General features: G+C 39.1%; 3 protein-coding genes across 3 annotated transcripts in view; 2 read left to right on the top strand and 1 right to left on the bottom strand.

The window, feature by feature from the left end:
- Positions 1–10209, top strand: part of RNF128 (ring finger protein 128) — a 63681-nt gene extending 53472 nt beyond the window's left edge. Inside the window, exons 5-7 of the mRNA XM_063431962.1 lie at positions 4940–5036; positions 6412–6574; positions 9736–10209. Coding sequence (XP_063288032.1) covers positions 4940–5036; positions 6412–6574; positions 9736–9857 — 382 coding nt within the window. The 3' untranslated portion in view covers positions 9858–10209. The remainder of the gene's footprint in view (positions 1–4939; positions 5037–6411; positions 6575–9735) is intronic.
- Positions 10210–23339: 13130 nt separating this feature from the next.
- TBC1D8B (TBC1 domain family member 8B) lies at positions 23340–84824 on the top strand. Its single transcript, XM_063431963.1, has 21 exons — positions 23340–23540; positions 34815–34925; positions 45875–45993; positions 46962–47187; positions 49811–50051; positions 52318–52525; positions 54062–54226; positions 55264–55404; positions 55783–55933; positions 56726–56940; positions 61053–61170; positions 65542–65827; positions 66214–66343; positions 69922–70020; positions 70914–70982; positions 74392–74632; positions 75438–75503; positions 78685–78768; positions 80531–80587; positions 81459–81556; positions 83874–84824. The coding sequence occupies exons 1-21, from the start codon at positions 23414–23416 to the stop codon at positions 84276–84278; spliced, it is 3357 nt and encodes a 1118-aa protein (XP_063288033.1). The 5' UTR covers positions 23340–23413; the 3' UTR covers positions 84279–84824.
- An 11586-nt stretch (positions 84825–96410) lies between these two features.
- On the bottom strand, positions 96411–140918 carry PASD1 (PAS domain containing repressor 1). The gene is made up of 20 exons (XM_063433518.1): positions 140872–140918; positions 139725–139781; positions 137992–138146; positions 137674–137765; positions 128598–128687; positions 128146–128266; positions 126996–127109; positions 125473–125591; positions 124731–124813; positions 112916–113022; positions 109823–109970; positions 108897–108978; positions 107618–107741; positions 107062–107168; positions 105402–105488; positions 104417–104575; positions 103210–103404; positions 102151–102644; positions 101003–101210; positions 96411–97605 (listed from the first exon to the last, which is right to left on the bottom strand). Exons 2-20 carry the CDS (start codon positions 139754–139756, stop codon positions 97450–97452), a joined length of 2673 nt encoding a protein of 890 aa, XP_063289588.1. The 5' UTR covers positions 139757–139781; positions 140872–140918; the 3' UTR covers positions 96411–97449.
- Positions 140919–144179: the final 3261 nt, after the last annotated feature.

Below are 144179 nucleotides of genomic sequence, written 5' to 3' on the forward strand. Positions count from 1 at the left end.
AGACACTCACACACACACACAGACACTCACACACACACACAGACACTCACACACACACACAGACACTCACACACACACACAGACACTCACACACACACACAGACACTCACACACACACACAGACACTCACACACACACACAGACACTCACACACACACACAGACACTCACACACACACACAGACACTCACACACACACACAGACACTCACACACACACACAGACACTCACACACACACACAGACACTCACACACACACACAGACACTCACACACACACACAGACACTCACACACACACACAGACACTCACACACACACACAGACACTCACACACACACACAGACACTCACACACACACACAGACACTCACACACACACACAGACACTCACACACACACACAGACACTCACACACACACACACAGACACTCACACACACACACAGACACTCACACACACACACACACTCACACAGACACTCACACACACACACACAGACACTCACACACACACACACAGACACTCACACACACACACACAGACACTCACACACACACACACAGACACTCACACACACACACACAGACACTCACACACACACACACAGACACTCACACACACACACACAGACACTCACACACACACACACAGACACTCACACACACACACACAGACACTCACACACACACACACAGACACTCACACACAGACACTCACACATTATTTTATAAATAAATAATATCCACCCAGCCTCCCTACCTGGAGAGCTGGTGTGGATGATGAATCCTTCCCTGGGGTCCAGTGGGGCTGCTGGGCGGCGTGCGGCTGTGCTGAGATCAGACGCGGCGAGGGAGCTCTAACCTCTCTGCTCGTCATATGACGTCATATTCCGGCTCCCGCGGTATCAGCAGACAGGCAGCGCGCGAGGGAGCAGAGCAGAGAGGTTAGAGCTCCCTCGCCGCGTCTGATCTCAGCACAGCCGCACGCCGCACCGGGGGCCGAGATGGTGGCCCGGCAGGATAGAGAGCTTCCCTCCTGCCGGTCACTGAAATCTTGCGCCCCCAGAGCCCGTGCGCCCTAAGGCGGCCGCCTGTGCCGCCTTATGGACGCGCCGGCCCTGCACAGACACACACAGGCAGACAGTCCATCATACACACAGACACACACACACACACAGAGGCAGACAGTCATACACACAGAGGCAGACAGTCATACACACAGAGGCAGACAGTCATACACACAGAGGCAGACAGTCATACACACAGAGGCAGACAGTCATACACACAGAGGCAGACAGTCATACACACAGAGGCAGACAGTCATACACACAGAGGCAGACAGTCATACACACAGAGGCAGACAGTCATACACACAGAGGCAGACAGTCATACACACAGAGGCAGACAGTCATACACACAGAGGCAGACAGTCATACACACAGAGGCAGACAGTCATACACACAGAGGCAGACAGTCATACACACAGAGGCAGACAGTCATACACACACACACACACACACGCGCAGACAGTCATATACACACACACACACACACACGCGCAGACAGTCATATACACACACACACACACACACGCGCAGACAGTCATATACACACACACACACACACACGCGCAGACAGTCATATACACACACACACACACACGCGCAGACAGTCATATACACACACACACACACACGCGCAGACAGTCATATACACACACACACAAGCGCAGACAGTCATACACACACACACACACGCGCAGACAGTCATATACACACACACACACACACACGCAGACAGTCATATACACACACACACACACACACACGCAGACAGTCATATACACACACACACACACACACACGCAGACAGTCATATACACACACACACACACACACACGCAGACAGTCATATATACACACACACACACACACACACGCAGACAGTCATATACACACACACACACACACACACGCAGACAGTCATATACACACACACACACACACACGCAGACAGTCATATACACACACACACACACACACGCAGACAGTCATATACACACACACACGCGCACACACACACGCAGACAGTCATATACACACACAGAGGCAGACAGTCATATACACAGGCAGAGAGTCACACTCACCTGACAATCACACAGTTACCTGTGGAGTTCATTGTGGAGGCAGTGCAGCTCCTGGTGACTGTTTGGTGGGGAAGCAGGGACTCCTTCCTCCATCCCCTGCAGCAGTTTTCCGGCACTTTTAGCTCCGCCCCCGCCGCACGGTAAGCTCCGCCCCACCGCAATTTTTTATTTTTTTTTAATCCCGGCCGGCTGTGCGGCCGCACGGCGCCCCCTGCTCCATGGCGCCCTGTGCGGCCGCACAGCTCGCACACCCCTAAGGCCGGCCCTGCATACAGGGCCACCCCTCCCCTTTCTTGCCTTCCCTGTCTTTTCTATATAAAGAGTACCCTGGTATTGCTATGTCCCAGTCATTTTTCTCATTATACCATGTCTCAGTAACCGCGACTAAATCTACACTATCAGTTGCCATTATTGCCACAAGTTCATGGATCTTATTCCCTAAACTGCAAGCATTTGTAGACATGACTTTAAGCTTATAATTTTTTTAACACACTTGCTACAGGCACCTTCTGTCCTTGTTTTGGGGGACAATTGGATTGAGGTTTTATCACCTTTTTGCCACCCCCCCCCCTCCTAGTTTAAATACATCCTAGCAAAACCTCTGAACTGCTCACTGAGAACATTTGTTCCCTTTTGAGAAAGATGCAAACCATCTTTTTTGTACAGTTTATTTCCATTTCAAACAGAGCTACCATGAGCAATAAAGCCAAATCCTTGCTCCCGACACCATTCACCAAACCACAAGTTAAAGTCCCTAATACGCATCCGTCTGTCATTCTGAGTGTTATGCACAGGCAGAACTTCAGAGAATGACAGTGTGGAAGCAACCTGCCGTATATCATTGGCAAAAACACTAAAAACTTCCTTAACATCTGAAACCTCATTGCAAGCCAAGTCATTTGTCCCTAAATGGACAAGTACATCCAATTCTCCTTCCTGCTTTTCTTGCTTAAAAATATTACAGATACTCTGCCATTTAGGAGTTAAATAAATTGGTTTATGCAGCCCTAGTCACACCTCCTTGCCATTAACGTGCACAGCCTTCCTAAATACTTCCTGTAAAGTGGCATTTAATGTTTACACTTCCTTTACTGCAAATTCCGTTTTACTTTATACTTTCTTATTCACTGCTCTGTTAATAGCTTGCTAGACCTTGCAGGAGCCTCATGTATGTAATTAACGTTCAATTTACAGAGCAGGAAGGAAAACCACTTCTAAAGCAAGTTAACATCTGATTTTATTTGTTTACTTATATTTTCCCCCTTTGCAGTCAGTGTCAATCATAGCCAGGGGAGGTGTGGCTAGGGCTGCATAAACAAAGTGATTTAACTCCTAAATGGCAGATAATTGATTAGTGAGACTTCAGGGGCATGATCTATAGTCCAAAACGACTTCATTAAGCTTACGTTGTTTTGGTGACTATAGTGTTCCTTTAAGTACCAGAAGCCTTGGCTAGTGTCCGCTGTTGTCCAATCAGCTTCCTATGCTTAACAGCAGGAACTGTTATAGCAGGTGTAAACCTCAGTGCTGTCCCAGCTCCTCCAGTGTCTGTGTGTGAGAGTCTGGACAGGAGGTGGAAGGGATCACTTCCCCTCTGCCCACTAGTGACCTCTCACAGGAAATGTCTTGTTAGGGGATGCAAAAACCCCTCCAAGGTCCTGTATCTAAACGCACCTTTTCCCTAACCCCTCCCAAAATGTTAAGCAAACCTTCACCTTGGTACTATGTTCAACTTCTTACACTAAACACCCAATGTACCCATACTAAATTTAACCCAAAACTCAATAAATCAAAATACCCTTATACCATAAATGTAAGACATTTAATCCTTTTAACACTCTGTAATCTAACTCTGAAGTTAACCCCTCCCCCTTTACCTTAAAGGGACACTCCAGGCACCCAGACCACTTCTGCCCAATGGAGTGGTCTGGGTGCCAACTCCCACTACCTTTAACCCTGCAAGTGTAATTAATTATTGCAGTTTTCTATAAACTGCAATAATTACCTTGCAGGGTTAACTCCTCCTCTAGTGGCTGTCTACTAGACAGCCACTAGAGGGCACTTCCGGGATTCTAGCACAGGTGTGAGGACCTCCAGCGTCGCTAAAATCTCCATAGGAAAGCATTAAGAGCATTTTCAATGCTTTCCTATGGAGAGGTCTAATGTGCATGCGCTGCATTGCCGCGCATGCGCATTAGGTTTCCCCCGCCGGCGGGCATGATCGGTCTCCCCCGCCAGATGACGTGGTGACTGGGAGGAGCGTGGGCAGACCCAGAAGCAGCGCCAAGGATGGGGGTCTCGGGTAAGTGACTTGAAGGGGTTTTGGACCCCTTCAGCAACCGGGGATGGGAGGTGGGAGGGAGAGGTGACCTGCAGTGCCAGGAAAACGTTTTGTCTTCCTGGCACTGGAGAGTCCCTTTAACTACTTCTAACATTATTTCTAACCCTTACACCGCTGCATATAATCAGATTCAAATATTTTGAATGCAGAAACATGTGCATATATACTGTGTGTATATATAGATATCTGCTGGTTTTAAAAAAAATCATTTTATACAACTCTTGTAAAGCATGTGTCTGTTCTTAGTCTGTATAAAAACGAATCTCCAGTGTGGACTGAATTACCACTGTTGAATCAATGGAATCCAATAGTGGGACCGGAAATCTAAAATTTAGAGCATGTGTTCAGCCTTGTAGACGAGGGTAGCGATATGTTGATTTTTATGTCCTTTTTCTCCATTTGTATCTTTTCTTCATATTTTCATGGTTCTAAACAAACCTTCTACTTTCCACAGCCACTTCTTCCACAAGAATTGCATTGACCCCTGGCTACTTGAACACCGAACATGTCCAATGTGCAAGTGTGACATTTTGAAATCACTAGGAATTGCGGTAAGTTCTAATCTTGTATGTTGGTGCAAATTCTGAATGTGCACATGAATATCAAAATATATGTGTATGGAAAAACTTCCGTTTGGCTTGGAGGACTAACAGATTCTAGAGGCGTCCATATCATTCTTAAATCTCATTATCTACTTTATCCCAATATGTGCAACATTTGTCTATCAAACTTATAATGCAACAATATACATAGCAATGAATACAATCCTTCTGCAGAATATGAATGCTGTGTACTGTAAAGCAGTTAGGTCCTCTCAGTAAGGAGGGGGATGTGGTATGCAAGGAGCATTCAAAACCTCTTAGGGACACATGACGTAAATATTCCGTCATGATTCTCTTTTATTTCTGAAGTTGTGTCCTTAAGGGGTTAAATCACTACATCACCTTTACTGCTAATACCATTAAGAACTCAACAGTGAACATGGAAAATGACACTTGGCCATTTTTATTTATTTTTTCCCTCATGGGGGGGAAATGTAATTGCTTTATTGTAAAATAACCTATCAACATATTAAGTTGCATTTTTGGTTATCATAGCAAGAACACCCCCTGCTGGAAATGTCAATACAATGCATGCCAAACATAGAAGTATTTAGTCTATTAATCAAAGTTCTTATATTAAATAAAGTCAAAGGGTCAAATAATGAGAGTAAAAAATAAAAAGCTTATGTGACTTTGGTGTTTTTAATTATTGTTTTTTAAATATATATATATATACTATTTGTCATTGGGAAGCATGATCTTTGACAAGTTTTTTCACTGGGCGGAGCTTAAGCAAAGTTCCATTTTACCTGTTGTTATTATTAAGCAAATTTACCCACAATCCATCAGTCAATAAAATCCCAGAGAAGGGCAAATTCCAGACACCATAGACAGAGGAGAATAAAATGAAGGCTCCGGGGTATTAAGATCCGATGCAAGGAATAAAAGTTAATAAAAATATTTCAAGGCAAGTGGCATAGTGGGGAATATAATCCTATTTTTTTTTTTTTTATACAAGGGGTATAAAGAAAATTAAAAACTGAAAGGGGAAAAAATGACCAAGCCGCTTCATCCAGTATATCTAGTATTTCATACCAGCCAGTGCCAGCAGTACCAAATCCCAACATTTTACACCTGTAACATTGAGGTGCTCAGCGACCTGTCCACGTGTGTTAAATGAACCATTGTGGCCTTGGCAATCACGCAAGCCCAGTGTTCTGACCAAGCAAAAGTAAATGTTTTCACGCCTTAATTAACACTTTGCATATTTGATGTTCCTCACCCACGCTTGCTGTTGAAAGGTTGGACATGTACCACCATTAAGCATAATGTTATGGTTTTTACAAGTGGAGTAGTAGTAATCTTTATGTATTTATTTATTTAGCCTACTGAAGAGCAAGAGACCGGTTTGGCCATTGCCTCTGTTTCCAGTGATCTCCAGAGAAGCACAGTGCAGGTAGAAGATGAGACTCGCAGTGACAATGCATCGTCTGGATATGCCTCTGTTCGAGGGATTGATGAGCCAGCTGAAGATGCAGAAGCCGCATGTGAGTATTTTCTATTTTAAAAAGCAAAGATTGCAACTTGCTGAAGGGTAAATGGTGCTGCTCTGCGGTTTGCCAACCATACGTTATTCATTATGTAGTATGGATTAAAAAAAAGCGATATTCCTTTAAGTACAGACTAGATGACATCTGCAGGTAATACGCCACGGTCCCTTCCCTATACCTGTCAGTATTTGATTAAATTGTGATAATGAACTTCAAGACTTGAGTAATCCGTGTTTTACCTGGTGGGGTGGGGAATAAAAATCTCCACGGGAAATCTGTTAATTCCATTTGTTGCTCAGGTAATTGCTTCACGTTTAAACCTTTATCCCATTTTCTATCAGCTGCATTTACTGTACAGGAAGTGATCTCTGAACATCTTTGGTTTGTATGATGATTCAAGGAGACACTTCACTTTTCTATGACATGGTTTTGGGAATAAAAATAATGCAAAAAATGACTTGCACTTTGGCTCCCTCCCTCTATTGTTTGGCTCATCCAAGATGAGGTGATTAGATCTAAAGTAATAGCCTTAGGTTTCCAAGCCTCAGCTCTCCTCTGTTTGCTCATATAAGCAGAGCTGTCCTACTGGTACACATATGCTAAATAGTTGCAGTATTTGTACTGGGGAAAAGGTACGGAACTCCAGTCACGCGTAAATAGAATCCTCTACAAGTTTGCCCTTGCTTAAATAAGCAGTGTTTTTTATTTTTTTTTTATTTTATTATTTCATTTTAATTTTTTTATACATATTTGTGCCAGTGGGACAGGCAATGAGATTGTCTTTACTGCTTTCCATAGAAAACCTACAACGCTTCTATTAAATGTGAAAATGCTTAAATATTTCAACCACTTCCTTATTGAAGACCTTATTTAAAAAAATAAAAGCTATCTCCCGTCTGTGTACCTATTGTCCGTTGATGGACATAAGCAAGCCACATGTTAAGTTTGTAGCGAGGCAAGGTCAAGTATGGTTAAGTGCAGGAGGCATGGGAAAGTGTTGTTTTTTTGGATTTTTTTTTTAACCAGATTTTTGCTTACAAAAATGTATCAATTTGTTTGGCTGTGAAGTGACCAGATGAGTATGAGCCAGATTTGATATTTGAAGCCTTTTTGATGGGTTGCAGTTCACTCCACAGCTTACCTAGACCCGTGTCCCACCTATTCTCCAAATCTGTCATAGGCATAAGTCAGACAATAAGCTCCATCCATTTGGAAAGGATAGTTTGATAACGATCTGGGAGCCATGTTGGATTATTCTTGCCTATTTTCTGGTTTTAAACTTTTTTAATGAGGGAAAAAGTTCATGTAGTGGTTGATTTTTAAAAATAAATTTTATTTATGCAGTACGTGCTTTAAATAAAAGCTGTGGCCTTTGTATCCACATAATTATATGGTGTAATTTTGTGTACATATTTTATAATTGGTTTATAATGTATGTAAAAGTGATTAATCTAATTTGAAGCAGCTCTTTAATCCATGGCAAAACAGAAAGGGCGTGTACCGCGCCTAGTGATTTATATATGCAGAAAATACATACATGTATCCTTGAATATTCCGATAAATCGTAACCTCGGAAAATAATGAAGATAAAAAATAATAGTGCAATACAGTAAATATTATCTTAAAGACAGGTAGTTTTATGGCTATGTACAGTTCACTCCTATTTGGATGAGCTATGACAGAGCTCTGCTGTGAAGCGCTTGGACGGTACAATCCCCGTCTTTGGATTTGTAGTGGTTGCCACAGATGTTTTCAAAGTGCAATGCGCTTAGTAGATATAAAAGAAAGATAGCAGCAATATGGTGAAGTAATTACTAATAACATGAGTGCGTGAAAACATTTTGTTCAGTAAAAATAGGGTTTCAGTGGCTCTAACTGATGCCTGGCAATTGTTTTTAGTAGCTATATACAAACTTGCTGCTTAATAACGTGAACACCGTTAATCCATAATGGAAGACTTCTTGCTGTATGTACACACTCTGTAAGACCAGATATGATTCACACTAGTGGACTACATTCCACCAAGTACCTGAATTTATTTGTGTTTTGTTTAGTAAAGCAAATCAATCTGTTATTTATTATTTTCCCCCTATAATGTAAGTGTATACTATGGAAAATAGTGCCATCTAATGGCTCTGTAGATATTTTAATAATCAGTCTCTCTCATGATAAAGATATGCGAAAAGACGAGATGCAGAGACAGAAGCTACTCAAAAAAAAAAACTTACTTCAAAACCGTGTTCTAGAATTGCAGTCACAACTCGCCAGTCATGATGCTCTAGACTGAGAGAAGTCCCTGTAAAACAAAATGGTTTACTCCCTGACGAGCCATGTATAGTCATTCTAGACTCTGCTTTCTAGTTCCCCAAGTTGACACAAATTGCAGGCACAGGGAAATCATGGGGGTTTTACGAAAAGTAACAAGATGCAGTTTTTTTTTTTTTTGTTTTTTTTTTGTTTTTTTTAATGCTCAATAAACAACACATTTTGTGCACAGCCATTTTGAACAATTAAATTTCAAACAGAAATGGAACATTTTTATTAAATGGTAAAGCACAAAAAAGTATCTATTTGTCCTCTCATTCATTCTAGCATCTCATCTGTTTAAATGATGTTGGCATGCTCATAGTATATTTATTTCTGCCAATTTCCCTGTTCTATGTGCCTTCACGACTTTTTTTGTTTTTCTTATTCCTTTCATTAAATTTGTTTGCTCATATAATCTCAACTGTCTAGTTCATTTAACATGGCCCCAGTTTGTTAAATTAATAAAAATATATTATTTGTTCACTATCCTCTCCTGTTGTCCAACTAATGGCATGGAGACGGGGAATACATTACACCCTAAATCAGAATGATGGTATTCACTTTAACTTTGGAACTACTTTCCAGATATTTTGTGGAGTGTGGTCCACTACCTCTGACAAAACCAATTTCACTGGTCATTTCCTTCTTTTTGAGACATGGTAAGATATTTATTGTACTTTTTATCATGTTAAGTAAGGATACATTCAAGAGAAAACCCTTGTACATGTTTTCTCAATCTAAAAAATATTAATGAGGTTTGTCTTATATAACCAACGTAAATTGTTGTATATGTTAGTTTATTGGTTGGTTCTTTAATCCTGAATCTTATATTTCTTGTATTTTTCCAACAGATGAAAACATAGATCTCGTAAGCAACGAGTCCTCCGTCGTTACAGCTATTGAGGTTCTTCCACACATGGACAACCCAACGTTTGAAATAGAGGACAACCCTGGTCGGGTGAACAGGTCATGAGTTTCAGAACGAGAAGACAATGCCGTGGAGTCCCTTCAACCAAAATCGCTCATTTTGAGTCAGACTCAAGTTTAGTTTGTGTTCTTTGATACACTTTTGACAAAACAATAATTATATTCCGTTACTAATAGAAGAATAGAAAAAAAAATGTATACTTTATATAAAGGCCTGTAACTTATACAGATAATATAACGGAAATCCTATGCATTCTGCAAATAGCAAACATTAATGGTGCAAAGAATTATATTCATCTTTTTGTAATCTTTTAAGGAAAAACATATTTCTAATTTTAAGACTAACCAGAAGTGAAGCTTTGGATAAGTGCATATTTTTAATGAACCCAGAAAAGCTTATAGTTCCTGTTACTCATGCATTTTCCTGAAAATGTGTTTTATGAATTATGTCCATTTTGGGAATATTCCTAAGGGAGACTACTAGTTAGTTTATGGGAATATTGCTGTGAGGACATAGAGTGCTCTTGTTCGTTTCAGAGGTTGTTCGTGCCTTACTAATGATGCTGACTACTCTATGTAAAGGCAATGTGCCCTGCAATAAGAATAACACTATTTAATCCATTCAAACTCTTTTTGTGAAATGTGGTTTTTCACTAAATTCTTTTTTTTTTTTTTTTTTTTTTAAACCCTGGATTCTCATAGTAAGACACCTGTTATATAGAAAATTAACTGCCAAACCATCAGGATAACGAAAGATTTTGATTTAGGGTTCTAAAAATGAATGCACTGATGGTGTAACTCATTAATTTTTCAATACATATGATCCCAACAAGTCAAACAGGGTAGCGGCATGTGTCTGATTTTAGTAAGCCAGTCTGAGAAGGACCACCAGAGGGCGCAACCGCACAACTGTGCAGACTATTGGTAACATAGTATATATATAAATGATTATTCCAATATAACATGTCCAATGGGCCTTGTATTCCAGTACATTTTGCCTTAGACAAACAGTCTTCTTTCTCATAGTGACTTAATAATTTTGTCCTACCTTGCACATTTTACATGGAATATTTTTTATTTTTCTTCCACTTTTCAAAGTTAAAAAAAACAAAAAAACACCTTTGTGACTTTTTAATTTATTGTGGAACTTAAAAACCTTATGGCTTTCAAAACTATTTTAAGTACCCTGACTGCAGGTCATACAGCAGTATGTTTACAATTCCAATAAATTGTCATCTTCACTCCTCTTTAGTGTGTAGAACCCCTGCGTTTAAGAGTAATGACCCAAAAATGAAACCTATGATGTAAGCATTATTCTAGTATAGTTTAATTAAGGAGTTGGATGGAATTTAGGAATGAAACAGACCAATCAACAACTTGCTGTCTTGTAACGAAGGGCAGTGTATTAATACATTTTATATACGTATACTTTTAACAGAAGCAGAATGAGTGAATCAAATGCAGTCATAGAAATATTCATAAGTGACCTTAATAAAACAATAGTTATTTTAATAATTTAGTCGAAAATTGAGTTGGCACCATATACCTTAAAACCTTTTTAGTTTTGATTGTTAAAATGTAAAAATACTTCACTTTTGTGTCTCTTTCCCTTTTCAGTTACCGGTACTTTTATTTCTGCCCTTAAAATAATCTTGCATTCATTTTTTTTTTTTTTTTTTTAACATAAAAAGTTAGATAAGTTTATTTTTTTCCTTTTCCTTCAAATACCATTTTATTTATTAAAATCCAAAACATTTTATGATGGATTCCAACTGTACAGGAGATCTGCATAAAAAAATCAGGCCAATAGAAAGTGCTTTATTGGAGAGTAGACACTGGCTATATTTGCGCAAAGCTAATGCGTAGAGTTCTGTGTGTAGTTTGTACAATATAGAATGTGATGATTTACATGACATTGGAATGTATTATCAAACTTTATTTAGAATGGTACTTTAACTATTCATGCACAGTCATGTGTTCCTTTTATAGACAACCTGACAATTTCTCGAACTTGTACAGCTTTAAAGGCAATTCAAATGCTTTGATATATTTTTTTATTTTATTTTTTTTTTAAACCCTTTTATTTATTTTTTTTAAATGTCACCCATTTCAACAAATCTATTATGGGGACTAGTAACTGACAGCACAGATACCAAAAATTTACAAGTATTTATTCTTTAGAGATACCTCCTCTCCCCTGCACAAGCAGACACCTGTATCTACATACTTCTAATACAAAAAAAATAAACCCTTTTTATGCATCAAATTTATCCCTAAACACATATACTCCCACTTTATAAAATAGCTGCTAACCATGTTATTTCATGACCAAGGTTGGTGCTTCAAATGTTTTTAAACTTGCTGTGCATTATCGGAAATTTCTGTCGCCCGTAAGGTTCTGTCGAGGTAACACTTTCTCGATTCTGTACTCTGTAAAGCATCAACCTTGCCCTAGTAAGTTTCACCTGTCTCAAGGTTTAAACCTTTTTAACTTTTTTTTCCCACATTTTTAAAATGCTTGTGCTACCCATGTGCTTGGGGCATTAAAGGGCTAGGGCACAGTGTTGTACCAACGTACACTATTTATATAAATTAACAATTTAGCAGAGCATTTTCAACATAGTGAACTTCTTCTCGCTTATATAAGCACAATATTCTCAAATCAAAGTCTGTCTAAAAAAATAAAAAAAGCACTTTATTTTCCTTGTCTTTATGCAATATCTTCCTATTTAATGAAATGTGAACATATCCATGTTTTGTGTGCGAATGATGTAATAATGGTTAAAGTTAATATTTTCCTTATAAATGATCCAACAACAAAATCTATATTTGACAGATGTTAAGATATTGTAAATAGTTCATGATTTGTATCTTTGATTTTTTTTAATGTAAATAAAGACCTAATACTGTACAATTTTTTTTCAAATTAAAGGTTATACTAATTTGAGGGTATTTAAAATAGGGGGGTAAAAGTTGAGCTTGGTCACCAGAATTTCTAAACTACCTTATTTATTGAAATTACAAGGGTATTATAAGGCAAAGTAGGGACAAGCTAATTTTTTTGTAAAATGTAGCAAAAGACTGATATTCAAACAGATTCCATCAGCAACATCTTTCCACTTTATAACTTGCAGTGGCTATGGTATCTCATTGATCAGGTGTGAGGTGTTTGGAGGATACTGCAATCTCCCTGGATTACACACCACTTTTTACTTTCATATTATTTATTCTTTATAGAGAGACCTCAGATTCTAGAGTGCTTTACAATATATACGTTTTAGACTGATCTTTAACAGACACAACATAAATGTTGTAGCGTGGATGCCAATTGTCCCATTTTGTGCCGGGAGAGTACTTCAAGTTGTTAAATCGGGAATGTCCTTCCAAAATCAGGAATGTTGGGAGGCATGATTCACCATGCTGCTTTCAGCTAAAAGGCAAAATATCGGAGACAAACTCCTACACGCTTATTAACCCTTATTGCAGTAAACATGGGGAGGGTGGTATCACAGTAACATTTGTGTGTAATACGGAAACAAACACGGAAAATTTGAACCCTGTGCTCAAACTCACAGTACTCTTTGGCAGCAGCAATGGCTATAGTATTCATCAGCATAAATACATAGAACAAAGGTTACTTGCACACTATGCCAAATCCATATGCACAATTAAATAACCGTTTACTGTACCAATAGAAGAGTTTTAGTACCACTCCAGTGGCCATTGAGGTGGTACTAAAAGCATTCTATTGGTACAGTAAAAAAGATGGGAGTTTAGAATGGTGAAAGCTGGGACAATGTATTGAATAGGTGAGATTTAACGGAATGTCAGAAGCTGTGGCACGTGGGAAGAACTGTGCCAAAAAGGATCATAAACTTATTTGTAATAAAATAATTTGAGAAAATACATGTAGGTAAATCACACAGGGTTATTTAGGGAGTATACAAAGAACTCAAAGAGAATTTCAAATTTCGAGTCAGCGTTGCTGATCTGAAGGCACAGCTGAGTTAGAGAATTGTTCCAGTTACTCTATTTAGACCTTCAATGTGAAATTCACTTTGAATTCTCACTAAGACAGGGTAGTGGCAAACATATAGGGCGGTCATCAAAGGGATAGAAAGTCCTTGTTATGTGGGCATTACAATCCAAATCAGAGGCCTACATATAGAGCTGAGAGAAGCCTAACCAGTAAACCAATTGTTAATTGCTGTAGTATTTAATTTAAATATTTTGGTATTGACGTGAAAGGTTACAGCTTATTTAAAGTGGCACTGCCAAATTCAGTGAACTGACCATTTCTTCTTCACTCACCCCCATGCGCACTTTTAAAGTATGGTGAGACGGTCATTTTTTTTTTAGTTCTTTATTTTTGTAGTGCAACAAAAATTATAACAGCAGGCGTGTGGTGCCCCAATAGCATTCCTCACGCTGAATATCAACATTTTAACAGTGGGGTTATTCATAAATCCGTGCACATTTTGTTATGTATATCGAGAATGTCCACGTTTAAGCTCTACGCTGAGTATACATGTAACATGTGGTCCTGGTTTAGCTGCGCAGGTCTAACTAGACGGCTGCTAGGAATTTTAAAGTCAATTCAAACTGAATTTAAATGCCAAAATAGCCCAATTAGAAAAAAAAAAAATCTCCAAGTCAATTCCGTTTTCAGTTTAGCCAATTTTACCTTAAATTTGAAATTAATTTTAAAACCCTTGAATTCCTCTAAATTCTTACATTTACGACTAGATTTGTAAACTGAGAATTGTCAGGAGTTCTAAGTGAATTTCAAATTAAAGGCTGAAATAGCCAATGGAAACCATACTGACTTAGACTTTTTTTTTTTTTTTTTTTTTCTTGGTTAAATTGGAAAAGTACGTTGAATTCCTGGCAATTCTGTAGTGAATAATAACGGTGTCTGTTTATTATTATATCATTGCACTGCAGAAAGTATCTCCCGCCCCCCCCCCCCCCCCCCCCCATATGTTATTTGTCTGGTCTGGAAATCCAGTTAAGTAGAAGGTAAGCATTGTGTATTAAAGTGTCTTAAATGGGTTTATGTCTAAACTAATTAATACCATTAAAAGCCTCAATTAGTACAACAGAACACTACCAGCAATTTAATATAAATTTCCTGAATAATGATCTATTCTCCAGTTAGTATGTTTGTGCATTAATGAGATGACATAATATCCATTAAGCACCATTCCAAATGGTTATAGTGGTATGAGACTATAGCCACAGTCACTTTTCTTTTTTTTTTTTATCTTTTTTTTTTTTGTGTCCGATTTGGAATGTTTTAACACAAACGTAGGCTCTTGTCTGCTAACCTTATGTATGAAATACTGGTTTCACAAGTTATATCCCCCAAAAATGTTGTAAAGACTTTCATCCTCTGGCTTGTATACTTCCCAAGTGCCCCAATTTAATTCCCAAATCCCTCTTTTCTATTTTAAAGGGTTACTCCAACCACCATGACCACTTTAGTGATATGACGTGGTTATGGTGGTAGGAGTCTGCATTGTTTCAGCTTGATACTCTACACATATGGATATTTGTAATTGTGTGCAGGGGGCTATGCAGTTCTGTGCATATTTCACATCTTTTGTCAGCATGCCCTGCAGACAGACATAGACCAGCGCTTGGAGCTTTAACCAATGCAGGATTTCAGTTAAAAAAACACAATAGATAAGGAACACAAATGTGTATTCCTGACCCTATATTGTTAAAACCACCATTTAGCCTCCCCCCCTTACCTCCCTAAATATAGTAAAATATTAACTTTATTACGGTCTGCCGGAGCTCGCTTTGCTTCCCATGTGCCTTCTTGGCTAATATCGTCAGAAGTGGTGATCTCAGAAAATCACAAAAATTACGTAAGACAGCATTGGATAGGCTCAGATTGCCAATTTTGATTATCTCTGCTTACGTGGCAGGCCTGGGGCGGGGCCAGATGCCACCTTGGCCAATCAGCATCTCGTCTTAGAGATGTATTAAATCAATGCATGTCTATGAGTAAAGTTCAGCGTTGAGATGCTGAATGTAAGTGCAGCACTGCCCCAGGAAGCACCTCTAGTAGCCATCGGAGAAGTGGCCAGCGGAGGTATCCCTTGGCTGTAATGTAAACACATCATCTTCTCTGGAAAAAAACAGTGTTTACGGCAAAAAGCCTGCAGGGACAGACTATACTCACCAGAACAAATACATTAAGCTGTAGTTCTTCTGGTCACTATAGTGTCCCGTCTAAGTAAAAACATTTATTTGTAATTTGGAGGACAAACGAAGGGCAGGACCTTCTCCATAGTGCCTAAATGGGGATTTTACACCGGAAAGGTTTGGCCCTCCAAATGGGTTGGAGTAACCCTTTTATGTTCCTCTATTCTAGAATCGCAATACTGCTACTGGGTCTGAGTGTATAGCAGAACTCCACAGTAGTAATAATATAGTAACTGGTTACACAGTAATCTATGTTTTAAAAAAGAGCAAAGTCCATCATGTTCAGCCTTTAACCCCTTAAGAACAGAGGCAATTGTACAAGTTCTGACCAAAACAGTTGTGTGTTCAAACATAATTTACTTCTTTCATATTAAGTGCACCTACACTTATTGTATATAATATTGTTCAAGAGAAATAGGGCTTTCATTTCACATCAAATATTTATATATGGAACAACATTTAATATGAATAAAATATAAAAAAAAAGTGTGAGAAATTAGGAAATGTTTTTTTCCAAGTTCTGCATGGCATTTTAACTGTAAACGTCATAATACTGTTGGCTTTTACTGCAATAAAACACACACATTTGTATACTGCAGGGGTTCCCAACCCAGTCCTCAAGTATCCCCTACCAGTCCAGGATTTAGAGATTACCCTGTTGTGTCTAAAGTGTTTTTTTTTTTCTTTCTAAAAAAACCTCAGACACAAGTGGGTAATCCCTGAATTCTAGACTGTTAGAGGGGGTACTTGAGGACTGGGTTGGGAACCACTGGTATACTGTGATGTCCCACGAGTACAACAGTGCCCCACATTTACAGGTTTTATGGGGTTCTGGAAAGTTACAGGGCCCCTGGGGTGATCTGACAACTTACAGGGCTCTCGGGCAAATGGAGATCAAGGGCTCCTTTACTGGTGCAGGGTTTTATTGCTACTACATTTCTTCTCCCCCTTTTTTTTGTGGCTCTCAAACAGATATTATGTGCGCTCTGCCCAGCACCCAGAATGGCTGTTTGAGAGCCACAGATTTATGACTCCCACACCCACTGGGCCCCCAACAGGGTCAGATTTACTTTTAAGGAGATAATCCAACCAAATACAGTGTTCTAATAAAACACCATTTTTGAATGGAGTAGCCCTTGCTGGCACGCCTTCCCCCCATTAAAATAAAGCAAATGTTATTATGTGCTTCTACTGTGTTTGCTGATGACATCACAAGCAGCATCAGCCACATGTACATATATAATGTCATTCTAAGCAATTTTTTGATGTCAGGTAGTTCCCTGGATTGGGGTCACCTAGGTAGGCGAGCATAGCAGAGCGCTAGTTTAACATAGACTTTTCTTCACTGGTATTCCAAGAGTTACTCAGGATCAAGTAGGTTAACATAGGAAGAACAGCATAAGCAGCAAATAAAATAATCCACGAATATCCCATCACCTTTCCCAATAACTGGACGACACTTAGTTTCAGGAGCAGAACTTAATTTTTAAATTCTTTATTTTTCTGTGCTCAGTTGTACAAGAAAGTTACATTCAGCATTTCATGAGATCGTCAGTTTGCAAATATTCAGCAATAGTGAGTATACTCTCAGTATTTGGGGTTAGTGTCAAGCTATACAGTGAAATGCGTTTGGCAAGCACTTTCTTATTTTGATCATGTTTGGGGACAAACCCGGAGCTAGCTAGATTTCTACAGGCTAGTGGTTGGTTGTGTTCCGCTCCCGGGGTACTACAGGCGTGGGATGTGAGGTATGCTCGTTTGTGTTGCATGAGGCTGCAGTGCTGCGTAGGAGCTTACGCGTGTGTGTGATCTCAGGTTGGCTTTGTTGTGTGTATATAGTGCCAGGGTGTATGTACCTTCTGGGGCAGAACTGAATTTTAATGCCACATACTCAGCTTTTATGCAATTCTCTCATGCAAGGGAGACACCCACAGAAAATGTGGCATTACCCAATCCCCAGCTGGGTACAGCCCACACATTCCCTCCCCTTAGCCTGGGAGATTACATACTTAACTGTACATTGGAAACACACATTTTTACCCAATTCCTGGATGTACCCCAAAACTGTAACTTACACCCATAAATTATATATCCCCTGATAGCCCTGATAGCCCTGATCTGGGTGAGCAACATACTTAAAAATCACCCAGATCGGTTCAGGGGTTCGGGAATTTCTTGGAGGTCTTTGTTTTACCGACCGCACACGAGGTATTAGCCTAAATGAGTTCCATGGGTTTTGGCCTTGCGGTCTGTCTCTGTTTGTGAGGTGAAAAGCACAAAATACTTCAATATAATGGGCTCTGCCTGGGTTCGGATGATTCCCTCGTTCGTGTGCATCTTTTCACCAAACGCCGTGCCGTTCGTATGTTTTCCCACGAACGCATGGAAGTATGGAGGTCTCTGCGGTGTTTGCGTGGTTGAGTGTCCGATTTGGGTTCCAGGCGCTCGACGACCAAACACCGCAGGTGCGTTCATATGGCACTGCCACGTGTTCTGTTGAACGGCGGCCACCCAGGGAATACTCAGTGCATTCATGTAATTGTCAATTGAGGTAAAGGGAAATAACGATAGGGGAGGTCAGTTAGTGCCACACTCCTCTCTGGGGTGGTCTGGTTGTTCGGTATTTTGTTTGTTTGTCGAATGGTATAACTCCAGATGGTTCACAGTAAATCCTTACCAAACAACCAGACGAATAACACAACAGATATAGTGTAACTGGGCTCTTTTTCCAGGGTACTGAACCGTGGAGAAGGGAATAAAATATTTCACCAATTAGGGGTAGGGACAGCCAACAAGAATATGATGAGTAGCAACGCACAGTCCGCTACAGTGAGTATACTGGATCAGCAGCGATCCCCTTGCCATGCAGGACAGCAGAGTATACCTGCCATCCTTAAGGGGTTCAGGGGATGTTGATCCAATAGGTTAATCCAGGGTTTGTAAATACGTGGCTACATACCCCATTTTGAATACATTGGGTTGTCTAATTTTAAAATGGTATGCCATGATGGGGGTAAAAATTCAAATTATGCCACATTAAGGGGAAAAACTCCTTCTTGATCCCATAATTCCTCTTTGGATCAATAACCTAGTCACAATGTAATGTGTCTTTATACTACAATAAATGTGTTTAGAAATCAGTCTGTGTGAATATCATTCATTATTCTTTTTCTAAATTATATTAAGTTTCACAAAGTGTTATTAGTAAGTCATCTAAAATTTCTCAAAGCAGACCCTTCCCTGGTAACACCCCCAACCATACCTCTAATATTAAAGTGTCCCTTTTTGTCCATTTGAAATTTTGGGAGGCATGCCAGTTGCCACTAGAAAAATGGCTGTTTTGTCATCACATTCAAAGACTTGTCAACTATAGCAAGTCTTCATTTGGAAAGTGTGGGTTGGGGCCAGCATGCAGGCATTCTAATGACCTCCTCTATGGGACATATAGTAGGCATGACATTCAGCCACAAATGCACTCCTGAAGGCCTGGCCTGGCCTGGCTGCCCATATATAGAGTGCTACTGAAATGCTTGCATAGGTGGAAATGCCTTGTAAATCATCTTAACTGTAGTGAAAATATTTTTAAACCATGCTCTTTGCATGACTGTAGGCAGATTTGACTTGGCCAAATCCCGTAGCTGCAAGATTAAGACAGAAATTTCCAGGACTACCTGGTCACTTTCAGATAGCTTGTAACTTTGTGAAATGTGAGACAATGTTTTATGAGGATATGAACACAGTATGAAGCTAATCAGGTTTGGACTTGATTAATTATGCCTTAACGCATGACTGCTTTGTCTGCCCTAAATATATGTAAAAATCTACACGTGTTTGTCTAGAACAGAAAATAATGAAAACAAAATGCTAATATCTGCAATTAAAAAAAATGATGGTCTTCCTTTTATGTACCACCATACACTCGGTACCTCATAATGAAAAAACTGATTTTTGAAAACTGCAAATGTACTAAAAAGAAAAAACTGAAATATCACACCATATGCGTACCTAGGTTACATGGCACAGAAAGGTATTTTGGCACCCCCTTGTTGAACTGTAAAAGCTGCAGAAGTGTGTATGAATGCGTGCAACAGTGTGAGAAGAAATATGTGTAGTAGTTTGTGTGTAACTGTCATTTTTGAGTTGGTCGTTCTGGTCTAAATCCTCTCCCTCCTCCTGGCCATTCCTTTCTTTTCTGCTGATTGCTGTGCTCAGTCTGAGAGGATGGGGGCCATGCGCAGATCAGGTTCCTCAACAGTGGTGGAACTACCACTGGTGCAGCTGGTGCCATTGCACTGGGGCCCAAACGCATTGGGGACGCATTGGGTGGCCCATCTAATGGTAATGTTTTCTCAGGGGTCCGGTCAACACTGTGGCCATTTAACTCCTTAGTGACCAGACCGCTTTTCAAATTTCTTACCATTTGGGACGACGGCTGTTTTTAAATTTCTCCGGTGTTTGTGTTTAGCTGTAATTTTCCTCTTACTCATTTACTTTACCCACAAATATTATATACCATTTTTCTTGCCATTAAATGGTCTTTCTAAAGTTCCATTATTTTCATCATATCATATAATTTACTATAAAATGTAAAAAAAGTATAATGAAAAAATGTAAAAAAAAACATATTTTTCAAACCTTGTCCCCCAAAATCTGTTACGCATCTACAACCGCCAAAAAACACCTATGATATATGGTTTCCAAATTTTGTCCTGAGTTTAGAAATACCCAATGTTAACATGTTCTTAGCTTTTTTTTTGCAAGTTATAGGGCAATAAGTGCAAGTAGCACTTTGCTATTTCCAAACCATTTTTCAAAATTAACGCGTTACATTGTAACACTGATATCTGTCAGGAATCCCTGAATAACCCTTCACATGTATATATTTTTTAAAAGAAGACAACCTAAGTTATTAATCTTGGGGTATTTTGACTATTTTCATGCTCTTTTCATGCAACCATTTTACCACCAATCTATGTCAAATTTTCAAAAAATTAAATAATTGGTGATTTTTTTTACACACATAGCAATTTAAGTATACATGTACTGAGAACTTTAAGGGTTTCTGCCAAAGAACACCCCAATAGGTAGAAATGTGCATGGTAAAAATATTTGTTTGGGTTCAGCATTCCGAAATTTGGGACTTTGGAAGTTTGGGACTTCAGCACTTCGGTTCGGCACTTCCAAAATTTGGAACTTCGGTTCGGTTCCGCACTTCGACACTTCGGGACTTAGGGTAAGTGTGTCTGTGTTTATATCTATCTGTGTGTTTATATGTGTGTCTGTGTATCTGCATTTCTATCTGTATGTGTGTCTGTGTATCTATTTGTCTGTATGAATATCTATCTCTGTGTCTGTATGTGTTTCTGTATATCTGCATGTGCATCTGTATGTGTATCTGTGTACCTGTTTGTCTGTATGTGTATCTGTGTGTTTGTGTATGTATCTGTTTGTGTGTTTATCTATGTGTTTGTGTATCTATCTGTTTGAGTGCTTATCTGTGTGTCTCTTCATTTGTTTGACTATATATCTGTGTGTATATCTGTGTATCTATTAGTTTGTCTGCATGTATGTGTATCTGTATATTTGTGTGTCAGTGTATCTATCTATGTGCCTGTATGTCTGTATGTGTATCTGTGAGTCTGTGTATCTGTTTGTCTGTGTATCTATCTGTATGTCTGTCTATGTTTATATGTGTGTTTATCTGTGCATGCTGGCAATTCATTGTGGGAGTTATTTGACAGATGGGGATCTATCTTTTGGCCATCCTTGCAATAGTGGGGGAACAAGACAATTCTTGCACCAGGGCCCTCTCTACTTTTGCTCCGCCACTGTTCCTCAGACTGAATACAGTGATCTGAAAGTCCTGGAACATTTGTTCTGGTCAGCAATCAAAAGATACCATACAGGATGTAGGAAGGGGGATTTTAACAGGCAGAATAGGAACCCCCTTTTAGGCATGCGATTGTAGACAGGTGCCTACTCTGCCAAAAAGGAAATGGGAAATCTGACCCTGGGTCTGAATACTTTATGCGAATGTTATATTTCAGTTAGTTTGTTTGTCTGTCTGTCTATCCCTCCCCTTAGGTAGATCCATAGGTATGCCCCTTCTCGGTTTCTCCGCTCTGCCTGTGACCTTCTCCTGTCCGCTGCTCGCACCCATACGGCCAACTCACACTTGTAGGACTTCTCGCGGGCGGCTCCCTTCCTATAGAATAGCCTGCCTACTGCCAACAGACTCTCCCCTAGTCGTCAATCATTTAAAAAGTGCCTTAAAACCCATCTCTTTAGGAAAGCTTATGGCCTTCCAGAGTAACCTCTACCTCACATAATTGTCTCTTGCTCTCTCTAGAGGGCTTTACTCTCTCCTCCAGCTCTGCTTAACGCCCACCTTATTTGATAGCTATTTCCTGTCCTAATGTGTTTTATACCCCACCTCCTATAGACTGTAAGCTCGTTTGAGCAGGGTCCTCTTCAACCTACCGTTCCTGCAAGTTTTCTTGTAATTGTCCTATTTATAGTTAAATACCCCCTCTTATAATATTGTAAAGCTCTACGGAATCTGTTGGCGCTATATAAATGGCAATAATAATAATAATCTACTAAACAAACACAAACTGCATCCACTATAAACACAGCATCCATTACAACACACACATTGCATATACTAAACAAACACCTACACTGCGTTCACTATACACACTGTATCCACTACACACACAAACACACACTGTACCCACTACACACACACACACACACTGTATCCACTACACACCCTGCATTCACTACACACACACCACATCCACTACACAAACATATACCCCCATTCACTATACACACTGCGTCCACTACACACTATGTATGCACTACACACACACACACCGCATCCACTACACACTATGTATGCACTACACACACACTGCATCCTTGTAAGCGGACTGTGTAAGGGGCCCCAACATTTCTGATGGCACACCTGGTGACAGCAGAAAAAAAATGGTAATTGTTTTATTACTGTAAGAAACAGAAATCTGAGTATTTTGCCAGAGACATTGAGACAAGCATCACGGGAAATGTAGTTCTGACATCTGCAATGTGTAAGCCTTCATCCCTCCTGTAAAGTCACCCTGGTCCATGCATTGCCCTTACTCCAAGGCCACCCACTCCCAGTCCTTGGAACAGCTGGACAGAACCCACTACTGTAACGTGAAGCAATGCATTCCGGGACATGTAGTCCGACACCGCCGCGATACCCATTGGTTATACCAGAGCGCAGAACTACAGCCCCCGGCGTTCCTCAGCGACTCCCTTTAGTCCTGGCAGGTTTGCTGCTTACGTGTCGGCGGAGCCCGGCCGGGATGGGCAGGAAGAGATGAGCCCGGTAGATGAGACAAGATGTGGCTGAGACCGGAGGAGGTCTTGTTAAAGAACGCATTGAAGCTATGGGTGACCGAGGAGTCCAACCCTTACTTCGTGCTGCAGAGGAGGAGGGGGTATGGAGAGGAGGGAGGGGGTCTGACAGGTAACCACCCCACTAAAAAAATATATATACAGTATATTGCTCTTACTGCAACCATGCTACAGCCACTGGGCTATGGCACACACAGCGTTAATAACTTCCAGAATAACAACACTGACAGGGTTAATATCATGTTGCTAATATCAGATTGTATTGCACTATATTATTGTTTTATTATTTTATTATTATTATTGTATTGTGTTATTGCATTGGTGCTCCCTTTACCCTCAAACAGGCAATATGACTATACTGTCTATTGATAACATTGTCAGTACTGAAAAGTTAATTATTAACCTCATGTTTGGCTGGAAATAATATACATACGTAATTTTTTATTATTATTATTATTATTATTATTGATTATTTCTTGTATGTGCAGATGTTAGAAGTTTAGCATTACCTTTATGTTTTTTTTCCTATAGGTTTTGTTTTAAACCCTATATAAATGCATACTAAGTTGGTTATTTTATTTTTTACATTTTTTTTAACAATTTTTTTTTCTCCACTAAAAGCGTAGAAGAATGAATTGAATAAAAAAATAGGACATCATTGTCCTCTTCAGTATCATTTGATTGATTGTTAGCGGAAAGGAATGTAAAATTAGGCTTCTTGCAGTTGGTTGTTGAAGTGACACTATTCTGTCAACTGGACTCAGTGGGCTCAAACACTACTTAAGCTCATTGGATAGTTAATGTCCTGCTAGATCTGCTGTATTTTTCTTATCCATTTTATTTGCTGTAGTTGATTTAAAGGGACACTGGAACACTCCTGACACCATAACCACCATAATTCCATTGGAATTGGTGTAATGTATGCCTATCTCCTGAGCCTTGGGTCCCACATTCTTGGTCAAATCCATTGAAATCTTTGTGACAGTAGTGCGGCAACACCAGGGGACTTCAGGCACCATAACCATTTTTAATAAGATGAATTACACTATATACCTACCTGTTTGTTTAGGCACCTGCCTGTCTCGTTTTTTTTATTTTCTATTCATAGCTCATAGAATAGCGCTTGTTAACTTTCGCAGTATATGACTGGTTCATAAAAATAATATAAAATAAAATGTCAGGCATACTTGTGAGCTGGAGACAGTTCTGCATTATGCTTTCTATTCATAATATAATATTGGTGTTATGAATAACACTGATCATTTTTTAGCAAAAGATGTCATGGTTCTGTGTGTTTTTTTTTTTTTTTTTAATAATCTCGATGGAAGATCACACCTACTTTGGCACTATTGCTGTCTTGGTTTTGCTAGGTAGGAGAGAGAGAGAGAGAGATGAGGGCAGGCTTCTAGCAAGAGCTCCGGTAGGCATACAAAGTATAGAAAACTGGTACGATCAGGTAATTCTCTCCCTGCCCTGCTTCTCACAGCACTAAAACAATTTTTTTTTAATTTTTTTATAGAAAAACTTGTTACAGTATTTTGCTATAAAATGTACTGTATCCACTAAAGTTTGAATTTATAGAAATTCAACGCAATTTAAAAATTTAGACCATGATGGGCAAACTGAAAAAAAAAATATAGATGACTTGCAGAATTTTCCTAACCAGTTTATTTGGATCACACGTTTGAAATTCACTTTAAATTGCTCATCACAGCAATTCACAAAATTTCGAATAGTACCGAATTGCATCTAGACTCAAATAGCAGATTTTATAAACTGCAACTTGGCTATAATTACAGCTTAAAGGACCACTATAGTGCCGGGAAAACATACTCGGGGACCCCCTCCCGCCGGGCTGGATGGAGTGGAAGGGGTTAAACTTACCTCTTTTTCCAGTGTCGGACGGGGAGCTCTCCTCCTCTTCGGCTGACTGAGCATGCGCGGCAGGAGCCGCGCGTGCATTCACCTGGTCTCATAGGAAAGCATTTACAATGCTTTCCTATGGACGCTTGTGTCTTCTCACTGTGATTTTCACAGTGAGAAGCACGCAAGCCCTCTAGCGGCTGTCAATGAGACAGCCACTAGAGGCTGGCTTAACCCTAATATAAACATAGCAGTTTCTCTGAAACTGCTATGTTTATATAAAAAAGGGCTAACCCTAGCTGGACCAGGCACCCAGACCACTTCATTAAGCTGAAGTGGTCTGGGTGCCTATAGTGGTCCTTTAACCTCAATTTTGCTGTTTTGGCTTAAGTTCAGTATAATTTGGTGTTCAGTAAATAAACCTTGCAGTATAAACCACATCTGAATCCTTACCAATTCACACTAGAGAGTGTAAGAGATGCATTGTCGCGTGGTAGAAGGCGCCTTGTGTTTGCTTTATTGCAGCCCAAGGTTGGTATAATGAGGTTCTTGTGCTGTTAAGGGAATTCTCTGGTATTCCACAGATTTAGGTCCCTCTCCTTTCAGGAGAGTTGGTTTATTTGGATATTTACTAAAATAAATTGAGATATTGCCTTTAAATAGGCCTATAAAATTCATTTTGGTTTCCGATGGATTTTTGTTTTTCCTGGTGACCTATTAATAGTCCCCCCCTTCTCTAGGACCTGGGGGAGGGTTCTGTGTTCGTTGAACCCTAATATAGCATAAAAAAGTGAGGAACAGGATTATTTATCTAGTTTAATTGTTTTTTCTTTTTTTTTATACTTTGGCTAAATGTAAATATTGTGAACTTCTCACATTTTCAATCCATATTTTGGCTTCTAGTAAATTGTCCTGCTAATTAGAACCAGATTAAAGTTGCCCAGGGCCATGGGCAAGCTTCCAAATTGGGGCCTCCTTTTAGAGTCTGTTTCTGTGACTGATGTCTATATGTATGTGTGTGTGTGTGTGGTTATTACTATTATTATTATTACTGGTATTTATATAGCGCCAGCATATTCCATAGCGCTTTACAATATTATCAAAGGGGAAGATTTAACAATAAATGAGACAATTACAAAAACCTACAGGAACAATAGGTTGAAGAGGGCCCTGCTCAACCGAGCTTACAGTCTATAGGAGGTGGGGTGTAAAACCCAACAGGACATGAGGTAGCAGAGCTTGAGGAGAGAATAGAGTGCTGCCCTTTAGGAGAGAGCAAGAGACAGGTATGTGAGATAGAGGTCACTCTGGAAGGCCCTAAGCTTTCCTAAAGAGATGGGCTTTGAGGCACTTTTTTAATGATAAATGGTGGTTGACTGTTGTGTGTGTGGTGACAGGTAATAGCTGCATGTAGGGAGGCTGAATGTGTATTCTAGTTGAAAATGATTTGTGTGGTGGCTGAATTCTGTGTGTAAGGGAGTCTTAGTGTTTTGTTTGCATGTCCCCCACTTCCGCTTACCTTCCCTGGTGGTCCAGAGGTACGTGAGCTGGATACTTGGTGGTCTGGTGGGGAGCCTTGTAATCGTCACCGATATTGAGTGCAGATCACTTTGAGTGCCCCTGTGGTTCTGGCCCTCTGAATCGTTAACATGCGCTGGGGCACTGCGATGGCGCCCTCAGAGGTTTCTGTACCTGATTTTGGTACTAACCACAATGCTCATTCTGTTAAGTGAGAGAGAGTTCTGTGCAGGGATCTTTTGATCTCCCTGTGAGCTTGAGGAGGGCCTGCTCAGAGCCCTACGCAGCCACCTTGGTAAAATAACTTATGGTCCTGCTGCTGCTAATGCATTTGTTTTTGAATTTATTGAACTCTCCCTAGTATCAATATTTCTTACAGAAAATGACTTCTGAAATACACCACAGCCATTTTAGAAGTAAAACATTGTAACACACGTTGAGAGATTTCGTATTAGACCATTCCAATGTAATTGATAGTTATTAAAGTATGTGAACATTGTAAAAAAGAAAGGAACACAGCCAACACATTATAATCGCACAGCTTTCTGTAATGAAGATCAATCTGCAAAATAACATAATGAAGAACGTGAAACAATGGCTCCATTAAGCTATATATCACTAGGAGTCACAAATTGCAGAGTTATCAGTAGGGGCCTTTTTGTCCCTTTAAGATGACTGTGGCGTTTAACCGACAAAAAAGTATCATTATGTTTCAGTGCTTTATCTTGCTGTTTTTTCATATAGTGCTCTTCAGCTACCAATTAACTTTGAGCTGTATGTAAGAAAAAGAATAATTGTTAAAGTGTCAACACACTTTATAAAAGGCGTATTAACAGACCGACAACAAAACAAGCGTTGAATATAATTTGGACTGTGCTTAGAGACTAATAATTGACAGCCCTTAACTGTGAATTCACTGAACTCCCCACCGTTGATCGTCTTTCACTGTAACATAGTATTTCTATAGACGCAAAAGCGGTTGTTTTGTGTTGTTTTGTTTTTTTATTTGTTGGCTTTCTCAGTTGGCAAATAGGATAACTTTGTTTTCAGTAGTAGATGCTGTGCGTGGTTCAGACAGAGAACACAGAATGCTAATGTTGTGCCTATATAACTGTTGGTAGCAGCAGGCGTTCAGCATAGATTGGCAGTGATAAAGTGTGAGTCTGCCAGCCGCTGGCACGATTTCTTGTCGTTTAAAAAAAAAAAAAAAAAAAAAATATTTGTAGACTGAGTTTGTGTGCAGATTAATTTGTAGCCAGGTCCCAACTTCATGAGAAAGTTTACAGGAATGAGATGCCACGTCTTCAATAAAGAGTAAAGTAATTTGTTTTAGATTCTAATTAGATAGGCATTTGGAATGTATTAATCCTGTGGGGGTCAGTTGGATGTCAAAACGTGCCATACAATTTTTAAATATAAAGTATATTCATATTGCCGCACACAACATTATAGATCATTCAACAAACTTATATCTATTTATCGATCTATAAAATAGATCCAGTTTCCACGTAGGATTAACAGGGTCAAGTTTGGGCTTTCTATTGCATTTTATTGATATTTCATATGAATCCCCCACTCCCTCTAGCATGTAAGCTCATTGAGCAGGGCCCTCAACCCCTCTGTTCCTGTGCGTCCAACTTGTCTAGTTACAACTACATGTCTGTTCGTCCACCCATTGTAAAGCGCTGCGGAATTTGATGGCGCTATATAAATAATTACATAATAATATTTTGAACCCCTTAACCCCTTAAGGACACATGACATGTGTGACGTGTCATGATTCCCTTTTATTCCAGAAGTTTGGTCCTTAAGGGGTTAATGACCATTGTGTATGTCATCATAAGAACTGGTTTTGAAAGGAACTTATTAAAAAAAATGGAATGACCCACATAATTAAACGCTGCATGGATCAGTCAAATTAAATAAGCAGGGCATTCCATACCAAAATACAGGCATTCAAGACCAGATTGTGATAATCCCAAAATCTTTAGGGTTAATGGTAGTTGTGGAATTGACAGATGGCAAAAGTCCCGAAAAGTTCTATTTATATGTCCATAACTGCATTAGAGTATTTTTTGTGTGCTGGGCTGCAGGTTATTAAATTCCTGCTGATATGCCATAAATCATGCTGAATTCAGTAGATTTGCTAGGTGGCACATCCAATTCAACAGTGTATAGTGGCATACATACCCTAGCATTTGCATATAAATATGTGAATACGTATGAGCTTTTAAAGCCCTAGATCTTATTATTTTTTTCCAATTCATCATTTTATTTGGGTCCGTATGGGATCATCGTTTGAAAAAGACAATTGATCAAACACACAAGCATTTTGACTTAACAAAAAGATGTTTACAAAGTAATGTCAAGGTAACCAGACCATTACATTCCATGTCATTTGTCCCTCCAGTATATTTACAGCATCATAAACGAAAAATATAAATCAAATAATATCAATAACTAAACCAAATAAGCCACTTACAATGAGTCCATTCTGATAAAACAATATGTTTAGTCATTTGAGATTGTGTGCTCCTCTCAGGGTGTCCATACCTGATAAAAATAACCTTTTTAGTAAATTTTAATGTGAATTCTTAATATGCTTTGTTATTTTTATGGAAGCTTGGGTAGCGGTAATATCATAAATATACAAAAATCAGCGTTTCTGCCCACACGGGCTATGAATGTAAGATTAGTGCATTACTTGAATAATTTAACAGTCTGCTGTTAGTTGAGACTGCAGTGATGTCACTAAACGCTTGCTGTGTGGGATGGAAGGGCTTTATGTCTGATAACACAGAAGATGCATATTATTACCTGGTCAATTCAAACCTTATATCTTGTCAAATTAGTTGTTTTTAAACCTTGAGCTTGATTCGTTTTTTTACCTTGGATATTTTAATTTTCCTTTATATCCCCATTACCTTTCTGTCAGATTTCATCCGGAAATCTTCACATTTTTTATTCCATTGCCGCCTTTATGATTTATACTTTATAAGCCCTAAACCAAGGGTGGGCCACCTTCGGCACTCCAGCTGTTGGGGACTACATCTACCTAGGGTTGCTACCATTTTTGGCAAAAAAAAAAATACTGACCGTGGTTATGTGCATAATTTAATTATATGAGTGACATCACAGGGCACAACATCACGTAATGTTAGTTAACGTCTCAGGGAGTGACATTATAGAAAAAAAAAACATTTGCAAGGGGGAAATTCCCTGTGTATGCTATCTGAATGAGTGTCTTTATAGTAGTATATTATTATCCAACAGTGTCATTGTACAATTGTGTGTATACTTTGTCTACGTGTGTCTATAACAATGTGTGCCTGAGTGTATGTCACTGTGTGTGTGTGTGTATAACTGTGTGACTGCTGTGTATGTTATTCTGTGTACCTGCCTGTATAATGAGGTTGATATTTTTGCTCCATTTCTCTCACCATTCTCCTAAAAGTCCTGTCAAACAATGCCGGCACTGGCCAGACTACCTTAAATACTATATGTGCAGGTATAATACCAACCCTATATCTACCATGATTCTCTTACAGCCATCAGGGAGCATCAGGGATTATGTAATTCAGTGTTTCCCAACCCTGTCCTAATGGACCACCAACAGTCCAGGTTTTGTCAGTATCTCCATTGGAATAAAACAGGGATTATTGCATTCCATTAACACCTGGGCGTTCAAATTTAGGAAACCCTACTATAAAGCCAGATGGCGCCAGACCCCAGCCTACATGACTACAGACAGACATAAAGCTAGTTGCCATACTTTCCAGTTTGGTTAGTTTTGCATGCAATTTGTAGATGTCTTGTAAATTCTCCACAATTCTCATCCGCAGTATTTGAGGATAATGTTTAGAACTTTTCTCATTGGTTAGAGATGGTGCCTTTTGTATTCTCAAGTACAAGCTTTTACTTATAAATACGTCTAATGAGCCATGCTGTAATCAGTTCAAATCTAAAATACACAATCGAAATGTCATATCGCTGTTATGGTATTTGCAGTTGCTTTCTTCTAGTATATTTTGTGAAAGGCATCAAGCACTCACCCAAGTACGGCAGAATAGAGCAGAAACCCCAATGTCACATAATCCAAGAGTAAACAAATGGTCCATCACTCCTCTTATATATATATAAATTATAAAAACCCTTGAGGGTTGCCCTTTCACATCAGTGTACCAACCAATTTGGTCTTTATCAAGACAAGTTTAATTTATCTGAAAACCAGCTTCCTGCCTGGAATTCTTCTTTTGACATTCTTTAAGAATTATTTTAAGAAATACAAGACGTACAAAACATATCTAATACAAAAAGTAAAAAACAAAAAAAAAAATTATTTTTCACATCAGAAAATTGCTTAAGGGAATCTCCAGTGCCAGGAAAACAATCCGTTTTCCTGGCACTGGAGGGTCCCTCTCCCTCCCACCCACCAATCTCCAGTTACTGAAGGGGTGAAAACCCCTTCAGTCATTTACCCGAGGCAGCGACGATGTCCCTCGTCGCTGTCTCCTCCTCCGCGACGCTCCTCCTCTGCATTGCGTCGGCCGGTGGGCGCATTAGCGCTCCCCATAGGAAAGCATTGAAAAATAATTTCAATGCTTTCCTATGGGGAAATGAGCGACGCTGGAGGTCCTCACACAGCGTGAGGACGTCCAGCGACGCTCTAGCACAGGTATCCTGTGCTATGAAGGAGGAAGTGACCTCTAGTGGCTGTCTAATAGACAGCCACTAGAGGTGGAGTTAACCCTGCAAGGTAATTATTGCAGTTTATAAAAAACTGCAATAATTACACTTGCAGGGTTAGGAGTAGTGGGAGTTGGCACCCAGACCACTCAAATGGGCAGAAGTGGTCTGGGTGCCTGGAGTCTCCCTTTAACCCCTTAAGGACCAAACTTCTGGAATAAAAGGGAATCATGACATGTCACACATGGCATGTGTCCTTAAGGGGTTAAGGGTAAATCGGCTCCCAAAAATGTAAAGATCATGCACATATAAGTAGCGAAAAGAAAGGAAAAACTGGGAGAAAAAAAAAAGATATTCTTTTTATGTTCGTATGTGAACAATAACTGATCATTCATATAGTAAATACAGTTATTGGATTAAAACTGTACATTTTCAGTTATTCTTCGAACATTCAGGATCCTTAGGAAGGAATCGTGCGTTACTTAAAGGGACACTATAGACACAAGAACAATTACAGCTTATTGTATTTATTCTGGTGAGTAGAATCATTTCCTTCAGGCTTTTTGCTGTACACACTGTGTTTACAGTGCAGCCTAGTGATAACTCCATGTCCACTCCTCACATGGCTGCTAGAGGTGCTTCCTGGGGCAGTGCTGCACGGTGCTGCCATTCAGTGTCTCCACCCTCTGCATTGATTCAATTTGTCTCTATGAGGGAGGAAAGGGGGCTAGATGGTGATTTTAACACAATAGAGTCAGGGATACATGTGTGTGTTCCTGACCCTATAGTGTTTTTTTAAAACTAAAATGGTAAAAGGTTAATCCAAGCATCATGACTAGGTAATTGATTGTGCTGTGAAACACTCTACATACTGAGATGAAAGGGAACCTATAGTCCCGAAAATAAAAATTGTTCATTTCTGTCCACCCTCTCTGCTATTAAAGAAATAAGTAAAACAAAGACTACTCACCTCATTTCCAGCGCAAGGAGTCCACCGCTGCAACTGCACACTCCGTTTTCGAAGATGTCCGCATGTCTGTGGATTTCTTATGTCATTGTGATCTCCTACCATCCATTCCTTCTCAATGATTATATACATATATATATATATATACAGGGTTTAAATGACGGACCACTGGTCTGGGTGACTAAATTGTTTCATTAAACCCTTAGCTGGCAGAGGGGTAACTCCACGTCCGGCAGAGTTATTAGCCAGCCTAGAGGAAAGTTCTGAGCTGGCAAATGTGAATTCAGTGCCAAATTGGCATCTGATGCCAACATGCTCGTCGTGTCTTCCCCTTACACCATAAGCTCCCACCTTCTGCAGCAAAGGGAAATGATGTCAGCCAAGGAGGATGAGAGGAGAACTTGGACTCTTTCAATCTTCTAAGCTTGTATAGAAAGTTGCAACAAATTGGCGTTTACACAGGTTAGTCGTTGGACCTTGCTTTCCATCTGGTTTGTCAGGAAGTCTGTTATAGTGCACACTTTATAACATTGTATTCCAATCAAGGTCGCTGCTGTGTAACATTCTTTGTGCAACTGACCAGGGCTTTCAATCTGGTAATGTTATGTTATGTTATGTTGGGAAAAGTCCTGCTCTCTAAGCGAGTGGATGTTTGATGGGAAGTGGGCAGTGCGAAAATCCACCCATGCATTTTTGAAGAAAGGGATTTGCTCTTGGGTTATCAAACCTAGATCCAATGGGCTGCGCGTGATAAGCAGGGTTAATCACTAAAGTGTGAATTTATATTTAAGGCCACAGTAGCTAAGCTGTTTTTTTCCAGTGGAGCTATTTTGACCTTTGCATTATGACTTTACTGAATAAACTCAATAGAGTCAGCTCAAATTGTGCTTAAAAGTTCATTCTTTCCTGTATTCATTCACCCCCTATCCATACTGTACTTTCTGATGCTATGTTATCTATGACCCATTTTTAAAGTCGGAGACTGAGATTGTTTCTTTGTTCTCTCGATAGACCGGTTGCTCTTCATCTGAGTCTTCATTACAAAATCACTCACCTTTTAAACATTCAGCAATTTTATCTGGCAATCGTGTTTTTATATATAAGCAAATGAATGATGTATCATTCAATTCATCTTCATTATTCTTAGATTAGAAATTAAAATATTGAATAACAAATTTAACAACTGTCTGTCATCCTTCCTTTCTGTTTTTTTTTTTTTTTTTATTCTGAGAAATTCAAAGCCTCTTTATTGTCCAACTATATATGCACATGTTAAATTGTCTAATATATTGTAAAACATCTGTAAAATCAAAACAGCACGAGAATTGTAGTGTAACATCTAGAACCATATATATATAGTACAACTTTGTTTTCCTAGCACTATAGTAACCCTTTAACAAATACCGGTATGTGTTTCCAAGATGTGAAAAGTCGAATCAAATGTGGAAACTAACCCGGGTGTTTTCTAGAACTGGGCTCCTCCATTTTGGTTCCCTTCAATGATTGTAAGCTCTGCCCTTTTCTGTCATTGAACATTGCATGTAGACAAACAAAAATTGTAGATTTTTCAAATTGTTCTGTTCTACACATGGTGCAAAAATGGAATTTGGAGAAGTCACCATTGGAATATGCCTTCTGATTTCACTTTCTTCCCGTTGTGATTGCCACTCTTTTAGTAATTGAGACCACTTTTTACAACAGAAAACGTTTGTGACGTGCCTGGCCTGAAGTGGAGTGTGAAGTCAGTTGCTAAGTCTTTCATACAAAAACACTTTTCTCTTGTAAATGTATATTAAATATATGTTAACACAAGGTATGGGTGGTTTTCTGTGTTTTGTTCAGTGGTGCAATTTCCATCAAAGTGGCAATTTTGCTTTAATCATTCTAACAGATTCCTTATAATGGGTACAAATTGTGAGTCTGATTCATTTAGATGGTAGCGGTTATTTTAGGCTTTCTGTAGTTTATATTTAGCTTCTGTTATATAAAGGTATATATTTGAATTGTTCACAATAACAAAGGCGATTTGTAGATAATAGAGTTAGTGGATAAAGTGGAATAATCCACAGCTTTCTTTACTTAAGTATCTCTACCCCATTATCTCTTTACCTTAAATTTTTCATTATTCTGTATCTCAGCTGCAATTTGCGGTGCCTGTCCATCAAATGTTAAGAGACTCATTTTTAATAAAGTCTTGTTGTCTTAAGTTGTCTCCCATATTTGGTTCAAATGCAACATTCAATTAGTAATACATTCTATTTTTTTCAGTCTACTTGAATAAGCCATGTAACACATTTCTTGTACTAAATTGGCATAAGATAACCTGTTTTATGTTTGTGTCCCTTTTGTTAGGTCTTCTTGTTGGAACACTTGATGCTGTTTTAGATTCTACTGCTAAAGTAGCACCATTCCGGATTCTTCACCAAACCCCAGACTCGCAGGTGTACTGGTCTATAGCATGTGGTGAGTATTATCAAAAATCCATAACTCTTTTCCACTTTCAAATAGTGATCTGGCAAAACCCTATTGGAGACTAGAATGGGTGGACTTTGAGCCAGCATTAAGGGGCTGCCTTAACTCTACATGCAGCAATCAAAAGCTCAAAGGCCTATTTCAATATATCTCTATCATAGTTATTGATTTAAGTGAGAATTAAAGGTAAATTAAAATGTAATTTCAAATTTAAAGGGATGCTATAGTGTTAGGAATACAAATCTGTATTCCTAACCCTATAGTGCTTTCTGTTTCTCCCACCCATTGCCAATAAAGGGTTAACAACCCTTTATTTACTCACCCAACTGCAGGTCCCTCTGCACTGGGTTGGCACTCCACCTTCTCTATCATCTGACTGGGGGACTTAATGAGCATGAGTGGCAAGCGCCACAAGTGCATTAGGCCTAAAGGAAAGCATAGACTCAATGCTTTCCTATGGGGTTTTCACTGATGCTGGATGTCCAGCGTAATTTAGATGGCCTAGAGTTCCGGTAAACTCCCAGAAGCTACTCTAGTGGCTTTTTTGACTTGACCTAACTTTTTTTTTTTGTAATGTCCCTTTTTATCTATCTTTATTCATTTTTAGAGGTAGTGTTCTATCAGGAAATTAGAGAGATTAGGTTTAACCTTGGTTAAAACACATATAAACATGTTGTTTTACTTTCACAAAGATATTCTGCTTAACTGTCAAATCTAACCCAAATTACATATCATATCCTTCTCTTTTTGGTTTCAACATGGTCCTAACGGCCTGCAGACTAATGGGACTACAATCACTACATCAACAGGTGTGGTTATGTTGCCTAGACAGATCTGTTAAGTTAAAGGTGTCAAACCTCTTCTGTTTGCAATTCAGAGCCTCCTTCCTCATTTTAATGTCAACCTATTATGGTACTTCTTATAATCTTTGTATTTTTTTTCCTTTAAACTATTATGCTCTATAGGTTGTAAGAGCATACAGTTCAAATTATGGAGGGGGAAAAAAACATACAGAATGTGAGGCATCACCCCAAACGTGTACGGTATCTTATTTTCTTCTTCTAATGAAATTGCCTTAATTTATAAAAAAAAAACAATGCACGTAAGCAGCACATAATAAACATATTTCAACGCTTCTTAACACACACTTCAAATTATGATCCTTATTTTCCCTGTTTTTGTACTTACAGCTTCAATATAAGAGCTCATTCATCTTGTAGAAATAATGGCTTTCTAACAGCTGTCCATATTGATGGTTCTCTAAAAGAAATCTTAAGCATGGAAAACCACAATTTTACTTTAGGCAGGTTTATTCTCTAAGCAGTGAGCTCTTTGACTTCACAATCTAGGTTTACATTGTAGGCTAATTTAGCAACAAAATAAATAAATACAATGGTTTAATACAAACCTGAAAATATTGCAGAAACCATAATAAAGTAGCTGCACTAGAGCCTCTAGGTGTATTCATATCTTTTCATGAATGAAATTGCTGTTGACCGCTAAACTTTCTAATTCTCGAGCTCCTCATGGGCAAGGCTTATGAACTACCGTATTCTCTGTAATCCAAGAGAGTCTCAGAATAGATAGGGAAAATGTATGTAACTTTCTTCATTTTTGTGGTTTTACAGGGCTATAAATCAATGCGTTATCTTTAGTGCATTAAAAAGAGTATTGTTGTAATTTTCAATTTTTCCCCTTCCCGTTTTGCATTATCCTATTTTTGTTTTGTTTTAGTGTTTTTTTTTTTTTTTTTTTTAGACTTCATTTAGTCAGATGACCGTACAATAAATCAATGTATTCATTTTACATTTTCTAACTCGTTGCCCAATTTCGACTAGGCTTCTACTTGTATTGATATAGCAATGTTCAACAAAAGCCACATGTTTCACTGCAGGCCGACATAATTGGGTCTGAATTCTCTTCTGTTATTTAATTATTCATTTTGTTATGTTTTTTTTTTTTTTTTCCTTCTCTTTCTCAATATTTTTTGGGCTATTAGCAAGTGCATTCTCTATTGATGTACAAAGCCACAGTATGGGGCCTGCTAAATAATCCTGTCTGATGATATCTTGTAAAGTGAGCACTGCGTCTCATTGTCTGCCGAGGATTAACCTAAATAGTCTTTGCCAATGCCAATGCAACAATGTACGTTTGGCTTCTTTATTTGTGAAATCCTGGAACACGAACCCTAAAACTAGATTGTCTCATAGTACACAACTCAAATGTATTATGCCTATACCATGTTTACACATATTTTATCTGTATAATATCTATAATATACTTACATTGATTTATCGCATATGCATATATAATTTTGCATGATCTAACTACCTTCCCTTTTCTTACCCGCTAAAGTTTGTTTTGTACACTTTTTGTTTGATGTTATTCTTAATATTTCAGTGTTTTATAATTTGTGTGTGTGTATATATAGGTGGGCAAGTTTGTATTGTCAAAACAGTCTATTACTGAAAACATTTAAATGTGTTAGAACCCTTGACTTCTACTCTTTTATATACCCATTATATCTCCTTTTATATTGCCTATATTACATATGTGTATCTAATTCTTGTTCCGTGACTTAAGGCTTTGTAAACTGCAATAATTTTGCTGTATTTTCATATATTTAAAGGGACACTACAGTCACCAAAGCAGTTTTTGTGTGTTGATCATGCCCATGCAGTCTCACTGCTTAATTCTCTACCATTTAGCAGTTAAATCACATTGTTTATACAGCCCTAGTCACATCTCTCTTTGTGTGACTTACACAGCTTTCCTAAACACTTCCTGTAAAGAGCCATCTAATGTTTACACTTCCTTTATTGCAAATTATGTTTAATTTAGCATTTCTTATCTACCGTATATACTCGAGTATAAGCCGACCCAAATATAAGCCGAGGCCCCTAATTTTTCCCCAAAAAACTGGGAAAACTTATTGACTCGAGTATAAGACTAGGGTGGGAAATGCAGCAGCTACTGGTAAATTTCTAAATAAAATTAGATCCTAAAAAAAATATATTAATTGAATATTTATTTACAGTGTGTGTATAATTAATGCAGTGTGTGCGTATGAGTGCAGCGTGTGTGTATGAGTGCAGCGTGTGTGTATGAGTGCAGCGTGTGTGTATGAGTGCAGTGTGTGTGTGTATGAATGCAGTGTGTGTGTGTATGAATGCAGTGTGTGTGTATGAGTGCAGTGTGTGTATGAATGCAGTGTATGAATGCAGTGTGTGCAGGGCCGGTGCAAGGATATTTGCCCCCCCCCCCCCCCATATGTCCTGACCTCCCCTCCTCCTCCCTCAGTGGTCCTTACCTCCCCACCCCTGTGTTCCTTCACCCCCCTCCCCCAGTGGTCCTGACTCACCCCTCCCCTAGTGGTCCTTACCCTCCCCTCCCCTCCCCTAGTGGTCCTTACTTCCCCCTCCCCTCCCCTAGTGGTCCTTACTTCCCCCTCCCCTCCCCTAGTGGTCCTTATCCCCCCCTCCCTCCCCTAGTGGTCCTTATCCCCCCCTCCCTCCCATAGTGGTCCTTATCCCCCCCCTCCCTCCCATAGTGGTCCTTATCCCCCTCCCTCCCATAGTGGTCCTTATCCCCCCCCTCCCTCCCTCCCATAGTGGTCCTTATCCCCCCCTCCCTCCCATAGTGTTCCTTTTCTCCCCCCTCCCTCCCATAGTGGTCCTTATCCCACCCCCTCCCTCCGATAGTGGTCCTTATCCCCCCCTCCCTTCCATAGTGGTCCTTATCCCCCCCCCTCCCTCCCATAGTGGTCCTTATCCCCCCCTCCCTCCCATAGTGGTCCTTATCCCCCCCTCCCTCCCATAGTGGTCCTTATCCCCCCCCTCCCTCCCATAGCGGTCCTTATCCCCCCCTCCCTCCCATAGTGGTCCTTATACCCCCCCTCCCTCCCATAGTGGTCCTTATCCCACCCCCTCCCTCCCATAGTGGTCCTTATACCCCCCCCCCTCCCACAGTGGTCCTTATACCCCCTTTTTTATTATTATTTTTTTTATTATTATTTTTTATTATTATTATTTTTTATTATTATTTCTTATTTTATTTATTTTTCGTCCCCCCTCCCTGCTTGATACATGGCAGGGAGGGGGGCTCTCCTTCCCTGGTGGTCCAGTGGTAGTTCAGTGGGGGGGAGAGGGGGGCTGGCAGAGCTGTACTTACCTGTCCTGCAGCTCCTGTCAGCTCTCTCCTCCTCTGCGCCGTCCGTGCAGCTCCTTCTATCAGCTCACACTGTAAGTCTCGCGAGAGCCGCGGCTCTTGCGAGATTTACACTGGGAGCTGACCGAGGTGCTGACCGGACACGCAGAGGAGGAGAGAGCTGACAGGAGCTGCAGGACAGGTAAGTACAGCTCTGCCAGCCCCCCTCTCCCCCCAGTCTGTATTATGGCAATGCAAATTGCCATAATACAGACCTTGACTCGAGTATAAGCCGAGTTGGGGTTTTTCAGCCCAAAAAATGGGCTGAAAAACTCGGCTTATACTCGAGTATATACGGTACCTCTCTGTTAATTGCTTGCTTGACCAGACCCTTTGGAAGCCTCCTGTATGTAAGTAAAGTGCAATTTACAGAGCAGGAGCTAAAACCTTTAAAGTAAGTTACATCTGATTGAAAATGAAACCACTTGGTTGCCATGCAGGCTCTGTCAGTCAGGGGAGGTGTGGACAGGGCTGCATAAGCAGAAAAAAAGTGATTTAACTCCTAAATGACATAGAATTTAGCAGTGTAACTTCAGATTCGTGATCTTTACACCAAAATTGCTTCAATAAGCTAAAGTTGTTTGGGTGACTATAGCGTCCCTTTTAGAAAAACAAAACACATACAAACCTGAACATTAGCATATATGGTTTTGACATTTTAAAAGCATGTGTATTCATAAGATTAATTGAAATCTAATATTATCCACTATTCACTCTTTCTCTAAGTTTCGTTCAGTCCTGAAAAACTCAACCAAAAACATCCAACAAAATAGAAAACAGACCTTTTTTTTTTTTTTTTGCAACAGGAAATAAATGAAAAAAGACATTTGAGAAACATGGGTAGAATGTGGGTCACTCTCACAAAACACAGACATTTAAATGAAAACCTGTACTGAGCCTTTCTTTCCACTACTGCATTTAACTGTTATTGTAATTTTCAGCATCGTTTTTCAGTGCTGCTGCGATCATTAATCTAATGAGCAACTTTATATTGTTCGTTTCCTACTACACCTATGTCCCTTTTAGTTCACATCCTCTTTATTGCCCACTTTCTCCTCCTCCTCTACTCTTGATTTCCTTATCCTTTTCTTTTCCTGCTCACTGTCCGATGTTCCTTTGCTCCTCACCCCAACTTCATTGAATATTTGTAAAGGAGTCATTATCAGACTGGAGCAATTTAAATAAATGGAGTCCAAGAGAAATGGGATTATTTAAAAGTTGCACTGTTGAAGGCAACAGAAAATTGCATTAAAGGACCACTCTAGGCACCCAGACCACTTCAGCTTAAAGAATTGGTCTGGGTGCCTGGTCCAGCTAGGGTTAACCCATTTTTTTATAAACATAGCAGTTTCAAAGAAACTGCTATGTTTATAAATGGGTTAATCCAGCCCTCAAAGCCTCTAGTGGCTGTCTCATTGACAGCAGCTAGGGGCGCTTGCGTGATTCTCACTGTGAAAATCACAGTGAGAGCACGCAAGCGTCCATAGGAAAGCATTGATAATGCTGTCCTATGAGACCGGCTGAATGCGCGCACAGCTCTTGCCGCGTGTGCGCATTCAGCCGAAGGGGAGGAGAGGAGGAGGATCGGAGGAGAAGAGCTCCCCGCCCGGCGCTGGAGAAAGGTACGTTTTAACCCTTTACTCTCCCCAGAGCCAGGCGGGAGGGGGACCCTGAGGGTGGGGGCACCCTCAGGGCACTATAGTGCCAGGAAAAAGAGTATGTTTTCCTGGCACTATAGTGGTTCTTTAAGCTTGTCCGTAAAAGCAAAAAATTCAAGAAACCACTGTGGTACTCTGCAGATGTGGCCAAAATAGTGAAAAACAAAAAAAATAGCATTTAGTAATTAAAAAAAACCTAGAGTGAGGAAGCTAGGCAAAAAGAGGCTAAGCAAGTTAGAGCTTCCAAATCACACACAGAAGAGAAAATAGCACAGTCAGTTAAAAGGGGGACAAAACTTTTTTTAGATACATAAATGAGAAAAGAAAAGTAAAACAAGGATTAGTTAGATTAAAAACAAAAGAAGGAAGGTATGTAGAAGAGGATAAAGGTCTAGCTGACTGCCTCAGTGAATATTTTTGTTCGGTATTTACAGATGAAAATGAAGGAAAGGGACCTCAGTTAAGAAAAAGGATAAATGAGTCATTTATTACACGTGAGTTTACAGAGGAAGAGGTTCTATTTCAACTGTCAAAAGTAAAGACAAATAAGTCAATGGGACCTGATGGAATACACCCAAAGCTATTAAAAGAGCTTAGTGGTGTACTAGCAAAACCATTAACAGATTTATTTAACCAATCATTGTTAACAGGAGTAGTCCCAGAAGATTGGAAGTTAGCGAATGTTGTGCCCATTCACAAGAAAGGTAGTAGGGAGGAGTCGGGCAACTAAAGGCCAGTAAGCCTTAATTCAGTAGTGGGGAAAGTGATGGAAACCATGTTAAAGGATAGGATTGTTGAACATCTAAAAACACATGGATTTCAAGATCAGAGACAACATTGGTTTACTTCAGGGAGATCATGCCAAACTAATCTTATTGATTTTTTTTATTTTTTATTTTTTTATTTTTTTGATTGACTAAAATTATAGATCAGGGTGGTGCAGTAGACATTGCTTACCTAGATTTCAGTAAGGCTTTTGACACTGTTGCACATAGAAGGCTTATCAATAAACTGCAATATTTAAGTTTGGATTCCAATATTGTTGAATTGGTAAGGCAGTGGCTGAGTGACAGGCAACAGAGGGTTGTAGTCAATGGAGTATATTCGAAGCTTGGGCTTGTCACCAGTGGGGTACCTCAGGGATCTGTACTTGGACCCATTCTCTTTAATATTTTTATTAGTGATATTGCAGAAGGTCTTGAGGGTAAGGTATGTATTTTTGCTGATGATCCTAAGATATGTAACAGGGTTGATGTTCCAGGAGGGATAAGCCAAATGGCAAATGATTTAGGTAAACTAGAAAAATGGTCAGAGTTGTGGCAACTGACATTTAATGTGGATAAGTGCAAGATAATGCATCTTGGACGTAAAAACCCAAGGGCAGAGTACAGAATACTTGATAGAGTCCTAACCTCAACATGTGAGGAAAGGGATTTAGAGGTGATTATTTATGATGACTTAAAGGTAGGCAGACAATGTAATAGAGCAGCAGGAAATGCTAGCAGAATGCTTGGTTGTATAGGGATAGGTATTAGCAGTAGAAAGAGGGAAGTGCTCATGCCATTGTACAGAACACTGGTGAGACCTCACTTGGAGTATTGTACGCAGTAGTGGAGTGGAGTAGTGGACCCTATCTTCAGAAGGATATTGATACTTTAGAGAGAGTTCAGAGAAGGGCTACTAAACTGGTTCATGGATTGCAGGATAAAACTTACCAGGAAAGGTTAAAGGATCTTAACATGTATAGCTTGGAGGAAAGACGAGACAGGGGGGGGGGGGGGGGGAATATGATAGAAACATTTAAATACATAAAGGGAATCAACACAGTAAAGGAGGAGACTATATTTAAAAGAATAAAAACTACAACAACAAGAGGACATAGTCTTAAATTAGAGGGGCAGGGGGGGCGTGGCCTGGACGCAGAGCTGAGCGGACGCAGGACAAAGCTGCTCCCGCTCCAAACGACGAATTTGGCGACTAAAATGCCACAAAACTGCACTAAAACCCGACATATGGGCCACCAACGGAGAGCTGCTGACGAGGGCTACACGATGGTGCCACATACCAGGCACCGACCGCAGAATACCCGGCGAAGCAACCCGAGGCCTATAAGCATGGCCGGCGCGGAGGAGGCGGCCGCTCCTCCGCCGCCAGCGACGGCTATCAGACAGAGACCAGGCCCGCGTTCCCCCCCCTATGGACCGGTGGGGGTTATCCCGGTCCCAACTAACCAATACCCGAAGCCAAGCGAGGACGGGGTAACCCGAAAGCGACGAACACTATGCGCAGTAGCAGACAAGATGGCGGACTCCACACAGATCCTCGCCACATGGGACCTAACGGAGCCGCTGGAGGTCCGCCTTGATCGGCTATTCACAGCCTTCTGGAAGAGGCTTGAGAGCAAACCGAGGACCAAGAAACTGCCGCCTGACACAAGGTACCCTCCCCGCTACGCACCAAGCTCGCCCTGCCAGACGGCTCTTGAGAAACGCCTTGATAAGCGGTGGAGGGGACAGGTGAAGCACAAAATCTACTCAAAATCACCTCAACTGGGTGACGGAACTGCCACCAGGCCCAAAGGTGTACCCCAACGCCCAAAGCGCTACCTACGACAGGGACGCGGTACTGAAGGCTGCCCACAAGGCCTTCCCAGGCTGAAGACCACATGGAGTCCGACTCCTAGACACCAACCACACCGTCGGAGGCTCACCCGCCGCAGGCGGCGGCAGAACATCCGAGCCCCGCATGACGCCCGCAGAAGGGACGACCCGGCCTCATTGAGCAACCGTGTCAGTGGAACACAGGTGAGGGCCTTCACAGAGGCCTGGGGCTGGCAGTCGGCTGCCGCAAGTCCGCACCAAGTCATACCCCTAGGGATCTTACAAGCTGCCGTAGCCATTTCTCCCAATCTCCAGACGTGCGTGGCTGCACCACCAAGCAGCGGTATAGGCCGAAAAAACCTACTAACCCCCCCTGCAGACAGTCTCACTACCACCACGCTTGGCTAAGGACTGTTGGGACATTACCTACTCTGCTACACGACCTCTCTTTGCTGGACTTATGTTTGTAACCTCACCCCCAAGTTACCTGTTAGTTTTATAGCTATTAACTAGCTGTGCTTTGCTGGTTCACCCTAGACCGTATAACGATTTAACCTGGCCTACCACACTGCTTACTCGAATACTGTTATGCTATTCTCAATTGTTTTTCCTACTGTTGAATACACAGATAGTTATCTAGCTTGTTAGAATCCAGAACCCCACGAGTGGCACACCATATGCCCTGTCTACTGTGGTACCAACTACCTAAATGCCTAGCAATTTTAGGCCTATGTTTTTAAGGCTATTGTTTGTTTCATTACATGTAAGGGAACTTACGTCTAGATATGATGTGTCTTCATATGCACATGTATGTTTCGAATCAACCTGCTCGCAGCTCACTGTTTGTTGCTTAACCTACCCGACCAGTACCATTAAGCTGAACTAGCCAGACCTGCTTGCATATTGAAGTTAGCATGTACCTAGTATAAGTAACTAATGTTTTTCTCACCCATGTGTAACCTGATGCCTGACTAGCATGACCTAGCGAGATACCAACCCGGATCCTGCGATCCTTAGCTTGTATTTTTAAAATGGAGTTTAACTACACTACAAAAAAAAAAAAAAAATGAGGCATTGAAAATCTGGAAATGTACTCTAACTTTGCGTATTGTTGTACCAACCCTATAATGTAACTTGCTTAAACGTTTCCTCCATCTTCTCTTTTGTACCCCATATTATATGCCTTAATAAAAATCAGATTGACAAAAAAAAAAAATTAGAGGGGCAAAGAAATAATTTAAATATCAGGAAGTATTACTTTACTGAGAGGGTAGTGAATGCATGGAATAGCCTTCCAGCTGAAGTGGTAGAGGTTAACACAGTAAAGGAGTTTAAGCATGCGTGGGATAGGCATAAGGCTATCCTAACTATAAGATAAGGCCTTGGACTAATGAAAGTATTTAGAAAATTGGACAGACTAGATGGGCCGAATGGTTCTTATCTGCCGTCACATTCTATGTTTCTATGTTTCATGCCCTTTGCTGTTCTTCCATTCTGTCCTCTCAGATTTGTGTGTTTTGTTTCAGCCTCTTTTCCTTTCTTTTTCTGTTTCTTGTTCTCCTTATAACGCTCTGTATTTTTATTATGTGTGTGTGAGAATGTTTCTTTCTGCCTGTTATCTTGGAGAAAATACAGTGCGTAGTACACTGACATTTAAAGCTCTTGTGGTTGCATCGATTTGCCTGAGGTTTCTTTTTTCCTGGACCAGCAAATCAGTTAGGCCTATTCTTCTGTACCACCGTATCCTCCGGATGCTGCTCCTTTATTTTATAGTAAAGAATACTTTTCTGTTATAAGCATTCTCATGCTGACGAGGCTTCGTGCATAAATTGTATTATAAAAGTCTGCAGCTCAGGCTTTCCATGTCTTTTCAAAATCCACCCACAACCAGGACCCTCTGGTCTTATACTTGTTCTTTTGTGGAAACCAGATCAGTGAGTGGGAGGTAGGATGTCATATGAGGACAGTGTTTCATGTTGCCATGGAGATTATTTCAAGAAGAAATGTTTTCGCTGGGTGTTAATATTTTATTGTTTTACTTTGTCTGTTTTACATTTGCCTTAAAGGGACAAGATAGTCACCAGAACAACTGCAGCTTAATGTAGTTGTTCTGGTGTCTACTACCCGTCCCTGCAGGCTTTTTAATGTAAAGCCATAGCTTCACAATACTTTCCTATGGGAAAGCATTGGATTGGCTGAGATCATCAAGTTTCATGTTCTCGGTGAAGGGGGCAGTGCAGAGGCAAGGGGAAACCCACATGGCGCTGGAGAAAGGTTTGTAAAATCAACTTTTTAACAGGAGGGTCAGTCACCTATCCAACTATTTAGACCTCTAGTGTCAGGAATACAAGTTTGTATTCCTGACACTAAACGCCATTAGTAGAACGTATTTGACAAGAGTGGGTTAATCATGGAGAGGAATACTAAGATATCAAATTTGATTGCTTTACATCACTTTTTTGTTCTTTTCATTTAGGGGCCAACAAAGAAGACATTTTAAAACACTGGAAATGGCTAGAGCTAAATGTAATGAAGACTTTGTCAGTATTTGATTCAAGTGATGATATAACCAGTTTTGTTCAAGGAAAAATAAGAGTAAGTACTTGTAATTACATAGGTATCGACACAGAATGCTTTTACATAAATCAATGTAGTGACCTGAATTTAAGAACTGGTGAGACTTCTCACTAGTATAGTCCACTCTTGCCAAGGGCTTGCAACAGGGGTCATCACAGGCTTTTATTTCCTGAAATCAATGAGTACCATTAATTTAGGTAGTGGTTATTTCTATTTATCAGATGCATGTTTATTTAGAATTCTGAGCGCATGCCTTACGTAATTCTGATAATATAGATTGAGATGAAAGAGCAAAGTAAGATCTGAATATACATATGTAAAAGTTATGGAACCTATCCTCTTTGTTTTTCTTCTGTTATGAAAAGTATGCATTTAATAGCAAGCTGGGGGCAGCCATTTTTTGGTCCGTGACCATGATTTAAATCCCAGCTCTGTTCTGATTGGGTGACACCACCAGTCAATCAGAACACAGTCTTGACCTCTTTCTCTTCTGTGTTTCCCCATAGTTCTCATTATCTATAATGCAGGGCTTCTTGCTGCAGTAAAATGCACAAAAGGTAAGTCCTGTAACTTTTACATATGTATGCTGTATTATAAAAATGTGCTACTTAACATGTAAACAAAAGAACATTGGATAGAAATCCATTACAGAGTTCCGTACATTAAAAATTCACAACGTTGAAAAACCTGTGAAAACCATTATTACACGTTATCTCTCCTTTAAAAAAAGAAAAAAATACATTGCCATTTAAAGCATAACTATTGTGTTATGAAATAAACGTCTCCGTGTTAAAAAAACAACGTCCACATAGTCTGCAATCTATGTTGAAAGCTGGCTGTGATGGTTATGATGCAACGGACTGTAAATGACTGGCAATCAGACCCACAGTTTGTAATTTCCTTAAAAAAAAAAAAGTGTTTTTCCATTTATGCCTTTTGTTTTTTTTTCATTTGAAGTTGATATATTTAATTTTTATTTTTTTAAGGGTCTCATTGCTGAAGAAGGAAAGGGCTCCTTTGTAAAAGAAGAAGATCCTGAAAAATTCAGAGAAGCCCTTATGAAATTTGAAAAATGTTTTGGCTTACCAGACCAGGAGAAATTGGTGACTTACTACTCGTGCAGTTACTGGAGAGGAAGAGTTCCGTGCCAGGGTTGGCTGTATCTGAGCACCAACTTTCTTAGTTTTTATTCTTTCCTGCTGGGTTCTGAGTGTAAGTATCTAGAACGCGATACACAATAAGAGAAACCAAGCAGGTAATGTGCAAAAGACAGGATTAAGAACAACTTCAAAATCCCATTCTCTAATTTAATTTGGGGTATGTCTGCCGAACAGTGATTTCTAGGTGTTTGCTTTTTTTTGGTATTGAAATGAAGTGTCCCTTTTAGGTCTATAGCACAGATTATCATCTGAAAAATAGATTTAAACATAGACTGTATCCATATACAGTGGTTCACATTCTTGTAAACCTAAATATCAGCAGTTGAGTCTTTTTATTTTTATATTATGTTGTGTTTATTAAATTACTTCATATTTATCAGTATTTTCAGTATAAGGTAGTTAACTAAGAAAATACGGGTGAAGAAGGAATTCACAACCCGGTCCATGGTCTTACAGTCTAGGACCGAGGCACTTTCATAGCAAGTCATCTCGAAGAATAATCGGTTAAAGAAACAAAATTACGTTTGAAAGAAGAACAGATAACTTTATTACAGGGGGACATTTCTCCTGAAATGCCCATCATAACATATCTTATGACTGGGCAGTAATGCCTAAACACACATTTCTGTTGTAAAGCTTATAGATTATGTATCCGTTAGAACAGTGGTTCCCAAACATTTTAGGTTCAAGGCGCCCTTAATAAGTAAAGTGCAATATGTGTTTGTGTGTGAATGGTGCAGTGTGTATGGGGGGGTCACACCGTGTGCGTGTGAGGTGTGCAATGAGTGTACAGGGGTGCATTGTGTTTGTGAATAATGTAGTGTGTGTCAGTTTGTGCGTGAGGGTTAAAGTGTGTGTGTGTGTGTGTGTGTGTGAGACGTAGGTTGTATGTGGGGGGCAGGTTATGTAAGTGGTGCAGTGTGTGTGTGTGTGAGGGGTACAATTTGTGTGTATGGAGGGGGTTATTGTGTGTGTATGAGGGGTAACTGTGTGTGTGTGTATGGAGGTGGTAATTGTGTCTGTGGGGGTAGGAGGGTAAATTAATAAATATATAATTATTTTGTTTCAAGTAAAAATAATTATTTTCATATCCCCCCTCCCTGCTTACCTTTGCCTGGGAGGGAGGACACTACTAATCCCTGGTGGTCCGGGGGGAGGCCCTGGCGGTCCTAGTGGTGAGAGTGAACTCTAGCCTGCAGCTCACGCTAGAGTTCACTTTTTCCAGATTTGGAGTGTTGCCATGGTAACCGTGGCAACTCCAAGCTCGCAGAGGAGAACCTGGTAGAGCTACAAGTTAGAGCTCCCCTGGGTTCTCTCTCCCTCCCCTGCCGTCTGCCAGCATTACAGTGCTAGCGGGCTGTGAGGGAGATCTCTGATCTCCCATCCGGTACTGCAGAGGCGGCAGGGGAGAATGAGGCACAATATCTTGCGGCTCCTGTGTGTGCTCATCGCTGAGTTAGAAGATTGTAACTTTTTCGCTACAATGTAGAGAAAATATATGGTTAGAAAACAGGAGAAATACTTGAAATATGTGTAATGCATTCAGTATTCTGAATATAGCAAGACTTCACATCGTGGTCATTGATCAGAAAATGTTTGCAAGAAAATAAATGTATTCCTCTATAAAATGTTGACTGTCTGGAGGAATTAAAGTAAATATTTGTGGGTATCGTGGTTTCTTTTGCTGGCCATGGGGTGCTACCTATAGTTACAAAGAAAAAACAAGTAAAAGTATGGAGCTAAAACTTAAGAATATTGAACCTTCTAACGTGTAAAAAGCTTAAATACACAAACATCAACAATAAATACACACAGCACACTTTATGGTATATTTATGGGGTGATACCTGTTTGCTGCAAGATATCTACTGTTTCCCCAGACATATCTTTGTGCCATATGCCTGGTATGGTTCCATCTTTCTCCTGCAAGCAGTCCTGGATTCTGGGGGGAGTAGGATGCTGGGAAGTCTGCTGCTGCACAGTCATTCTCCATGTTTGCTTTGAGAAGTTCTTTATTGATAATGGCTTGACATCTTGCACAATTTCAAGTGAATCCTGCCAGGGGTTCTAGCTTTACTTTGAACGCTGTATCAATTTATAATCCGGTGCTTAGTATTAATGTTAATACCTGTCACTAACATATGCTTGAATATTATTTTTTAAATCGTCTTCCAGCTTTGCAGATGGTTCCTCTGGCCTCCTATAAAATGATTGCATGAATTTTGATCTGAGTCATTCTAGATCTAGCATGGGCCAAATAAACAAGGTTTAAGTTTATGTGGGCCGCAACCCCCCCCCCCCCCCCCCAAACAAAACTTACATTTTCATAGATACGTAGGTTTATTTTGAAAAGTACCGTTATAAAAAATGGCATCCCTCTCTTCTAAACCCCATCACCCTCCTCTACTAAACCCCATCACCCTCCTCTACTAAACCCCATCACCCTCCTCTACTAAACCCCAGTCCCCCCCCACCCCCCTCTATACTAAATACCAGTCCCCCCCTCTACTAAATCCCATGCCCCTGTTTTAAAAACCACGGGTTTGACATGCTTGTTCTAGATCTTTGGCAGTGTCGACAAGAAATGTTTGTTGCAGCATTGAGTATGTTGAATCTGCACTGTGATAACTGTGAATCTAACCTTTTGACTGTTTCATACTTTCGCTACATCCCCAGTAAAACTCATAATTTCATGGGATGAAATCTCCAAACTGGAAAAGACTTCCACCGTCCTGCTCACAGAGAGTATACATGTGTGCTCGCATGGAGAAGATCACTATTTTTCTATGTTCATGCACATTAACGAGACCTTTCTATTGATGGAGCAGTTGGCAAGTTACGCTGTCAGGAGGCTCTTTGACAAGGAGACTTTTGAAAAAGATCCTGTATTAAATGATCCTTTTCAAATTACAAAACGGTAACAATACAACTTTTTTTTTTTTTCTTGGGTTGTGGTGTTTTAAATCCATTTTTCTTTTCAGTGTACATTAACCCCTTAAGGACACATGACGTGTGTGACACGTCATGATTCCCTTTTATTCCAGAAGTTTGGTCCTTAAGGGGTTAAATTGACCATTGGCAATTCTGAAAACTGGTTCTGTTTCTGTGATTGACACTGTATCTCGTTTCTGAGCAAAATATGCAGTTCTAAGGCATAGGCTATTATTTATTATCTGTATTCTTTTTGTGCACATTTCATAGCTTAAGTCCTGCCTGTGATATAACTGTCCCAGTTAACTTGTTAACTAGAGTAAACTGCTGACAGCCAACCCCATCATACACGTGCTATGTATCCAAGACCGCCATGTCGTACAATACGTCTCTGTCACACTCTGGCATAAAAAATGATTGCATGTTCTGTCTATCTGTAGTAAGCAGTCCCACTTTCCTTTCTGAGCATTTCCTGATCTGCAAGCTTTTTAAGGTACATCTCGAAGAGAATTTTTCCAATGAAAGTTGCTTCGTTTTAAAGGGATCTGCTTCTGCAGAGTTATTGCAGAACCCATAGCTGTGTAAAGTTACCTGTGGTTTGTGCAATAATATAAATACATTTTTCGTTTATTTATTTAACTGTGCGGTGCTTCTCACCCTTGTAAACTATTTTGTAGCTTTAATTTCTGTGAGGGAATGAGGAAGTGTCAGGCCCCTTTAGGATACTGCAAATCATTGAAAAGCATGTCGATTCACATCGTAGATTTTGAACAGCCCCTCGTAGTTCTTAGCCTTTGTTTTGTAGACACGTGTTTTCAGACCTATGTTCTACATCACTACGTGTAATTTTATATTATACCTAACTGAAAATGAAGCGGACAACTTGAGCAGCAGATCTTGATATTTGAGAATCATGTGAAATTTTAGGTGATTATTTTACAGAGATACACTTTTCTTCTCAAAATAATCATTTAAACATAATCGTCACAGATTAATGTTCCTTCTGTTAATATGATACCAGTGCTTGTTTGGTTTGCGTATTAGTTTTATGCATTTATATGAATTCCTATGACAGGTGGTTTTCTTGTCTCTGTTGTTCGATAAACGTTTACAGAATTTCTTGTAAGTGGAGCTCAATGAAACTCTCTGAGAATTATTACGAGGTAGTTTAATCTTGAGCAGCTCTGTGGATTGTGGTCTCTAAAACAGTGGATCTAGAAATCTAGATATGGTACGAGAAATCTGACCTTTCAGGTGTGCATTATTACATTTTATAATAAACCGTGTGAAATTTATGCGAATAATGCGTTAAAAGCACAAAGAATTTTCCCCAGGATCTGCGGCTTCTGCAGACTCCATGACCCGGCTGACATTTCACAGCCAATCCTGGGTCATATTTTGATTGAATGCACTGAGCCTATCTCATTTCCTGGAGCAGCAGCACAGCGATTTGGAGACCCAACCAAAAACAGGAGTGAATCTATCTCTTGCTTAGATCTCTTTTCGTCATTGAACGTATTTATAGCTGCTGTTCAAGCTCTCTCAATGAAACCAATTAAAAGATTTTATCTGGATCAGACGGAGGCCCGTTAACGTCACACAAAGGCTTATTCAGTAAAGATTGACTTGTTGGGCCATCAAAGTGAATTTTAAATTGTAGGATAAAATAGCTGAAATAGAATCATAGCTGACTTGGAGAATTGTTCAATTTCTGCTGTTATGGTTTAAAATGTAAAATTTGCTTTGAATTTCTGAACAGTCATACTTGGTGAATAACCCTAGGGGTAGGTGTTTAGCAAATCGCTGCAGCTCTGGTGATTATGACGAACATTGTCAGAAATCTGAGGCTTCTTGAATAGTAACCTGTGCAGAAATAATAAAGGTGTTTGAATTTATTTTATGACAGCATTACCAGGATCAGTCAGAAAAATAATATGCAGATTATTTGAATTCGGGCGTTTACTCACCAAACTGTGAAAAAACTAATTGCAAAATTTAGGCTAGGATAGCTGCACTAATTTGACTTGCATTTTGAGGTTCGATTTCTCATTTCTTTACTGTCTAGTGAATAGAACCAATAGAGAACTGTAAGATACCCCTCTGACCTTTAAACTGGATCTTCTGGTTGAAAGTCAAGTTCTGCAAAATGTCAACATTTTATTTGCTGTATAGTTTCCTACTTGTGTGTTCTATGGTAGTTCTGTATCACAGGTACCTAATAAATGAATTGCCCTATTTCTGTTCTACACTAGAGGCTTGGAGAGCAGAGCACATAGCGAACAGTACAGCTCCTACTTCCGGTTGCCCAGAGAAGAATCTCTGAAAGAAGTTCACGAGTGCTTCCTGTGGATCCCATTCAGCCACCTTAATACTCTGGGCAAGATGTGCATTTCTGAAAACTACATTTGCTTTGCGAGCCATGATGGCAGCCTTTGCAGTACAATTATCCCACTAAGAGAGGTAACACACATAATGTTTTCAGACTGGCCAACCATTGCATTGTGTGTCTGTCTGACCGACCACTGAATGGGAGTTGCAGCTTCCGAAATGGCCAAAAATGCAGCACCTCCTCATCCTGGAAACGCCATGATTAATATATATATATATATATATGTGTGTGTGTGTTCATACATTCCAGTTTGTTTGCCAAATTGATATAGGTGCACTTTGCAGTAATATAGTATTCTGTATTGGAACTTTGAGCTTATTCTGAGTGAGAGGGGGTGCAGGCTACGGTTTACTTCCATCCTCTTCATAATACGTAAAATGTTCACATTTTTAAAATGGCTGTATAACTAATGTTTAATGAACAACGCAATGGTATAAATGCTCTAAATTTTTTAATTTATATTGTAAATTAAGTTTTTTTAATGCTTTTTTTTATATTATGCAATTCGTTGAGCTATAAACATTACCTGCAATAATGTGTATGGTTTCAAATGAAGCCCTACATTCGGTATTCTGTCCATTGAACTACTTCTGTCTAGCAGTGTGATCATCATTTGACTACTTCTGTCTCGCAGTTCGATCATACAATCCTAGCTTTTTGTCGGTCGTTCCCCCCCCTTATAGTACTCTTGCCATTGGTTCTAAATATGAGACTTTAAGCTGCAACTATTATTTATGGTTTATTTAAAATAAGCATATACAAAAATGTGAAGTGTTTACAAATATTTTAATACCTTTTATTAATATCCAGAGTGATAGCCGTTAGGTGCAATACTTTTATAAAAGGGCTTGTTCTATGTCTTTATAGATCATAGTTATTTCACCCTTATGTTGGATTGTTTTGTGACTAAATCAGATGGACTTTTAATAGTAGTTTAATAGCATTTTCTTGTTTACTGAACAGGTTTGATAATTGTTAAGAGAGAGAGAGTGCCACCTAGAGCAATAACTTATACATAAAAAGATTTTATTTATACATAGTTTTGTTTCAAAAAGAGTAATGCCCAAATACTGTGCTGTTGGTGATATTTAAGGAAATGTTTTAAATAAATATTTTTTTTTAAAAATTGGTCTGCACACTTTGAAAAAATATAAATAATATTAAAAGGCTACTGAAATCAAAATATCTCACTGATAATAACCAAACGTCATTATTTCCCCTTAATCTTTATTCTTCATGCCATCATTTTCTATTCTCCCATATTCTCATTTGTTTTCCTAAGGTGTTACTCAGAATGCTTGAGGGCACATTCTATGTAAATCCTGCCCCGCTTCTATTGTATTTTAAACCTTTTGGCCTACGTTCCTCTGCACTATGCGTTATCCATTGTCTGTGTACAAGATGAACATTGTAAATCTTATCCTTGTCTTGTTACTTATAAAGAACATAACTTTTGGCTTAATAATCAACACTTTAAATGGTAAACCAAATTCTCCCCCCCCCCTTTCTCAAACTTGTAAGTAAAAAAAAAAAAAAAAATTCTACTAACAATTTCTTCTGACAGTTCCACTTGTATGATACAATTGTCCCTTTGTTTACTATTTCAGATTGTTGGTATCGAAAGATCAGCTGCATCAATAAGGGCTATCACCATTAGCACCAAAGGGAAGATAATATTCCGCTTTACTGATGTCCGAGATTTTGAATCACTGGTGACAAGATTGCGAGCAAAATGTCCTGTGACAAGTCCTCAGCATACCACGTACACTGAGGTCATTTGATTTCTCAACATATTGTTATAATTAGAAATGTGCTAAAACTGATCTGTTTTTCTCCTTACAGGCACATCTCGAGCATCATTGTCAATATCTCTTGGTGAACTTTTATCCTCTTAAATAGAGCTCTATGCGAACCATAACCAATGCAGTGCACTAAGTACATGCGTTATTGTAGTGGTTATGGTGGAAGGCGATTTTAGGTGCTTCCTTTGTTCGCTTCCAAGCTATTTTTGAGAGGTTTGACAAAAAAGGGAACGCTTTTGGCATCCAAAGCTCATTGCATGCTGCTCAAATAATTAGAAGATTTGCCCAAAACCATCTATCTTTTTAAAAAGCAATGATAGTCTGTAATCACTACTTATGCCTAGAGTTTCCCAGTTACAGCTTGATTTTGTTAAATATTATATTTATAGAAGAACTGTCTATCGTTCAGAAAGACTAACTGGATTCAAACTTTATTAAATGGTAAATAATTAATAACAAAATTGTCTTACGTGCTCAATACAAATTGACCAGACTAGGCTACTAAACCTACTAAACTGTCCAATAGAGCCTTTTACAATTCTTGTTCACTGGTGATCCAGTACAAATACAAGTACTGAAATTGAGATAAATGAGATTTGTGAGGTCAAATGTGACACTGATGTGACACTGAAACCAATTTTATTAGGAAATTGCCCCTCAAATTGCTGTTGGCGAAATTACACTTCCTTGTTATACGTATCAACTTTGTCCTAATTTGGATGGCATTAACTGACTGAAAATCATTGTTAGTAATGCAAAAGTGTAATGTCCACCAAGTGAGGGGCCAGGGGCCTTCAGGACACTTAGTTTGTGTCAAACTGCTCAAAAGCACTTCACATAGAACCGTGCACAAAATTAGGCGTATGGTGACATCATACCTATCAAAATATGTTATGTGGCTATGGTGCCTATAATATCTATTTAAATAGTAGTTGAACACATTTGACAGATTACACGATATCTGACAATGATTCTATGTTGAATGTGTTTGATTTTCATTTTCACAGGCTGCTTATATAGATAGTTCATCAGATTTCCTTGAAGAACACCCTATGGCAGCCCAGAAAGGCACCAGCAAAACAGTCAGCACAGAAGCTTTAATGACTGTATTCCACCCGCAAGATGCTGAAAATCTGGACCCTAAAATGGTAAAGAATGTATTTTTCTTGCTTCTTAAACAGAAATCAAAATGTTCCATGTTACTAGCCAGGCCTAAAAATTACTTGCCACTGCAAGTCTGGAGGGTCCTTGGTGCAATCACCAGAAGTTCATTTCTGTTTGCCAGGGCAACATTTTTACTTGCCAATGGCTAGTGGGCTAGTAAAAATTTTGAGCCCTGTTCCTAAATCCAATTGCTGGAAGGTTGAGTGTCAGAACAACTCCAGTCTGAGAGTAGCTGAAAAATCACTGTTGCCAAGTTCTAGTCTATAATTGTATACTGCATTTGCATCTCCTAAAAATCATAGTTTTGTATGTTTACCAGAAATCTAATGAATGTAAGCTAACCTTGTTAATAACATTTAAAGTTAAAAGAAAAAATGAAGGAACAATCATGGAATATCCTGTTTACTGAATGTGGACGTGGTGTCAGCATGTTTCGAACAAAACGGACTCGAAGCTTAGTATTGAGAGGCATTCCGGAGACACTAAGAGGAGAACTTTGGTTACTTTTCTCAGGTAAAATCTCAAATATTTTGTGTTCTACGTGAAAATGATATTGTGTGACACTAATCTTTACACTAAAAGAATATAATGTTAAAATGGATGTGAAATCTTTGTTGTCAGATCCCCCGGCCGCTGGGTGGATAAATTGGTCTGATATAAATTATGGAAGATTTTATTCACAATAATCTCAAGGGTCCTATCAATTTTATATATTGGACTAAATGAGATGTCTTGCGGCCCCCTTTTTTCTCTGTGCTGGTGACAATCTGACTACATTTGGTATTAATGAAGGTTACCAATGGGAGATATGAAACCGGGTCTGGGTGGACAAGGCCCAGAGGTGGCATTACCAGTCACATGACTTGCGTCACTGGTGATGCCCAGAAAAAGCGTTTTTTCCTGAAAAGGGGATGGGTCAGGTTGGCCCCCGGCATTGAGCACAATGAGGGGAGCGCTGCTGATGCGCTCCCTTCATGGTTCTAGTACCCGCTGCACAGCCCAAGCGCATCTAATTATGGATTTGCTCACTGCTGCCTGTGGTCTGTTCCCCGATGTCCCCACATTCAAGACACCAGGAAACTGAAGGAGGACAGCGGGTCTGAACTCCAAAATCAGGACTTTCCCATCGAAAGCTACACTGTTGGGAGTCTTTTATGCTAAAGAAATGTGAAAGTTGATTTTAGCTGTCCCTCAAAATGTTATAAAAAAAAAAGGGTAGGACAGCTCTATATAGTTCACTGTTCAGTTATATGTTGTGCATTTATTTCATGTCATGTTTAATGTCTGCTCACTGTAAACCACCAGGTGCTGTGAACGATATGGCAGCGAATCCTGGTTACTACACAGAAGTAGTGGAGAAGTCTTTTGGAACGTGCACATTGGCAACCGATGAGATTGAGCGGGATTTGCGTAGATCATTGCCAGAGCATCCCGCTTTCCAGAGTGACACCGGGATTTCGGCACTGAGGAGAGTACTGACTGCGTATGCGTACAGGAATCCCAAGATTGGATATTGTCAGGTAAGGTGGTTTTGCACTGTCTGCTGTAACATGATTGGCAGGAGTATGCACACAGTACCGGGTGCACAAGCAGTATTATCTAAACCTGTGTGCCTGTTCCTGTCTGTATAATACTGGGGAGGAATTTGGCCCTTTGGATTGTTGTTTCAGACTGGGCGTGTACGTTCTCTTTGTTTCTAACATGACTCGTGTTCCTGGCTAAGCACAATTACATTGTTCTGAAATTATTTAGCAGCAGACCAGTTTTTAGCACTGTATACACTGTGAGCTTATTTTGGATGGTGATTATAAGGAAACAGAATGTACAAGACAAAGAGGAAAGTTTCCACCTGCTCAAAGTATTCTTCATCGCTGGAGTAAAGCCATGTTTTAAACATACTCTGCAAACACCTTAAGTACTCAATCTTATTGCAGTGGGTTTGGTGTGAGGAGACTCAGGGTGCAGTGCTTTTTAAAGGAACACTACATAGTGTAGGAATACAAAGCTGTATTCCATCGGACCCCACGCTCCCTCCCAATTAAGAAGGCGTTAAAAAACCCTTGCTGCACTTCGTTTACAGTGCAGAGGTTCATTGGCGCTCGATTGAGCTCCTCCTACTGTGAAGTCACGGCAATCTGTGAACTTACTGCACATGTGCGGTGAGTGCCATGCAAGCATTAGGCCTTCCCTATAGGAAAGAATTGAGGAAGTCCAGCATTGTTAAACTCCGTGAAACTGCAGGAAGCGACCTTTAGTGTCTCTAAAACGGACATGTTTTACATTGCTGGGTTAAGGAGAGAGGTCACTGCACTCAGACCACGTCAGTCATTGAAGTGCCCTGGGTGCCTATAGTGTCACTTTAATTTTCCTCAAGCCATTTCAATCTGTTTGACAAAAAACAGGACTCTCAGCGGCACCCAAGGCCCACTGTCTTTGCCCCTAAAATGACAATGAGAAAATTTAACTTTTTCATTATTCAGACTTTTGTTGTGCAGATTAGCAAGATTCAATCATGCTGAATTACTGCAAATCCCTTCAACAACGCTGAATCAGTTCTCTTGTGAGATTTTTTTTTAGATATTTATATTTGCATCAAATTCAGAGGTTTCATTACATAAACAACAAAGTAAGTGCCTGTTGTATAATTCTTCTCTCACCACCAATACTTCCAATTGGTATCCTCCACTCTGCGTTGTGTATTAATAGTGAATGTAATATCCCTGTTACACCTCTTCCAAGAACGAACATATATCTATTTCCTCTTGTCCAGATAGATATATGACTAGCACTACTAAGGTATTCTACCCGATATTACAAATAAACAGCCAACACCATAGTTCTTACCAGAGAGAAAACTTTACTTAGAATCTGCCCAGTTAAATATTACAGAAGAAGAATGGTACAGAGTTATAGTATTACAGAGTTACAATACATTCATAACACACACATTCCATCTATCTAATTATATCTGCTACATTGTGTATGTGCTGTGTGCAGCTGTGTGTGTCTTACCAACCTAGTCTAATGTGATGTCAGTATCTTCTATTTTTAAAGGAATTTGTTCCCATGTTGTAAATAGCCAATTCCTCAGCTCAATTGATATGTAAATGTGATTTACTTTCCCAAGGCCCAAAGTGTTGTCTATCCTGTTATTTTCCCAAGGATGTAGCTGTGCCTTTCAGGTGCTGTTTCTTTCTAACTATCTAAACAGAAACTCTCATTGAAGATAATTCCTGACCTCCCATACACACAGACTTAATCAAGCACATTATAATCAGTTATAAATAATCATAAAATTTCCCCCAAAAGTGCCGGGGCCTGATTGATGTGTATTTGGTAAAAAAAACCTCCAATGACAACAAGGTTCTTAAATGTAAAAAATGTTTTAGTGTTTGCTTTTTTGACCTCCCAGAATATCAATCCAATTAGGACACATTTTGGTAGTGCACAAGAATATATTGATGGTATATATAATATAACATAGCTACTGCTACAGGAATCCTTTGTAGAGAAAATATTTATTGAATAAAATAAAATCTTTTCCATCTCTAAATTCTATACCTCTGGGGAAAGTAACATGTTAGCTATCTTTTCTTTCTCCTTCTCTGTGTGAGCTCTTTTGTTCTGCCACATCAGAGGAATGCCCCTTTGCACCCACGCACATGCTAGGCTGATGTCCCTAGTGACTGCCGTGATTTCATAACCCCACTCAAAGCAGCCGGTCCTGGAGAGAATGAAATATCTACTGTAACATCCAAATCGTGCTCCTTCCAGAGGTGTGAGGTTGAGATGTCATTTCAGTAATGCCCCAGTGTCGAAATTGGAAATGATTAATAATATTTGCATGTGTTTTATACATCACAGACCGGAAAATAGATTGCTTACCTGTATCCCAGTGGAGGTGCTGTGCGATGAAGCATTAGTAATTGTTGTTAGTATGTTAAGGTCCCAGGCGTGGAGTGTCAGGTGAGCACGTCTTGCCATTATTTGCATTACACTAGGGAACTAGGCTGATACATGGATTCATTGCAGAGTTACCATGCTATCTATTTTCCTATAATGCACTGCGTCTGTCTTCATTAACTGTTGTGATAATTAGATTTCTTAGCCTTTAATCTCCATATAGGAGTAGAAAATAGTAAATTGTTATTTTAAACGATTTATTTTCCCCTTTATCATTATTTTATTATTACTGGTTTTTTTTGTTTTTTTTAAGTAAACAGAGAGGGTGTCTGCTATAAACCCTTTTTATGTTATAAATTAGTAGATTGTTGGTTTATTTTCTTTCTGTGTTATCGATCATTCAGTTTACGGACAGGTCATTTTGTGGCATTTTTTTGAATTCTTATTATCAACCACACTTTGCCTGTAGGGGAACAAGGGGCAAGATGCCAAGACAGCCAGCAAACGCTAATGGAGCAAAACTGTTTTACACGAATATTAACGTTAGGACTGGTCTGCGTATTGTGGGCATAATGATAGGATAATAATGTGATCTAATCGGAGTGTAATGCTACTGCTGATCACACAGGACTAAGTGTTCTAACACTGCTTTAGAGGGGCACAGTCTGCCAGTGCTTTTTGTATGGTAAACACCATCAGTGAAAGCAGGAAAATCATGTGTGGAAATCTGGGTTATCATCACAATCCACAATGCAGTGGTGGGATGTTCTCTTCTACAAAACAAACCACAGTGCCTGGAATATCATAGACAAGTACCTTTTCACCTAAATAAAATAGGGACACTCAGACTACCGTGGTGATGTAGTGGTTATGGTGTCAGGAGTGGCCTGCACCCTCCCATTGTAAGGAGTCAAACCATTTTGGAATGGTTTGAGTTTTTACCTTGGGTCCGCCAGGCGCTGCTCTCTGTCTCCACTACAACTACAGAAAAGCCAGAAACGTAGGAATTTGTTTTAGTTCTTCTGAGCAGAACCCTGCAGTGGTAATCGCGGTCTGCCTGTGAGCTGAGCCTGCTGGGCTTAGTTCGGACATAGTTCTTATGTTTTTCCTGTAACTTTAGTGGAGGTGGATTGCTGTGCTCTGCAGATTCCAGGTAAGAAATCAAACATTCCAAAATGGTTTCACTACTTGGGGACGTCAGAGTACTCTTTGATCCATAACCACTACAGTGTGATGTAGTGGTTATGGTGCTTGAAATGTTCCTTTGTTAGCTATGTATTACATATGCATCGTGTATTGAATGATGCATATGCGACTTATCATTGTATTAAAATATCGCCCATGACATTCTAGAATGTTTTTAGAATGATATGTCTGTACTATATTAATAATCAGTTCCTGCACCTTACTGAAGCCATTCCATCCCCCAGGAGAAATAATTGTCAGTCTTTTAACTAGATTTATCTCCATAAGCTGGATGGTACTATTGGTTATGATTTGTTTGGAATAATAAAACAGGCAGAGAATGAATGTATGTGATTTACATTAACTCTTTAAACGTTGAGATAAGTTTATCGTCTAGTTTAGTTCATCACATACAATTTCTGTTTTCAGTCAATTGATGATTCTGTAAATGTGGAGTTAATAAAAGCATAATAAAAGTGATGCATAGATTTTTACTAGTGCACATAATATGTTTGAATATTTATCTTCTGGTCTCTCTTTCCAGGCAATGAACATACTGACTTCCGTTTTGCTTCTTTATGCCAAAGAAGAGGAAGCATTTTGGCTCCTGGTTGCTGTCTGTGAAAGAATGCTTCCTGATTACTTCAACCGAAGAATCATAGGTACATTCTTAAAGTAATCAGTGTGACTAAGAATATGTTCCTCAGCAGTAATCAGAATCCTAAATAATCCTAGGCTTTGACTGTTCAAAGAAGTTTTTAGACAACATGCCTACAAGTGATTATTAAGTGCAAAACAGTACTAACCTGGAGATAGGGGGTGGCAGTCCACGACGTGTGAAAGGCGTCGGGAGGGGGCGGGGCATGGAAACTCCCTCTGTAGCCAGAGCAGGCACCTGCCTACCGGCTGCTGTTACCATGTGGCAAGTGCCTGCTCTGCAGATTCAGACCTCGCAGGCAGTGAGGCAACATCAATCCAGCCCCAAAGACATTACAGAGCTGCAGGAAGCTGTGCATTTAGTGCACAGATGATCCTAGAAACAAATCACTGGACACCTGGGATGATGGGCCAAATTAATTAACGTATTTGAGTATGTGTATATGAATGTGAGTGTGTCTGTATTAATGTGTATGTGCGTATGATATGTGAAGTGTGTGTTTTTGTATTATTCCTAACACATGGGTGATAGGGGCAGTGCAAAGAGACAAAACAAAATAAAAATCCACAGTTCGGGTGGTGGGTAGCGGTTCCCTTATACATTTTTCCAGATACCCTAGGTACGCCTCTAGTGCAAAGCATTAAACTTGAATTCATGATATAGTGCAGTGTATAAGCCAGCCAGCAGTTGTAAAACATCTTAAAAAATGTGTGGAATGTGACAAACATAAAATCACATGCAGTAGTTACACATAATGCACACAATTTGTAACGTTTACTAACATCTAAGCAACAAGTTATTCTAGGTTGTCTTAAACAAAATGTTGCATCCTAGGCAAACTTAGTAACCGGATCTGCCTTTTTTTTGCTCCTCCTTATACTATTGTATCTTAATTACACTCCCCACCTTGCCGCTTGCCTTTATTTATATTTATATTTATTTTCTTCCTTGTGTTCATTTTCTGGGTGCCGCCATTTTTTTTCTTCTCTGTCCATGATGTCTTCTGTTTGCCCTTCTGTGGGATTGATTTTACAAAGGGATTGTGGGTAAATGTGAGTGGTAACTGAAACAGACCTTTGCTTAAACTCTGCCCATTGTCAAGTTTTGTCAACTTGACCACTATGCTTTCCTTTATCTGTTTTATAAATCTACAACCCTCGGGAAACAATAAAATGAGATTTAGAGACAGGGAATTGTGTAGAAACAGATTAACATTATTTTTTAGAGGACAGAGATACTTTAATACCATACTTCAACTTATATGTTATTCTAATTTGTTGAACGTGAAAAAAAGCACTACACCATGCCAAACATGAATGTGTTGGATTGAACCAAAAAGCATATTATTGACTCACAGCAACAGCCAACAGCATCAGCAGATAGCACTGAACCTGCAACCAAACAGGACCTCCAAATCCTATACACCATGCTACAGGACATTCAAAGCCTACTCACTGGTGACCTGCCCATCCTAAAATCATCCATGCAACAACTCACAGGCAGAATGGAGGCAACTGAAGCAGATATTAAAGAGCTCCGCCAAGACACCTCCACCATGCAGGCATCTATACTCCAACTACAAGCAGCCCAACAGGCTCTTTCACTACAGGTGGCAGCGCAGGAGGACAGGTAGCGCCGCAACCACGTAAAGATAAGGGGCCTCCCGGCCACCGTCCTTCAGGAGGAACTGCCACACTACGTGAGAAGGCTGCTGGCCTCAGTGCTGCCACCTGCCATCGCAAAAAAAATTAACATAGCTGGGCTATATCGCCTACCGACGCCCACCACAACCACTTCCACAACACCGGGCGACGTCATACTCCACTGCACACTACCTCAAGACAAGGGGCAAATAATGACAGCGGTGAGGAACAAGACCCCACTTGCATTTGAAGACTCACAATTGTCCTTTTACCAGGACTTATCCAAAGCCACACTGCAATGGCGAAAATCCCTGAGCCCTGTCACCGCCCGACTGCGGGCAGCAGGAGTGTCCTACGGGTGGAGAATGCCACGATCCCTCCTCGTCTCACACAAGGGGACCATACAAAAGCTAACCACAGGGACTGATATCCCAGCGTTCCTCGCAGCTCTGGACATGCAGGAGGCGACGGCAGCCCCAACAGACTCAAATCGCGCCCACGGATGGGACCCATCCAATGTGGTACCATTTGTGCCAAGAACTGCAGCCGACAACCCGCCTGACACCTGACTGGCAGGGGCACCACCAGCCCTAACCCACACGCACTGGGGTGACCACAGGGACTCACTAATCCAGCAGCCCTAGGCTGCAAAGTTACAGAGTTGCAAAGTTTTATTGATATGATTTTGGTTACATGTTTTTGCCGTATGTTTTTATTTATTTAATTGTGTTTATCATTGTAGAATCACTCACACAAGGATACAATCTCTGGCCTGGGTCACCTAGGAATAGAGAGACCAGGCTCACTATAACACAACCAAGCACTCATAAAGCAGTGCCATTTATGGCCCTAGTCCGGTTTCATACAGCTACACATAATCAGTCACCGAACCATAAACATCTGCTCCCCCCGCTACTACCTTGGAGTTAGGGACAACACCTCCACCGAGAGGTCAGCCATGCACGAAGGTGATCACCTCCCCCCCCCTGAAATAGGGAGGGCTGCACTCACACTACCGACACCCGAGTGCAGAAATCGCTTGATCTAACTCCTGTACACGGTCCCAAGCTTGCTCACACATGAGCAAATACAACCGACTCATAAACCCCTACATTGTCCTTGGAACGTGCACCTCTTGTACCACGCACCCTGGGCTTGAACAGACATCACTAGTGTACCATGCACCATACACAACAGAAGCCCCCTAAGGACCCACTCATGATATACTTAACAAAAATGTGCATAATCACAATCACTGTATATGTGTAATAAGTACAATATCACTCTGTTTATTTTTCTAAAGTGACGGATATGCCTATGTGTAATACAATGCACAACAAAAATAAAGAATATAAAAAAAACAAAAAACATATTATTTATTTTCTTAAAGGGCCCCACCATACCCATAAAGTACGTGAAGCATGCATGTATTCATTGGCGTATACCTACTAAGCAGTCTTTTTTTTATTTTTTATTGTGGAGCGTTCCTTTAATGTGATGTCTATTAACATAATCACACTATCTTACATGTCAATAGTTCTAAAATGCAATAAACTCAAAGATATGTATGTTTAAGTATAGCAGTCATATAGAAACTCGTGGCATGCATAATACATTATTCAATTCATTGCAGTATGCACAAAGATCTTGCATAAGAACAACCTCCACCATGGTTCAGTCAAACAAATGGTTACAATAATGTGGCTAAAAATGTATCATATACTCTGGTACCTATTATACATATTGTGATTTTACGCACTGTATAATTTGTATATCCTTGCCCTCCACAAAAATCCTCCCTCTTAAAATATTTCTTGGTATTTCAATGTATGTGTCATTTTAAGAACTCCCTTGCATATCCTCCAAAACATAGGCAACAGGGCTGATCCTAACTAGAAATATTATACCTTAGTGTAGTTATCAACACATCCATAACTCCAATGGACCATACGTAAGGTGTAAAGATAATATTTTCATTTATTATTCTCGGTTTGAGTCCTTCATGACGAAAATGAAGCTGTGAAAGTATTGCTGCACAGAAAGAATAGCTTTGATATGCTCACCACATGGAATAGCAACAAGTTAAAAGGGGCTTATATATTGTGTGATGTTTAGTTTCCTGATCTGCACAGCAACTCAGGTCCACCCACCTCTTTAAAACCCCAATGCTTTGCACCAACCCGCAAGCAGTAGCCCCACTACTCTATATTGTTCCTTATTCTTTTGTGGGTATTCTGGGTTCAAACACAAATAATATTCTCTTGGGTAGAAGATTTCTCTTGGGTTTTCTGGATTCAATAAAAGAAGGAATCTAAAACTCAAAGCTTCCACTTCAAACAGGAGTAACTTTACTCTAGTTCTCTAGTTCTTTCCACCGTAGAAGTGTGCTAAGGGTATATGAGTAGGCTTGTTGAGAAATGTAGCATCTTTATGATACTTTGTTCTTAGTTCAAACATATGTAGAGGGTGAAAAGTTTAGGTCCTGTAGATGTAAAAAGAACTGAGAGGAGAGAATGTTAGATAAGGATACGTGCTTGTAATAAAAGAGAAATTTGGAAGTCTAAGTAATTGTACTGATTTAATGTGGAGACACGTTGTGTAGTTTTACGGAGCGTGCAAAGACGCTTTGAGGGGTACAAGATGAAAATAAGAATTAAGATGTCAACGAGTGAAAACAGCTGATTTGTACAAATAGAAGTAACGTAAAGATATTTGTATTCATTGTATTCTAGGTGCCCTGGTAGATCAGGCAGTATTTGAGGAACTCATCAAAGTTTATTTGCCTCAGCTGACTGATCATATGATGGACATGACTTTCTTCTCCTCGGTCTCCCTTTCTTGGTTTCTGACACTCTTTATTAGTGTCCTGCCTATTGAAAGTGCTGTCAATGTTGTTGACTGCTTCTTCTATGATGGGATCAAAGCAATCCTTCAGTTAGGACTGGCTGTTCTGGAATTCAATATCGAGAAACTTCTGGTTTGTAAAGACGACGCAGAGGCCGTCACTATTCTCAACAGGTAAAATTAAGAAATGAAAAATATCATCATATATAAAAACACATGCATCAAATGTATGACAGAGATCCAAAGAAGAGCACAATATAGGTCATATAATATTATAAACAAAAAAACTGAATGATTCTTTCAACCTTTAATCTAGAAAGTATGTCTGTAAGCATCAACATGAACCTATTAGCTGAGTCTGTTAGATACAAATCCCTTTGCTTATAAGGAACATGACACAATGTTGTCATAAGAGATACATATTCAAATCCCTTGATAATTCCATTTAAAGCTGTAAATTACACATATTAAATATAAATATTTAAGTTGATAGCAAACGTATATTTTTGCTTGTGTCAAAGTAGAGTTAGGTTTATAGTAAGTCATCTTGCTTCCTGTAGGTTCTTTGAAAACGTCATTAACAAGGACAGCCCGTTGCCATCAGCAGTACAGCAAGCATCAGCTCACACCAACAGAAATCTGAACAGCACTAAAGTGGAAATTACAGATTTAATCAAGGAGTCAAATGAGGTGCGTACAGTGTGTTCCCTCGAGTTGTCCTATGTTCTTGGTATATTATTTACATTCTTTTATAGCTGTTCTGTTACATTTCTTGGTAACTCGTGACAGTCTGTCCAATAATGATAACACTGGCAGCTAGACTCTTTGAAGGTTTACAAGATGTACACATGGATGCGCCGGCACATCCTAACACCCCCCCCCCTCCCTCCCCCCCTCCCCCGCTTGATCATTTACTAAAATGGTTTAACCCCTTAACGAACCAAAAGCACATGGAGAGACAAAGTATTACAAACACTCCCTCAAATGTTATTCAAATATCTATGTAATATAGAATGCACACTATAACCACTACGAATAGTCAAAAATATAACTTTATTCTGTTCAAAAAGTACTACAGTGAAAAAATACAGAAAAATAAAGGGCAAATACAATAATGCCATCCTACAAAGTCCCAAAAATTCTAACCAGCCTTAGGCACGAGTCATCAAACCCTTGATAAAGGCAGCCGGTTGGTGCCGAAACGTTGGGGGTTTGATGACTCGTGCCTCTGTCCTAAGGCTGGTTAGAATTTTTTTGACTTTGTAGGATTGCATTATTGTATTTGCCCTTGCTTCTGTCATTGTGTTTATTTATTTATTTTTCTGTATTTTTTTTTTGCTGTAGTACTTTTTGTACAGAATAAAGTTATATTTTTGACTATTCGGAGTGGTTATAGTGTGCATTCTATATTACATAGATATTTAACCCCTTAAGGACACATGATGGAAATATTCCGTCATGATTCCCTTTTATTCCAGAAGTTGTGTCCTTAAGGGGTTAATTAATCGGGTCTTACAGCACAGTGTATTTACTTTGGAAGTTTTTTTCATAAAATATCTGTTTATATTGTTCGATAAAAGTGTAAGACATGCTGGTAATAAAGGAATAGAGAGCACATGCAGTACACGTATTAATGGCAATTCTAACCTATCAAGAAAATCCAAACCTTCCCATGCATATAATGCAATTCTTTTTTTTTTTGTAAATTCTTTATTGTGATGTTCAAGTGAGTGCTGTAACACATGCTTATCCCACTACATCATATATGCGTTGTAAAACAAGTTGAACAATGACATCAATAGTGTAAACAGTAGGCATTATCGTTTTTGAGCAATCTCACATGTGTCAAGCATCGTAAAAGCTGTCAATCAATAGGCTATAAACAAGTGTAACAAGTTTAGACGGGTGCTTGTCTCATAGCTAGAGCAGTTTCAATAACAGTAACAATAACTGGTTAAATGCAAAAAAAAATTAAAAAAAAGAGCCGTTTCCGAACCCTATTCTAAGGGTCTTCTGGAGAGTTGTGCTTATAAATCGGACAGTTTAAATGAAGGATGTAGCTTCAGTATCGAAATTATGTGACAGGTGGAGCAGGAGAGTGTTCTCTACCATCATTAGAGACCCCTGTCCTACGGGTTATGAGGTTGAGTGTATGAAGGGAAATTGGTCGCTTGGTAGGTTGGATCGTTATATGGTCAAGAATTCGGGTACGGAGTTGTTCCACGGGTCACGTGTGTGACAGATAGAAGCTTGGTTGTGTCTGCCTAATAGTGTAACCCGCTGGTCAGGTGTGGGTTGTGTCGCCCCATGATGTCACTTATCTGGTGCTACATCCCCTTCCTCCCGTCGGTCGAAGGAGTCATATTTTGGAGACTATTTTCTCCATATGTTCAGTTCCTTATTACCTCCGTCGGTCGACAGTTTATTAGGTCAATGATTCAAGCCAGTACGCATCACTTCGTGTCATGGCGGTATATCGTACTTTCAGCATGATCGGGTCCTCCCCGCCCCGACCTCCTCAGGCGCAGGTCAGGCCGCCCCAGCGATGCCCTTCAGAGAAGTCATATGGGCTCGAGTAAACATAATGGATGTAGGTAGGTAGAAGAGATGGAGTAAGTGGGGAAGAGGAAGGGGGGGAGGGTGGGGAGGGTAGAGGGGGGGGGGAAGAGTGTGGAGAGCGACATGTGTCAGAGTGCGCCCAGGCACCCCCCAATCCCCAGGGGTTGTGGCGTGCGCTAAGACCCTCCATGTCTTGGTCGTGATAGGTAGACATACCAAGGGGTCCAAATTTCGACGTGTTTGGTGCTCCTCCCTAGTAGGTCCGCGTACCGCGCCTCGGCTGTGTGTATTTCTTCCACTCTCTGTAGCCATTCTGCAGTTGTCGGTGGTTGGGTTTGTTTCCATCTAACCGGTATAGACGCTTTCGCCGCGTTCAGCAGGTGCCTCAATATTGATCGTTTGTATTGGGCTATCGAGCTTTCCGTGCAGTGAAGGAGGGCCAATTCTATGCTAAAGTCCGGTAGGTCTCCCAGGATAGCCGTTATTTCCCTTCGTACGTCCTCCCAGTATGGCCTGATCCTTGCACAGTCCCACCAGATGTGCCTAAGGGTACCAGTATGTGACTCACACCTCCAGCAGACATCTGTGGTATCCCTAAATATTCTGTGCAGTAGCGACGGGGTCCTGTACCAATGGGAGAGTAGCTTAAAGTTGACCTCCTGATACTTGGTGCTTATGGAACTTTTGTGTTGTAAGATCAGTATCTGTTCCCATTGTGCTTCGGTGTACGTTCTAGCCGTCAACTCCTCCCATTGCCTCTTAAACGCAGTGTTCCGTGTGTGATCACCTGTGATCAGTTGTTGGTAGATAGTTGAAACTCTACCCTCTACCCCAGAGTCGGCTATGCAGAGGTGTTCGAACCACGTCTGTTCTCTGTGGATTGCTACTCGGTTTGGGAGGTTGTAATAGAAATGACGTAGTTGCGCATAATGAAATCTGTGCATCAGCGTCAGTTGTGGTACCTCACTCCATTCCCTTATGGTTTTCATTCCAGTATTGCTAAGGACCTCGGATATCGGGACATAACAGTCCCCATCTCCCTCGATTGGCCAGGCCGATCTGCGTAGTCCCCCACCTATTCCAGTATTGTGTGTTATCGGGATCAAGGGGCTTGGTTGAGGAGAGATGAGTTGGTTCCGCCTTAAGTGAGACCATGTCTTTAGTGTTTGAGTAATGGGTGATTCATTGCCCAATTTCGATGTCGCGTCTGCCGAGCCTTGCCATGTGAATCTGTGAAGGGCATTGTTTGTGCTTACCCTATCTAGTGCGACCCACAATTTGTTGTTGTACTTTGGAAGTTTTTTATCTCTATACTTTTTTCATGAATCACACACAGGAGGCTCTTGTAGTCTATTAACAGAGCAGGAGATAAAATAAACACACTTTGCAATAAAGGAAGTTTAAAAATGTGTTCTTTCTTTAGAGGAAGTGTATATGAAGGCTGTGTAAGCCACAGACAGGGGAGGTGTAACTAGGGCTGCATTAACATTAACTTCTAAAATTGAGCATGATCTATACACCAAAAGCACTTCATTAAGCTTAAGTAGTTTTGGTACTTAGTGTCCCTTTAAGAATGAAATTTGCAGATGCTCACATTATTGACATTTTTTTGCTTGTAAATTAAATTTTATAAATTTTTGCAAGACATGTCAACATGTTCTATTTTGTGATCCAATAAGCTGACCCTCTGACTTGAATTTGTTCTACAGAAATTTGGGGCCATTCGATATGAGGATGTTGAAAGTATGCGCCGAAGAAACAGGCTATATGTTATCCAAACTTTAGAAACAACGACTAAACAAAATGTGGTGAGTATTTCATAGAGGAAATTAGTGTTTCCAGAAAAGGTAGTTCCTTAATTATTATTTTTTATTTTATTGATATTTTTTATATTTGCCATCATTGCTCACACTGGGTTCTGTCAATCAATATTAACAGGGGTTCACACAAAAGTAAATCCATCCATAATAAGTCATAATGATTTACTCTTTTAAGGAAAGTTAACACTGACATGAAACTTTAACAGATTAGTGAAATACCCTCTAGTTTAGCAGTAGAACAAAGAGCAGGAGTAGTCATACAGAGATCTCCACTCACAGAGCTACATATTTCTTTTTTTTTTGGCAATCTTTTTATTTATTGAAAAAAAAAATCACATTAAAAGTTCATAATGAGGAATTACATTTACAAAGCCATGATTAGAAAAATATGGTAAGAGTAACCAGAAAGAAGAGAGTAATGATAGTTAGTAATAATGAGTATTGGAGGCATGAAAAGGTTTACTTCCCGAATATTTATTCCAAATACCATTGTTCACTTAAAAACAATTAAGGAGAGCCCAGATGGGTCAGAAATCAAGGAAAACCTGGAATAGGCAAAGTAAGAAAAGGGTAAGTTGATATTGCTCAAATTGTAGATAGGGTGAGGGCAGATAGGGTGAGGGCAAAGGGAAGGACCAGCCATGTCCACTCATCCAGTTTGGGCTTCAAACTTTATCTCCACACATGGAAACATAGTACATAACTGATCATCATCACTCCCCTGGACCACAAACAGAAGCCAACAATACCACAGTTCTGCACAGTTAACAGATCTATTATGTAGAGAAGCATTGCTTGTTTGCTACACCTATCATGATGCATCAGTGTTGTTTATATACTCAATAGATATTTACCTTGTTATCTTCTTTTTATTTTAACAGCTTCGGGTTGTGTTGCAGGATGTAAAATTCAACGCTGCTGATCTGGAAGAGCTTTTTTATTTATTTAAGGTATTTCGGCAAAAGATGTAGATGCCTATAGCCAGTGTGGACTATCTTAATTCCTCTTTAATGTCCTTCATACATCTGTTGTAGGTAATACAGAATTACTCCATAGTTGATTAGAGGAAAGCTTGAAATATTAAAATGCTTGGTCCCTCAGGCTGGTCCCTCATTGCCCAGCCCAATGTTGCCATGATGAATTTACGCTCCACCTCATGCGATACCAAGGGTAGCAGGAAGTGATAGACTGAGAGAAAATGAGTTGGTATGGCATGATTCTGAGCATCAGCCCTCCTTAAACATATAGTAATTGGAGGAGTGTTGGAGATAGCACCATATATTATAGTGCAAAAGATCCAGGAGCTAGCTAATAATTATGGCTCAAATATATACTGTATCTTAGAAATAATAAATCAAATAAAATGGAACAGATATGTCCAAATAAAATTGTGTGGTGCAGGTATCCTAATCCCTGGTTGGGAAAAACCACCCAGGGTAAATGATACTATCACCAGATAATATACTTTTCTTGGGATAAAGAGATAAGAAAAAATCCCAAAGCACACCAGTATATGGAACTGGTTGCTAGAAAGCAATACAGGCAATATATCGCTTAAACCACTATAAGCAGTGAGAAACTGGAAGTATAGTAAAAAAACAGTTTATTGTCAAAAACGTAAAAATAAAGATAAGAATCAGTGCACAGTAATATAGTAATTGGAGACCAGGCTGCATATCTGCTACCTAGTGAGTAAACCATTAACATAGATGCGGGACCCACTGCTCCAGGCACCATAACCACTTGAATCAGTTGAAGTTGGTATAGTGCCTACAGTGTCCCTTTAATTTTCTCCTGGAAACAAAGTGGCATTTCCCTAGAGAGTCTAGCAGCACCTCTCTTCTCCGTCTCTTTTTGCTACATGCAATAGCCTTAACTCTGACTCTAGTTTAACAGTGTGGAAATAATATTCTATTAGTTTGCTCACTATTAATTTTGGTAATGTTCACTGTTACTTTGTTGCCACACTACCCAGTATTATATACAGGAAGGACTTGAACGCCTTGCTTGATTTGATTTTATCTTATCTTCAATTTTATTAAATGATATTAAAAGTTAAGTTTTAACTTTGGCACTAATTCAAAACTCTCTTAGCTAGTGATACACATACTGGTAGGTTTTGTTTTTTTCTTTTTCTTTTCAATCCGCATTTCCATATCAGTTCAATATCACCTATAGCTGTCAATAGAGTGTCTATTGAATGTCTTAAAATAGAAATGCTTTAACTTTTTTTCCTTTAAGCCTAAGCACAGGTTAGATTTTAGTATATGTATGTGGATACATATATGTATGTCCGTGTATGTGTGTGTATATATATATATATATTTGTGTATAATTGATTGCCATTGCCCATTGAAAGCAATATGGAGGACACATCTAGAATTTTTATTCTGGATTCTCGTCCCCTCGTACTTTCTGGCAGTGGTTGTTTCTCTATGGTTTATCACATCCTGCAATGACTCCTGCTTGTAGAATTCAAGACATGTCTTAGCAACAACACTCCTTGGTCGAGTTGTTTCATGTAGCACTTCTCACAGTGCAACTGTTTTATATTGCTCATCATCTGGCAGAGTCATGTGGGACCAAACTCGTCACTGAATCTTCTTGTCAAACCTTGAGAATTTAAAGGTGCAGACAGTGATAGTTTTTGTTCTAACTCTGTGTTTAATGCCTTCAATTTTGTTTAGTTATTTCAAACCTATTTTGGTAAAAAAAAAAAATTAAAGGGAGACCACATACAGTACTGACTTTTTTTTTTTTTTTTTTTAAATTAAGAAGTTATCTTAATGTTTACAGTGCCTTTAAACATTCTGCATCCCTATTGGATTTGTTTCTACATTGCAGAGTGTTGTGACCTAGAATTAAAATAAAGTTAGTTTGATTTTTACCATTTGATTTATACAATATACCGGACATTTTCAAGGTGTAATTGTTAAAGATGTCACATAAAGTGAATGAAGAAAACAAAACCCTAAGTAAGCTCTGATGAATCCAGTTGTCTTCAGAAGTTCCATAATTAATTTAATGAGTTCTACCTTGTAACTTTTGTAGGGTTGAAGTATCACCTGTTTCTGGAAGGCCCCAGTTCTTAGAAACTTGGACATTCTATATGATATCATGGGTGACTGTATTAAACCCTTTAGACGTGGTCAGTCTTAAAGTAATCTAGTTTAGGAGAGTAAACCTTAAATAAGCCAAAGTCAAATGGAACCAGAGATCCCTATCGTCAAATAGAAAACTGCTTTAGAATAAAAACAAATTAAACAAACTGTAACACGCTACTGGAACAATACAGGAACCACAACAGGGCAAAGATGGACTGGAGCATATATAGCTATTGAAGTTATGCATCATTCCTGCACATCCTGAAACGTGTACGTATATTGACGTAGGAATGATGCAGGACTCTCAGCGTCTATAAATTGACACATGCCTGGGGACCCTATAAAATGAGACGGGTATGAAGTGTTCTGCATCAGAAATTGTTAGGTTTTGATACATCATTAGTTGGACATAAGGACAACGCATAGAGTCTGTAAAAGGGACATATGGTGTGACTGTGGACCAGGAATAACGCAAGTCTGCGACATGTTGCAGCCACAAATATAATGAGATCAAAACTGAACTTGCTCATCGCCCAGCACAATCCCCGCTTTGAAGCATGCTAGTGGTTGCATATTCTTGCGGCGATACTTTTAATCGTGAGTGACTGGGAAACTTCTTAGGATTGACGGGAAGAAGGGAAAAAGCGGCATGTTTGCAACACACCTGAAATTGGACCTAATTTTTTGATAAGGACCCCAAAGACATATCCACCAATTTACTGGAGTGAGAAGACAATATCCAGAATGTTTTAGGATGATCAAGTCAAAACTCAGAACAATCTTACGGACTAGGTGAAAATGCTGGGAAATTACTGTCCAGCCTGGCAGAAGAACTTCTAACATTTTAGACTCTTCTTCTTGATAAACTTTTGTTTATGTACAAAAAACTCACAGCTATGGTTATAGTCAAAACGGTTCTTCCAAGTATATATCAAGGGCTAATTGCTTACACTAGTAAATGTCTGCTTTAGTTATTTATTTATTTTACTTCTGATTTAAAAATAAATATATATATATATTGCATTTTGAAAGTGTTTGGTATGTTGTGTCAATCAAAAATGGAAAAATTCCAATAAAATCCATTTTAATTCCATGTTGTTGCACTAAAACGTTTTCTATGCAGGATTGGATATTTTACACAGTGCAGAGAGTCCGTTCAGTGTAGAGTGTCTATCTGTGTGTGTATTACATGTGCGTATGTAAAAAGGGAGATTTTGAGTGTTTTCTTTTAATCTAAATTACTATGTTATTACAGAGAGAACACTTTTTATCTTGTTACTGGAGCTTGAACAGCAGCACCCTTAGTCATCACGACTCAAGTTTACCCTACTTAGAACAATACCATATAGACTGCCAGCAATTCCGCACTCTTTACCATCTGCTAAGCCCCTGGGCATATTCTCCAAGTGTGGACTCTCTTGCTCTGTGGACTTTTCGTTTAATGGATGAAAACTCTGATGGTCTCATCAATTTTAAAGAATTTGTTTTTGCATTTGGTAAGGTAATTTATTGGTCAAATTTGGCATTCTTTGTTCTGAATATCCAGGGAATACGTTAATGGATAATGCAAGTGCACTCGTTATGTTGTTATCAGACTAGGTTTTTCAGTGCTAAAGTTTGTTGCTTAGCTGAGCAGCGATGGATCTAGCAAATATTGATTCACAAAAAGTTTTCCCCTTTTAAGAATAATGATCTCTAGCAATTGTATAGGTCTGTTGAAGCTTCCCTAGAATTGGTAAGCGGTGTAAGAGGTATGGTTGGTCTCTTAAAGACAGCTAGGAATATCTACCCTGGAGACTACACACCTAAATAGAATATCACTTAGCAGAAGAATGCTTATTTAAGATGGTAAGCAAACAGCAAAAGAAAATAGAAGAAAATGGGCCCATCTAAAATAAATATAAGAAAACACAAATAGTCCACTTACAAAACGAGGAGAATAGTATACAAAGAGCATACGTTACCTAGAGAGAGTTATCCTGTAGAAGGTTATATCAAGAGTTTCAGTTCCATATAAATGGAGAGTTGGAGTCCTGTGATTAATCCAGTGTCACAAAAGGAGTAGAGATAGTAGGTGTACAATCCAAAAGTAGGTTTTGGAAGCCAAAGCCGTTAAAAAATAAAAAATAAAAAAAACAGTCAAGTTAAGAGACAGATTCATGAATGAAGTCCTGTTAAAGAATTAGTCGTTGAGGAAGTGTAAAGTCCATCTGAGGGTAAAAAAGGGTTTTCAATAAACACTTGTTCCTTTGAAAATTTAGGGACCAAAAGTCTAATCACCCATCTGTTTTAACACCATAGATGTTATGTTCAATGGAAGTTTCACAGACAGACTGAAATTACTCTTTAAAATGCATATACCTCCAGGTAAGTTTCCAATTTGTATTATTTTTCATTGCAGTAATATAATTGTAAAAAAAACTTAATCTATATTTAAAAATAAATAAATTAATAATGATATATGGGTGGTCACTCGATAGACATAAGTCATTAACAGTGTTTTTGTTTCTTTTTCTGCGAAACTCTGTAAGGTAGTGCTTTAAACGTGATGTCATTATGAGTATGATGTGAGGCTGATTCTGTTGAAACAATTATCTAGTTTTTCTTGATTGTGACAGAGTTGAAAAATGGTTAGGAAGCACAAAAATGTGTTCTCAATGGAATATAAAATCTGGCTATGTACAGTTTTCCTATTTAGCATGCAGAGTCTTAACCCCTTAAAGGACCACTATAGTGCCAGGAAAACATACTCGTTTTCCTGGCTCTATAGGGTCTCTAGGTCCCTCCCCATCCTCAGGGCCCCCCTCCCGCCGGGCTCTCGGGGGCGGTAGGGGTTAAATTTACCTCTTTCTCCAGCCCCGGGCGGTGGACTCTCCTCCTCCTCTCCTCCTCCTCCTCTCCTCCTTCTCGTCGTCATCGGCTGAATGCGCATGCGTGGCACGAGCTGCACGCACATTCAGCCAGTCCAAAGGAAAGCATTCTCAATGCTTTCCTATGGATGCTGGCGTCTTCTCACTGTGATAATCACAGTGAGAAGCGCGGAAGCACCTCTAGCGGCTGTCAATGAGACAGCCACTAGAGGCTGGATTAACTCTATTATAAACGAAACTGCTATGTTTATAGAAGAAAGGGTTAATCCTAGCTGGACCTGGCACCCAGACCACTTCATTAAGCTGAAGTGGTCTGGGTGCCTATAGTGGTCCTTTAAGGACAGAGAAAACAAAACCTAAAATTGGAGCTATATCTCTGTTCAATCATAACTTACCTCTTTCATATTAATTGAACCCGCACTTATTATATTTAATTTTGTTCCGGGTTTCATTTTACAGCAAATATTTATACCATTTAAAATGAGTAAACGTTTGCACAACTTGCCATGATGTCAAGACTGCATTCCACAGCATGTGATATCATCCCATATTTGTGGATGATAGATCCACTTTTAATGTTCTTTATATTCACATTAACCCTTTTCATTTGTATAAGTGTATGCACATCTACACTGCGTGCAGAATTATTAGGCAAATTAGTATTTTGTCCACATCATCCTCTTTATGCATGTTGTCTTACTCCAAGCTGTATAGGCTCGAAAGCCTACTACCAATTAAGCATATTAGGTGATGTGCATCTCTGTAATGAGAAGGGGTGTGGTCTAATGACATCAACACCCTATATCAGGTGTGCATAATTATTAGGCAACCTCCTTTCCTTTGGCAAAATGGGTCAAAAGAAGGACTTGACAGGCTCAGAAAAGTTAAAAATAGTGAGATATCTTGCAGAGGGATGCAGCACTCTTAAAATTGCAAAGCTTCTGAAGCGTGATCATCGAACAATCAAGCGTTTCATTCAAAATAGTCAACAGGGTCGCAAGAAGCGTGTGGAGAAACCAAGGCGCAACATAACTGCCCATGAACTGAGAAAAGTCAAGCGTGCAGCTGCCAAGATGCCACTTGCCACCAGTCTGGCCATATTTCAGAGCTGCAACATCACTAGAGTGCCCGAAAGCACAAGGTGTGCAATACTCAGAGACATGGTCAAGGTAAGAAAGGCTGAAAGACGACCACCACTGAACAAGATACACAAGCTGAAACGTCAAGACTGGGCCAAGAAATATCTCAAGACTGATTTTTCTAAGGTTTTATGGACTGATGAAATGAGAGTGAGTCTTGATGGGCCAGATGGATGGATTGGTAAAGGGCAGAGAGCTCCAGTCTGACTCAGACGCCAGCAAGGTGGAGGTGGAGTACTGGTTTGGGCTGGTATCATCAAAGATGAGCTTGTGGGGCCTTTTCGGGTTGAGGATGGAGTCAAGCTCAACTCCCAGTTTCTGGAAGACACCTTCTTCAAGCAGTGGTACAGGAAGAAGTCTGCATCCTTCAAGAAAAACATGATTTTCATGCAGGACAATGCTCCATCACACGCGTCCAAGTACTCCACAGCGTGGCTGGCAAGAAAGGGTATAAAAGAAGAAAATCTAATGACATGGCCTCCTTGTTCACCTGATCTGAACCCCATTGAGAACCTGTGGTCCATCATCTAATGTGAGATTTACAAGGAGGGAAAACGGTACACCTCTCTGAACAGTGTCTGGGAGGCTGTGGTTGCTGCTGCACGCAATGTTGATGGTGAACAGATCAAAACACTGACAGAATCCATGGATGGCAGGCTTTTGAGTGTCCTTGCAAAGAAAGGTGGCTATATTGGTCACTGATTTGTTTTTGTTTTGTTTTTGAATGTCAGAAATGTATATTTGTGAATGTTGAGATGTTATATTGGTTTCACTGGTAAAAATAAATAATTGAAATGGGTATATATTTGTTTTTTGTTAAGTTGCCTAATAATTATGCACAGTAATAGTCACCTGCACACACAGATATCCCCCTAAAATAGCTATAACTAAAAACAAACTAAAAACTACTTCCAAAAATATTCAGCTTTGATATTAATGAGTTTTTTGGGTTCATTGAGAACATGGTTGTTGTTCAATAATAAAATTAATCCTCAAAAATACAACTTGCCTAATAATTCTGCACTCCCTGTAGTTCACCAATACCTGTTTAGGAACACAAAGGGTTACATTCTAATCAGTCTGTTGTCAAGCAGACATGTATGTCATTTGATGAGTACGCTAAAGCTGGATATTACTCTAATCTAGGCTGTGGTCTGCTGATGGGGTTACATCGGCTGCGGTTAGAAGTTGACATGGTGGTAGGAATCTGTATGTGCAGCATTTCTGCTTGAAAAACTACACATAGAAATATCTTTTGTGCGGGGCTTTCTTTTGAACTTATTAGTCTTTTTTTTGCAAATAAGTCTTCCACTGGAGTTTTTATTAGTAGAACCAGATGAAGCTGCATTAGACATCTATGACGATTCCTAACAGCAAATGTGCAATATCATCCTGACCACTAGAGGCCCTCCCAATACATGGAATCATTTCCTGACTGTAACATGCTAACGTGTTTCTTATAAATGTATTTTTGTGATCTGTAAGTCCATCAGAAGATGCTGAATCTTTTTTTTTCTAATACATGTTTTTTAAATTTAGCTTTTACTGAAGTGGGAACATTAAGTCCATCAGAAGAAGCTAAACTTTCCAAGGAAGATTTAATGCATTTCAGCAATCTCAATGGTGCGTATACTGCTATTTTTAACAAACACATCATTCCAGGTTTTGAAAAAAAGATATTGTGTAATTAAATATTTCAAGTAACAGTTGACATATTAATAAGACTCTGCAAAGACTCGCGCGTGCAGCTTTAACTGCAATCTCCTTATTTCTGTCTCATTGGTTCTATTTTCCATTAAACTGCTGTGCCTTTCCCCGTGTTGAAGTATGTCTGTCATGCACAGAAAACCAAACATATTGTGAAAAAAAATGGTTAAAGTGGGATGTAGTTGATTTTTAATGTGTTCATTTTTTTTTCTTTTTTGTTGAATGTTTTCTGTGCACATGCTGATCATTCTCTTTCGCCTCTCACAAAGATCAGACTATATGCCGTTCTCCTTATTTCTACATGCTGCTAATTAATGACAGAGTATCTTTGTGCACCGATAGGGTTATGGTGTGAAGTGAGAGTTTTAGAAATTCACTAGACATTTGCAAATCTGAGCCCAAAATAGCTAAATGTGAAACATTTACTAACCGTGTTATCTTTCCAGAAAGGCTATTTTCTTTTTTCTTTTTTTTTTTATTTGCAATTCCCTCGTGGATTCCCATCAATTTCCACTTTAGTGAATGTTCTGTAAGTCAATGTTCTGTAATTAACACTAGAACTGTTAATTGTTTCTGTCATAATTGCTGACATGTTATTGACAGAGAGGCACTGCTCTGTCAGTGTAATAATGTGTTGCCATCCCTATGCAAGATGGGAACTTGCACAAAAATGTTGACACAGATCTTAAAGTTTTAATTGCTGGACTGATTAACGCCTGCAACAGGGCTATATATTGCTGACTAAGTGTCTGGTTAATTATGCAACTTGGCATCAAGTCAAAGTACAAAGTTTTGGGTTCTAATTTTGTTTTCCTTTTCTTTGTTTTGATTTATCCTAACTTTTCTCCTACTTTTCCCCTTTGCTGTATGAATTGTTCGATCTTGATTGAAATGAATAAAAATGACATTGAAGAGGAAAAAAATCAATGTCAAATTGCAGGGTTTATGGCTGATTACTAATGCACTGAAAGTGTTGCAAGTGGCGGATTTCTGTCAGTGAAACAGATATTATTTTAAGTTGATTTCACTTCTAAAGCAACAGGTATTTTGTATTATATAATTTATTAAGGTATTGCATAAAATAAGTATTTCGATTTGTACAGTTCTCGAGCGCATTTTGCTCAATATTTTTATGGTGCAAAGACCCTGTCCGTGCAGCCTGACCTGTCAAGTCTCGTTATTTTCCTACATAATGCGCTTTGATAAGAGTTTGTAGATCTGGCTATCAGACAGGTGTCATTTTCTTCTTCCTAGTTCTTAGTTAGGAAGATCAATTTTGTCCAACAGTGCAAGCGTAGTTCTCTCTCTCCTTCCCAGAGAGAGCCCATACTTGTGGCTGGGGTAATTGACGCACACAACTCATTTCACAAAACTGTGGAACAGGTGAGTATGGGTGCTATCAGCTTTTACAGCAGTTCCACTCATCCTTTGTTATGAGTGGAACTTCTACTGGGGATAAATCAGTTGGCTTGTAAACCAGGATCAGAATAAAATGCTCCTTTTTTGAGTGTTACTTCCTTTTGAGGGAGGATCTGTTTGTAGAATAATTTTGACCATATTGTTTCCCTTTAACATCAAATAGAGAATGGCTAGAATCATTCATGTAATTGTATTTCTGCTAAACTTCATTGTGATTATGTTATGCTATTTTTAAATGTATTTTTTTTTCCTTCAACAGTAACCTCCCCTACAGAAAATCCAAATTCTGAAGACAAAACCAAGAGTCCTGAGAAAGGTTTGTTTTGGAAATCATTTGAATAACTTTTGAGAGCATAATGCAGTAAATGTAATGCTATGTTCAAGCAATAGAACTCAAGCCATTGGCATATCAAAGTCAAAATTTCAACCTTCTTCGTGGCAATCACTATTCTCCACGCTTTTGGCTGTGATCATTAGTGTAGGTGATCCAATGTTTCCTCTTAGAGAAACATTTCGAGGCTAGTGCACATTTGCTGCAAAACGCGTTGCCAATCAGATGGTCGCTATGAGACCATCTGGATAAAATAGTCAAGTTTAACTCGGTTACTGAGGTAGAAGCGCCTGCAAAGGCTATCAGTGTGACAGCCATTACTATTAAAACATTGTCGTTTCTGTAGAATGGCAATGTTTTCAGTTGCAGGAATAAAAACTACAAGAACATGGCACCCAGAACACTTTGTTGAGATGCAGTGGTCTTGGTGCCTCTAGTGTCCTTTTAAATGTAGAGAGTTGCAGCTGACAGGACCAACTCACTTACTGTATATTTTCTTAAGTCCCCCAAACTGAATTAGAAATGGGACATCTCACTCCTGCAGGATATGTTGTTCCTCTATAAATGCTAGTAATATTATTTTGCGTTTCCTTATAGAGTCTTGACAAAGCATATGTGTTAATGTGAAAAGCGTAGACTTACTGCATGTATACTGGGGAGTATTGAGACACAATTGCAGAGTGTTCTTAGATTTTGAATAAATTTTTTTCATCACAGCTGTCACTGTCTACATTTAAACATACATGCTGAAAGTCTTTTTTTCCCCTTTCTGTATAAAATAACTAAAGTAGTGACTGACAAGTATGATCTGACTTCCTGAAATTTACTTCTCTCCTATTTTTCTTGCATTTTGCAGGCAGAGTGAAGATTGATATCCAGGCTTATCTCAAGCAATGGCAAGATGAACTAGTGCGTAAAGAAGAAAGTATCAAGAATTTACCGAGAATGAATCAGGTTAGTACAGAAAGGGGAAGATTTTCCTACACTTGGGAGTCTATACTAGTTTGTTGTTTTGAATTTAACTTTCTCCAAATATTGTCTGAAACAAATCTGGGAATCCTATGGTGTGACTGACACAGGTATATCCTAGGGTGTGATTGACACAGGTATATCCTAGGGTGTGATTGACACAGGTATATCCTAGGGTGTGATTGACACAGGTATATCTTAGGGTGTGACTGACACAGGTATATCCTAGGGTGTGATTGACACAGGTATATATCAGGGTGTGATTGACACAGGTATATCCTAGGGTGTGATTGACACAGGTGTATATCATAGGGTGTGATTGACACAGGTATATCCTAGGGTGTGATTGACACAGGTATATCCTAGGGTGTGATTGACACAGGTATATCCTAGGGTGTGATTGACACAGGTATATCCTAGGGTGTGATTGACTTAGGTATATCCTAGGGTGTGATTGACACAGGTATATCCTAGGGTGTGATTGACACAGGTATATCCTAGAGTGTGATTGACACAGGTATATCCTATGGTGTAACTGACACAGGTATATCCTAGGGTGTGATTGACACAGATATATCCTAGGGTGTGATTGACACAGATATATCCTAGGGTGTGATTGACACAGGTATATCCTAGGGTGTGATTGACACAGGTATATCCTAGGGTGTGATTGACACAGATATATCCTAGGGTGTGACTGACACCGGTATATCCTAGGGTGTGACTGACACAGGTATATCTTAGGGTGTGACTGACACAGGTATATCCTAGGGTGTGACTGACACAGATATATCCTAGGGTGTGATTGACACAGGTATATCCTAGGGTGTGACTGACACAGGTATATCCTAGGGTGTGACTGACACAGGTATATCCTAGGGTGTGATTGACACAGATATATCCTAGGGTGTGATTGACACAGGTATATCCTAGGGTGTGATTGACACAGGTATATCCTAGGGTGTGATTGACACAGGTATATCCTAGGGTGTGATTGACACAGGTATATCCTAGGGTGTGATTGACACAGGTATATCCTAGGGTGTGATTGACACAGGTATATCCTAGGGTGTGATTGACACAGGTATATCCTAGGGTGTGATTGACACAGGTATATCCTAGGGTGTGATTGACACAGGTGTATATCATAGGGTGTGATTGACACAGGTGTATATCCTAGGGTGTTATTGACACAGGTATATCCTAGGGTGTGATTGACACAGGTATATCCTATGGTGTGATTGACACAGGTATATCCTAGGGTGTGGTTGACACAGGTATATCCTAGGGTGTGATTGACACAGGTATATCCTAGGGTGTGACTGACACAGGTATATCCTAGGGTGTGATTGACACAGGTATATCCTAGGGTGTGATTGACACAGGTATATATCAGGGTGTGATTGACACAGGTATATCCTAGGGTGTGATTGACACAGGTGTATATCATAGGGTGTGATTGACACAGGTGTATATCCTAGGGTGTGATTGACACAGGTGTATATCATAGGGTGTGATTGACACAGGTATATCCTAGGGTGTGATTGACACAGGTATATCCTAGGGTGTGACTGACACAGGTATATCATAGGGTGTGATTGACACAGGTATATATCAGGGTGTGATTGACACAGGTATATCCTAGGGTGTGATTGACACAGATATATCCTAGGGTGTGACTGACACAGGTATATCCTTTCTTTACACTCTCTCTAATCTCACCTAACATTAGTGACATGGTCTGAAAATTACCAAAAAATGTCTCACAGAGTGTCTGGAAGTTAATTTTTTTTAGTTTGTTGCATTTGGTTTTCTGTTCAGACCTCTTTTCCCTCCATCCGTCCTCTAATATTTGATAATCATCTTTGTTGCTTTACCATTATTATGTCTGTTTACACATATGGTAAAACAAGCCTGAAAATCAAACAAGAAAAAGTTTATAGAAAATATGTCCTAGAAAATGAAATCTGTGCAAACTGCTTTATATATAAAATGAAACTTGGCTTAACCCCTTAAGGACCAAACTTCTGGAATAAAATGGAATCATGACGTGTCAGACATGTCATGTGTCCTTAAGGGATTAAATTAGCAATCTCAATAATGCAGGGCTTTTTGCTACCTTCAGTTCGTGCAAGTCACTGTATAATATATTATTACTTGTTATACATTAATATGTATATTCAGTGCCTACTAGCCTAGGGACTGTTATTTTTTGTGCACCTTTAAAATACCGATTATGATTGTTCCCACCACCTATTTGTCAGTGCTTACCAAATCCTATTTTATCCACTCTCCTCAACAGAGCCAGTTTATCCACTTTTCAAAGACCCTATACAACTTATTCCATGGAGATCCCGAAGAAGAGCTTCTGTATCGGTCCATTGCTGCTGTAACTAGCCTCCTTCTTCGGATGGAGGAAGTTGGGAGAAGACTGCAGAATCCTGCTTCACCTACCAAGATTCCAACAGAGGAGACATGCTCTGCATCTATAGATAAGACTCCGGGCAAAGACTCTGATCCTCAGGCTGAAAATATAATACCACAACCTTCCAAAGAAAGCACTGAATGGTCTTTCGCCTTTGAACAGATCCTTGCATCATTACTGAACGAACCTCCCCTTGTGAGATTTTTTGAGAAATCAATAGATTTGAAAGCAAAGCTCGAATATGCCAGGGTTTCACAAATGAATGCTAGCAAGAGAGTATAAACACAATTTCCTCCCGTGCAACCACAATTTTACAGACTATTTGTTAAATCTCATGTTGCGTTTCACAAATCATCATGAGATTTAAAGCGAGCAATCCACTCTTACCGCAGTTCTTTTTAAACATTTGTTACACACTCTCATTATGCATACTGGCATAGGCTTTTATTGTTACAAGTTCATTTCTTCCAGGGAGACTAAATCACTTTTCATCTCCGTCTTGTTCCAAGAGAAGTAGGCAGTAATACGCAGTAGCAGGGTAAGGTGTTCTAAAAGAATCCAGGTTTTATGTCAAAAGACAGGAGGAGTTCAAACACTTACTTTATTCCGTGGAGAATTCGAAATAGCTTTTCATAAAAGAAAAATGCAGTATAATCTCTCCAGCTTTCAGTTGCTTAATTGTTCTTTCCATTGTTCAACCATTGTTTATAAATGCAGTTTTTGGTACAATACGTTTCTATGTAATGCGTTGTTTGCAAACAAACCATCTGTTTTCAAACCACCTGCAGCAGAGGGATATTAAATACCGAATTTCTTAGAGGCACCCCCATCCTTTCTGAAAAAAAATAATAAAATCGTACTCTGTCTTAGGTAAAAACAGAGTCATTTTATATATATATATTTTATAATGAATGCAAAATAGCATATCTGCAAATGTTAGTCATCTGCACGATGTTTAAACTTCGTTATCTTTTCAGCCAATGCTGAGGCTTAGCTCTTGGTGATTAACGAGCAACTCCTCGAGTGTGTATTGGGCAGAGCTTCTCCCATTTATTTCCATGGCAGACACCTGGTGGCGTACTTGCATTGCACACACCCTGCCTGTATGAGTAAAATAAATAAAGCACCTGTATGTTGCTCTCACAGAGATCATTGGGTGCAGTTTGTGAATGCATTGTGTGTGCACCATTCTCAGGATTTGGAGTAACCTTGACTTTCACAGTTCTCGATTGGATTGCTTCTATGTAGTGTAGAATTGTATACAGAGACTGAAAATTCAATGGAGTGAAGATTATATAAAACAATTTAATCCTCTTTTTTTAAAAAACATTTTTATTGAGTTTCTTTTTGAGCTAAAACGGTACATATTTATCTGTAGTGTCCTTTAACAGACCAACAATTTTCCCTTTTGTGTGTCAAAAATAGAGCATGTTTATCTGAATCTACCACGGTTATTCAATAAAATATGAATTACTGGAAATTTAAAGTGAATTTCCGACTGGAAGGATTCTTCCTTTTCAGATATTTTGACCTTAAATTTGAATTCCCTGTGATTCTCATTTTAGTGTCTAGCCCTGTATATTAATCTATCCACTCATAAGGATATATGTGTACCTCACACACAGCTAAGGCCTTAGTTAGGAATATAATAGGAATGTGATACAGACTTAATCCAGGTATGAATATTTTGTATGCGTTGTGTCCTTTTTCTTCATACGGTCTGTAACTTTTGGATATGGCCATTTGACCTAATAGAATTGTGTCACTGTGATAAATAACACAAACTAGCAGCCCCATCTTGGATTTTGTAAAAAAAAGCCATTAAGCAAATATGTTTTAATTTTCCAAAAAAAAATTCCCCAAAAAATTGTAATCAACCCCATAAAACAAATATATAGATAAGAAGAAAATGTACAGTTTGTGGGATTTAAAAAAAAATAAAAAAATATTTGTATTATTTTTTTTTCACAACCGGCACTGGGGCCGCGGTGGGGAGGTAAGGGTGAGATTACTTACCTGAACTTGTCCCTCGTAGGCGGCACCACCTTGGTCACACTGCTCCTCTTCAGGTGCGAGAGTACAGCATTGAGACCTATGGGGAATCCCACGGGATCTTCCATAGACTCAGCCAATACGGGATCCTTCATAGACCCAGCCAATACCTTGCAGCCGTCACTGATCACAGCTGCAGGTCTTGACACATAGGCTCTGCTTTGTGTCAGGAAGTGCCAGGCGGTGTAGAAATACGGAGACAAGTAGAACTACTTTGTCTGTGTATATCCATCGCTTGACTGCATTGCAATTTCAGTGAAATTCCAACATAGTCATAATGAATATTTAATAAAGTCACTATCTTTACGAAATACTAATTTTTAATATGGGGGTGGCAGTGCCAGTATAATGCAGTCCTGGGAGTTTAGGAAGTGGACTGTCTGTAATCACTTTGTCCATAAGTGTTAATTGATTTAAATCATCGTGCTAGATTTGGATTGGATATGTTATTTGAAGATTCTTAGGGAACTTCCATAAAGCAAGTTAGATATTTAGAAATGCTAAGGGTAGGAACTGTGTCTTAGCCGAGTTGTAATCTCACATGGAGCCATGCCAACCTAAAGGAAGATAATTGAGCAGTGACACTACAAGGACATTATCTATACACCCTAACTGCTTCAATAAACTAAAGCTGTTTTGATGCCTATAGTATCCCTTTAAACCTTGAGCCTGCACTGATGTCATGAAAGTGGTGCTGACATCACAGCGCCATCATGAAGTACGTTCAGTGCTCACATTAGGTGAAGGAATCAATGTAGCATCCACATAGTAAGTAGCCCAGAGTCATGCTATGACTCTTCTAACTCTGCTTATTTTAAAAAAAACTGTAAAAGTACTGTTTTTGTAGCATGTTCTTAGCATGATTAACCGTTTCTCTCCCACAATACTCCCGACAGGCCACTGCTAAAGGGGATATACAGTTATTTTGCGTATCTATGTAAGCATTGTTTGTGCCAAGTCATTTTCCAAAGTAGCAGCAACACTGGCAATTAAATAATTCCGTATCCGGGATGTCACAGAATTTTACCTTTACAAATAAAATAATACCTTTCAGAGAGAGGACTAGACCTTCATGTCTATAGTGGGAGATTATTAATACTTTTTATGTCCCTGAATGATGTAGTAAATTTTTAGAGACTTAAAGCCATTTCTATTTTTTTAATATATAAAATAAATCTGATCTCAAACTGGGAGTTCATGGGATGTGGACACACACCGGGTGTTGCAGGATAATTAGTGCAGCTCTGTATTTACAGTTTTTTTTGTTTTGGCTAATGTAGATAACATAGAAATGGCCAAGGAAATCGTCAGAAAAAAATAATATGGTAACACATGTTCAGCTATTTGTTGGCTATTTTAGATTATATAGTATTGCAGAACATGATTTAAAAGTTACTAACACAGTTAAGTTAGGGGACAAGTGCATTATTAACTTTGTTGCAATTGATTTTATCTCAATAATTTTTTTACCGTGTCCCTGCGCATATACATATATGAAAAGAAGAGGAGAGGTACTTACTTTTGATCTCTCTTCCCTACAATTCTGTCATGGAGGTATGCAGGTTGTATGTTGCAGCACTTGTAGTACCCTTGCATGGCCCCTGGATTTGGTAGATGATGCTTTTGGCTAACGGCCAGATTTACCAGTCTCTACAATGCTTTTAACTTTTGTGCTATGCTCTTTTTTTGCGCCACTTTTGATGTCCACGCCATGCAGCCACTGTTAATAAACCACTGACTACGAAGACCACTGAGGTTCCCCTTTTGCAGTCGGGGGTCTGTGGCACATGTGCCAGAACTGAATTTTCACTTGCCAAATGCTAGTGGGCGAGTGTAATTGTTGAATGCAGAATCCACAACAAGCCTGGTACAGTACTTCATAATTGCTTAAACGTGGCTCATTTCTCCACAAAATGGGCAGATGGCAAGGACCTCTTTAGATTTAAGTCTTGTTGTTTTAAGCGATATATTTTGCTTGTGTAAGTGTTTGCGAATGTTAAATGGTTTACTTAATTGAACTTTCTTTACTGCTCAGAGCATGGGTTACATGCACAGCCATGTGCTTTCTGTTCCAAGAGAGCGACTACATGCAAGGTATTGTGGGATACCTTGGTAGGAATTCTGGGGATAAATGGAGATACACGTATACTTACTGCAAGTGCCATACTTGTAATTTTGTATCTCCGTGTTGGTGGCTTAAATGTAAAAACTGCATTCTAAAAATACTATTTGATCTATGCATTTGCTAGCAGTTTCGCAAGGGTAATCCGTAAATAACATTGTTTGACCTACGAAGTGTCATATTCAGATGACAGGTTCGCTTTAATTAAGTTGTGTTCTCTATCCAACATAGCAAAACTGCAGCTTTCTTCCTCTGTCAAACATTCATGTAAAATGCATGATGTTTCATAATATGAATACAAACTGTTATAGCTATTCTAAAATACATGTTTCTATGCAGATTACCAGAAATTACCATAGTCAGAAGGTGGTTTTTGTGTTCTTTTCCACTGAACATTTTATGTATATTATTAATAACTTATTTGATTTTCCATCTGGATCGTAAGATTTTTGCTCTCTGCTGCAACTAGTTACCAGCAACAAATTAAAGGAGTTAGGTATTTAATGGATAATATATACGTAATGTAGAGTAAATTAATTTGGATATACTGCATTTTGTGTGTAAAATTAGGGTTCAGCTGTTAGCCAATAAAACCATCAAGCCACATTTAGTTAAAATGTCATTTTATGTTTCCATTAACTATTGCTAACAATTTTTTTTAAAGGATATTAGTTGTTTATAAATTGCCCTATTTCTGTTTCCTATAAGCCACTTTGTTTCCATAAAGAAAACGGTTTTATCATTGTATGTGATGTAGAAAACCTTTTTGTCACTAGGTAATATTTGGCAGATTCCATAAACTGTGGTCTGAATGTTGCTTCTTTTCAAATTGCGTTTCCTTTTAAGCTCACCGGCTTAAGTGTTATAAGTCGATGTGATATTTTTTGTTTCTGAGTTTGCACTTTGACTTTTTATACATTATTAAAAAAGCAAGAATAATTATTTAAACGGTATGTTTAATAAACTCTGAGAAATAATGAGCTTGTGGGTTTATTTTGTTTGTGTTTTGTTTATCTGAAAAATATACTGTACAATGTTTCCAGAAACACTTGATGATCTTATTTTCGCATAGTACATGGTTCTCTACGTGGGTATACGCATGTACTATGTATTCTCTATGTTGGTATACATATGTACTATGTATTCTCTACGTGTGTGTCGGACTAAATGGCTAAAATTAATTTTCTAATATATCATAGGGGGCTAGCACTCTTGGACTTCCAAAAAAAAACAAAAACACTTTTATTACATCAAAATTGCATTGATTGTTTTAGTTCTACATGCAGAATTTTACGCTGCATAGTCACACACACAAATTATAAGTTGAGGCTGGTGAAGTATTGAGATGGTGGGGCAGTAAGCACTAGACTCCCAAAAATGTAACCCTGGCCTTGACTTCTAGGGCTCAATGAGACCTTTTAGCCCTTTCAACAGCATAACGTGTAGATTAACAAATTAGTGTAATACCCAATACAAAGCCCTGTCTTTTATAATAGATTGCATTTTTTTATTATTATTATAATTTTTATTTCTATTTCAGTTAAAATTGCCTCAGCCTCCCCTTGATATATGTGCACAGACCGGGGGTTTATTAACTAAACACTGAATTGTAATAAACTGAAATTAATGTCCATATTTTGCTATTCAGTGTTTAAACAAAAAACACACACACTTAAGAAACATACATTGTATTTTTGTTATATATTTTCATGATTTGTAATGAGTTAATAAATATATTGTTCTCTATAAGCCAGATCGCTCTTAGAGTTTTGCAAACGTTCCCTCATCTCTGCCTGCATGTTTCATCTAGCTTTAAAGGGACACTATAGTCACCAGAAAAAAAACTACAGCTTTTTGTGTTTGTTCTGGTGAGTAGAATCAGGCTTTTAAATAATCTACTCCAACAAATTGGAATCAAATTGAATACATTTGTATATGCTATTTGCAGGTAAAATTAAGTTATATGGAAGTAACTGACTGCCAATCAACTCTGGAAACTGGTAAACAGCTTGCTTTATACCTCAATTACCAAAGCAAGAAATATTGAATGATTGTTTCTCTACAATCATAGACCTATAATCATGATAACTCGTATTGATAGTACTATTGATAGTATTCATGGTTCACATCTATGCAATAACATATAAGCCCAGAACAAGCAATGAGTATACAGTGGAACCTCCGATCTGGAACGCTCCCTTACTCGAACGATTCGGTATTCAAACAAAATATTGGAGAAAAAAATGTCTCTGTACCCAAACAAAATTTGGTATTAGAACAAAATCACACAGCATTAACCTTGTTGGTACCGCTTTGGAACCTCGTTGATATGATGCATCGACCTCCTAGCATTAGACAAAGCGAACAGAGCTCCATTCTGTCAGCAAACAGAGCTTACAGGTAAAGTGAAGTTACAGTTTTTTTCATGTACATTGTGTTTATTGGTTATCTGTGTGGTTTTATGCATGTAAGGTATTATTAAGCTGTACAATTTGTGTTAAAATGCTGTAATTATGGGGGTCTAAAACAGATTAAGCTAATTTACATTAATTCTTATGTAAAATTTCAATTCGGTTTACAACAAATCGGTTCTTAAACAGCCTTCTGGAACAGATTAAGTTTGAGTTCCGAGGTTCCACTGTATATGCCTTTTCCTTCCCATCACTTAATGTCTGTACTGCATGTTAACTGAAAACATGAGAAAGAAAAAAAAAAAATTGCGCGATTACTTATTTTTCTGTTCTTTAATTGTAGGCTTAGATAGTGAGTTGGGTTCCTTGCCAAAACTTGGGTAGAAAATGGCAAATTTAACTTGGTTCTTACACAAGATTTAGTGAGTTGCAAATATACCCTGCTGAGTTCAGAATTGGATCCCTGTAGATGACCATGTAATCAGTTTAATTGTAGAAACAAGTAAAGTTTATGTTTGTAAAAATCCCCTGAATCACTTCTTTCAATGCTACCATTTCCCAGCAGGGGTGCGCTTTCAGTTAAACCACATCTACAGTGCTAACAATTCTTGAAATTGCCCCAGGATAAAAAATAAAATTGTTCTCTTTGAATCTTTGACTTACAGCAGTGCAGTAACATTATACAACAGATTAAAGGTAGACAACACATAAAATACATATTGTTTTGATTTGGTTTTAAAAGTAGTCTTTTATTATTTTCAAAATATTATATGCATTCTATTAAAGCTGTTTTCACGTTGCAACAGGCTGAACATGATTGTCCAACACGAAAAAAATAAATCTACCCGCCTCTCTCAGTAAGACACTTTTCATTACAAAATTATTTTAAAAGGAACATTTATAAACGCATTTCTATTAGACATCATATAAAATAAACTAGTTTTATGTTTGACTCAAAATTTGTACATGAAACATTTACAATATTTACATCCAATAATATAACATTTTTTATGTACAAATATTCTGAAAGTTCAAGGCCATTTTAACATATACCAAATAATGGGGATTTTTCTTTTGTAAACAAAATCTGATTTTTAGAATAATGGAAATTTATAAAAAAATATTTATTATATTTTGTGTTTGTCTATTGGGGTGGGATTGTTCCTACAAACTGCCAGTGGACGTACTAAACTAAGTGACGGTTTATTGATGACATTCTCCTACACTTTTAAAACCTCATTGGCTCTGTTATCAAAAGTGAAATTCACTTTTATTCACACAGAAGAATCAAGATAACTGTTTACATTTTAGCTTTTCAAAGACATAAACTGCAAATTTAACAATAAAACATCACATACAATGTTAAATATTAACCTGGAAACAAATTAATACTGTTTACGTTTTAAATTAACACTCAAAGACAAATGGACTTACAATATTACAAAATGCTTCATCCAAAGAAGACAACAAATTTTATATACTGAATAGCCTTTTTGGCGCATGTTATTTCAAGCAATGTATGACATAGCCATAACCATGTTACTAAGCTGTATCTGTGGAGGCATTATCTGTGTGCATTCAAAAATTGCTCAAGTCTATCTGCACAATCATTGCTATTCTGTCATATAACTACATGATATAACCAAATAATTTTGATGACATTTAAACCTTTTTAAGTACAGGGTTTTTTTTTGTTTGGTTTACTTTAAATCAAAATACTACCAATCATATACTGTACATTTTAGTACCTACATACACAATATATTATCTTATGACACGTGGTTTGTTTAGGAAATTGCAAAACCCCTCATTATACCTCTCTTGAAGTTAAGACATCTAAAATATGTGCTGTTGGTGGGATTTACTTTGAAAACCTATACAGTAATGTAGAGACTTCTACTTTTTTGGTTGTGTAACAAGCTCTAAAATCATTTATGGTCAGAGATTTATTAATGTCACCAGTGAAACAAAATTAATATAATCATCAAGTTCTGAGCCATCACAACTCAAAACTGTTTTGACAAATGTTGCTCTGTAGTCCATTTTATAATACAGATCACATATACTAAAATGAGCATACTTATCACTAGATAGAACTAATTATGTTTGTGCTGATGATGGGGTTGGTTTATTCTACAGCTTTTCCCATCAACATTCCAGAGTACATTATATGTTATATTGATAATGAGATTCTTAATTCTACGGTTGTTTTTTTCTGTTAATAAATTCTCTTAATATGTGGCACTGGCGAGTGGCTATGTTATATAAAAAGCCTTGCTGCAATATATATCTAGATACATAATAAATATTTTTAACACTTTCAATGCCAGACAAATGTCAACCTGCATTTTTTTTTTTTGTTCTGGCACTGTAATAGTGGTTACATTTACAATGCTGGTGTAATAAAAATATTTTCTTTTTATATAATTTCTAAAAATATCTATAATTTTCTTTATTTGGTTGGAGCTTTGGTTGACACAATTAAGCAGCTAAAACTTATAAATTCTATTAACATAAAATACATTCTTTTACATTGGTTCTAAATCTATAGCTCAGGTATCGATACAAACATGCTTTCTTATATTTTTGTATTTAAATATTTGGAGATAGGCTGATAACATGTACCATTTCGGTGTACTAAAAGTCTATACCAATGTTGTCAGGCTTAATAGGAGATAAAATGGCTCTCAGTTTTAAGAAACCCAATTTCCTTGCATGCATCAAAACTTTGGGGTGGGCTTTAGACAGTTTAGACAGGTAATTTCTATAACAAATTATATAAGGCATTTTTTGGGGGATGATTAACATGGTTAAAGGGGCATTTAAAAAAAAAAATTATAATCACTGGTTAGTAGACATAGCCCCCAATAAAACCATGCATGCATTTAATTATGCACTTTTTTATTGAAGTATATCTAAAAACAGCGTGCAAAAGCTGCAGATCTGTTTGCAGCATTTGCAAGCCCTCCTCTTCTAACCCCGCCCAGACGTTCTGTGGCTGTCCAATCACAGACTTCCCAATGCAGCTCAATGAGAAGACTTTGCAAGGCAAAGTCTTTGCTGCCTCTTGAGTTTAACTCCACTGAGCTAACCAAACCAGGAAGGTATTTTGATTGACATCCAGGGGTTGTAACCAGGGTTAGTTTATAAAATTGCCAATTTCTACTGAAATCTGCAATTTTTGTAAAATAAAAATAAAAGAGGACACAATGTTGACACATAAAGCACTTCAACAAGCTAAAGTGCTTTAGGTGTCTGGAGTGTCCATTTTTAAGCATATGCTTAAAATACCTTTATCACAGCCTATAGGATGTGTTAAGGGCCTTGTCTCTGTGTAATCCTGAGCCAGATGCTGATATACCTTCTGAGGTGGTATTGCATTCATCTATGGCAGATGATACCTCTTAGCAATATACCAAGTAATTGTGGGTGTCCATTTTGAAGCCAAACAAGGAAAAACAATTCCAATAGTCGGTTACTTGTGTCTAAAGTTTGCTTATCACATTGTGCTGTAAAATTATTAGTAATATTATTAATAATTTATAAAGTGCTAATATATTCTTAATGTGATAAATGTTAGAACATATTTTCCTCTTAGGTTCATAGACAGCAATGAGAAAATAAACAAATCGTATAATATTACCATATAGATTTGATGCTTAATACAATCTAATTTTTCTTTATAATATTTAGATATGTGTATTTTGAACAAGGTAAAACAAAGTGCGTTTTGTTACATCAGAAACTTTATAGCATTGGTATCTTTACCAGTGTTGTTATAAATGCAGATAACGTTTGTGACCGTACATATGTAGAATATCTCTGAATCTAGCAAAATGTATCTACTAATTGTGATTTTTTTTTTTAATAGTAGCAATTCACTCAGACTTTATATCTTCTAAAATGACACATGCAAGTCATTTGTGAACAATCTAGCAGAATTTCATAGGATTTTCATGGGAAAAATCCAATCTACATAAACAAAATGGCGGCACACATTACCGAATAATGGTGGTCATGTTATTTTCATTACATGCCGTTTGCTATTTCACAACGCAAACCAATCAGTAGTTTTTAGTGGGGTAAATGCACTAGTCAAAGGCAATAACAAAATTGGAGGGCTGTATGTCACTAAGTAGTGTAGGCTCAATTATGCATAATTAAACCTATAATATTTTAAGGCAGGCTACGAGCTACAGAGTACAAGTCACAACCCATTCAAATTGCCACCAGCTAAGAACAATGCTTTTTAGCATTGATGGATAATCTTAGCACCCCAGATGTTGTTGAAGAATATTTCCCATAATGCACAGTGAGGATGGTTGTGAAACTAAAGAAAATGCAATTCAAAAACATCCAACATTAGCCATGATTTTACATCTAATAGTTGCCTTGTATTGTAACTGCTGCCATTGTAACGATTCTACCATATCGGATAATCTAAACAAAAAGCCACACCAAAGAAAAAACAAATAGAACTACTTATTAATTTTGTAGCAAAACACCCATAGGAGGAGACTTAACAAGTTGTTTTAAAAAATGGCTTAGAGTTCGAAAATGGGGCAATCGCCATGGAAACCATTGGAACAAGCAGGTACATTACATTGGTGACTCCTGTCCATTTGCACAACTTTGTACAACAGAACACTTCTGATAAACCTCAAACAATGACTCCACACATGTTAATAACTGAACAGATTTGGCTTGGCCCTGGCATTTGAGTCCAACAGCTAGCAGTCAGTTTGGACACTCCTGGTATACAGTGTATATTTATAATATTTGGTACATATACTCCAAGGGTAATGCCACAAAATGAATTTCAAATATATATATATATTTTAGGAAAATAGAATTTGACAGTAATTTTATACTAACCTGTGTTAATGTAGAGAACCTTTAAAACAAATACAAATTAGAAGGCAATTTTCTTATTTATCTACATAGGTTGGTTGGAATAATCGTATATAATTCTATAATTAAATATATAATATCATCTGCTGTGAAATAATATTTCACTTTTTTTGTGCAAAATATGTTATGGCTATTATACCATTCCAACTGGTATAGATTTCCTTTTAAATAATAGCATTTAATATATTATTTTGTTAACTTAATATTGCAATAAGAGCTTAATTTGCTGTTTAATTACAGTAGCCCTTTTTCACTAGACTGTGAGTATAATTTAATTCACCTATTTAAACTTTCATTTGTGTACTGCAATAAACTGATATAAAACTATCACTAGATCTGTTACTTTGTATCACATAATGGCCATATGATTATATACAAAGAAATGTACAGAAGAAGGCATTTTAAAAAAAATATTAAAGAGACACATATATAAATAAAATCCCATTATGAGATCATAATTACCATAAAAATAAAATAAAATAATAAGGGATAATTACAGGCTTCCAATGTTTAGCATCGATTAGTATATTCAGCCTTAATTAAATTAACCCTTTCAGGAACGAGGCTAGGCAGATCCTTTCTTATTTTTACTATTCCAGTTCCAATATTTTGTTGGTCCTGAAAGGGTTAAGATTCTCTGCTGAAAAATGAGTGGCTAAAACTTACTATGCACCTAGTTATGCTGTTGCATATTCAATGTGATAGAACCATGGTGCTCATGCCTCACACTACCCATAATTCTCTATGTTGCATAGTTGCATAGAATTATGGGAAGTGTACCCCAAAAAAACGGCAGGACAAGGTTTGGATACATTTGTGACAGAATGAAGGAAACTTGTGTTTCCCCATTCAATAATTTCCACGTGTTTTGCTTACTATTTAAGCACATAAACAATACTATCCAATACACTAAAATACAAAATGTAAATTAAAAAAAGTGTGTTCCACATTAAACTTTTCATTTAAGAAAACCACAACAAATTTCAAAAGAATACCAAAATGTATCCACTAAACATTGATTTTGGTTGAGCTGACAGCTGAAGTGGAAAATTTGGGACAAAATATTGAGGGGGGAAAAAATCTTAGGCCTAAAGTTTCCAATTCAGTTTCTAATATATCATAGTCCACCAGACTGAATTTGCACGCGAGGCCTGCCTCAAAAACGGTTCTGCCTACATTGAACCGGTACATTGTCATCCATTCATGTGTAAATATCTTCATGGCCCATTCCAAGCACTAGGAGTGTGTACTCATCTACACACAGACAAGCAAAAACAATATTAAATACATTATTGGCAAGGCAACACCTCTGCTGCCCTTTTATCAATATTCTTACAAGTGATTATATTTTGGCATAAATCTAATGAACAAAATTTTATAAAAAAAAAAAAAAAAACTTGATTTATAAATAGTAATACAAGTATAGTAATTCTTAAATTACATTAAAAATCATGCTGATGCACAGCTACATTTTACCAACATAAGGACGCTTAAGGATGAAACAAACAGTGCCCTTTTATGGCCATACTGACCCACAATGCATTGCTCTATGAGATGTTGGTTTAACGACGACAAACGAAAACCCCACAAACAATAACCACAGCATCTTTTGACGTAATTATGCCAGAAATATTCCTCAATCACTTGCTGAGTTTGCTTTGGCAGACACGGAAAAAGCCCCTGATGTACACGTTTCGTGTGAGTTTATAACATGAAAACACAGAGACTATCTCTGCTCACTAGAAGGCAGCTGGAAATCTATGGTATGAGAATTAGTAGTCTGGTGTTTTATTCATCTGTAATAAATACGTATATATGCCATCAAAATGAAGAAATTGTCCTTTGTTGTTTATCCATTGGGTTCCTGACCGCATCGTTTTGCTCTTTATGTGGTAAAGCTCTTAAATGTCCTTTAACGTTTGTGAAAGGCATTCCACCTGCTGTTCTTTCTGGAGTGTCAGGGCAACTGCATCTCGGGTAGGTCTGCGATGTTCCCAGGTTGGGTTTGCTGTTGAGGATGCAGGAAATATCCCATGGTGCTTTGCTGTGCCATGTGTGGTTGCTGAAAAATGCGTTGGGTCTGGTTTGCTTGCATCGACTCTGGAGTTTGCATCTGGAACAGAAAGCAATTAGAACATTTTGAGGAAAATCCGTAATTCAAAAGGGTTAGCAGGTGTATGAATGCGTTATTCTTTTCCTTCTACTTTCTAGTTTATAATTCGTACAGTTATGTCTAAGTTTAACTTTTTCCGCCCCTCTAATGTATCGATTCTTTTAAGGAAAGTGTTAAAAATGATAGCTGGGGAAAAGTTTCAGTTCGGTGTTTTTCTGAATAAATATAAATAAATATATTCAGTGTTACAAGAAACCTAGAAAAACAACTCCACAGCTATCAGAATGCTTGGTTGTATAGGGAGAGGTATTAGCAGTAGAAAGAGGGACGTGCTCATGCCATTGTAAAGAATTCTGGGGAGACCTCACTTTGAGTATTGTACGCAGTACCAGAGACCTTATCTCCAGAAGGATATTGATACTTTAGAGAGAGTTCAGATAATGGCTACTAAACTGGATCATGGATTGCAGGATAAAACTTATCAGGAAAGGTTAAAGGATCTTAACATGTATAGCTTGGAGGAAAGATGAGAAAGGGGGGATATGATAGAAACATTTAAATACATAAAGGGAATCAACACAATCGAGGAGGAGACCATATTTAAAAGAAGAAAAACTACCACAACAAGAGGACATAGTCTTAAATTAGAGGGGCAACGGTTTAAAAATAATATCAGGAACACCGTAAAGCACTCCTTTACTGTGTTAACCTCTACCACTTCAGCTGGAAGGCTATTCCATGCATTACTGAGAGGGTAGTTGATGCATGGAATAGCCCTCCAGCTGAAGTGGTAGAGGTTAACACAGTAAAGGAGTTTAAGCATGCGTTGGGATAGGCATAAGGCTATCCTAACTATAAGATAAGGCCAGGGACTAAGGAAAATATTTCGAAAATTGGGCAGACTAGATGGGCCGAATGGTTCTTATCTGCCGTCACATTCTATGTTTTTATGTTAATATGTTTTCTTAAGGAAAGAATATTTAAAGCACCAAATATGTACTCTTTTTTTTTTTTTGCATCTTATAATATTCTTATATTAAAACATATTACACTATCGGTGGTGTCCTTTCCTGCTTGTTTTTCCAGATTTCTTGTAATATGGAATGATTCATTGTGGAATGTGGAGGACACATTTACGCAATTTACTCGACGTCTCTCATCCACTTCTGCGCATGTGCAAACAGTGGCGTACATACCAGGGTCGCATACCGGGCCGCCCCTGCGACCCGGTATGTACCCACTGGGCCAGCCTCTTCTCCTGGGGGGCCCTGAAGCCGGCCACCTCCGGGCCCCCCAAGGCTGGCCCTGCTTACACCCGGCGGGCAGTCAAGCTGGCCGGTGCGCGAGGGAGCACTCTCCCCTGAGTGCTTCCTCTTCAGCTCCCTCGCGCACCGCACTGATACCGGAGCCGGAAGATGACGTCATCTTCCGGCGCCGGCATCCCTACGCGGCGCGCGAGGGAGCTGAAGAGGAAGCACTCAGGGGAGAGTGCTCCCTCGCGCACCGGCCAGCTTGACTGCCCGCCGGGTGTAAGCAGGGCCAGCCTTGGGTGCTCCCTCGCGCACCACTGGACCCCAGGGAATCCCCTCAGCACTCCAAAAGGTAGGGAGGCTGGGGGGATTAAATTAAAAAAAAAACATGTGTAAGTGTGTGTTAGAGTGAGTGTGAGTGTGTGTTAGTGTGTGTGTGTGAGTGTGTGTGAGTGTGTGTGAGTGTTAGTGTGTGTGTGTGTGTGTTAGTGTGTGTGTGAGTGTTAGTGTGTGTGTGAGTGTTAGTGTGTGAGTGTTAGTGTGTGTGAGTGTTAGTGTGTGTGAGTGTTAGTGTGTGTGAGTGTTAGTGTGTGTGTGTGTGTGTTAGTGTGAGTGTGTTAGTGTGAGTGTTGGTGTTTGTGTTAGTGTGTGTGTCTGCTAGTGAGTGTCAGTGAGTGTGTTACTGTGTGTGTCTGTTACTGAGTGTGTTTGTGTGTGTGTGTTAGTGAGTCTGTTTGATGTCTGTTAGTGAGTGTGTGTTTGTCAGTGAGAGTGTATGTTTTGTAAGTGAGTGTGTATGTATGTCTGCCGCTGAGTGTGTCTCTGTCAGTAAATGTGTGTCTGTTAGCTAGTGTGTATGCATTTGTTCGTGAGAGTGTGTGTGTGTGTCTTCAGCACTTACCTTTCTCCAGCGCCGGACTCCCATGGCGCTGGGGATCCCTCCGCCTCTCAGCTCCGAATGCGCATGCACGCATTCAAACCGCCCATAGGAAAGCATTACTCAATGCTTTCCTATGGACGTTCAGTGTCTTAAAATGGCGGAAGCACCTCTAGCGACTGTCAGTGAGACAGCCACTAGAGGCTGGATTAACCCTCAGTGAAACATAACAGTTTCTCTGAAACTGCTATGCTTTCAGCTGCAGGGTTAAAACTAGAGGGACCTGACACCCAGACCACTTCATTGAGCTGATGTGATCTGGGTGTCTGTAGTGGTCCTTTAAGTGTGTGTGCATCTGCATGCACTGGCGTACATACCGCGGTCCCAGCCCTGCAACCCCTGCGACCAGGTGCCCAGCCGCCATGTGTTGCTGCCCCGGCCCGCGCAGAGTAAGCGCGAGGGGGGGCCCACGGATCAATTTTCGCACCGGGGCCCCATGGGTCATGTGTACGCCACTGTGTGCAAACATGCCGCTACCCGGAAGTAGCGTAATAACATCACCTTTCGTTACCAGGGTAACGTCGGGTAACCCTGGTAACGAAAGGTGATGTTATTACGCTACTTCCGGGTAGCGGCATGTTCGCACATGCGCAGAAGTAGATGAGAGACGCCGAGTAAATTGCGGTACAAGTGGTGAGTGAACGAATGATTGATTAATGAGTTTGTATAGCTATATAAGTGTTTTTGTCATTACATGTATTTGAGCTGTATTGATCCTGATGAAAGCCACAGACGATGGCTGAAACGTCGATCATATTTTAATGGGATGAAATAAAATAAAAATGTTATGAAGAAAAGGTTGTGAGTGCAAGCCTACATTAACTGTATATATATATACATATAATATGTATTGACTCCTCTCACCCGTTTTATGTATGTTGTCTGTGAACATGATTCAAAGTTAACTGGCAAATAAAGAAAAATGGTTCAATGGGATATTTTGGAAAAAAAATTAAAAGGTCAAGTCTTGAACTCTGATATCAATTATTAAATGTATTTTACCACTAACACAACAGTAATTTAACTGGAATGCTTATTGTTGTTGTAATAAAATCTCTGTTCATTTAGTTATTGTTTTGGTATTAAAAAAAACAGAAACAAAACTCTATCCACCCAGCCATTTGTTGTTCCGAGAGGCCAGACTATGCATCCGTAACAGAAATCCCAGTACTCGTACTTTTTGAAATGGTTGAGAAGTTTGTGGTCTTACCTGAAGATACAAGTGCTGTGGTTGGACCTGTTGCTGTTGGCAATGGTGTAGATGGACAGCTTGATGGGTCTGTTGGGGTGTGAAGGATGCCTGGGGGATCATAACTGAAGGGGTGTACGCTGGAGTAGGCGGAGCAGTTATCACTGGGGTGCACGTGATTGGCTGCATTTGTAAGGTAGGGGGTCTCATTTGCTGATCTTGTACAAACCTGTATAAATATAATCAAAACAATGAATGGTAAAAATGTGTCTCTCAACCAAAAAGGTTAATGACTCATCTCACGTGGCTGGTCAATGTCTCCCACTTTTTGAACTACATGGTCAAGTATGGAACAAGGCAATGCGGATGTGACTGATGTAAATGTCCAGGTTTTCTAACAGCACTCTGATTGTCTCTAAGATTTACGTCTAGCAACAGTTTTAGCGCCAAAGTTAGACAATTGTAGGGAAGGAACACATGATACTTATCAGTTATTTGCCCACTAATAATTTTCTTGGTTTTGTAATTCTTGCATTCTTGAACTAAGTGGAACGGCTACAGCAACTGAACTGATACTTTAACTGCAGCACCCTAAACTGTGGGTACAGTAGTTTAGGAACTGGGTAACATGATGGCAAGGAGTGAAGAGGTTAGAATGAGGGGGTCACAGGACTACAATAAATAATATTCCCTTTTAAATAATTTAACTGTGTGGGCCACCTATACCTTTTTATTGCTACTGTGGATCACCTGACCACGATTTGGGCAGCACTACTGTTATGAGTGTTATAGTGCTAAACAAAGCACCGTGTTTGGCGATACAAGGACCTTTTTAGATAAGATACAAAATCAATAAATAAATTCTAATCACAAAGCTTTAAAACCGTGCATAAAAAAACCCTCATAAAAATTAGTTCTAGCACAATGCCCACTTGGCTAACTATAAATAATTGTCCCTCTCGGGCTACTGCCTGCCATCATTTCACAAGCTTGTTAAAGAAAAGGGCTGGTGAGAAAACAATTTCGGTCCACTCCTAAGCTTAAAGTAATTTTCATCATTGTAATTCCCCCTTCTGTTTATACTTAGATTTTTGTTTAATAAACATTTTTGTTTAAAGTTTTGCTCAAGTATACCCTCCTCTCACTAAGATAACAATATCCTTCATTACCTTAAATGCCGATCCTGGTTATAATCGGACGATTGTTGCCTATCTCCAGTCACAGATGGAACCCTTGATGGAACATTGCTTAGGTTGGTTTGAGAGAACATCATCGCGTTTCCATAAATGGGCATGACAATGTTACCATGAGTCTGGACAGTCAGAGCTGTCTGCTGAGCTTGGTTTCCTCTCATTAACTGCTGTTGATGTCGTTGCTGCTGTAATTGCTGCTGGTGCTGTTTCTGTATTTGCTGCTGCTGGTGTTGTTTTTGCAGTTGATGCTGCTGCTGTTTCTGTAGCTGCTGCTGCTGTTTGTGCAGTTGCTGCTGCTGTTGCTGCTGCTGCTGTTGTAGTTGCTGGTGTAGTTGTTGCTGGTGCTGTATTTGTTGTTGCTGCTGCTGCTGTTGCTGCTGTAGATGTGGCTGCTGCTGCTGTTGTTGCTGCTGCTGCTGATGTGCTTGCTGATGTTGCTGTCCTTGCTGGTGGTGCTGATGAGTTGGATTCTTTTTTTATTTTTTTTAAGGATATTAAATTAAGATGAAGAGTTAACAAATAAGAACTCTTTTAAAAAAAACAAAACAATGTTGTAATTGATGAAAAAGCACACGGCATCTGCAATTCTGTCTAGTGTTGTATGTCTTTATCCATGACAAGTGTGAAATAATTCTAATAACAATATATTTCCCCACTACCAATTTTGTGGGGTCTCATTTATCTTAATGCTCTTCTCAATATCAAGCTTCATTCCTTAAAGTAAGAAGTCTACGGAGTGCAAAGCGAACTTTAAATTTAAGACCAAAGTAACCAAACTGGAAGTATAGCTGGCTATATATTTCTCGTTTGGCTATTTTGACATTAAATGTGAAATTCCCTTTGCATTCCAGAAAATTCTCCATTTATTGAATAATCCTGTTTGTGTTACTATGAGCACAAAACATGGTGTGGGCAGTATTACAGCATAATATTTTAGACAGTAATACTTGACATGTCTATTGCTTTCAGTGTCCTACTTCATTTAATTATATTGGCAAATCAAAAATGTTGTTAATTAAAACATGTTTTTGTTACCTGAACTGGAGTCGCATAATTGTGTTGTGAAGACCCACTAGACCCGCAGAACCGTTTGGTGGAGCCAATAACATTCTGAGACTTCTTTCCCATGTCCATACTTTGCCTGCTCATCCCGCTGGGTTGGTGGGACACTCTTCTTGGGTCTTGTTGTTGCATGTTATTAAATCCCATTTGTATAGGTTGCATCAACATCTTATAAACGACAAGAAAAAACACATTGTGTGAACTGCATTACATACACGACTGATTAAACTGCCCCAAGAGCGGGGTCAGGGATCAAAATATACATAGAGAACGCATATGCGGTGTGAATGCAGGGCATGTGACAGATATATACTAACAAAATATCAAAAATAAATGATACATTTAAAAGAACACTATACCATTAGTAATACAAACCTGCCTTCCTAACGCTATAGTGCCTCTGTCCCTAGTTATATACAGGTCACCTCCCCCCCGATCGCCATAAAAATGAATAAAATAAAAGTTTTACTTACCTTTTTCCAGAGTCTTGGTGCTTCTTACTTTTCTGCCTCCCACAACATCACGGAAGAGGAATGGCCTCCTCTGGAGATGGTCCAATCCAATACTCCTCACAATGGATAATAAGAGACTATGATGCACATGTCCGACGAGCACTGTGTGCACGTCCAAGCTTCCACATAGGAAAACATTGTATGCAATGCTTTCCTATGAACTTGCACGTCATGTGATCGACTCAGTCGTTGTTGCGGAAGCGTTTCATGTGGTGGTCGATATGACGGCCACTAGAGGTGTGTTTAACCATGTAGTGAAAACATTGCAGATTCTACAAAACTGCAAGGTGGTACATTACAGGGTTAAAAAGGACAGAACCACTGCACCCAGACAATTTCAACTTTTACTATTGTGCATCCTAAGGAAAACTTTGAAAATCTGCCTCACACATACCAGCTGAAAGATGGCGTTTCCAGAGTTCTCTAGAATGTTAAACTGAAACTTCAAAAAGGCAGAAGCAGCTCTCACTTTTTCAGGTTTCTAACTCATATTTCAAATGATCTTAAATACAGACTCCGAAACTCCAACCATTCTACAGAATACTTAACACAGCCAGCACAGAGAGGTCCGCTCAGAGAATTATATCTTTCCAATTAAGATCTTTGCAGATGATGAGACATATAGATAAGATTTTTTTTACTCCAGAAAGTAAAAAAGAGCAAATTACCTGCAGGTTAGAATCTTGGACAAGCTGAAGCTGTTCTTTTATAACATGTAGTTCCTCTTGTTGAGTTTTGATATCCGCTTGCAATATCCGGGTTCTCTCCTCCAATTGCTCTTTCAGTTGGTTTACCATTCCTAGCTGGGTCGGGTAGGGATATACAGGCTGAGGATGAAAGATTACAACAAATAAGAAAAACAAAGCCTTTCTGATGAATGTATGGTAAGGGCGGTAAAGAAACTCACTGCTAAAAGCTCTTATCATTTCCATCTACAATTTTTAGGCCTTGACGTTTCTTACATGGCTCTGCCCAGCAGCCGCAGACTGACACACATCCGCCAACTTGATAATACAGAATTTACTCTTTATTATCAATATACATTTCTTCAACATGGACAGCAGTGATAGGCTGAGGATATGTTAGTCCAGCCTATCCCTAATGTCCTTACAGAGACAAATGGTGGAGTCTAATTCCAGGTTTGGAGTCTAGCTTCCACTATCTTGAATACATAAAGCTTTATCAGTTTCCAAGTTATTGGTCTGCAAGCTCTGTAGATGGTTTCCCCTGAAGTATGCAGTCCTTTCAATTACATATTCATGTTCTTTAAACACTAAAACTTTCAAAATGATACATTACTTAATCCAGGGAGTTTTCATTCACCTTGAATGGAACATGTGCATTGCTACAAATTGCTGACAAATTCTATATAAGCTTTAAGTTGGGGCGGACAGCCCTTTGCCTACTACATTGGTATATGCAAGAAAGGCTCATGTGCAGGTGACTTCTCCATTAATTTTCCCCATTAATACACCTGATGTATACAAGAATCCAATCTGCAATGTGCTCCGCTGCTAAATATATAATGTGCCTACTACATTTAACATTATTATTATTATTATTATTATTATTATATAGAGCACCAACATAGTCTGCAGTGTTGTACAACAGATACGTGAGGTCTACAAGAAATTACATTGTGTGAAAATTTACCAAAATAGCCTGTGGTGCTGAAGAGGTTGGCTGGGCAACATGATGCTGGGGAAGATGTTCCGATGGAGTCTGATGTGTTAAGACAGGCTACAAATAAAAAATATATATATATATATTAATAATTTAAAGTTAGCTGAAGCATGACAACATGAAAACAGATTCAATTTATTTGGTTTTGTTATTTTAGAAGAAAGTGATATTAGATTAATCTTCAAACAATCCATTTCCATTTGACATGTTTGTACAAGTTCCCCCTCAGAAGATATGTTGTGTTTATTTATGATGTCACACAATCCATAATCTATTGAAGCAGGCAGGAGATTAATATTTTGTGTGCTATTTCACAGCATCCTGTGCGCCTTAACAAACAGCAGCTAATGAGCCATCCACTATTGTTGGTGATATTTTTTTCTTTGTGAATAACTAGCACTGGGACCGATTTGTACTATTTCATATAGCGAGGTACATCAGGAGACTGCAAATTCTCCCGGCTGACAATATATGTCATATGGCTCAGCTGAGTTGTTTGAGAGCTGGTTCTTTTAGTTTTCACGAACAAACACAAGGAATGTTTAAGGTACTTTTATTCAAACCACACTTGGCAATGTTAAAGGTTTGCCAGACTATACACAAGCCTGACTGAGGTCCCTCGGGACTGACATGGCATTGCCCCAGGTGTAGTAGGAATAAATGTACTTTGAGTGCTTGGTTCAGTGAATTAGAGATGGTACTCTGGACCGGGGGGCTTAGTGTCTGCTGTTGTTTTATGTGTCATTTTATCTTTGGCTATATACTGTGTTTACACAAAGAGAATGTTACCTGCGCTCTAGCCTAAATCCCCATGTGCATGTAAACAAAATGGAGGCTCTTTAGTTTCATTCCAATGGCCATTTGAATATATAAGCTCACCAGCCACGTCAAGGCAAGCCTCAATAGGTGAGTTCCTACTCTAGCCATTAGATATGCTGATATCAGCCAAGAATCTCCAGTGAGACAGGAAGGGGTATTGAGGCTTGCCTTGACGTGGCTGGTGAGCTTATATATTCAAATGGCCATTGGAATAAAACTAAAGAGCCTCCATTTTGTTTACATGCACATGGGGATTTAGGCCAGAGCGCAGGTAACATTCTCTTTGTTTTTATTATGTATTTTAAGCTGTTGGATACTAAGCTACTGCTGCTGTAAGCGCGGTGCTTTATCTTTGTGTTTATATACTGTGTTTGTTCATCATTGTAATAAAATATAAAGCAATATTAATTTAGTTTAAAAAAAAAAAAATCTCTATTCCATTTCTTGAGTAAGACATTCTTTTAGAATCTACTGAATAAAGCTCCAGTATTCATGAAGTTGAAACCACCGTTATACGGTCCATATGACATATAGCATGTCCTGCTTGGAATTATAGGGTCCATCACAGACCACTTCAAATCTTATCTTCCCATGACTTGTTTGGTTATACTCAGTCTGTGGGTTTCCAGGAAGCAAAATGAGGTGGGTCACTGTGATCCACTGGCCATAAAAACCATGCATGCCTATGTATTGACAGTTGTGCATTTAGTACCTAGTGTTTGGATGGCATGTGAGAAATTCATTTTTATAAGAACATCGTACGATAAAGTTTTGTATCAAGTCTTAAAAGGTTTGACTATTACATAGATACCTGGTTACTGCTGGGTGTCATTCTCATCTGAGGCTTATCTTGTTGGCTTTTGGATAATGAATGTCTAGAGGGCGTGCTGGCTTCCGTAGGCCTCATTGACGATGTGGCTACAAAAAAAAAAATATCCTTTAACCAAATATTTCTAAACATAATAATACAGAGACTACAGATAAATATAGACCTGAATTGTTGTGGGGGTATGGATTTGAGGAGCACAGTGTTTTACATTGCAGGGCTAAGGGGGACAGAGACACTGCACCCAGACCACTTCAATGGGATGAAGGGGTGAGTACCTATAGTGTCCTTTGAATTTGGCTTACTGTCACATGACAGTACACATTTCTGATATTAGTAATTTAGTTACATTGTGGTGACTATAAACCCAAAGAAAGAGCAGTGAATAATAGTAATTTTAGTGGGTGGGTGATAAACCCCAACTAATATATTAATAATATAATTTTATATAGTAGTGGAGAGCACCATCTGATAACTGCTCAAAACATCGGCATTCTAAATGATAGAGAGAAGAGTTCCGTGGGGTCTGGTTTATACATACAGGCAGTGTCGGAGAGAGCTGTATGGGAAGATCTGCGTGAGCTGTGAGATGAAACAGACAGTCTATCCCTGTTTAGTTCTTGGTTGGCCGTGCATTGTGTGATTTCTAAAAAAGCATTCTGACTCTGGAACAAAAAAAAAAGGAAGAAAACAGTACATTAGAAGCAGAGTATCTTATCTGATACATTGCCCAATACATTACCGGACATCATCTCAAATACAAGGAACAAATAGAATGGTTTAAAGTTGAATATTGTAAAAGAAAATATATTTGCTTTTAAAAAAAAAAAATACAAAAATGTGGTGCACCTCAATAAAAAGAGTTAAAAATGGCTGCCCCCACAGGCAATACTTATTAGCGTGCAAGTATTGATTAACAAAATAATGCACAGCAAATCTTTATTAGTGTATATGTAAAACATTTTTTTAGGGTTGATCATTTGTGGGGTATTTGTTATTATGTTGACCAGTCCTTTTGGTTATTGTATTAGATAAGGGGCAAATGGTTCCGTTACTGTGTTAAAAAAATATTTTTCAGAGTGACTGTGATAAATTTTAGCTAGATCGCTTAAAATAATATATAGGGTCCTTTTTTTTTTAACCAAAAATGGAAAATATGTTAGCAAAAAACACTTTGGAAAGCGTGATCAGCTAGACGTCATTAAAGGGACACTCCAGACTCTTAGAGCACTTTAGCTTGCTGAAAAGCTTTATGTGTGAAGAGTGTGTCCTCTTTTTTCATTTTGCAAAAAGTGCAGATTTCAATAGAAATTTACACTTTTATAAATTAACTTGGTTACACCCCCTTAGCTTTAAAGCAAGCAACAGATCTTGTTACTTCCTGGTTTGGTTAGCTTAGTGGAGCGAGGGCAAGAGGCAGCAATTACTTAGAGCACGTACCATGCAAAGACTTCTCATTGAGCTGCATTGGGAAGTCTGTGATTGGGCAGCCACAGAAAGTGTGGGCGGGGTTAGAAGAGGAGGGCTAGCAAAGGATGCAGGCAAGAAGACTGCAGGTTTTATAAACTGCTTTTATGTATACCCCCAATGAAAAAATGCTTAATACAATGCATGCACATTTACATTTGGGATACATCAATAAACAGTGATTTTTATTTATTTTGTATTTGGGTTGTGGAGCGTCCCTTTAATGGCTTATAGGTGACAGTTAACATGCAGATAATTATCAAATGATAGATTGTGAGCGAGGCCACAGTCTGTTAGGGATGTATGAGCCCATCTATATCACAACTGTAAAAAAAATACAATGTTCTGCCAACCTTTAATGCTGAATCTGCTATTTCAATGGTTGATTCCTCCAGCCCAAGATCTCTCCTTCTTTCCGCTCGGACTTCAGCATAGCTGTAGGAACAGAGTACATATAAATTGAACCCCAAATTATTCTTACAATATTCTTTTTCAAATTAAACTAAATAAAAGAAAGATTTAAAGATTATGATCCAGTGAGCAGAAACTTTACTGTTTTTTTATTTTTTTTTGCCTTAAACAAATTGATAGCTATGTTTGCTGTACTTTTTGAGCGAAAACACTGTTGTAATTCTAATGTGCCACTAGAGGGAGCTATTTGTTGCAGTTAGGGCATAGGAAAGGGATTATAAACAGAGGACAGGTACACACTCGCACACATAAAGAAGTCAAACATACAATTTCACAGACAAGTTATAGTAGACCAGTAGTTGATGAGGTCCTAATGAAAGATGTAAAGTCCAAATATTAGGGAAAGAAATCACTCTCTTAAAAGTTAAGTTCTAAACTGGATCGTTTTGAGTACATCAAGAGAACTTTTGAAAGTGAGTAGCTTTTTTCTTTTTTAAAATCTTTTGTTGCATTATCTTTATAACGCATTAAAATAGGAAAAAAAAATCAAAGCGGTGTCGCTTTAAAATATTGCTTGTTTGGAGCTTTAAAACCACAATCAATATAAAAGCGCAGTAACAGGAATTCAACAAACTTCATGCAAAACAAACATGTTTGAATGCCTGCTTGTAAATATCAGCAATTCCTTAAGACCTTTTTGAAATGTCAGTTGTTAATCCTGGACCCAACTCCGAACAATGAAATCCAGAGCCAAACAGCTGGAGAACTTGGCATCTCAAAGCGTTCAGCTTTGGCCTCCTCCTGTTAGCTTAAAACAATCTTAGAGATTCCAGGAATATGCTTAATTTTAACCGAACTGAGTTATTACCTGACTACGGTGTGCGTGCAAACAATAAACTCCGGCTTTGAATTCCACTGATGGTACGTTATGTAATAATGAGTCTGGAGCCAGATCCACTGTTGGCCTTTGGTTAGAAATCTGTAATAGCAGGACTTTCCCTTCCCATACTGCATCACTGGTTTTAAAGAAGACAAAAAAATTACTGTCAGACATTACAAAATAAAATTACAACCACATCCTTAAGAACGCACTGGGTGACCAGTGGTAGCAAGACCATCTAAGATGATTAAGTCTCCCTGAGGGTCAGCTCAAGGCCAGTTCATCTATTCATCTATTCTCCATTTTTCTTTGCATACCCTAATGATTCAAGACTGGTATGCTAGTCACTATTCCCTCCCATCCCGTTGTGTCAGTCCATATTTAATTCCAAAAATTTGCCAGGTCAGAAGCTGGTTTGTGGAAGAATGCAAATTGCTCTGGATTTGAACTTGCTCCAACCTCGGCCAGACAGTGGCTGAACATAAAGAGAGATTTAGTCTATAGGGGCAAGACATGTATGACATGGACAGTGTTACCATGTGTAGCTTGTGCTCTGTCTTTCCGTGTCTGACATTTGCTTCTAGAAAACACAGAAGTTAAAAAGCGGAATGTAGGCGGGGCCTGGCCACTGATCGAGCAGGACGTGTGCTACATGGGCTCCTGCGACCGACACCTTGCACAAGGCATAACACCCGAGCAGATAACTTGCCCGACCGCAGACCAGGACCAAGCGTGTTCACGACATGCCGGTGATGCTGGGGATACCTCTTTCGAGCTTCTCCGCCACTGGAAACTCTGCCTCGAGGCTCTGCGGCCTACCAGCGACCGGGCGGGGGAGAGGCGGCCGCTCTCCTACTGCCTTGCCTGGCGGTATGACGATCACTCAAGGTTCCCCCCCCCCCCCTATGGACCGGCGGGGGTCATCCCGGTCCCCACTGGCCAGCCTAGAGTACTCACGCTGCACCCAACAGACCGACTCCTGCCACATGGAGACTCCGGCTCACTCACCCAAGATGGCGGACGAGCTCCCTGAACAGGGACATGTGCTGCACGGGAAGGAGCTGATACTGCCAATCTCCACAGACGACATACAGCAACGCATAGATAAGGCATTCGAGAGATTCTGGCAGCAACTGGAAGCTAAAATGTTACCCTCACAGTCCAAGACTGAGAGACTTACATCGAAGACCAAGCAGAGGCGGGGGCCTCGGAGTGCCTGGCCTCCTTGCGGGGAAATTACACCAGCCCACCCTGTCACTAACCCACGGGAGCAAAAGGCCACAACGGCTACTACCGAAATACCCAGACTACGGCTTCAGAAACCAGGTACCCGTTTCAGACGCCGGGCAATCCGTGATCCTCGCGGCACTTGGAAGAAAATTGCATCAACCTCATCTGCGGCCCAGACCAGCGGAAACCAGCGACAGACTCCCAGACAGGCCGGAAAGAGCACAGAGGATACCCTGATGCACCTACCGGGGGCCACACAACATAGAGACTCTCCCGCGATACTGAGCAGGGGCAAAGGCTACAGCAGAAGAACCCCACTGCAGCACTCTACAGGCCGGGACTATGTACAGCCCCAAATGGGCATTGGTTAGTCGCAAAAGCAGAGTCTGTCTCGGCCATAGGCCTCCCTCCATGCTAGGCCACACATAGCAACATTATATTTAGCTAGCCTAGCCTGATACGTACCACAGCTGGCACACAGAGCAATTTTTACGCTCCATTGTCTTCTTTTGCTTTCATTTATTACCCACGTGACTTAATTTTCTTACACCACAGTTAGTTACAGTTGTAATGCAGGGAGCCCCATTTTGCCAAGCATATATAGCTGATGCCGAAGGCCAGTGGCATAACATATCCAGTGTTAATCCGAGCATGTTATTTTGTATATTTTTCTTAACACTACTTAGCTCCTACCTAGCATATACCATGCTTCAAGCAATACGTTACTCTTCTTTAAACTCGTATTCATCCAGATGTAATGTTCAAACCCACAGTTAAGCTTGATTTCTCATGACTATAAAATGAGCAATTTCCTCATATGACATGACAAAGTATCTTGATGTATGTTCACACTATGACGGTCACTGCTGTCATGGCACCTCAAGTCTATATGTCTATCGTTAACATGTTTCCTATCTTGATTATAAAAACAAAAAACTGTGCTATGTATTTCAATGCCATTCTTATGTTGATGTATGTTTACCTACTTGCTTGCACCAGCTATTGTGGCAGTGCAAACATGATTGTTCACGCTATGCACAAATAAAATAAAGAATTAAAAAAAAAAAAAAAAAAAAAGCTGAATGTTGAATGGTTTATAATTTGAGGTCCCCTAGATTCTACTGCTCCTCTGTGTTTTGTTTGTTTGCTTTACTGTTTAGTTATGCAGGTAGTTGAGGGTGTGAGAGTCAGTAATAAATTGCTCAATAAAGCAACTTGCATACTGTTACTTAAACTCCCTGGTGGCTCACAATACCAAAACGCCCCAGATGACCAATGTGTCTCTAATGGGCAGCTCAGCCAGGAAGTTCAATTAGGTGGATGCACACCTCTGTGGACTCTGTTATCAGTGCGCTATATTGGCTTTTAGAGCCACAGGGACGCTTCAACCTTGGGATGCATTAGTGGTCAAATAGAGACCATGAAAATTATAGGTTCACTAAACATAAAACTGTACTGAATTGAAGTCTGAATTGCAAAATTTTGCCTAAAATAACCAATCTGATACTATAGTTGGTGATTTTAGGGAAATCAGATATTTTTTCCAAAATGTAGCAGTTCAGGTTTCAATTCACTGCAATACGTTGCTTAGTGAATACACCCCTCTATCTTTTGTGATACGGCTTCTTGTGAAATATACTTTCTCGTATCTACCTTCCCTGAATGTGAAACAATAACTCCCTAGAACTGGAATTAACACAGAACATGGATGAGTAATCCAGGGTCTTGATATTCCCATTGTCTTGATCCACCATGTCCACTCATTACTCTCCAGGGAATGCAGCTTTAAGAAGGACAACAAAATACAGAACCATGCTACAACAGACACAAAGTAACAGAATGATAACTTACAGTGCACATGGCATCGTGCTAGAAGTTCAAGGTCATCTGCATGATAGTAATCATAGCCAGACGTCCCAAGCACTTCGAAAGGTAGGTATCCAATTATAGGTGGAGCTCTGGAAGGAGGAAAAGAGACATGGTTACTGGTGAGTGCAGCTGTTGCTGACAAATACTGTATTAAAATTCTCAAATTTATAGTAGAAATATTAGAAACGGAATAACATGCTTTAGATAACCTGGTCACCGTGAACGTATAACAGTTTGTAGTGGAAGGCCACAGCGTGACATTCTGAAAGCAACGTTTCATCAATGAAGACAAAATCATTTACTCTAACAGGAGTCTCAGCCTCTCAAGCACTTAAGATTGTTATTCTACAAATCACGGCAGGAACGGGGACCTTGATTAATCAATCAATGCATTCTTTCCTTTAGGCATTCGTATGTCATTATACTCTAAAACTAAATTACCATTTTTTTTTCTCGATACTTTTATAACAGATCCAGAGAGAAGAGCAATCAAAAAGTTATCGTGTGGAATAAAAAAAGCTAAACTAAATTATAACCATAAGCAATATTAAATCTTATATACAGTGTACGTGGAAATATATATCATCTTCAAGAAGACCTAGAAACATGTTAAGTTATGTAATCATTAAAGTAGTCTATAGTAGTCTATAGTTAAATGTAAAAAAAAGTTTTAGAATATTTTGGAATTACATGATGGTTTCTAAGGCTCACAAAATGGATTGGGCATGGCCATTTGCCACACTGCTCCACTCCCACATGAAGCCCAAGCCTACTTTTGAAGACAGGACATAACCAGGGTTCTTCAGTAAGTGGGAATTGTGAGGACCTCGCAGTGAATTAAGTACATATAAAATTACATAACAAAAATGTCTCCAATTTAGTTATGTTTTTTCTGAAGTCACCACAAATGACTGTTTAGTGAATAGACTTTAGAGCCTTCATGGTGTTTCTCCATAAAATCAAACCTTTGACCAGTTTTATCGTTCTGGGTTATAGATCTTAAGTTGACTTATATGACCTCAACAAGTAGGGCCCTTTTTGTAGATATGTGCTGCCATACAGAAATTCTTTTGAACTACAATGTTGATGGCAATCTGCCGACCTAAGGCTAACTTTACAAGTATTGTGTTTTATCTTCAGTACATAATACAAACAAGCTGAACTCTCTCCTAAGTACCTGAGGAGTGTACTATACATATTGATCTATCTACTGTCTGGAAAAGAAATGTGCGGATTAGTATGTTATCAAACAAGAACTATTTTATTCTGAGGGAAAATCTTGGTGATAGATGCTTTACCGTGTAACGCAAACCTGAATATAAAAAGAAAACACAAATCGATATGAATAGAAGAGAATATCTGGAGGAAATTACTGTACAAATAATTGATTGTTTTAGAAAATAAGGATGGGTTAAAGCACTGTTTGGGTAGAATAGGGCAATTTTAAACTATTTACAAAGTTTATTAACTCCCCCACCATTTCTAAATGCTGTAAAAAGTTGTATGTTGGATTAGGCCATTTAAAGAATTAGAATAGATTTCTTGAATACTAGATTTCTTGAATAGATTTCTTGAATACTGTATTTTAACATTTGTAAAGCAGTACTTTGGAAATTCCTTGAAAGACAATTGGAGAGATATTTCAAAGTGTTGACTTCTCACAAAAGGCACTAAGTGCTAAATAATAAACTGTTTACGTGGTTACCTCATTACTCTTATCACAAAATAAAAACAGTGATAGAGTTGAATTTGCATCTAACGTGTCTGTAGGGATGGAAACTGTAAACCGGTGTTTAAGTTTTGGAAATATATGTGTGGTTTGCAGTAACCAGACATGGAGGCTTTATCAAAAAGGCAATGTGAGCATTTGCCCAGAGCTAAAGGGTAGAGAATAGACACAAACAATTCCAACCACTATAACACACAGCACTATTGGCCAGGTATGATATGTGAAGGGGTCCCAAGTGTAGAAGGCCCACCATCAAAAGCTTGTTCCTGGAATAACAAGTTCTTTAAAGCGACTACAATGCCTCTGGCTGAGCCCCGAAAATCTGAAAATTATAGGTAAATATTCTATAAATGATTTATGTCTGTTATGTTTTAACTGCACTGTACTGTTCTTTACGTGACCCTATACCGACAGATGTCTGTCAAAATATAAGCCCAGATTAGAGTGCCACAGGGCTAGTGAAAGGGTTTAGGTGTTTTGGTTAACATTACTTTAGACTTTTATAAATTAAATCGCACAAATGTAATTTTTTTATTTGAATGTGTTTAGACAAATTTGGTATTTTATTGAAATTATTTTAAATCGTCAGCCCCTGTCTTTGAATGAGAAGAATTTAACAATATCACATTTTCCACCAGATCAAAAGTTAGCCATCATTGCCCTAATGAAATTGTAAGACATGTATATAATTGCTGTAGTCTGTTTTTCAGCTTGCAATACGGGGAAAAGGTTAAGGAAACTCTGTGTACTAACAAAGAGAAATTTCAGTACAAGCACACTAATTATAATGCGGTACACAATACAACAATCATAGATGTGGCATGTGATGAAATGTTTCCGATGTGTTTTATTGGCAAAGTAAAATAGTACTCTGACTTCTAAAAGAAGTAATTATATTACCCCTCCCATTGTATGTTCCTTATTAAAACATTTACATGTCATTAACGTCCCTCCCGAATTCTACCTAAATGCGTCTAACCCAGTGGTTCTCAACCCAGTCCTCACATGCTCCCTAACAGTCCAGGATTTAGGGATTACCCAGTTGTGTCTAGGGTGTTTTTAGAAAGAAAAAAAAAACACTTGAGACACAACAGGGTAATCCCTAAAGCCTGGACTGTTAAGGGGTACTTGAGGACTGGGTTGGGAACCACTGGTCTAACCCATCTTATAGCTCAACAATACTATAATACTAAGTGAATCTCTAAATTGGTATAATATCTGCAATACGTTTAGATATTTTGTTTCTGGCCCAAGTAAGCTTACAATCTAAAAGGATGAGGAATAAATAAACAGAGGGAATTGGGGAATCCGAAATCTGTATATACCTGAAAGGATAGGAGGGGTGTTAAAAAAGCGAGTACAGAAGATAGAAGATTATAAAGGATGAGAAGTTAAAGGGACCCTATAGTCACCAGTACAACTACAGCTTAATGTGTGAGTATAATCAATCACTGCAGTCTCTTTAATGTAAACACTGAGTTGTCAGAGAGAGGCAAGTGTATACATTTGGTGCCTAGGAACACCTCTAGTGGCAGTCACAGATTGTGTAACACTGACATTCAGCGTCTCCCCGCTCTGCAAGGAGACGCTGAACGATCCCACAGAGATGCACTGATTCAACAAATCTGTATGAAGAGGTGCTGAGATGCTATTTGCCTATGGGAAAGCTTGGATTGGCTGAGATTGTCAGATTTGATGGTCTCAGCCATGGAGGCAGGGTCAGCAGCAATGAGACTGGGGCGGTGCTGGAGAAAAGGCGAGTTTAAATACCTTTTTGAAAGTAAGGAGGGGGGAGCCGGGAACCTAAACAATGCCTTTACATCTATAGTGTCAGGAATACAGGTTTGTTTTCCAGACACTATAGTGTTCCTTTAAGGGGCGAGCTGGTAGGCTACTCTGAACAAGTGTATTTTTAAGGATTTTTTGAAGAACTGCATATATAATATCATATGAATTTTATGGACAAAACCATGGATGACACTCTCATTAAAGGTCTTATTTGTAGTGGCTAGTGATGTACCGAACTGTTCGCTGGCGAATAGATCCTGGCGAACATAGCATGCTTGCGTTCGCCACGGCGGGCGAACACATGCGTGGTTCGATCCGCCCCCTATTCGTCATCAATGACTAAACTTTGACCCTGTGCCTCACAGTCAGCAGACACATTCCAGCCAATCAGCAGCAGGCCCTCCCTTCCAGACCCTCCCACCTCCTATACAGCATCCATTTAGATTCATTCTGCAGCTGCATTATTAGATAGAGGAGGTAAAGTGTAGCTGCTGCTCATTTGATAGGGAAATGTTTAGCTAGGCTAGTGTATTCAGTGTCCACTACAGTCCTGAAGGACTCATCTGATCTCTTTTTTAGGGCTAGAACATCAGTCTGCTTTTTTTTTGTGTAATGTAATTGCAGTTGCCTGCCTGCCTGCCAGCTTCTGTGTCAGGCTCACAGTGGATACTGTGCCCACTTGCCCAGTGCCACGACTCATATCTGGTGTCACAATAGCGTGCATTTAAAACCAAAAAAACTTTTTCCACTGTTATAGATTGAATAGCAGTTAGTTGTCTTCAAGCGGGTCTCAGGCCTACAGCGTGTAGTCTGCCAACCTCTGCCAGTGCACAGTGCCACTCATATCTGGTGTCACAATAGCGTGCATTTAAAACCCAAAAACTTTTTTCACTGTTATAGATTGAATAGCAGTTAGTTGTCTTCAAGCGGGTGTCAGGCCTACAGCGTGTGCTCTGCCAACCTCTGCAAGTGCACATTGCCACTCATATCTGGTGTCACAATAGCGTGCATTTAAAACCAAAAAATGTTTTTCACTGTTATAGATTGAATAGCAGTTAGTTGTCTTCAAGCGGGTGTGTCAGGCCTACAGCGTGTACTCTGCCAACCTCTGCCAGTGCACATTGCCACTCATATCTGGTGTCACAATAGCGTGCATTTAAAACCAAAAAAACTTTTTCCACTGTTATAGATTGAATAGCAGTTAGTTGTCCTCAAGCGGGTCTCAGGCCTACAGCGTGTACTCTGCCAACCTCTGCAAGTGCACATTGCCACTCATATCTGGTGTCACAATAGCGTGCATTTAAAACAAAAAAACTTTTTTCACGGTTATAGATTGAATAGCAGTTACTTGTCTGCAAGCGGGTGTCAGGCCTACAGCGTGTACTCTGCCAACCTCTGCAAGTGCACATTGCCACTCATATCTGGTGTCACAATAGCGTGCATTTAAAACCAAAAAACTTTTTTCACTGTTATAGATTGAATAGCAGTTACTTGCCTGCAAGCGGGTGTCAGGCCTACAGCGTGTACTCTGCCAACCTCTGCAAGTGCACATTGCCACTCATATCTGGTGTCACAATAGCGTGCATTTAAAACCAAAAAACTTTTTTCACTGTTATATTAGTCGGAAAGGATGCAGCATTTGCAAAATAAATTAAAAAGTATGCTTTACACAGCGTATAAGGGTGATGTCACAGCACAACGGGAATCTAACAGGGGAAGAGGTGAAAGTAATCCTCCTCCTCCCACGGCCAAGCCGGCAAGGACAGGACGCTTTAAAGACGTGTTGTTGATGGAGGACATGCGGACCTTTTTAAGTCCTACGCATCGCCACAGCCCTTCGGGATCCACCCTCAGAGAACGACTCGACCGACAGGTAGCAGACTACCTCGCCTTAACTGCAGATATAGACACTCTGAGGAGTGATGAACCCCTTGACAACTGGGTGTGCAGGCTTGACCTGTGGCCTGAGCTATCCCACTTTGCGATAAAACTTCTGGCCTGCCCCGCTTCAAGTGTCCTGTCAGAAAGGACCTTCAGTGCAGCAGGAGGTATTGTCACTGAGAAGAGAAGTCGCCTAGGTCAAAAAAGTCTAGATTACCTCACCTTTATTAAGATGAATGAGGGATGGATCCCGAAGGGACTGACAGGGGGCGATACATTCGACTAAAAAAGGCCTGATGAGATGAGCTGCCTTGGGCTAAAAATGGTGACCCTATGTAGGAGGAACAGTCCCTATTCTGCTCTGTGTCAGTGTGTATCAGGGTCTCTGAGGACAGGTGTCAATCCATATCTGCCAAGTGACCCTATATGTAGGGGGAACAGTCCCTATTCTGCTCTGTGTCAGTGTGTATCAGGGTCTCTGAGGACCGGTGTCAATCCATATCTGCCAAGTGACCCTATGTAGGGGGAACAGTCCCTATTCTGCTCTGTGTCAGTGTGTATCAGGGATCCTTAGGATAGGTGTCAATCCATATCTGCCAAGTGACCCTATATAGGAGGAACAGTCCCTATTCTGCTCTGTGTCAGTGTGTATCAGGGTCCCTGAGGACAGGTGTCAATCAATATCTGCCAAGTGACCCTATGCAGGGGGTACAGTCCCTATTCTGCTCTGTGTCAGTGTGTATCAGGGATCCTTAGGTTAGGTGTCAATCCATATCTGCCAAGTGACCTTATGTAGGGGGAACAGTCCCTATTCTGCTCTGTGTCAGTGTGTATCAGGGTCCCTGAGGACAGGTGTCAATCCATATCTGCCAAGTGACCCTATGCAGGGGGAACAGTCCCTATTCTGCTCTGTGTCAGTGTGTATCAGGGTCCCTGAGGACAGGTGTCAATCCATATCTGCCAAGTGACCCTATGTAGAGGGAACAGTCCATATTCTGCTCGGTGTCAGTGTGTATCAGGGTCCCTGAGGACAGGTGTCAATCCATATCTGCCAAGTGACCCTATGTAGGGGGAACAGTCCCTAGTCTGCTCTGTGTCAGTGTGTATCAGGGTCTCTGAGGACAGGTGTCAATCCATATGTCAAGGTGTCAATATGTCATATGTTAGGTGTCAATCCATATCCATTGTGATTTAGGAATGTTAGGTGATTTATGCCCTTTATGGATTAAAACCAGACTCTGCATCAACTGTGTAATTTTCCATGGGAGTTTTGCCATGGATCCCCCTCCGGCATGCCACAGTCCAGGTGTTAGTCCACTTGAAACAACTTTTCTATCACTATTGTGGCCAGAAAGAGTCCTTGTGGGTTTTAAAATTCGCCTGCCCATTGAAGTCTATGGCGGTTCGCCCGTTCGCGAACGTTTGCGGAAGTTCGCGTTCGCCGTTCGCGAACCGAAAATTTTATGTTCGCGACATCACTAGTAGTGGCTTCATGTTATTGGGACCAGTAAAAACAGACAAAAGAGCTTCTATTAGTCGGCACAGTTGACCTCTCAAGTTAATCAGACATACAAATTGCATTACAACCTACTAGCACAACACCCATTGTGACAAACACTCCCTCCTATAGCCCTCTCAACTACTTCACAGTCTCCCTAAAATGAATAAGTATCACAGAGCGCGTTATAACTAGTGTAATAAATACTGTGCTGATGTGGAATGTTGCTTCCTTCAGACCAAATATAAGAATTGTCATGAACCTTCCAGGAGCCAGATGTCGGTGGTACTCTCAGGGTAGAGACTCTAGATGTGGCTAGATTATTGTGTGGCCAGACTAATATAGCCTCATGAAGCACTAATGTTTTTGTAAGCCTTCACCCATATCAGTATAAAATAATTAGTTTCCTTTATCAGAGGCAGGTGTTTTTACTTAACACATTAAAAGGAAACTATAAGCACCAAAGCAACTTTAGTTTAATGGGATTGTTTTGGTGTATAGACCATGCCACTGCAGTTTCACTGTTCAATTCCCTGCCATTTAGGAGTTAAATCGCTTTATTTATGCAGCCTTAGCCACACCTACCTGCATGTGACCTACACAGCCTCACTACACATTTCCTATAAAAAGAGAACTAATGTTTAAACTTCCTCTATTACACAGTGTGCTCTGTTAATTGGAAAGAGAGCCTGCAGGAGCCTCCCGTGCATGATTAAAGTTCAATTTGAAGAACATTAGATAAAAACGTATAAAATAAACAAACTGTACTCATTAAAAATCCAACTTATTTTTCATGCAGGCTGTGTCAGTCACAGTCAGAAGAGAGGGACTGCATAAAAAAACCACACAAAAATGATTTAACTCATAATTGACAGACTTGAGCAGTGCAACTGCAGGAGTATAATCTATACAACAAAGCTGCTTCATTAAGCTAAAGTTGTTTAATTGCCTACAGTATCCTTTTAATCCTTGTGGTTCGGCTTGCACACTTTTACACACTCACTAAAACTTTCAGAAAATATTACCTTTCCAGCATATCCTGTCCCACACCTCAATAACCCAAATATTAACACATTATTACTAAATTTTTAAAAACTTCAAAAATAATTCAGTGGTCCAGTTAAAAAGAGCGAATGTGATGCTTTCCATTTAAAATCTTGAGCCCCCCTCCGACACTGCCTGCACTAATAGCAGACATAGACAGACAACATAGCTACGAAAGTGGCCTCCCCTCCGTCTTTCCCCCTTCGAGGATAGGTACTGAGGCCTGGTCCGTGTAGGACACATGGAGATCGGGGGCTACTTAGCCAACCTACTGATGTATTTTTCTCATAGCTTCCACTCTTGTAACATGGGTATCTATATGTACATCACAGAAAATATATGAAACAGTTAGCTTGAACCTGTCTATATCTCTTGGTCAACACCATGAGAGACCTGTAAGTCTGTAGGAGGCAAATATCGACTCTCACACCTGTCAACTAAGGGAAATGCGAGATGTTGATCCTCAATACCCAAATGGGATGTTTTTTGATGTATTTATTAGACTAATAGCACTTGTGCTACTGTTTAGATCATACTACATGTACCAATGTTTATTTATTGCCATTGTTGCACTATGAGATGTCTTAATAACGTAATATTGTGATTCTGCTCCCCCCCCACCCTTCTTCTCTTCTGTACCCCCTCCTTATTTTTATCCATGAAAAAAAAAAATTCAAATGGAAAAAAAATAAATCAATCTTGAGCCAGTATTTATATATTGTAAAACTAAGTCAATAAAAAGTGTTAAGATCTACATTTCACATTTGCTCTATATACAACCTGTTGTTAGAACATTTTGTTCTCTTGTTTGCCAGTAAAACTATGAATTATTCTACCTGCATATTTATCAATTGAACATTATGCTTAATTTAAAGCCATACATATTGTTAAACATTAAGTAAAATAAAATAAAAAGTTAAAGAGGAGAATATGCGTTAGTATAAAAGGAACAGTTAGTATTTCAAACTAACTACATAACAGACTTAGCTCTATATTACTGGTAAATATCCTGTTTTTAATGTGTGTCTTGTTTAGTAAAGTTTAAAGTGTCAGGGAGGCATCAAAGGGATACTGATTAAATATTTAATCATTTTACGACTTGAGTTTAGGCCATGGTCAATGACCAGAGGGTATACTGATATCAATAAACTAATGCCAGACTTCTACATCCCATAAAATGCTATTGGATAATTTACATGAATAACCAGACATACTTAAAGGAACACTCCAAGCACCATAACCACTACAATGCGCTGGCACCCACCCATTGTAAGTAGTCAAGCTATTTCAGAATGCATCTCCACCTATGCTACATTGAGAAATGTCTGGAGCATTTGTTAGAGCTCCCACGCTAATCCAAGAAGTGCAGGGCTAGCTTGTTGGGTGAGAACATCAGCCAGTGAGCTAAGCCCTGCACTGCCAGAGCTTAGATAGAGAGCTTCTCTGTCGGAAATAGTGGAGGTGGGAAGCGGTGCATGGGGAACCCTAGGTTAGAAGTCAAACCTTTCTATCAAACCTTTCTAAAATGGTTTGACTACTTACAGTGGGGGTGCACTACTGTACCATAACCACTACAACACGCAAACTGCTCAATGACTGTACAAAGAAAAATAGTCAATGTAAAAAAAAAAAAACTTCATAAAATGTGTTTTAGAACTATAAAACTCTTGGACAAATAAAAGTAAGCAAACATATAATTTAAAGTAAGCATTTTTTTAAGAAGTGAAATTTAATAAACAAAAAAAAAAAAAGGGACATTTGGCAAAAAATCCAATATGACTGAAACCACTATGTGCTGGTACGTGTTTCATTACCGGTGAGCGATACGCAGTAAATATATTGTGAAACAGGATGGGAGGGTGTTCATTTTAACTGTGCTCTTTGTATAATTAACCATTTTCTAGTTGTTAACTTGTAACATTCTTCATTGGAACATCCACACCTCTCTCTATTTCCCCAGCCCATTCAGACACAGCAAAATATCCTTGATTTGGGTGTGTATATGTGCTTAAAGGTGTGGACATCTGACACATCTTACTTCATTCAGTGTTCATAGTGAGTTACATCTGGCAAAGACCAATATGGCAAAACAAATGAGAGAGCAACATTGGATTTTATGAAGAACAAGTGTATAATTTGTAGGTCTTATACTCCCCGCTCAACAAATAAAACTGTAAAATACCAAAAATAACAATCTTCAGGATTCAAAAAAGAAAACCTTCATAGTTATTCAATAAGTCTCAACTGTTAGGAATTCTACGAGAATTCAAATTCTGGCCACAGCGGAGTTATGGAGGGTTTAGCCCAATATTTTCTAATAGCATATTATTTGCACCCATGGAGTTTCATAAAATATCTCACAAACTTTTTAAAAAAAATGAGTTTGCATAAGTTTTAAACAATAATTATCATCCTTCAGTACCATAGCACCAGGTCAAATAGTCTGTATTTGCCAAATTTGAATTTATAAAACATACAGTATCTCACAAAAGTGAGTACACCTATCAAATTTTTGTAAATATTTTATTATATCTTTTCATGTGACAACACTGAAGAAATGACACTCTGCTACAATGTAAAGTAGTAAGTGTACAGCCTGTACAACAGTGTAAATTTGCAGTCCCCTCAAAATAACTCAACACACAGCAATAAATGTCTAAACCGTTGACAACATTGACCTGGTATCCATGGGCAGCATACCTAGCCAACAGATTAGCGACCCCGAGTGCGACACCTCAGGAGCCCACAGAAGCCAGGAGCACACATACTTAACACCCCCACCTACCCCTTCCCCTTATGTCGACAACGCCCACCCCCCTGCCCCATGACTGGACCACGGACCGTTTCCCCGACGACCAACCCAGACAGAAGAAGGATTACATAATCATGCAGACAGACCCACATTATGGACACGACCCGTCCCTGGACAGGACGGGAAGCACACAATAGTTTGTTAAAACTAGATGGAAACATGTTACCTACGCCTACAACACCAAAATAGGAAAAATGTACCAGAAGGGGAGACATAACCCTGGACTCCCGCATAATCAGCAGGTAGAGAGACACAGCTGTAGAATTGAGTAGCATCAGGGGCAGAAACCTGACCCGACCCGAAATAAACACACAGACTCCCACACCAGCTACCCATCTGACTGTGGCACAGACAGAAACCCGGGCTCATCCTCCATGACCAACTAGCCCAGTTCAAGGACTGACTGCCAGCAACAAGTGCCCGAAGAGCTTAGCTACACCAGCCCGTAGGCCCCACAATGGTGAAAAACCTGCCCACCAGGACTGTAGATTACATACCGTGAACACAACAGTAATATACCCAACCTGGACATTAAAAGGGCTCTTAACAATAAAAATTAAGTGTACAGCTACGACAAACATATAGGTGGAGAACCGGCGTACTATCGCCAAACAAGGTATGCTAGAACGCTGGCGGGTACACATGGTGGGGAGGCGACCAAAATCACCAAAATAGCTGAGGTCACAATACGTAATGCCTAACAACCCGAAAAGGCCACAACTGCAGGCCTGAACTCAAGCTGGTACATTGGGTAAAGACCAACTGTTAGACGTGCATAGTTTCGCGACACAGTTTTCTCTTAGTACAGTCGCTGATGTTGATATGGACACATTGTAATATTTATTATTGTTTTACTTGTATTTTCAATGGAAAAAGATACTAAATAAAGATTGTCAAAAAAAAAATAAACCGTTGACAACAAAAGATATAATAAAATATTTACAAAAATGTGAGGGGTGTACTCACTTTTGTGAGATACTGTATAGTGTACTGTAAATATTGTCAACATAATAGATTAAGAGGAAATTAAAGTTGTGAAAATTACCTATGGTCCAAAAACAGAAATTTCCATTCTAAACTGTGCCTTGATGTGAATTCTTCACACGGTTCTTCAATGTTGCACAATTCCTACAAAACAAAACAAATGCAGTGTTTTTTTTTTTAACATATTGAATGTTGACTAAACCAAGTAAATGAGTTTTTATAAAAAATATAAAATAATAGTCTTTTAGCGTATTTCAGACTCAGCTTACCAATCACTTTTAGAATAATGTAACTATAAAACATGAAGTTTAACTGACACTTGATGGTGTTGGCAGTGCCAAGGGTGTGTAAGGAGACAAACAAATAAATTACGCTGGCCACTTCTTTATTTAGAGTACAGGTGCCCAAAATGTAACTCTTTGACAGCTGCAATAATATCTCAACCATGTTCCATAGACGCTTTTGACTGCAACTCAAAAGATTCTCATCTTTTGTCCTGTGGATATTTGGTTATCATTGGATTGTAATTAACAGCTGATGGAGGATTGCCTGTACTGAGTACATCTTCTAATAATAATAATTCTATATACTTACTGGAGGATCTTACATTAAGAATAAATGATCTTAGAAGATCCTGCTGAAGGACAAAAATAATCCATATTCTATTGTAACCGAGAGAGAATGGTACATCCACTTTCCCGCACAGGTATTGTACATGAAAACATTCTTCAAATAGCTCTGAAACTGGATTTGCTGCAGCTCACAATCCATCTCATTACCATACCATGTTACTGTCTGCTTACCTTCAGAAACTGTGGAGTTACAAGACGAACTGTGGCTACCAGACATATCTGCTCCTCATTGGCTGACCGAAATGCCCTTGCAACAGCAGACTCAAAGCCATTATATGAAGATGTAGGCACTGCAATTCAATGCGACAGACAACCACATCAACAACAAAGAATTTAAATTGCATTTCTTATAGGGATCACATGCAAGATGTCCTGTCAGCAGTTCAGGTGTATTGCACATCTTGCATGATCTTATCGTGCCCTCTACATACTACGACAGCGAGTTAGAAATAGAACTTAGTGAGAGTTAGTTCATTATTCTTCGATTACAAGATCTATAACAGTAAATGTTCTTGAGACATGCGTTTGAAGGGACAGTGAACCCCCACAATTTAAAAAGAAAAAAAATTATTTATTTCATTTTCTGTACATTCAAGATTGTACTATGCGTTGCTACAAACCACAGTCCTATCCCTAATATTTTAAACAAAAAAGTAAATGTAAAATGAGAACTATTGAAAATTGAAAACAGGTATTTACTAAAATGTGGCTGTCAGGATTTGAAAGTATATTTCGAAATTTAAGCTAAATAGGTGAAATGGAAATAAATTTCAAAATGTTTTCAGTTGGCGTATTCTGGGGTAAACATTTAATTTAATTTTAAAATCCTTTAAAATAGAATTACTGCTGGCCAATCAGACATATTATATTATTAATGCAATAGATTAACTTCCTATAGAAATAGATATTAAGTTATGTTAGAGATGGGTGTTTCCTGGTATAAAAATGCTAATTACTAATGCTAAATGTTATGAAGAAATAAATAGTGTCATGAATCACGTAAACATTAGGGATAATTTGATTAGTCATTACAATGATACCCAGGCGACAAGTCACTGATTGTATCGGTACTGTAAGGGCATGTTATCAGTTGACAACAAATGTTGGCTGTGCATTCTAACTGGTTAGAATGTAATAAACCCAAACTAAATATGCTACATACGTTTAGATTCTAAACTGGTTTAGCCATGGCCCTCTTTACTTACTATTCCCTATTGTCAAACATGCTTTGTTAAAAATACCTGTTTTACTTAAATTGAAAATCTAACTGCAAAATTCAAGTTAAAAAATAGTTAAGGTATAATACAGTTTGGAGGGTTTTTCCAAATATTTTTTGTCTAAATTTTACAAATAGTTTTCAGTTGACTACGATTCAGAGTCAGTGAATAAACATCATTAATGATGTCAGTAGAGAAAAGCCAATTGGCCCATCGAATCTATCTATTTCCTATAAATGTGGAGGGATTGTTGATTTCATTTCCTGTTCTGGTCATTTGTGACTAACCATACTGAACTCTTCCACTGCATCGGTTTTTATCTTCTACAGTGAATGGATATTTCATTTACACACAGTTTGTTTCTGTGAAAAAAATACTGAATTTCTTCGGTGTCCCGGGTAAGCAGATCATATCACAAATAACCATCTACAGTGAGACGTGTATACATAGATGTGACAATCATTCACCAGTACTCACCATGAGTAAAAAACTTAAAATCTACAACAAATTTGACATATTCATAAGTCGGAGGCTCATTGGGATCCAGGCTTCCTCTTGCTAAATGACAGCAAAATTCCACTTGTTTTTCATCTACGAGAAAAAAAAATCAGGTTATTTGGTTAGAATTGGGATGACAGATGGTTAGCTTATTTTGAGGTGTATGCCTCTCTTCTACCACTTTCTGTACAAACAATTACATTTCACATTTCTGTAGCATTTCTAAAAATATGAATCTAGTTACTTAGCTCAGAATTTCAAAGAGTTCCTGAGTTGGGCAGAGTGTGGCTCATTAATAAGCCATTGTTTACATTTCTGTAACTTCAATGCGCAGTTGCAGAGCATTATGGGATCTGTAGCTTCAATGCGCAGGTAGAGTGCATTATGGGATGTGCATTTACTCTACACACCAGTAAGCATTAACTCTACGTTATTACGTTCATCTTTACTAACATATATGAGCCCTTTTATTAATCTCAATCACAATTATCAATTTGGTAAATTAATCCCTTTATATGAAGTATTCTAATCATGGTTTACCAATGCACTAAACTGAGAACTGTGGTCTGTTGAGAAGTGAATTATACATTTTAGACCAAATTAGGTCAAATTGTAAAAAATGCCGCAATTTCGACTTTGCAATTCATTTGCCAATTATCCACACTTTATAATTAAGTGTATATATATCCTCATCAGTGTTTACAGAACAGACAGGCTGGCATTCGCCTCAACACACAGCACTGCTCACGGACAAAATCCTGTCAAGTAATTCTAACTACACGCATTTTTCATTTAATCTCTTGCCCTTAAACAAGAATTTAGATGTAAAAACTTCACCACTACTCTAGTCTACCTTATTAAGTCACCTCCAACTCAAAGCTGATTCGTCCATCCACCATAAGTCTGCCTGTCCGTCAACTGACCACTCACCCATTCTCATAGGTGTCCTCTGCCATTGGTGATGGGCATTTGCTTTCTTTCCCAGACTGACAGTAAGTTCTGTGGGGTAGGTTAATCTGGCTGTTAATATATATTAAACCCATGGTTCTTGTGCCTGTGTTCATTATGTCCCACTCACAGTATATCAATAACATAGTATACTTGATGACAAGATAATTGCAATACTTACTGTTGAAAAAGTCTGGCGTGCTAGGTTCCGTCATGAGAATGTGTGGAGCCAGCAGTTTGTAAACTTCACCATGTTCCCTTTCCGGGAGAAAATTTAATATATTTTGGTCCACCAAATCTGACTGGTACAAAAGAATGCTTTGTCATGCTCATGAAGGTATTGGAATAGTTAGAGAAGACACATGATACTTATAGAATGGATTATATGGATAAACCAAATTATAAATATATATTATTACCAAAAAAGTAAATAAAAAAATATTATTATCCAGAAACAGAGGAGAACTGAAAAGGCAATTCAACATTTTAGGCAAAAAAAGAATCTTAAATAAAAACATTCCCCCCGTTCTGCTAATTTTCTAGTTCAGCTGCAAATACGTTTTTGCAATTCCCCAGTAAATTCTCCTCAATCCTATGTGTATTGAGAACGTTGATGAAAAGAACCAAACTTACCGGTAAATGGCCAAGAAGCGATGAAACACTGTCGGACACATAAATGATCATTCCATCAGTGGTTAGTGCAATAAGAAATCCATCAAGTGCCTAATTCACAGGAAAAAAAACAATACGGTTAGTCCAAACTCTATAGCTGGTTTTCAGACACGAAACCCACCAAAGAATTTATATAAAATATACCAATAATTTATGTTTAACTGGATCTATTTTAAGAAGCAATTATAATAAGTGTAGAAGAATGTAACAAAAAATATGACACAGTACTTCAATATTGGAGCAGCTCCATGCACTATTCAGTTTAATTTGACAATCTCAAGTTATTATTCTCATGACTGAGCTCTGAGTGTCACCTCCGTATTATTTCATAGAACATCATTATGCAATGTCAGCTGCACAGCTTTCTAATGGTCAGTGTTATACCATTCCCTTTAACACTTGGCAGCTCTCTACCATTCTAACTGTCAGATCCTTATCACTCAGTTATAAAAGTGCCAGCATTCTAAGAAATAATGTTAAAAATACTCAAATCTATCTCATGCAGAAACACAAGATGAGATAGGGTAGACAGGCGATGTTTAAGGTAATTCAGCGGAAACTATAGATAATACCCTATGGTTTTTTTTTCAGTAGCCCCATAAACATACACAGTGCACACACATTTAAACCAAAATCCTGTTTGGAAGGGAAACTATATAATTGATTATTTGCTGTGATGCTCTATGTCATATCAGTTTCATAATCTTGTATAATCTACTGATACACGTAATGTGATTTTGAGATCCATAACTTGTTTGACTTGCATGTAAAAACAATACATTTAACTAAAACGAATAAATAAATAAATACATACATACATAAAACACTGCATCAGTATTCTAGAATAAATCTAAAACTCTAGAATAAATCTAAAACACTCTGCATCCGCTACACACTAACACACACTGCATACACTAACACAACACACACTGCATACACTAACACAACACACACTCTGCATACACTGACAAAACACACACTGCATACACTAATACAACACACACTGCATACACTAACACACACACTGCATACACTAATACAACACACACACTGCATACACTAACACACACTGCATACACTAATACAACACACACACTGCATACACTAACACAACACACATACGGCATACACTAACACAACACACACACTGCATACACTAACACAACACACATACTGCATACACTAACACAACACACACTGCATACACTAATACAACACACACACTGCATACACTAATACACTAATACAATACACACACTGCATTCACTAATACAACATGCACTCTGCATACACTACACACTAACACCCTCACTGCATCCACTATACTGACACACACTCTGCATTCGCTACACATTAACACACTCTGCATTCACTACACTAACACACACTCTGCATCCGCTACACACTAACACACTCTCTGCATTCACTACACATTAACACTCTGCATTCACTACACTAACACACACTCTGCATCCGCTACACACTAACACACTCTCTGCATTCACTACACATTAACACACTCTCTGCATTCACTACAAAGTTACACACACACTACATTCATTACACTGACACACCCTGCATTCACTACACCCTAACACACACTCTGCATCTATTACACACTAACACTCACTCTGCATTCACTAAACTATGCACACACTCTGGATTCACTATACTGACACACACTCTGCATTCACTACACTAACATACACTCTGCATTGACTGTACACACAGCATCCACTACACAAACATCCTGTATTCACAGTACACACACTACATCCACCACAAATTGAAACACTCTGCATTCACTATACACAGATACTGCGTCTAATTCACACACTACATCCACTACAGACACTGCATCCACTAAACACATTTCATCTAGTACATACAAACACTACATCCACTACACAAACACACACTAGATCACTGTACACACACTACATCCACTACTCAAACACACTCTGCGTTCACTATACACACTGCATCTGCTACACAAACACACACTCTGCATTCACTGCACAAACAGTATCTAATACACACAAACACTACATCCATTACACACATTCTAATTCACTTCCACTATACACACCCCATTCAGTCCTGCATCATTGTCAGCAGACTAGGTAGGGCGTGGGCGGGGGGAGGGAGGGGGCGGGGGGGAGGGGGGGCCCAGACCTTGTGCTTTGTCAGGGGCCCCAAAATTTCTGATGGCAGCCCTGAGAGAGCCCCATATGGAATTCTCCCCCCCCCCAAGTAAGTGGGTTAATCTCATAAAAGCAGACATTAGGCTGTTAGAGTAGGATCTGCCAAAGATGGGGCACATTGACATTGTGGCAGGCTTATGCAATGTATGATCATATAATGTAACTACACCCCCATTATTTTTGCCTAGATTAGGTGTTTTTAAAAAAAAAAAACAATCTGTCAGCATTGAAGTTGCTGTTTGGTGGATAAGTGAGTGCGCTGGATCTTGCGTATTGTATAAATTGCCCCCCAGCAGCACCCCCTTTATGCATGTTCAGGTGAGTGCAGCCCTCTGGTTTCATATATATATATATAAGAAACATTCTATGCATGTGCAATCTGATACTATGCATATGCAGAAGTATTAACCGATGCTGCTTCTACAGAGCTTGTGTGATCTGTGTCATGGTAGTCTAGATGTGCACGGATGTCTAACCAACTTGCTCATGTAGAATGTTACAACCTTTACAGTTCAACACCAGATATCTTGTATGTTGGGACATAAGTCGAAGCAGTTGTTCTCACGCTTAGAGACCTTGTTTTATCAATAACTACATTGGAACGGAATTAAGTAATCCTTTAATCCGGCACTGTTGGCGTTTGATGACTGGTTTGAGAACTAGATTGCTACAGCAATCGTTTCCCATGAATATCAGCCTGAAAATTAGCCCAAATCTTGTCATCATCGTCTACAAATATTTTACTTTCTCCATGATAACTTACCTCTGTAGAAATGAATTAATGTGAAACGTTCTAATGCATTATATAGAATGCATGCGTCTTATAACTTAGCAGACAGAACAAAGAATTTTATGTAACCTGGCATCCTCAGACAACAGAAAATGACACTACTTAAATCTGCGCTTAAAGGTAAATAGGATTAAAACTGGTTTAGATACAGAGGGCCTTAATCTATTACAGGAGCAAGGCAAATCTGACTCTTTTCTTTTAACCCCCAACCGTTCTCAATAGCAGCTGATAAAGAAACCACCATACTCCGGAACTAAAATATATTCTGTTTTTCAGTATATCTCCAGTGAACAAACCAAATCAAGATGTTTACCGACTTAGTCACCAGTCCATATGTTTGGCAAACACATCCATCAATGGTATACTTGCAGAACATTTTAGCTATCTATCGTCTGTTCTTGTAGAGCTTTGCATGGATAAAGAAGGGATCTTGAGATATATGTCACTTTGATTGAGTTATTTGATGAATATGTTTATTTCTTATCAGCCTGGAAGTCACTTTTTTTGGAATGCTGAATTTGAAATGTATCTTAACTTTTTTATGTGCATTAGTAATATTTACAATACTGATTACCCTAATTAACCAATAATATTAAATATCACATATTATAAAAGTTGTATTAACGGGGAAGCGTCTATTGGAAACTAACGTTGGATTGTACTTAAAAAGAAAACAACAAACATTAAGCGCATCTTAGATAGCTTTTAATTCCTAAACTTTTATTGTTATGTTTTTATGTTTTCTGCACTCTCTCCTATGCTTCATTCATGCTGAATAGGCTTTTAAAGAGACCTCCAGAAAATCTGGGATTTGGTGACAATGTCTCGGTTTGGGACCAGATTCCAGTTTTCCTCTCCTCCGGGAGAGTTTTCAGAGAGTGAAAAAATATAAATAAAGATGTCAAACCATATACTTGGCTGAGCAAATCACCCAAACCTAGGGGATGCCTTGTTCACTATGTTGCGGCTAAACAGTTGTATATTTACACATGTAGATAACTCTGTAGGATTTTCATTGTAGACTAAAGCACCCTTGAGACAGCTTTAATTATTATTGGTTTAAGTAGCTAAATTCGGATTGGGTTCTTATAGGTCAGTAGGTCTTGACCTTTATCCCATTCTCCCCCCACTCCCCAGATTATTTTCCCTCATTTGACTTTCTATTTTCAGTTCTAGACTGCACCGATTAATATGACTGCTCTATCCATGACTAATTCCTGTGTTTATCTTTCGAAGAAATATGGTTCTTTTCCGAGTCTTACTAAAGCCAGATTTACTATGTCATATGGCTTGCAGAAGCTACAAATGTTTCACAGACGATTCTATTCCATGTTGAATTTCTTATATTGAATATGTTTTTTAGAAAACCTGACACATTTTATAAATGTTATACTTATTACGGCATTGAAAAAGTTGAAGTAATGTGTTTCTAAGATGTTTGTGATGATACAGTGTAACTGACCTGCCATATATTATTCTCACTTCTGTGACTTGCAAAGTTCTAATTTAAGTTAGAAGGATTTAAGCCTTGACAGACATGCTATGAGCTCCTCAATAGGCTCTCTATGCAGAAATACTAGGTACGTTATTGACTACTTTGGACATAATCAGCAGTCAGAGCTTGTAGGGGCGGTGATAGTCTATATTTGCTTTTAAAGGGACACTCCAGACTCATAAAGCACTTAAGCTTGCTGAATTGCTTTATGTGCAAAAAGTGTGTCCTCTTTTTTTAAATTTTACAAAAACTGCAGATTTCCAGAGAAATTGGCACATTTATAAGTAATCTGTGTTACACCCCCTGGCTGTAAATCAGACAGCTGTTCATGCTACTACCTTATTTGTTTAGCACAGTGGAGCTAAACTCGAGAGGGGGTCAATTGTTCAGACTTGCAAAGACTTCTCATTGAGCTGCAGTTCGCTGGGAAGTCTGTGATTGGACAGCCACAGAAAGTCTAAGCTGCGTTATAAGGGGATGGTCTGCAAAGGCTGCAGACAAGACAACCTGTTTTTATATCTAACACCAATGCAAAAAAAAAAAATAGGCATAAATAAATGCATATGCATGCTTTCTTTAGGGGTATATCTACTAAACATTGATTTGAAACTTTTTGTATTTGGTCACTGGAGTGTCCCTTTAACTTGGGTTTGTTTTTTGGATTTAAAGTTTCCAGCCTGCTCTGGCCAAGGTGCTGCCAAGCTGACAATACCCTGCAGGCAAGCTTCTCCCACAGTGCAGCGTCCTCAAGTGCTCTTCCTATTACCACAATAATGGCAGCATTGCTTGTGCCAGTTCTACCCACTCCCTTTTCTACAAGGAAAACAATCTCTTCAGTTGTTGACATATTTTGCCTCCACTTGCCCAAGTTAAAAGAAAACCCACAGAGACAAGAAGAATGCTATTACTCTGAGCAAGAATCATTATGTCTTGGAATAAATTAGCTTGATGACTAAGGTAATACTGGCAGCGACTTCTCGTGCACACAAGTTGGCATACACTGGTACATAACACTGCATAACAAGATTAGGGAAGGGCATCCTCTTAATTTATTTTTCTCTTAATTTACATTTTCTGCATTGTAACTTGAGAGCAGTCTTTATTTAATATTTATGTTTTATCAATTATCGTAACAGAATCCCTACTAATCCCATTGTCATGGCTTTTTTTTTTGTCAATCTCTTTTTATTGAAATTGTTTCATATCAATGCATTTTGGGATACAGAAGAGAAAAAGATGGTTGGGGAGTATGTAATCATACATTACAGGCATATGTGTGGGACTGGGTTGTCATATGCGTCCCCGTAGCCAGTCCGAGTGCATTGGCATTCTGTCAAGTGGGTATAGTTAGCTTAGGGAGATCAGTCGCTAGCGTGTGTATGAAGGTGTGTACCCCATTCGGGGTGGTGATGGCGGGCTGTCTTCTACATGTGCCCCTAACCAAGGGGGTGTTGGGGGGGGGGGGCGGTTGCGTTCGGTCTGCGGTTTATGAGTGGTGTCTGCACCATTTAAGCAGGCTGCATTTTATTATGTTGTCACGTAACTGTGTCCGTCTGGTGTGTGTTATGTCGCCATGTCTGCAATGCAAAAAGAATAACTGGGGGTAACTGGGCTGAACTTTCTGTGCTTGCGCCTCATGGGGTAGGTATGTTCCCTTGAGAGTTCAGGTTTCTTGTTGCCGGGTCGGGTGTCATTGAGGGCACTTCTGCTCTGGCTCTGGGGTGTCGCTCAGGTTGGGTCTGCGGGTTCTGGATTCCCAGGGCTTTGTAAAAAGTAGATGCCTCAGCCAGCGATGAGAGTTTATGCACAGTCCCTTTATGGTTGACCACTAGGAACCTAGGGATCTCCAGTGGTATTCCACTCCGGTTGCTCTTAGGTGGCTTGTGACCGGTTGCAGGGATCGTCGCCATTGCAATGTGGACCTGGTGAGGTCCTGGTAGAATGAGAGATTGTGCCCCTCGAAGAGTAGTGGCGTCTTGCCCTGCATCACTGTCATCAGGATTCCTTTGTCATGTGAAGTGGAGCATCGGACTATCACGTCTCTCGCCACTGTAGAGGTGGGTCCGCCAGCAGCCGGTAGGCGGTATATCCCGTCTATTGAAAATGTCTTGGCTTGGGCCTGGGGCAGTATGGCGGACACTAGGCGCCTCACATAGTGGGGCAGTTTGTCCGGCATGATTGTGTCTGGGATCCCTCTGATTTTCAGGTGGTTGCGCCGTGACCTGTCATCAAGAGCGGTGTAATGGAGTGAGAGGGCCTGTTGGTGTGTTTGCATGGTTAGAACTGTAGCTTGGAGGTCTGAGAGCCCCTGTCTGAGTGTTGCTATGTCCTCTTCCGAGGCCTTCACCCTGGTGTCCACTGCCTGAATGTCTGCTTTGATACTTGCCACGTCTGTCACCAGAAGCATCTTAAGCTCTTGGACCAGATTACGGAAGTCCCGCTGAGTGACCGGTGCCGACCCCAATGCGCTCTCTGCAGTACAAGGTACCTGTTCTGGCTGGGGGTCTGGTTGTGCAGACTCTGTTGGAGTTTGTGGTGATCAGTGATCCGCCATTTTTGCTGCCTGGTTTCTCTGTAACAGGGCCCCTATATCCCTGGAACCTGATTGTGGCTCCAGGGGGGGCTTCTGGGTCCGTTTACCCATCTGTGCTGGGTGTGATTGAGGGGTGTCTTGGAAGAATTCAGCCTCTGGTGCCCCTGGAGGCCGCCAGCAGTCCAGCAGATCCAACCAGGTCGGGTTCAGAGTGGGCTTGTAGGCCTCAAGTCTTCGTTTCTGTCTCCTGACCCTCGCCGGCTGAAAAAACGGCATAGGTCCTCTCCCGGTCGCCTGCCCTGTTTGGTGACAGCCTGTAGCAGGTAGGGAGAGAGGATCTGTCCCCTATTGTCGGGTTTTTGCGGCTGGGACACACGGAGCTCCGTGAAATGGCGTCCGTTCGCGATCGCGGTCAAGCTCCGCCCCCTGTCATGGCTTTTTTTAAAAACAGATATACTATGGTCTTTGCTAACCCTTTAAACACGACTCAATATTTATAAAATCCCAGGCCTCTACTGTGATGTCTATATTACATCCACCATGGGTGTAGTGTCAGCATGCTGTGTGTAGTGTTAGTGCATGAATGAGGGTGGGTTGAATACAATGTCAGTTGTGAATGCAGGGGACTTGTGTTTAAGGTCACTGTGCAAATGCAGAGGTTTCTTTATGTAAAGGGTCACTGTGGATGTATTCACGTTCAGGGCTATTGTTATAAATTCAGGTTCTTTTTAAACAGAATGTTCATAATGCGAAATCTAGGGTTTATATGCATATCTTGGAATACTAATGTAGAGGGTCAGTGCGTGCATATACAGGGATGTATTTTGACCTAACGTGAGTAGATGAATGCAAGGTTTTATTTTGTGTAGTGTCAGTATAAATGTATCACTTGTATGTGAATGTAAGAGTGAACTGGGGTGTCAGAACTTGCCAATATCAGAACTAGTCTAAACGTTGGAATAGTAGTATAGGTCTATAACTTGGAAATATAAGATGAGTCAAAACTAGGCTGTAATAACATGGAACTGGTGAGTAATGGCATCAACTAACCTGCTATAACAAGGAATCTATAAGTTGTGTTGTCAACCGTATTCTGTAATCAACTTGAAGAGTTGTGTTGTCAGACCTAGTCTGTAATAACTTGGAATTGGTGAGTAGTAATGTCAGAGCTAGTCTGTAATAACTTGGAATTGGTGGGTAGTAATGTCAGAGCTAGTCTGTATTAACTTGGAATTGGTGGGTAGTAATGTCAGATCTAGACTGTAATAACTTGGAATTGGTGGGTAGTGATGTCAGACCTAATCTTTAATAACTTGGATTGATGGGTAGTGATGTCGGACCTAATCTGTAATAACTTGGATTGATGTGTAGTAATGTCAGATCTAGACTGTAATAACTTGGAATTGGTGAGTAGTAATGTCAGAGCTAGTCTGTATTAACTTGGAATTGGTGGGTAGTGATGTCAGACCTAATCTGTAATAACTTGGATTGATGGGTAGTGATGTCGGACCTAATCTGTAATAACTTGGATTGATGGGTAGTGATGTCGGACCTAATCTGTAATAACTTGGATTGATGTGTAGTAATGTCAGATCTAGACTGTAATAACTTGGAATTGATGGGTAGTAATGTCAGATATAGACAGTAATAACTTGGAATTGATGGGTAGTAATGTCAGATCTAGACTGTAATAACTTGAAATTGATGGGTAGTAATGTCAGATCTAGACTGTAATAACTTGACATTGATGGGTAGTAATGTCAGATATAGACAGTAATAACTCGGAATTGATGGGTAGTGAGGTGAGACCTAATCTGTAATAGCTTGAAATTTGTCCATACTCCGACCATTCCAGTTTCAGTAATAAAATCACCCATTTTATTACTTACAGTCATACTGGTAGTTACAGAACATAGCACCAGTCAACAAGTCAGGACCCTACATGAGAGCGATATCTTACCTCTGAGTTAAAGATTTAAAAAATAAAAAATTATTCCAGTCCAGCGATATCTTACCTCTAACATCAACTGAGTAAACTCTTCATTACTAAGAAATGAGGGTTTCCAGTCTTGCCTAATTTCACAGGCTTCTGTCTGTGCCGTGATTTCTGAAAACAAAGAAGCATATCAGTATTTCAGCACACAGCACGCAGCAAACGGAATATGTATCTGTAACTGCTTTTAATTAGGTAAATCACTTAGCAATCAGGGAATTAGCTTTAGTTTCATTGCATATGCTTTTGAAGTTTTGTCCAATCTTTTTTTTAGTGCAGGACAATTAAATTATTTTATATGCAATACATGATCCATGTTAATTTACTTAGTACCAGATACCTTTCTGTTTCTGTAAGAAATCGATTGTCCTTTGCAATATTGTGGACTTGTCCATCTTAAGAGGGTGCCCATGGCCCTGTAGCATAGTGCAGAGCTCTTTAATGAGGACATTAAATTGGTCTCTTCTCTTCTTCTCAGATTTGTTCCGTGATGCCCTAAACAGAACACATAAAATGACTATTAGATGGGCAACAGTAGCCGTACACTAGTTCCGAGTATTAACCCATCACGTCCCCGGTAAGTTGTCATTTAATTCTTAAACAGTATACTTACTCTGGGAGGGCACCAGTATACTCCAGGCACCATAACCACTGCAGGGGGATTGAAATGTTCCTTTAGCCGTTTTGTACCAGGCATTTACTCTGCATAATCTCTAGAACAGGGGTAAGCAACCTTCGGCACTCCAGATGTTGTGGACTACATCTCCCACAATGCTCTTACACCCATAATGCTGGCAAAGTATCATGGGAGTTGTAGTCCAAAACATCTGCAGTGCCGAAGGTTGCCTTTGCCTGCTCTAGAATGTGCCAATGTTTTTCTGAGATAAACCACTTTACTTTGGCTGTGTCGATCAGCTAGGTTTACTATATTTTCCCACAAAAAGAAAGCACTTAATAAAATATATCCTTCAGAATTATTTTAGCAAAAATGTTACACTGCACGAAAATTTTTTATCAAGTGTTTTTTTTAATGAAAACATATTTTATCTCTACATCAAAGCTATCCACGCTAGCATCAGGAAGTTTTGTGTAGGCGTTGGGCTGACCTTTGTGGTACTATGTCTCTAAAACAGACGTTTGCTTGATGCTTTAGAAGCAAGTCTGGTTTGGGCTTTACATGTAATTTCATATACGACATATAATAAAGGAGTTTAAGTATTTCTTTGATTATCTTTCTTAGTCATTTCCCTCCAATTAAATTAATATGAATCATTGTTTATCATAAGAATTAAATTCAACCAGATCTGCTCATATGAATCTATTCATTGAAATGTATTGTTGCATTATAAGGAAAATAAAAAATATATATACAATCTGCTTCTGAGTTAACAAGTTCTCTTGTATTATATTATAGTTTTGATAAGACCTATCTGTTAAACCTGTGCTCTCAAACGATAGATGACCTTTATGTTAACATGTTAGAAAATGATCTTGTTTAGAATGTTTAGTAACTAACACCACCACCACTGTGGCCGATGCAAAGTACAGGAAAGATCAGGGATTTGAAGATTAAATTGTGACCATTTGGTATTCTGAAACATCACATTAATGACACACTTCATAGCAAGGTATAATGTTATTACCCTAGGTTTTTATACTGACTGTGTAAGTCATTTTGTTCTTATGTTCTAGGGCACATTGATTGAGATTTTCTTAAATCTCATTTGCTAGTTGAGTATTATAGACGCCTTTCCTGGTAATACTCTCTGGCACACATTGTGCTTACATACAGTTAGCACTCGTTAAGGCCATTGTGTACAGAGGTGCTGACACGAGCCCAAAATTAAAAATAATGGACAGTGACTGGAAGATTAATGTTGAGAAGAAGAATCGTCCCGAAAGTCCATGTGCTTGCAAATGATACATCTGGAGTGGTCTAGAATTCCAGTGATGTTCTTAGCATGGTGACGGTCAAGGGACACCATGGCCAGATTTAGCCAATGCCTGGATAAATACTGGAGGTAGCTTTGCATATTAAGCGTTGTAACAGATATGATAAATCACTAAATTCACCTCTTTGCTCTGTCTTTCTCATCTTCATCCATCAGCTTGTTCGGGCAACACAGGATTCTAGAAGCATACAAAGAATAACACATCACCCTTGTAATAAAATGTCTATATGTACTTGTAGCGAAGGTATTTAAACAAACACTGATGTCACCATGACTTGGATATGGGGATCAATTTGTTTTCTACATTCACATAAACTTAACAAGATGAAATCAGATCAATTGCTTCTATAACAGCATTGTGATATCACAAGGTCTATTGGCTTTATTTATAGGAAGCAGCGACTACGTAGATATACTGTCTTTAAAGACAGTAATTGGTAATATAAAAAAAAGATTTTGTCAAGTTTCTACTTTGAGTGCTTTTTATTTCTATGTGTATTCAGGAATAACCAAAATATACATAGTATAATCATTAAAGACTAACAATATATTAAAGAACGAGATATCTTCCCTGGAGATTCAGATCCTTTTTAGACCACATGTTGCTGTCAGTCATGATGTTGAATCCAGCAATTCACTCATCACGTCATCACTCCTTGGTAGTTACCAGAGGATAGATGTCTTCCAGCACCCTCATAATGTATTACCAGAAAATGGTATCCAATGGGGTGGAGCCCTGTAAGCCAGTGGCTTTTTGGCTGGTTGTCATTATATGCTTTTTATGCTTGTTTGAGACTCTGAAGAGCTGGGACATTGCCTGGTGGTGAGAATTTAAAGTACAAGAATTCACCCATGAGTGCCTGGTCTGTGTGTTTGTAATTGTTTCCAGACTACAGTGCTTGGAAAATGGCATGCACCATTCATCTCTTATGTAATCATTATGGCAAGACGGCAATTGATAGACGTTGAAAGATAAATTATATGTAAGCTACATTTTAGTAATCAACTAGGGTTAGTAGATCAGAATTACAGTTAGAAGAGGTTACAACAGTCTTTTGGCATTGGGTTAGAGGGCTAGTTTTGGAAGTTTAGGCTTGCAGGTAAGACATTCTGGTTTGAGACAACAAGTTTACGGAAGCAGTTAGAATCAGGTTAGGTTAGAGGCAACATTTTAGAATCTTCATTTGCTGTGACCAGTATTATTGAACCACCAACCATCCATCATACAATTCTACACAGTCAGTACTCTTCCGAGAGCTGGTACTTACACATCGGGGTTCTCTGTGAGGGCAGGCACTTTGTCTGCTTCTTCTTTCACACTACATTGAAAGAAAAGATCGAGCATGATGTTAATAAAATAGCACACTTAATATGGCATGTTAACTTTTGCATTCTCAGTTTCTCCTGTGTGAAAGGGAACTCTGAAGAATCACACATACACGGAAAATTAACATAGATTGAATATTTTGAATCTTATTTGCTAATTTTAAAATTAATTGAGTATGGAAGCTTTTTCTTCCCTTTCCGGTGTCTTACGGCAGCCAATAGCTCATAATGTAAGTCCATCCAGTTACCTTTCTGGAATAGCTACATACAATTACATATGGAATGGTCACACATATGGCTGTTATTGCTAGACATGGCTATTTCACAAAGAAGGTTTTGCATCTTGCTCACAGTAATTTCAGCATAAAGAGTTTGGGGTATGTTCAATATATATGTAGATACAATAAAAAAATGTGGTAAACGTGGTTAGAGCTCGAGAGAGAGAGAGAGAGAGAGAGAGAGGGAGTTGAAATGATTGAATCACTGTGCAAGATAGTGCAACAATATACTACATTAGTTATATTGTTATATATATTTAGATACATACATACAATATGATAATGGTCTAAATTTAAGAGGCAGGACATTGCTCAGAGCACCTGCCTTGTAAAGACTTCTCATTGAGCTGCATTGGGAAGTCTGTGATTGGACAGCCACAAAAAGTCTGGGCGGGGTTTGAAGGGGAGGGTTTGCAAAGGCAGACAAGAGAACTGCAACTATTGCAAACTGTTTTTCAGACATACAATCAACGAAAAAATGCATAATTAAATGCATGCATGTTTTAATTGGGGGGTATATCTACGAAACAGTGGTTTTGTTTATACAATCTATAAAAGTGCAATATAAAAATATGAATAACTGTATTAAAAGTAATATATGATAATATTGCTGCTACCACACTGGTGTGCAACTCTTCCCAAAACACACACAAAAAACGTGCTCAAGTGAGTGATTTTTCAGAAGAGCCCTACTTTGGGACATAGTCATTCACTAAAGTTGACAGGAAATCAGAGTGAATCTCTAAATTTTGGTCCAAATAAGCAAATTAGAAAAAAAAATCTTCAAGCAAGTCAGTTTTCAGTTTGGCTAATTTGGTCTTAGTTTTGAAATTCACTTAACATTAACTTTGAATTCCCAGCAATTAACAGTTTAGAGAGTAACTCTTGAGTGTCATTTAGTAGCGAGGTTCACAGCCATAACATTTAAAAATAAGGTTTCTTTGAGTTATAACTGTCTTTAAAATGTAGTTGTTGTTAATAAAATAATCTGGAAAAAATAGTGGTGTAGAGGCCTGTGAGTGTGGAAACAGCAAGCTCAGAGTATTCCTATTCAAATTAATAAAAATAGTGAAATAGTGCGCGTGTAAGGATTACGTCATAATGTCCGCCTTTAAGGTAAATTGGGGCCAGCTTCAAGAGACCTGTGCATGTGTAAGGAATCTCCATTAATTTCAACTAGAAGCCATTAGCATGTACAGCAATACATGTGTACTCATTATTTCTTCTTAAATAAAATGAAGGTAAGGTTAGACAGGTAGAAAAGGAAAAACTGGTTAAGAAAAAAAAAATACTTTCAGCATGCAGGTATATTGCAACCTAGAGACTATTAATCATCTAATGGCTGGTACTTCCCTTCTGACAGGTATAGATGTGCTAAATGTTGTTTTGTGTTGCAAAAAAGTCCCATTTACACTTTCCGGAAACACTGGTTTAATCTATGCAGTGAAACAATTTTTTTGTACCTTGGCCCCATTCTGTCCCTCTGTATTACAATGAGGGGACTGAAAATGGCACTCTTTCAATCCTCCTACTTTTAAACCAACTGTCGTAGATCAATACTTAGGGATGTATTTTTGGAACCAGCTAAGATTAGGGGGAACGAGAAAAGGCGTGCCCTTGTATACTCGGTACACTAGGGATTTTTGCACAGGCTGCAATAGTATACACTGTAGCAGACCAGGAATGCTCAGCTGAAACTCTCAGCCAATGATTGTGGTCCTGTTTGGCCCTGCTTAGTTCTATTGAGTTAATGGGACTCTCTGAAAGTAGAAACAACCAGGTAAGTTGTCAAACCAGGTAAATTGTCAAACCAAGCAAAGAGTTTGACTACTTACCATAGGCGTTTTCCTTTTCCGAAAACATCTACATTTATCTTTTTAAATGTGACAAAGTAATTTAACCTTAAAATTTTGTCTACGATATGTTGTTGTCTTGTTGTCTATTCGTGTCTATATGGGTCAGCAAGGAAGATGTTAATATGGTTTTCTGTTTTTTTTAATGGATGCTATTATCATAGGCAACACAGAACAATTATATCAAGCAACCAATGTTTTGTTTTTTTCTAAAGGAAATAAAATGTCAAGTGGTGTAAAGCCATAACCTGGTTAAACACATCATTTAATTTTACGTGAGTTGAGTGTTTGTAACTGGAGGTACGAAGCAAATTGTGTTTTTAATGCTATCAGGCGGAGACGAGAGGAGCTTCTTTGCCCTTTCATTTTCTACGTTCGGAAAGCGAGCTGCCTGCGTCACACAGCTCCCGAGTTTTTGTGATAGAAAATATGTAAGTGGCATATTTGTAATTGTAAATGAGGTACTAGGTTCCATACGTAGACGAGCTATTGTGCAGCTGCTGAAAATAACAATTAACAGGGAGCAGAAGGAGCATCTGGCTAACAGCTAGAACATCCATAGAGCTATTAAATATAATAAAATGATTACATTGTCAACAGATTTATTAAGAGACGGAACTGGGTTAGACACGCTACCAAATATGACTTTCATTTTAATACGTATACTTTCTTTAAAATCTTAACATCAACTGTTCCCCAAAGCAAAATACATACCCAAGGCATAGGGAAAATATAGGTAGTGACTCTCTGATGATGTACAGGTATAAGGTACAGTATTTTCTAAACCACAATGTGACAGATTTATTCTGGACCTAAAAATAAAATCATGCCTATATGCCAAATGGCACTCAAACGTAATCAAAAAAGCACTCAACATTCCGCCAGACGAAACCCATATCATATATACCAAGTATCTCTCACAACAAGTTTGCCCACGTTATAAAAGACTTTTTATTGCCCAATGTCACATCTAGCCATGTAGTTAGTCTTACTCTGAATTTTCAATGTTTTCCCACATCACTTACAACACCTACCAGTTGCACGTTTTCTCTATAATTAAATGATGCACTTATTAGTAAATTATATAACTATTATAACACGCTTATGGCACCTATATCA

This window comes from Pelobates fuscus, chromosome 9, assembly GCF_036172605.1.
Source record: "Pelobates fuscus isolate aPelFus1 chromosome 9, aPelFus1.pri, whole genome shotgun sequence".
Classification (NCBI taxonomy): Eukaryota; Metazoa; Chordata; class Amphibia; order Anura; family Pelobatidae; genus Pelobates; species Pelobates fuscus.

Coding starts and splice junctions, on each gene's coding strand:
- TBC1D8B (XM_063431963.1), top strand. CDS start 23,414: ATGTGGCTGAGACCGGAGGAGGTCTTGTTAAAGAACGCATTGAAGCTA. Junction 23,541..34,814: donor GGAGGGAGGGGGTCTGACAG/GTAACCACCCCA, acceptor CCCTTTTGTTAG/GTCTTCTTGTTGGAACACTT. Junction 81,557..83,873: donor ATTTACCGAGAATGAATCAG/GTTAGTACAGAA, acceptor TCTCCTCAACAG/AGCCAGTTTATCCACTTTTC.
- PASD1 (XM_063433518.1), bottom strand. CDS start 139,756: ATGGATGAAGATGAGAAAGACAGAGCAAAGAG. Junction 137,766..137,991: donor TTTCTTACAGAAACAGAAAG/GTATCTGGTACT, acceptor CTTTGTTTTCAG/AAATCACGGCACAGACAGAA. Junction 124,814..125,472: donor TAACTCCACAGTTTCTGAAG/GTAAGCAGACAG, acceptor TTTGTTTTGTAG/GAATTGTGCAACATTGAAGA.